The 144,179-nt window shown below is 43.7% G+C and overlaps 2 protein-coding genes across 4 annotated transcripts; one reads left to right on the top strand and one right to left on the bottom strand.

Annotated features, from left to right (window-relative positions):
• Window positions 1-15,290: 15,290 nt before the first annotated feature.
• Window positions 15,291-17,492, bottom strand: LOC121570401. 2 transcript variants are annotated; one of them, XM_045221604.1, is made up of 4 exons: window positions 17,245-17,492; window positions 17,031-17,106; window positions 16,233-16,553; window positions 15,291-16,024 (listed from the first exon to the last, which is right to left on the bottom strand). In XM_045221604.1, the coding sequence occupies exons 1-4, from the start codon at window positions 17,323-17,325 to the stop codon at window positions 15,663-15,665; spliced, it is 840 nt and encodes a 279-aa protein (XP_045077539.1). In that variant the 5' UTR covers window positions 17,326-17,492; the 3' UTR covers window positions 15,291-15,662. The 2 variants fall into 2 exon arrangements, with proteins under 2 accessions (XP_045077539.1, XP_045077540.1); XM_045221605.1 differs by having other exon boundaries at window positions 17,031-17,167; window positions 17,351-17,492.
• A 25,726-nt stretch (window positions 17,493-43,218) lies between these two features.
• On the top strand, window positions 43,219-127,252 carry LOC121585141 (alpha-1,6-mannosylglycoprotein 6-beta-N-acetylglucosaminyltransferase B-like). Of its 2 annotated transcripts, XM_041901509.2 has the most exons (18): window positions 43,219-43,740; window positions 45,547-45,659; window positions 72,599-72,746; window positions 75,191-75,300; window positions 76,585-76,658; window positions 76,974-77,141; window positions 78,175-78,372; window positions 89,167-89,336; window positions 101,910-102,041; window positions 112,387-112,520; window positions 113,245-113,375; window positions 114,217-114,222; window positions 118,963-119,118; window positions 119,223-119,369; window positions 119,566-119,682; window positions 121,674-121,748; window positions 125,681-125,952; window positions 126,278-127,252. In XM_041901509.2, the coding sequence occupies exons 1-18, from the start codon at window positions 43,673-43,675 to the stop codon at window positions 126,474-126,476; spliced, it is 2,418 nt and encodes an 805-aa protein (XP_041757443.2). In that variant the 5' UTR covers window positions 43,219-43,672; the 3' UTR covers window positions 126,477-127,252. The 2 variants fall into 2 exon arrangements, with proteins under 2 accessions (XP_041757443.2, XP_041757444.2); XM_041901510.2 differs by lacking the exon at window positions 45,547-45,659 and having other exon boundaries at window positions 43,664-43,740.
• Window positions 127,253-144,179: the final 16,927 nt, after the last annotated feature.

The following is a 144,179-nucleotide window of genomic DNA, read 5'->3' as shown; positions in this document are numbered from 1 at the left end:
GCAAAGCTGTCATCAAGGTAAAGGGTGGCTATTTGAAGAATCTCAAATATAAAATATATTTTGATTTGTTTATCACTTTTTTGGTTATTACATGATTCCATGTGTTATTTCATAGTTTTAATTTGTTCCATTCGACAAGCATCGAGTGGAGCAAGACATTATAGGATGATGTAATGGATGTGGAATTGAATGTTGAGGCTCAGAGATTGAGGAAGATTTGATGAAGCCTGATTCTGTATGAGGCTCAACAGTAGGCCCCGGGTCTTTCATAATAGCATGGTTACCTCACAACTGCTGTTGGTCACCATGGAGACCCTAGACACCTCATTTATGATCAAATTTATTTACAAAGAAAACACGGCCCTCTGACTAGCCCGAGATGGATGCTTCCCTATAGGCCTACATTCTTATTTCTTGGAAAACCAGATTAACATGGAGATGACCCCAGGATACAGTAAACAACACCTACCTGCGTCTGGCTTTCAGTTTGAAGTGGGGCTGATGATACACCACAGAGCCCTGAAGAGGCTCAGTCTGCAACATGTTATGTAACCAAACTAGAAAACATTGGATAATATTGATTGCAGGGACTCCCAAGAATCACATCAGGGCAGGCAAAGCTGGGCATTAGTGTTTTTCTCCTCCAGGCCTCATGACCTGTTTCTACATAACATCCTCTCATTATATCCTTGATGCTCTGTTATGAAATACCTGGTTCTACCAGGGCATGGTAGACTTACTCCATGTTCCTTCTCTGCTAGATATAACCTTGGGGAAAGAGCTTAGCAGGATATATGAAGGCATATGCCAAACTGCTGTGGCACCATTAATGTGGAGAGCCATTGGAGGTCAGATCATTAGCAGCATGCTAACTTCTGGGATGTATTGATCCAGACCCAGCGAGTCGATGACCCAAACAACTTAAGGGAGCGTGGTCCAAACAGTATAATCCAATAATCAATAGTGTACAAATCATTAAGAACACCTGCTCTTTCCTTGACATAGACTGACCAGGTGAGAACTTGAGACATGGATTGTGTATGTGTGCCATTCAGAGGGTGAATGGGCAAGACAAAATATTTAAGTGCCTTTGAACGGGGTATGGTAGTAGGTTTCAGGCGCACTGGTTTGTGTTAAGAACTGCAACGCTGCTGGTTATTTTCACACTCAACAGTTTCCGGGGGGAGTGTTATGTACACTCAGTGTATAGTCCAGCTTTAGAGGCTACCAAGATCAATGGACTAGGCTTGAGTACACAAACATGGCTATCATATTTTATATTCCACATGATCACTCATGCGCATTTATCTGTTAGTAAGGGTAATATTTATGTATTTATTCATAGTTATATCATGCCTTGTATAAAATGTAACAATTGGCAGGGAATATAGTTCCACTGTAAACACACAAAAAAAGCTCTACCTGGCCAGGTCAGAAGATCATGGACTAGACTCCCCTGCAAATGGCTGATTCCTCTCAAAATGTCTTCCTACATAGAGGTTTTATTTGCCACCTTCCTTGCATTTGCTTGCTCTGGGAAAACATTGAATACAATTTGCTTAAATGATCAATTGTAAACATGGGACAACTGTGTTTTGTAATCAAGGGTTAGTTCTGTCCTCAAATGTACTACTACTACTACTCTTGTCACTTTCTCTCCCTCTGGTGTTGCACCATTGGGTTTGAGGGCAATGTTACCAGTTAAGATTAGAGGCTAAGTTTTGTACTCGTACTTTAAAGACTTTGATCAGCTTAACAAATAATCACTTGAGTGTTTAGTTGTGTAACAATGCAATGCTAAGGCTAGGGTAAAAACAACTCCAGGATCTGTCATTTAGCTTTAGGGTACTGATTTTGCCAGCACTCTACGATCTCCACTGGGTCACAGCATGGCCTAAAAGTGACCCACTTAGTGTTTGTTGACCCTGGTCATGTGATAGGGAATCTGTGATGATTCATGTCTGACTCTGCTCAGCAGTCAATGAGTTCAGCCTTACTTAATGAGCTTTCACCTGCAGCCCCTTGTGTGACTGCCTGCCTGCTGCGCACACACACACACACACACGGTCAGCATGACCTGGTTGAGGTCTGGACTGGAAGCACTGAACTAACTTGCTAATACACTGAAGTGCAGTAAGGTTCCAGTTCATTGTCCACACATCATTAACTGATCTTTGTTTGGGTTTTGAGGCATATGACCTGATATTGTTTGACTGTCTAATGTGGCGAAATAATGAACTGTGTTGTAGTGATGTCAGCCACTTGCATATGTCAATGGGTTGCTGTTGCGACCTTGCCATACACTGTGTTATCAGCAGTAGCCCGTTGGCTTGGTTGGGACATTATGACCACAAAGATTGTAGATTTATTGATGTACACTCATGTAGCTTTTTTTCTGAATTGATCTAAAGTAGGGACAGATAACTGAAAAAAATACTTTCCTCTGTAGAGAAGGAACTGTAGTTACTTCAACTTATCCTCTGAATGCAGGTTACAGATTTAGATTGAATAACAATACATTAAATGCATTTCTTTTCCATATTGCAGGAATAGAAGGACTATCATCCTTCACTCTTTTTTGTGAAGAACCTTGGCAGACTCAAGAGTTTTAGGGATTATCCTTCAGGTGTCATACGTTTCTAAAGTCACTTTCGTTTAATGATGTCAGTCGGTAGAGCATGGCGCTTGCAACGCCAAGGATTGTGGGTACGATTCCGGGCCACCCATACTGTACGTAAAATGTATACACGCACGACTGTAAGTGGCTTTGGATAAAAGCGTCTGCTAAATGGCATATATTAGTTGTAAAGCTCTGTCCATCATGTCTCTTGCCCCTACTTATACAGCTCAAGTATATAAATCATTTTACTGCATCCGTTTTTTAGCGGCCCAGCTCTTCACAGCCACTCAGCCAGATGGCTCGGCTAGGCGCTGTCAGCAAAAAAAACAATTAGGACAGAGGACCTGGATTCAGCAATGAGAGCATCACGTGTGTCACTTAACCATCATAACACAAGGGGAATTGGATGTTGTGTCATTTCAAGGTGGTGAGTAATACTGTAACAAGCACATTGGCCAGACATATTGTGTTGTGTGTGATTGTGAGGGTGGAGGATGTCCATGAATCTGAAGTGGTATAACCTAAAAATGTAGAAGCTTATGGAATACCGACCTTCTTTTGAGTTAATTTAAAAAGCAAGGTGTTTAAGATATTCAACACAGAGGAACAAAGCACATGGTTTTACCTTAGCTCTCTGCAATATAGGCCTAGCTGTATGACCTGTGTGGGTTATGAGGCTTTGTGATGATCAGTATGTTGACACAGGTAAGGGCCTTTGTAGCCAGGCCACAGCTAAGAGAGATTGGCTGCCTCTCCTGCAGAGTAATGTAAGCTTGTCTCCAGTATCGCTGCACAAATGATATGCCTCCTTGTGTTTTGTAATGACATAACTCAGAATGGGGTAACGTGGGGCGCTATTGATTTTCAACAGATGTGTGCATCTCTGCATGACTTAATTTACATTTGGTTTCATGGAAGGATCAGTTGCTGTGCACTGAGGCTGCGGCTCCATGGGGGATGGCATTTAAGTTGGTTAGAGGTTCAGTAGGCTTTAAGGAATGTTACTAATACTACTGGACAAGGCTAAATGACTACCATAGGATTATGTACATCAATTATGTGATTTTCACTAAAAACTTATGATAGATTTAGTGCTGGTGTTGTGAGCAATACAGTCTTTCATTCATTGTGAGGGCTGTTTTGCAGCTAGAGGATGTTGCCCTCTGATGTGAGAGGATGTTAAGCTACAGGTAAGAGTTCTAGGCTTTTCCCTTTCTTTATTAACCTCTGCCCTTAGATTTGAAGCTTACATTGTGCACATAACCATGAAAGACTCTTATCCTTCCAAACCCTCATGCCCAAAGTCTGGAAAGCCTAGTGTTGAGTATATCAACATGCTGTTATTTGGAACTTAATTATGTTTGTCTGCTCATTTAAATGAGGCCTTCTTTGCCATTTATTGTTGGGCTCCTTTTGGATGTTGTGATAGTACGTGTGTCGCAAACCATTGTGGTTTGCTCTTTTAAGGGTGGGAGTGTTACGGATACAGGTATCCTGTGTCCTGTGTTTTTCTCTCCTTCTGCCCTAATCACAGGTGTCCTATATGTTCCTGATTGGTGGTCGTTGAGATGTCTGCTGATTGCAAAGGTGGACCAATCAGTGAACATTCCTCTGCATTTCACCACCTGTTGCTGGGTTTTCAATCACACATCCCATTATATAAAAACCAGTCAGTTATGTTTGTTGAGAGAGAGACATTTTCCGTATGTGAGTATGGACACTGTGGTGTCCTGTTTTTGTTTACTCACTAAGTTGCTGGTTCCGCTGTTTAGTAACTTTGTTTGACTACTTTTTGTATGTGAGTATGGATACGGTGGTGTCCTGTGTATTGTGTACTCACTAATTTGCTAATTACTCTGTTTGGCTATTTTGTGTGTTTCTGGGAAAAGGGGAAGTTAAGCAAGCTGCCCTTGGGCATACATTTCCCGTAGAAAGAACTGTCTATAAACACTAGTTAGACCTGAGCGGACCACCCACTGTATTTTTTTTTTATGAGTAGCAGTAGCTTAGCGGTTCTTGAGGCAGGCAAGATCAGTTTAGGGGTGTTTTACACTATTGTTTCATTTCTTGGGTCCTGCTCAGCCCTTTTTCCCAAACCTTTACCGTGTGTTCAGAAATAAACCATTTATGTTTGACGGTAGTTTATGGTTGTCGCGTAGTTTTTTCTCACTGTTCCATGTCACACTCCTAATTTGCCTGAATTATGTTACGGGTCTCATGTCCATCCACCCTAGACGTTTAGAGCCACGGGATTCGTAACATAAAGTGAAAGACAACTGGCACTGAGTGATAATGTGCTGGAGACGGGGGGGGCATTGTGAATGGCTCCTCCCCTTTATAGTAAAGCATTGCATGCATCTATAATCACATTTGTGTAGTGGCATATAGTTGAGCAGAGAAGTTTAGGATTTCTACACATTGGGATTTTAAAAAGAAAGTATTTGGAAAATAATTGGCCTTTTATAAAAGCCTTTCATACAATTCTAGTTAATTTACATGCGAGAAGGCATTAGCAGAATATTTTTTAATAACACACAAATTACTGAAATTAGTGGCTACTCTGACAGTGACAAACTGAGAGCAATAAAAACGACCTGGTCTTGAATGCTAACAGCCCAGGCCAATGAAGAGACAAACAGATTGTACAATATTAGTAGGAAATATATTTATATATTTTATAGGCTACAGTATACTACTAAATTAACTTTCCAACTTTTCCAATTTCAGAAAGATTAGTCTTCTCTTTTCAGCAGTAGGCTTTCCAAATGGTAGGCTTTCCAAATGGTAGGCTTTCCAAATGGTACGTTTTTCTCGCGATTGTATTTTGAAATTTGCGAAAGGCAAACTGACAGCCACAACCAACCAAAGAAACAATCCATAGATGGCAGTTCCCATTCAAGTCAGGATTGGCAGCCATTGCTAGTGAACCCATGAGTTTAACAGTGAAATTGCCAGGGTTAGAGGTTCCAAACCTCTTCTATGGATTATATGTCTATGGCCACAACAAGGGGCGTCATGCACCCATTATTTTAGAGGGGGCACAAAGTCTGTGTGGATGGATGGGGGGGTAGTCCGTAGGGGGGCCTGGTCCAGTCAGTGTGCCGCCTCCGCAAATTATGGCTGACAGCACAGGAGGTGGGTGGCACCTTAATTGGGGAGGACGGGCTCATAGTAATGGCTGGAATAGTATCAAACGTATGAACTCATGGAAAATACCATTCCATTCACTCCATTCCAGCCATTATTATGAGCTGTCCTCTGCTCAGCAGCCTCCTGTGGCTGACAGATATTTTATAAATAATTACGATAAAACATGGTTAAAAAAAATAAAACAGGACAACTGAGGGGGTACATGCCCTTGTGCCTCCTATGGGCATGATGCCTCGGGCCACAACACAACAAGCTGTTCTATATTTGGCGCGTGTTCAGCCCAAATTACGGCCTTCCCGACTGTAAGTGCTTGTGATAAATCTTTAATCCACAGCAATTTGTTTTAGAAGCTAATGATCCTCTGTGGCTAAATTATGCTCTCTGGTGTAGTATTTTGAATGGTTTTATTTATGTCTTTTTTTTTACATGTATTTAACCCCTTATTTTTGGCACTAAACAGTCTCCATATATACTGTACTTCCATTCATTTTTTCAACTGGTACCGGGGGAACTTCTGAGTCTTGTGAGGACTGTGAGCGTCCTAGAGCAAAATAACTGATGTATGTGTTCGTGTGAGTCTCACCATATTAGTGTGTGGGCCACACACTGTTCGGACGCTACAGACAGAAGTTGGCAGATCGGCTGTACCGACTTCAGACGAGTCCCAAGACGCTTGTGGGGAGAAAAAAAACGCAGAACACCATCGTGTTCGCGAGAGTCTCATCTTTCCATAGTGGGGTCATAATACTGTAGTTTGTAGGCCAAACCGTTCGGACGCTACAGACGATTTTGTGAGAAGACAGATTTGTCACCTTTCACCGCAGATGTGGAAGTGTGACGTAGGCGGATGCGGTGGATAGAGACACATCCAATGCAAAAAAACAGATATCTCTAGCTTAAACTGACAGATTTGATGGGGATTTTTTAATTATGTTAATTCGATTTCCACGGTGGCTCGGACATCAACCTTAGGAGGTTAACAAGTCACATAATAAGTTGCATGGACTCTGTGTGCAATAAGTGTTTAACATGATTTTTTTAATGACTACCTCATCTCTGAAACGGAATAGAGCTAAGCACAGGCAAAATCGTAGAGGAAAACCTAGTTCAGTCTGCTTTCCACCAGACACTGGGAGATGAATTCACCTTTCAGCAGGACAATAACCTAAAACACAAGGCCAAACTACACTGGAGTTGCTTACCATGAAGACAGTGAATGTTCCTGAGTGGCCGAGTTACAGTTTTGACTTACAGTGGGGAAAAAAAGTATTTAGTCAGCCACCAATTGTGCAAGTTCTCCCACTTAAAAAGATGAGAGAGGCCTGTAATTTTCATCATAGGTACACATCAACTATGACAGACAAATTGAGGGAAAAAAATCCAGAAAATCACATTGTAGGATTTTTAATGAATTTATTTGCAAATTATGGTGGAAAATAAGTATTTGGTCACCTACAAACAAGCAAGATTTCAGGCTCTCACAGACCTGTAACTTCTTCTTTAAGAGGCTCCTCTGTCCTCCACTCGTTACCTGTATTAATGGCACCTGTTTGAACTTATGAGTATAAAAGACACCTGTCCACAACCTCAAACAGTCACACTCCAAACTCCACTATGGCCAAGACCAAAGAGCTGTCAAAGGACACCAGAAACAAAATTGTAGACCTGCACCAGGCTGGGAAGACTGAATCTGCAATAGGTAAGCAGCTTGGTTTGAAGAAATCAACTGTGGGAGCAATTATTAGGAAATGGAAGACATACAAGACCACTGATAATCTCCCTCGATCTGGGGCTCCACGCAAGATCTCACCCCGTGGGGTCAAACGATCACAAGAGCGGTGAGCAAAAATCCCAGAACCACACGGGGGACCTAGTGAATGACCTGCAGAGAGCTGGGACCAAAGTAACAAAGCCTACCATCAGTAACACACTACGCCGCCAGGGACTCAAATCCTGCAGTGCCAGACGTGTCCCCCCTGCTTAAGCCAGTACATGTCCAGGCCCGTCTGAAGTTTGCTAGAGTGCATTTGGATGATCCAGAAGAGGATTGGGAGAATGTCATATGGTCAGATGAAACCAAAATATTACTTTTTGGTAAAAACTCAACTCGTCGTGTTTGGAGGACAAAGAATGCTGAGTTGCATCCAAAGAACACCATACCTACTGTGAAGCATGGGGGTGGAAACATCATGCTTTGGGGCTGTTTTTCTGCAAAGGGACCAGGACAACTGATCCGTGTAAAGGAAAGAATGAATGGGGCCATGTATCGTGAGATTTTGAGTGAAAACCTCCTTCCATCAGCAAGGGCATTGAAGATGAAACGTGGCTGGGTCTTTCAGCATGACAATGATCCCAAACACACCGCCCGGCAACGAAGGAGTGGCTTCGTAAGAAGCATTTCAAGGTCCTGGAGTGGCCTAGCCAGTCTCCAGATCTCAACCCCATAGAAAATCTTTGGAGGGGAGTTGAAAGTCTGTGTTGCCCAGCGACAGCTCCAAAACATCACTGCTCTAGAGGAGATCTGCATGGAGGAATGGGCCAAAATACCAGCAACAGTGTGTGAAAACCTTGTGAAGACTTACAGAAAACGTTTGACCTGTGTCATTGCCAACAAAGGGTATATAACAAAGTATTGAGAAACTTTTGTTATTGACCAAATACTTATTTTCCACCATAATTTGCAAATCAATTCATTAAAAATCCTACAATGTGATTTTCTGGAATTTTTTTTCTCATTTTGTCTGTCATAGTTGACGTGTACCTATGATGAAAATTACAGGCCTCTCTCATCTTTTTAAGTGGGAGAACTTGCACAATTGGTGGCTGACTAAATACTTTTTTTCCCCACTGTAAATCTGCTTGAAAATCTATGGCAAGACCTGGAAATGGTTGTCTAGCAATGATCAACAGCCAACTTGACAGAGCTTGAAGAATTTTGAGAAGAATAATGGGCAAATGTTGCACAATCCAGGTGTGAAAAGCTCTTGGCGACTTACCCAGAAAAATGCACAGCTGTAATCACTGCCAAAGCGGATTCTAACATGTATTGACTCAGGGGGTTGAATGCTTATCAAATCAAGATATAACTGTACATGTACTACCACTTCAGAAGCCTTTGTCAAATTATTGACGATGTGATGAAGTGAAGATTTATTGAGCCTCTCAGTAGGATTTAGCGTTGAATGCCTGGAAGACTGATACGAGGCAGTTAGCAGGATCCATGGGGAGCTCAGCTTAGTGCCAACACTAATACCTTTTCAGCCACAGCTAGCCTACATGGAAGAGAGAACTAAGAGCTACAGGTAGAAACGAGTCAAAACACATCATCTCAAAAAGAAAGGATTAGTCCCATGTAGATGATTCAGCGATAAAATAAAGAGGTCCAGAGCAGGTGAATGGCAGAAACACACAGGAGAACTAGAGGGAACATATTTTGGACTTAATTACCACAATCACTTGGACTCCCACTAAGCGTTGTTGAACTTTATATTTAAAATCAATAAGCAAAACCATGGCAGCTACTGTAAGTGATGGAAAATGAGTTTTACTCCCTTTTCTAGCGAACATAATTGGCATTTGAACATCCGCCCAATGTATCTCAGCTGCCAAGACAATCAGCTATTGTCTGCTTCTCAACCTCATACAGCATGGCTAACTGAGTATGTTAATAGTTAGCCATAGATTGGGGTTGTGCACTCAGATTGGAGTGATGTCTATTTGTGCAGGAGTGTATGGCTTCCAGGAGAAATATAATCATGATGCGCTCTTACATTAGTACGACAGGCGTGTTTCTCAGAATTGCCCTGGCAGATGGATGGAAAGAGAAATGTGTCTTTCTGAGAAGTCATCTCCTTGGCATGTGAGACAGACGAGTGGGAGGGTAATAGGGGCTGATGGGGGATAAAGATGGTTGACCCTGTGTGTTTGGGTTAATGTTTTCTTGTGTGCCCTGTCAGGATAGTCAGAAGCACACTGTAGGTCATCCCCACCTCCAAACATGAGGCTTGTCAACACGGAAATTGAATTTAAAGCCAATTTGAAGAGGTGGGCTGAGGCTCTCAGACAAATAAAATACAACATTTAGAAACCCTTTGTAAGGGGTTTTACAGTGCAGGGTCCCAAATTGTTTAGTTGATTGTTTTTCAAAAATAATATAATGGCTTGGTTATCTTTTGTGCGTGACTTGTAATATATGAATAGTGCTCTCTACTTGAATCTGCGTGCCTCCACCCACTCCCTCCCTCAATCCCCATAGTTGACTTTACTGGCATTGTGGACATAGTGCCAGCCTTGGCCAGTCTACTGATTAATGACTCACATAGCAGCCAAATGACACACTGTGGGGGTCCAAGCTATTGATAAAGACATTTGCTCCAGCAGTACAATACAGTACTACTTATTAATAAAGCCCAGTATAGCACTTTGTGACATCTGCTCCCTAACCAGGCGTGTCGTGTATGTGTGCAACTGACAGCAGAGTAGACAGTAAAACTTTTAAAGGGTTATACAAATAGGCAGTTAATTTGTGTGTCAGACCCGGCGCCAGGATAAAGTGACCAAGGAGGCAGTTGAAATCGGTGAGGGGGCACAATTTTTTGGGTTTCTTGCTTTGGAATTATGTTGAATTCTTCTTATATCACGATATACCACAATAAAGTTCAAATGCCGAGACTCCGAGATCATTGATTGAGCGCTTTTGAAGTGACAGGTTGGTGTGAAGTCTGTAGCCCATCTCCGCTGCGCTGTATCAGCACAATGGACAGCGCCCTACAAACTAAAGCAGGGCCGTTTTGAGTACAGCAACTTGTTGTGATATGGCACCATACACTTCTGTGGATCAAATTCGACCCACATAATCAATTAAGCAATGCCAGCCTACCATAAACACTTCCAATATGTACAGTTTCATTTACAACCATGAAAACCAATAGGCTACCAAGAAAACCATAATAGATACATTCTATTTCTATGATGAAACATACCGAAATGTAGCCATACCCAGGGGCGTCATTTGGGTGAACAGACCCCGCAGTCTCCTGAAGGCCAGGTCAGCCTCAGCAGACCAGCGGAGCCATGATGGCCCACCCTTCAACAGGGATGTAATGGGAGCTGCGACCTTGCCAAAGGCCCAGATAAACCTTCGATAGTAGTTGGCAAAGCCAAGGAATCGCTGCACCTCCTTAACCGTGGTTGGAGTCGGCCAATTACGCACGGTTGAAATGCGATCTCCCTCCATCTCCACACCTGAGGTGGTAATGCGGTATCCGAGGAAGGAGACGGACTGCTGGAAAAACAGACACTTGTCTGCCTTGGCATAAAGGTCATGCTCCAACAGTCGGGCCAGCACTTTGCGAACCAGGGACACATGCTCGGCGCGAGTAGAGGAATACACCAGGATGTCATCGATGTAGACCACCACACCGCGACCAAGCATGTCCCGAAACACCTCGTTCACAAAGGACTGGAAGACGGATGGAGCATTCATCAAACCGTAGGGCATCACCAGGTATTCATAATGCCCCGTGGTTGTGCTGAATGCTGTCTTCCACTCATCCCCCTCCGGAACACGCACCAGGTTGTATGCACTCCTGAGATCTAGCTTAGTGAAGAAGCACGCCCCATGCATTGACTCAATCACTGAAGGAATGAGGGGGAGAGGATAACTAAATCTAATCGTCTCCTTGTTCAGTGATCGATAATTAATGCACGGGCACAGACCGTCGTCATTCTTCTTCACAAAGAAGAAACTCAAGGAGGCGGGTGAAGTGGAGGGACGTGTATATACCCATGGCCCAGGGACTCGGAGACGTATGTTTCCATAGCCTCCGTTTCAGCCTGTGACAGGGGGTACACATGACTCCTGGAGGTACAGCGTCTACCCGAAGGTCTATCGTGCAATCTCCCGCCCGATGAGGTGGTAATTTAGTCGCACGCGTCTTGGAAAACGTGTGCGCCAAATCGAGGTATTCGGGGGGAATGCGCACGGTGGAGGTACTGTCTGGATTTTCCACCGTGGTTGCACCAACGGAAACATCTAGACACCTACCCTGACACTCTCGTGACCACCCCGTGAGAGCCCTCTGCGGCCATGAGAAGGTGGGGTTGTGGAGTGCTAGCTAAGGGATACCTAATACCACAGGGAAAGTAGGAGACTCAATAATCGAAAAAATAACCTGCTCACAATGAGTCTCCTGGGTGATCATGGTGACTGGTATAGTGACTTCCGTAACAAACCCGGACCCTAATGGTCGACTATCGAGTGCTCTGATGGGGAGTGGAATGGATAGGGGAACCAATGAAATGCCTTGACGGCGTGCGAATGCCCTGTCCATAAAGTTCCCAGCTGCGCCTGAATCGACTAGCGCCTTACACTGGGGAACTACCATGTAATCAGGAAAGTGGATAGGTAGGTTACAGTGCGCAGCAGAGGGCTCTGAACAAGTGTGGGTGTTCGATACCTGGGCTGATGCGTGAGTGCCCTGCCTGCCGCCTCCTGGCCCAAAAGAACGTTGACTACGACGTGTTGTGTACTGTCCCTTCGTGCCACTGTCCTCCTCCGCTCTCTCGGCCGGCGGCTCCACCCAGCTCCATCTGCTCGGGTTCCGAGTTGTCCGGGGTGGAAACGGGCAGACCCCTACCAGGATGTCCTCTGGCTGCCAGCAGGTTGTCCAAACGAATGGCCATGTCCACCAGTTTCACCAAGCTACACTACTCTCACAAATAACAATCACCCACAAGGACAAGGGGGCAGAGGGAACACTTATACACGGACTAATGAGGGGATTAGTACCAGGTGTGTGTGATTGACAAGACAAGACAAAGGTGATGATGATGGGGCGGCAGTGGTTAGTAATCTGGAGACTACAACTAAAGCCCCTTGTGGACCTATGTACGCCTTGGAGCAGGTTTGCCAAAAGGAGGCCAATGTCCATCATCTCCATTCTAGATAATGTTTGATTTTACTGAAACAAACTGGGTCAGTCGATTTAAAACACTTCAACTATATTTCTAATCATGCCCTGTTTGGGACAACAGGACTCATCATATTGATTGATTTGAGTGTTTGATAATGATATCCCACTTTGCAGGAATCCTCACAATTGTCAGGGGAAATGTACCTATTTGACAGAGAAATGCAGTGTGTTGTTATACTGTGTACTCAACAGGTACTTTTGACATCTCTCACAGCAGCCCACACAACATGTGCAACAAGGTCAGTCCATCTAAAACACTTCACATATCCTCGCACCTGGATAATGCATTAGCGACGTGAGTTTGACACCACAGGAGTCATGTGGATTGATTTGAGTGTTTTATAATGACAGACATTTTACCCTTCACTCATTTTACCTCACATTGGCATAGAGGAAATTGATAGGAAATGTGTCACATCAAAGTGTTGCTTTATACAGAACAGTTGGATTGGAATTCGCACGGTATGTGTGGGTGTTTGTATGCAGAGAGGGAAGAGTTGTGTATGGTTGGTTTGACAGTCCTCTCTTGTGGGATGACTCTGCCCCCTTGTGGTACACTGAGAAAGAACTACAAATGCAATTTGAATGATGAGTTCCCATTCTTTTACTGTCAATGCCATGAGTACCCTCGGTGGTCTGGTTCGTTTTTAAATTGAGAACATTTCTAGTACAGACAACAACACAGGTGACTATATTTGCTAAGGTATAACAAAACGTATATTTTAGAATCCAGAACACTCCCTTCTAGCCATGTTTTGACATTGCATTGATGATTATCTAATCAGTCTAATCAGTGCTGACTAGCAAAGAAAGCAACAAGATAAGACCGGCTTAATAAGCAAGATTAGTCAAGGCGAGATCAGTCAACTCAACAATACAATTTAGAACAACTTTATTACTCATCTAACAGCAATACTATTGCCATCAGTAAACACTTTCACCAGCAGGGAGCAGTATTCTACTGTATATACAGTGGGGGAAAAAAGTATTTAGTCAGCCACCAATTGTGCAAGTTCTCCCACTTAAAAAGATGAGAGAGGCCTGTAATTTTCATCATAGGTACACGTCAAATATGACAGACAAAATCAGGAAAAAAAATCCAGAAAATCACATTGTAGGATTTTTTATGAATTTATTTGCATATTATGGTGGAAAATAATTATTTGGTCAATAACAAAAGTTTCTCAATACTTTGTTATATACCCTTTGTTGGCAATGACACAGGTCAAACGTTTTCTGTAAGTCTTCACAAGGTTTTCACACACTGTTGCTGGTATTTTGGCCCATTCCTCCATGCAGATCTCCTCTAGAGCAGTGATGTTTTGGGGCTGTCGCTGGGCAACACGGACTTTCAACTCCCTCCAAAGATTTTCTATGGGGTTGAGATCTGGAGACTGGCTAGGCCACTCCAGGACCTTGAAATGCTTCTTACGAAGCCACTCCTTCGTTGCCCGGGCGGTGTGTTTGGGATCATTGTCATGCTGAAAGACCCAGCCACGTTTAATCTTCAATGCCCTTGCTGATGGAAGGAGGTTTTCACTCAAAATCTCACGATACATGGCCCCATTCATTCTTTCCTTTACACGGATCAGTCGTCCTGGTCCCTTTGCAGAAAAACAGCCCCAAAGCATGATGTTTCCACCCCCATGCTTCACAGTAGGTATGGTGTTCTTTGGATGCAACTCAGCATTCTATGTCCTCCAAACACGACCGAGTTGAGTTTTTACCAAAAAGTTATATTTTGGTTTCATCTGACCATATGACATTCTCCCAATCCTCTTCTGGATGTACTCTAGCAAACTTCAGACGGGCCTGGACATGTACTGGCTTAAGCAGGGGGACACGTCTGGCATTGCAGGATTTGAGTCCCTGGCGGCGTAGTGTGTTACTGATGGTAGGCTTTGTTACTTTGGTCCCAGCTCTCTGCAGGTCATTCACTAGGTCCCCCCGTGTGGTTCTGGGATTTTTGCTCACCGTTCTTGTGATCATTTTGACCCCACGGGGTGAGATTTTGCGTGGAGCCCCAGATCGAGGGAGATTATCAGTGGTCTTGTATGTCTTCCATTTCCTAATATTTGCTCCCACAGTTGATTTCTTCAAACCAAGCTGCTTACCTATTGCAGATTCTGTCTTCCCAGCCTGGTGCAGGTCTACAATTTTGTTCCTGGTGTCCTTTGACAGCTCTTTGGTCTTGGCCATAGTGGAGTTTGGAGTGTGACTGTTTGAGGTTGTGGACAGGTGTCTTTTATACTGATAACAAGTTCAAACAGGTGCCATTAATACAGGTAACGAGTGGAGGACATAAGAGCCTCTTAAAGAAGAAGTTACAGGTCTGTGAGAGCCAGAAATCTTGCTTGTTTGTAGGTGACCAAATACTTATTTTCCACCATAATTTGCAAATCAATTCATTAAAAATCCTACAATGTGATCTTCTGGATTTTTTTTTCTCATTTTGTCTGTCATAGTTGACGTGTACCTATGATGAAAATTACAGGCCTCTCTCATCTTTTTAAGTGGGAGAACTTGCACAATTGGTGGCTGACTAAATACTTTTTTTCCCCACTGTATGCAATGCAATTGAAGCAAGCGTACAACGTTGAAGACAAAGGATGAACAAGATGAGAATGGATGAATACTTCTTAAAGTATTCTCAAATCTCAATGAACAGTGATTTTCAGTTTAAAATGCAATTGTATTTATTGTAATTTGTTTGATATTTTGCTTCTCAGTATAAAAAGTTAACATACTGTATATCCACTTTGGCCATGGCAGTCCAGGTTTGATTTATCTTCACTCAGTGAGAGAAAGGCCCTGGTCCATCCTGTGTAGATGTGCCCTGACCAGGAAAGCCCTTTGCCCTACTGTAGTTCGACGTCCCATGTTCAGTAAAAAACCTCCTGACCTTCCCATGAGTAGTCCTATGTTATGAGTATGAGTCCAACCAGGATGAAGACCCACATCAGTCTGCTCCTAGTCCTTGTCCCTGAAGAGATACGATCCTCCCCTCTGGAGTAGGGCAGCAGTTTGTGAGAGCTGTAGGTTCCACTACTAGGTATCCACAGGGAGCAGTTGTAAGGCTCAGTCCCAGCCTGGGTAGGAAGGGTACTCCTTATATCAAACAGCCCGTCTTCATCCTGCTGGCTTTCTGTGCTGGCGGACTCTGTTATATTCTCAGAGCCCAGGAACCAGTGTACTGTGCCTTCTGGGTAAACTCCAAAGAACTGGCACTCAACCTGAGACTCATTCTGGAATACTTTGTGCTCAGATGTCCTTAGGCACTCTGCAATGTTGAGGGAAAAATAGGATGAGTATTGAGTAATTCTCAAGTAACATTCACATAGCTGGAGTGCGTCTTTAACAATTTAATTGCCATATTTGTGTAATATTTGTCTGACTTGCCTATATGTGTCATTGTTGCAATTGCTCCCATCCTACAACAGCATCATCATTAGTTTTATATGAGCATTATTCCTATACAGTATACAAACCTTGCAGTGTCACAGTGGTACTGGCAGCTGTGATCGATAGGTTGGAGCGCAGTTTGCAGACGTAGTTACTCTGACTGGACGGCATCACCTGAGTCAAAGTGAGTGTGAGGCTGTTGTTTGTGTTGTCACACAGGACCCCAGGAGAGGGGAATACACCAGTGGCATTGACCACACACAGCTCTTTCATTTCCCTTGAGTCTACCCAGGAAAAGAGAATGATCTTGAGTGGCCTCGATGAGATGATGTCACACTGCAGGGCCACATTCTGATCACACTGAGCCTTTACCTCAGCACTGGTTCTCAGCTCCACTTTATCTGTGACTGGATGGATAGAGAGGAAAACTGTTATATCTCCAGGTTTTGGAAGCTTTCCATGCTTACGCACACTGTATCTATATTGTGGCCATAGCCAGTTCAGCTAGAGAAGAAGGAGTTGTGAGAATTTAAAGACATTTTGTTTCTGTAGAAAGCAGATCATCTCTACTCAGGTCTTCTCAAGGTGAATACTACAGATTGCATCTTTCTCTTTATCAAGGTCCTAGCCAGACAGCATGGATCTTTTGAAACAATCCCAGACACAAAAAATGCTTTGTACTTTATAATACTTAGAAATGCCTGTTTTATAGCAGGATCTTATCCAATATTATTTGGAATATGTCTGTACTTTCTGTATTTGCTGGATGTGACACATCCTTACTAAAAGACAAACAATTGTTCCCTTAAGCAGCTTTTTTGCCTGGTAAAAAACAGCCAAAATATGTTTTTGTGCACTGTCTCACAATGTTAACAACCACTTACTTTCACTGTTGACAACTGAAGAGAGCCAGAAGGCTAAGAACCAGCCAAAAAGGACCTCTGTTTTTCTCTGTTTCATCTGCATTTAAATTGACATGAGTTACTCCAGACGGCACAGTTCACAGCTCAAACACATGGCTCTAAAGAGAGAGAGAGAGAGGATCCAATCCAAAGCACAGTGTTAGTTTCTGAAAGATATTATAGCAGTACTACTCACCATCTTGTTACAGCTCTTAAAATCACAGTCTTCACTGTTTATGACTTCCTGACTCTCTTTTCCTGTGAGTGGTTTACTCATACAGATTTAAAGCACTTGAACTAACCTCAAGCTGTGTTTAGGTCTCGCACATTTCTGAGCCAGAGTGTCTCATCTCAATTGTGCGATAACATGGATGGTTCCTCTGGGTTTGTTTTCATGCCTAATGTCATGTAGTGTCAGGTTTGCACTAGAACATGTGCTGACTGCCCTTTTCGCTCTGGTTTGAGTGAGGAACTATGCTGATTGTTAGGACAAAGGCGAGCAGTTTCAGATTACCTTTCAGTTTCACTTTTGTCAGTCATCTGAAAAGCCCTCTAGTTATTTTATTCACTCCATGTTTGGTTTATTACCTTATATGGAAATGATGTTCTATTTCTTGTTTATTTCAGTAAACATAGACAATAATTACTACTGTATTTCCCCTTCTTCTCAACCTTTATTCATGACATAAAGGGCATCTTATTGTAAAATGTTGCCCTTGAATTCCATACATTTCATACTTTTGTGTTTTATGACCTTGCTTCTACTATTTTCCATCTCTTGAATATTTATTGAAACTTCCTTGGTATTACTGTAGATATCATTAGTTTACTTTTGTCCAAGAATAACATCTGGAGTGATACTAGAACACCCAAATACCCAACCCTCAAACTTGTCTTTTATTTCCCCCATAAACATTTCTCAAATTCCCCTAGAATCCTCATGTGGAATTATAGGATACTGAATTTGGACCAGACAAAAACAATGTTAGTTGAAGTCTGTCTTGAAGGTCAAAGTTGCTTAACTCTCACTTATTAATCATTTCTTCTTGTCTCTGGCTTTTCTGTCACTATGCAATACACCCCCTCTCAGAGAAATCGACTATAGCATCTGTCCACCCACTTGTATTGAAATAGATTGAAATGTAGTTCCCCCGACACATCTTGACAAACTAAGGGTATTTTAATTGTCCTTGAGTCACTGAAAGACATGCTGTTGTCAGAGTGAAGAGCGATTGAGCTACAATCTATTCCTACAGTTGAATTACATACTGTATCCCCCTCAGATTGAGAGTTTTACCGCTTCTGAAGTCTTCATAAGTCTCAAGTTTACCTTCACAATGAATTCTTTCACAGTTATTATTGACCTTTCACACTTCCTTTTGTTTCATGAATCTCATAAAAAAATCTGAAAGGAAACCGAACAACTTTTATTGCCATGTTGATTAGATTTTTAAATGAGCCTAATGCGACTCCAGTATTTATCTTGGTCATTTTATGGAAACACTTTGCTGTTTAATCATGCAGATATAATCAAAGGTCTCCTGGATTTTGCCAGAGAATGCATTAACCTCCAACAGTCATATAGGCTTTCAGCGGTAATTACAGACTATATAAAATCATCGCAGCATTACAATTGGCCTGCTGCTGTATGAAAGGCAGAAAGTCAACTTCCACTTAGTGGCTGCATTCAAATAATAATATGCCATTTAGCAGACGCTTTTATCCAAAGCGACTTACAGTCATGCGTGCATACATTTTTTGTGTATGGGTGGTCCCGGGGATCGAACCCACTACCTTGGCGTTACAGGCGCCGTGCTCTACCAGCTGAGCTACCAGCTAAACTACAGAGGACAAATCTTTAACTTCATTGATAGCAGCACTAATAAAAGTATTACCCTTCAAAAGAGACGGGCCAAAATCACCATGATGGCCCTTTAGTGATTTGGGAGGGAATTAGAGCATGGCCTTCCTCATAAATGTTTTTGACTGTGGTGGTGACTCTGTCAATGAGAATCCTATGGGGAAGATAATCATGAATGTGCTCAGATTTCATAGTGATTAGCCTATCTTTATCACAGATCAGGGTTGTGAAACACTGTCCTTTTTCCTACCTGTGTGAGGGAACTAGGGCCTTAATCATAAAAAGGAGGGCTTGTAGAGCCTTATCAGTGCCCTGAGGGACATTCACATGGCCAGTGATGATAACCCACCCCTTAATTACTCACTCCCTGACTCATTCATCTGGGATGGGTGGGGAGTTACACATGACACTTTGACCATGTGACATCACAGTGGTAGTAGTTATGAGTTGCCTTTGTCAAAATGAGTGAACATCAATATGGAGAAATGTATACATTAAATAAAAAACTCAGTTATATGTAATTGCAACAGACAGTTTTAGCATAAGGAGTCTACCGGTAACCCGTCTGCAGTGTCATAACTTGCCCAAGAATGTACTGCTATTGTCAATTAAATTATAGTACTGACGATTGCTTAAGACCACAGCTATCTAGGCATATTTCCATACTTGCCAACTGGATAAAGACAGGATATAAAATATCTGTCAACATCTGAATTAACATAATGGGCAATGGGTTGCAGCATGTCTTGGATTTTTGAGTTTTTACACCATAGCAACCTTCTTTAGCAAACTTATTTAATGCAGTCTGTACACAGTTAGCAAATCTCATCTGCCTTTTATTTGTCTTGTGAAACAGCCAATGTTTGTCAGTCAGGGTGCTGTGAAGCTGGCTCTGAATTCTAGCTAAGATAACAGGCAAACAGAATCGGTCTTAAACAGCTTGGTCCTAGCGCAGGCTCTATCACAGCATTAAAGACTCCTCACAAGGTGAAGCCAACTGACATCTCTAGACACTGGTGTGAATCAACGCAACACAGCCACACCAGAGGAACCAGAACCAGGTGCAAATGAGGACAAGTGTGCATTGGTTGAATATTGAGAAAGCTTACACTTGGAGTGTTTTTGGTGAGGAGGAGGGGAGAGGTTCAGATAGAGGTGTCACATTTCCATCCAGTCTTACACTGTCTCTTGAGAGACAAATTGGTGTAAATAAAGATGCTAGCTTGTGTTAAAGTAGTGTTGTCAGATCTCAGACATCTCTCTGTTTTTCAATATATGTGACAGAGTACAGCACAGTGCTTCTTATTCAGTGTAGTCTATACAGACGTCAGCACTGCATTCAGCAGGTATTCTTCTGGGGTATAAACAAGCCTCTTCCTCACAGGTTGAATACAAAGGAAAGAGACTCCAAACCTTCAGAGCCATTTCCCTTTGATGTGTCACTGTGCTGAGCAGTGTACAGATAGATGTGGGATCTTAATTTGATCACCTTTTTGTTGCTGAGAATTTGTAAACTTGTAGTGTGTTTGAGTTTTAAAAATCCATATAATAATTCACATAACGGTTGCTGCAGGATTATTTTCCTGTTGTAGCAAACTGGCTCAAATGAAGATCCTACATCTGTACCTGAGTAATGAACAAATCACCAGCCATAGTCCAAAGCATGACAGATTAAACAGAAGCCTGGTTGATTGATCTGCATTTCCTTTATAAAGGGATTCCTATATAGCACAGTACAATATATTCTAGGAAGGCAAAATTATGATTCTTACAGTATGACCTAGGAATAACATAATCATTATGTTTTGGTCAGAAATGTATTGTAATGCCAATAACCATTGAGTAATTTGATCAACAACATAAAGAATACTCATCCCGTATCGCAAGCTAACATTTTTAGTGCAGCAAGTCACAGCACCATCATACTATTATGGAATGCAGAAGCAACCTTTCCTCCTTGGTTTGAATTATGATTCATAACTATAGCATTGAGATCAAACTTGAAAATGAGGGTTGGCATTTTGAGTACACAGTTCAGTGAGTTTCTTCTCTCCCTGCCTGCAGGTGTTATCGCTGATGGGCAAAAAGTGTTCCCGGGTCTCCTTAACCTGGTCTAAGGGGAGGAAGAGCATTTCATCTCTGGAAACGGTTTTGTTCCTCTCCCCCTCTTCGCCTGGAGTGACAATAAAGCAGCAAACAATGCTGAGGTACATAAAGCTGCCCTCTCTTATCAGAACTGTCAGGACAGAGCCTGGGGAGGCTTGACAAAGTAAACCCTCAGGCCAGACTTATCTCTCTCTCTCTCTCTCTCTCTCTCTCTCTCTCTCTCTCTCTCTCTCTCAGCCCTGATCTGAGCTATCCCAAGTGCCCCTCCTTTTCCACCTGAGATAAATGCTTATTGGCATTGAACTAAGTGAGATGTTTTTCCACTCGGTGCACAGCCAGGGGCAACAGTAGCATGGAGAAGAAACCCGGACTTACCTGAACCTTGGTGTTGGTCTTGATTTACTACAAGTAAATGCATGATTTTTGTCTCTCTGTCTGTTCTTCCCTCTTTTAGAAGGCATCTGGATGACTCTTACTGCACTCTTAAGTGTCATGAGTTGGATGAGTGCACACATGAAAAAGAGGATTACGTTTTCTGTATTACCTTCTTGGATCCTCATGTCTCCATAGTGCAATGCCTTCTCCACTGCAATCCTCTCTCCCAGTGAATCCTCTCTCCCTCTCTATGAGAGGTGTGAGATGCAGACGTCTGTCAGTTTGACATTCTGCGCTTCTTGTTTTAATGGAACTGATTCTCCATTGACTCCGTACAGGTTTTTGGGTAAAGGTGATCTCAATAGTTTTCCTATAACCATAAAGGACCATGAAACCTTCAGCGAAATAGGAGCGATATAATCACGTTCGGAGTAAAAAGGTATCTTCTCTATTTTTACACTAACCACATTTCTATCCACAGTTTTTCTGCGAGTAAAGTCATACCGTACAAAATAAAATCACGACTGCTGTGATGGAAACAGGAAGTTTCGGTACAATTTTATAAATGCCGACAGATAATTTGTTCCTTCGACATAGTGGGATCTTTTTATGTCTAAAATTAATTATGCAAGAAATGGCAGTGGAAACACCTTTAGGCGCAAATTGATATAATAACCATTATTTTGAAGTAAACTTGGAGTCAAGCGATAACATGGTGTGTGGTCCTCCCACTACGACTTGGGAAACCATGCAGTTTAAATTAGGCTACAAATGAAATAAGATACACTACATAATAATAATGCCATTTAGCAGACGCTTTTATCCAAAGCGACTTACAGTCATGTGTGCATACATTTTTACGTATGGGTGGTCCCGGGGATCGAACCCACTACCCTGGCGTTACAAGCGCCATGCTCTACCAATTGAGCTACAGAGGACCACAATAATCCTCCTTATTGTTCAAATAAATCCCTCCAACACAACAAAGCCAAATGGTGTTTGATTCAAATAGAGTGCTGCTCAGTCACAATACAGCTGTGGTGTGTTCTGTTGATTTTTTATTTATAAAATTTTTTTGTCATTTAGCAGACGCTCTTATCCAGAGCAACTTACAGGAGTAATTAGGGTTAAGTGCCTTGCTCAAGGGCACATAGACAGATTTTTCACCTAGTCGGCACGGGGATTAGAACCAGCGACCTTTTGGTTACTGGCAAAACGCTCTTAACCACTAAGCTACCTGCCGCCCAGGCAAGGTTGGAGTATGGTAGTAGTGACAGAGATGCTTATGTAACATACCATTCAAAACACACAGCTAATCCTCCCTCCCTTTCTCTTGCTCCCCAACCCTCCCTCTCTTCTCTGTGACCTTTCACCTCCTTTCCATCATCCCTTCACCTACTTCTTCAAGACATTCTACCCATTATTAATTTACTGCCTTATCTTTTAGCCCTCTCCATCATCTCTGTTGTTTTGCTCCCTCACTTTAATATTATGGAGCCCAGAGGCATATGTCGTAATTTGGTGGCAGGCCCTTTTCCTGAACTCATTGATGGTTGTTTATGCAGAGTTGGGGTGGGGTTCGTATTGAAACGAAAGAGTGGATGTCAACAGCTCTCTCTCCCTGGAGATCAGATGAGGAAAACAAAACAGATTTCCGTTTCTGTAGTGTAGACAAGCCATGTCCAATGACCCTTTCCACAAAGGCTTTAGAACCTGAGCTTTAAAGGGAAACTCCCCCCCAATAGGCCACTGTCGATACAGTCCCAACTAGCTCAACTAGAGACGTGCTTGAGGTAAACCAAGGTGTATATTTGCATTACTCCAAAATGTGCAACAGATACAGGGGCTATTGAATGATGACCATGCTTGTCTCACTCTCTAGTCATTTCAGGTTATCTTATTAACATGGCTACAGGTCAGGACTAAGGAGGTGGCTCATGACTGGTCTCTGTGGACCATGCTGTCTGGTCACATCACTGAGACCTTCACTAGTCTCTGACACTTTATCAAGTATATTAGCATTTAATCTCACCTGTCTGACTATCCAAACTGCTCTCATACTGGTGACACAGACATGATGGCCAGGTCTTTCTATACTGTGGCATTTTCTCCCCGGGTCTGTCCCTGGCTGCTGCATTCCTCTGCTATTTTTCCTCAACTCACTCAGATTCTCTATAGTGAATGAATTCTCTATAGACTTGTAATCTCTCCTCTATTCTATTTCCAATGGAACCATGTATCCACCCAGATACCTTTACAGGCACTCAAACTGAATTGTAATTTATTTAATGAATAACTGTGCTCTTATTGGTAGGCCGGGACCTATAACATGTTGTCACTACCCTGCACCAACCGTAGACTTATAAACATGAATCCAGGCTCTTGGGGTGAGTTAGGACTCACAGGCTTCTTATTGCGGATACAGCATCTACCCACTGACAGTTGATAGGTTAATTTAAAAATAAAGGTGTCCGTGCACAGCATGCATGTTGTTATCAAAAACTCCCTCCCATTGCTTTATCAGCTGAGGAGGAAAGACAACACACCGACCTTCGACACTAATTTCATCAATTCAGATCAAGACTCAGAATTCCTTGTGGTGTATGAGGTCTACATAAAAACATTTACCTTTTACTCTTCAGAATCACAACAAAACACACCAACAAACAGGAAAAACTGTTCGAATGAATAGGAAGGACGACCTGAGTGATCTTCAGGTATTTCAGTTACAGGCCTCTACTAAATCAACACCAAAACAGAACGCTAACACGGTTCGGCCCAGGCCAGGAATTGCGAACACAACTCAGCCTGTCGAAAATGATTTGTCTAGCAGCCATTTTCCGACGTCGCTAGTGTCACGGGTTGAATTATCAAGAGTCGAGACATGTTTCTAATCGACGTTACTTTGTTTCAGTTATGTTTAAACATTGTTTAAACGGTTACAAAGTAGCGTCATCCAAGTTTGTTGCCTCGAACAGCCGTCGCAAAAACACATTCCACCACATTGGTTTAGCTCAACTCACAACTCAGCTCAACTCACATGAGCAAAGGTATGTGGACAACTGCTCGTTGAACATCTCATTCCAAAATCATGGGCATTACAGTTTTTCTCAGTCGCTTTGGTGCATTTCTTAGATCAAAAGTGCAATTCTTGATACTACTTGTACAAATTCCAAATCATCTAGTCACTTGTGCACATCATTAAAGCAATTTCTTATTCCTTTGAACAAATTGCAATTGCTTTTGTACATATTGCAATTGATAATGTACAAGTGTCAGCTTTTTTCCACATTTTCAATTGCTCATGTCATGTTGATCAAAATATAGTAGATGGTTCTCTGTTGAATAGTCTTACCCCTCAAAACATCTAGGCATTAGTTCCTTGCATAAGCCATTACATGCAAAATTGTTGAACTATTTGTCATAAACTGTCAAGCATAGTTTTACACATTTCTATTAGACCTTTTGTACAAAAACGTAAATTGCTGAATCGTGCAGGTGAATTTAACCCTCACTCATGAAGGAATGTAAAGTGTTAGTTAAACCAACAATCAACCAGTTGTCTAAATTGCTCAAAGGTGCATCTCATGAAGAATCAATTGGCAAGCATATATAGACAGACCACAACACAGAGTTGCAATTTTCCAATAATGGATGGACCAGGAAACGAACAGGGTCAACAGCCAAGAGGAGGAAGAAGAGGAGCAAGGATGCGTGGTGGAAGGCAAAACAGAGGAAGAGGCAGAAGAGGACATAGGCGCATATCTGATGACATAAGGGCCACTATTGTAGACCATGTTGTCAATCATGGCCTTACAATGGCTGAGGCGGGTCGAAGGGTGCAGCCGAATATTGGGAGATCAACCGTGTCCTCAATAGTACAAACGTTTCGAAGAGAGAACAGGTATGTCCACCAATGTACAGTGCACTGTTACTGTATATAAGCAGTATACTGTATACTTCCTACAATGCTTCATATTACAGTAGTCCACTTGTATTTCACAGCATACAGAAATATACTCTATACAGATACATACTGCACCTTACATGCACCCACCTGTATGTTTTACAGTAAAATGTGTGTTCACATAGTTTTTGTCTATGTGAAAGTGTGCGATGCATCACTGCATTTTTCCACACATAGGACTGCAAGATTACCTCAAACCGGTGGCAGAGGATGCCTTTTCACACCTCAACAGGAGGAGGCTATTTGCACCATGGTCCGAGCAAATAATGCCATGAGACTCAGGGAAATACAAAGGACCATTATAGAAGACAACGATGTCTTTGAAAACATCCATACGGTTAGCATCTCAACCATCGACAGGGTGCTGCATAGAAACCAGATGAGTATGAAACAGCTGTACCGTGTACCATTCCAAAGGAATGAGGACATAGTTAAGGAGCTACGGTACCAGTATGTACAGGTAAAACATATATCTATGTAACTACTTTACAGCAACATTTTATAGTGTTACATAGTACAGTAAGCATAAACTGCACACATTTCCATTGCTGTGGAAGGAACATGCAATATATGTACATTTTATGTCACTCTTCCTTACCAAAACAAATTCAACTGTGTGTTCTGGGATATAGCGTATAATGGAGTTGGAATCAAGTGAACCCTCTCACAACTTTGTATACGTGGATGAGGCTGGCTTCAACCTGACCAAATGCAGAAGGCGGGGTCGGAATATCATCGGTCACAGAGCTACTGTGGATTTGCCAGGCCAACGGGGAGGAAATATCACCATGTGTGCTGCTATTTCGGAGCATGGTGTCCTAACCCATATCCCCCCTTTTAGGGCCATACAACACCCAGCATCTACTCAACTTTTTAGAGACTCTCTACAGGGCTCTCATCCCTGATGATGAGAGGGGTCTGTTTAGAGAGGATTTGCCAAAGTATGTGGTCATTTGTGATAATGTGAGTTTCCATCGATCAAACATCATAAGGCAATGGTTTGTGACCCACCCGAGGATGCTCATAGAATTCCTCCCACCTTATTCACCATTCCTTAACCCAATTGAGGAGTTCTTTTCAGCATGGAGGTGGAAGGTGTACGATCGTCAGCCACACACACAGATGACCCTGCTGGCTGCAATGGATGCAGCATGTGAGGACACCACAGTAGACGCCTGCAGAGGATGGATAAGGCATTCCAAAAGATTCTTTCCACGTTGCATTGGAAGGGAAAAATATCCGGTGTGATGTGGATGAGAATATGTGGGCTGACAGACAGGAACGTCTGGATGTGTAGAGACAGCACTAGAACAGTGCTGTGGGCAAAGTTGTGCCTTAGGGGTGGTTTCCTGTGTTTCTTTCTAATTTAGTTTTTTTTCCTTTGTGCCCCTTGGGTTGTCCAGTCTCTTTCAATCAATAACCCACATACAGTAATATGTAAATAGTACTGTTGAAATTGATATATGCCATAGAAGTGCAGCCTTGTGCATTTTCAATACAGTAACTGTCATCCAAACTGTAGCCTAAGTTTACATCAGGTAATACTGTCAAAGTACACAGTTCCATTGACAACATGCCTAAACATTTTGACAACCTTGTTCGTGAACAATGACTCAATGACTTATCATTCTGATGACACTGACATGATCATTGGCATGAATATTTACTTTTGAGAGATGTACTAAGGATTTTTAGTGACTGACTAGCTTTAGAAACATATCTATTGTATATTGCAGTTTGTACAAATTGTTCTGAGAAATGCACTTATTATTTTGCACATGTTAGGGATGATGTGAAAAATGCACCAAAGCGACTGAGAAAAACTGTAATATGGAGTTGGTCCCCCCTTTGCTGCTATAACAACCTCCACTCTTCTGGTAAGGCTTTCCACTAGATGTTGGAACATTGCTGCAGGGACTTGCTTCCATTCAGCCACGAGCATTAGTGAGGTCGGGCACTGATGTTGGGCGATTAGGCCTGGCTCGCACAGGAAAGGGCTTGATGCTCCTTTCCAATAAATGTTGAGGGTCTTATTCTGGTGGCATGATGATCGATGCTTGACTGCCGTTTTGACAAATAAAAACATTCTCGCTCATCCATAATCTTATCATGTAGACATACAGTGGGGAGAACAAGTATTTGATACACTGCCGATTTTGCAGGTTTTCCTACTTACAAAGCATGTAGAGGTCTGTCATTTTTATCATAGGTACACTTCAACTGTGAGAGACGGAATCTAAAACAAAAATGGAGAAAATCACATTGTATGATTTTTAAGTAATTAATTTGCATTTTATTGCATGACATAAGTATTTGATACATCAGAAAAGCAGAACTTAATATTTGGTACAGAAACCTTTGTTTGCAATTACAGAGATCATACCAGGTCATATAGGTCTTGACCAGGTTTGCACACACTGCAGCAGGGATTTTGGCCCACTCCTCCATACAGACCTTCTCCAGATCCTTCAGGTTTCGGGGCTGTTGCTGGGCAATACGGACTTTCAGCTCCCTCCAAAGATTTTCTATTGGGTTCAGGTTTGGAGACTGGCTAGGCCACTCCAGGACCTTGAGATGCTTCTTATGGAGCCACTCCTTAGTTGCCCTGGCTGTGTGTTTCGGGTCGTTGTCATGCTGGAAGACCCAGCCACGACCCATCTTCAATGCTCTTACTGAGGGAAGGAGGTTGTTGGCCAAGATCTCGCGATACATGGCCCCATCCATCCTCCCCTCAATATGGTGCAGTCGTCCTGTCCCCTTTGCAGAAAAGCATCCACAAAGAATGATGTTTCCACCTCCATGCTTCACGGTTGGGATGGTGTTCTTGGGGTTGTACTCATCCTTCTTCTTCCTCCAAACACGGCGAGTGGAGTTTAGACCGAAAAGCTCTATTTTTGTCTCATTGGACCACATGATCTTCTCCCATTCCTCCTCTGGATCATCCAGATGGTCAACTTCAGACGGGCCTGGACATGCACTGGCTTGAGCACGGGGACCTCGCGTGCGCTGCAGGATTTTAATCCATGACGGCGTAGTGTGTTACTAATGGTTTTCTTTGAGACTGTGGTCCCAGCTCTCTTCAGGTCATTGACCAGGTCCTGCCGTGTAGTTCTGGGCGTATCCCTCACCTTCCTCATGATCATTGATGCCCCACGAGGTGAGATCTTGCATGGAGCCCCAGACCGAGGGTGATTGACCGTCATCTTGAACTTCTTCCATTTTCTAATAATTGCGCCAACAGTTGTTGCCTTCTCACCAAGCTGCTTGCCTATTGTCCTGTAGCCCATCCCAGCCTTGTGCAGGTCTACAATTTTATCCCTGATGTCCTTACACAGCTCTCTGGTCTTGGCCATTGTGGAGAGGTTGGAGTCTGTTTGAGTGTGTGGACAGGTGTCTTTTATACAGGTAACGAGTTCAAACAGGTGCAGTTAATACAGGTAATGAGTGGAGAACAGGAGGGCTTCTTAAAGAAAAACTAACAGGTCTGTGAGAGCCGGAATTCTTACTGGTTGGTAGGTGATCAAATACTTATGTCATGCAATAAAATGCAAATTCATTACTTAAAAATCATACAATTAGATTCCATCTCTTACAGTTGAAGTGTACCTATGATAAAAATTACAGACCTCTACATGCTTTGTAAGTAGGAAACACTGTCGGTTTTGCAGGTTATCAAATACTTGTTCTCCCCACAGTAGCTGCAGGAAGTAGGGGGGCTGAGGTTTCTGCAGCACCCCCTGAAAAATAAAGCTGAATAATAAAACAATATCAATAAAAAATATATATAAAAAGTAGTGCACTGGGCCTTTACTATTCCTGTATTAGCGGACCGATTTAGCAGTCTGTAGCGCGGGCAAAATAAATAAATTCTGCACCCCAAACATCTTCCAGCGGCTATGCATGTAGACTAGCCTACCTTCACTCTATCTACTAGCTGTTGGCTAGAGCGCACTTGCCAAGACCAGAGTAAGTACATTTGCTATTTAACACAACAGTTTTTGTGACAAAACTATCGGTAGAGTTGAAAATGCGATGGAAACACATTGAACATTAGATTTTTATTCGGTACATGAAAACTTAAGTGGAAAAGTACATTTTGTGTCCACTACGTCATCACACACTGATTTTTATCTGCAACAAGTCAGTTTGGTGGAAACACACCACTGGTAGGAAAATATGTATATTTTCTTTATGCAGAGTTGGTCATATTCACATGAAAATCTGTCACCAATTGGATGGAAACCTAGCTATTGTTAATGTAAAGTGAACGATTTATCTTTAGACTAGTCAGATATCCAATGACTGGATCTCTTAAATATGTCAGCCAGTATGGGCCCTGACAGGAGGAGGGAAATTCAGAAATACTCCCTGTTAGAAACTGGGATTGTAGTCAGAGTCAATGTCAAAAATCTATAAGGCATGCCGTGTGATTGGCAGTTAATTACAACGATGAAAGCAAGAGTACAAGCAGGTTTTCTCCTTGACAACATGTTGTATTAATAATAGATGACTGATACAAAAGGGGAGTCAAGGTTACTGTGCTGCTGTCTACACAGGCCATGATGTTCATTGAGCTGTTAGGGAGATGGAGAAAATATAACTATATTTACTTTTTGATTAACCTCTTTGTATAGCAGGGGTATTACCCTGATATTGATATCCCATTCAGAGCATAAAATGACCTATCTGGTATGGTAATTAGATGAAATACTAAATTGAATCCCATTATTTAAGTGTAGGCTTACCCTATGCAACTAACTAGCAACTGTTAGGTTAAAGATCATTAGGTTAAAGAAGCAGCTAAAAGCTCCATCAAAAACATTTGGTATTATGTATTGCTTCAGACATTGTGAACATCATACATAAACTGGGATAAGCAGCATCCCACTGGGCACAAACTGGTTGAATCAACGTTCTTTCAACTTAATTTGACGTGGAATCTATGTGGAAAATACATTGGATAAAAAAAAAAGTAATCAACGTAAGCTGTTGTTTTGAAGGTGAAATTTATAATAATAATATGCCATTTAGCAGACGCTTTTATCCAAAGCGACTTACAGTCATGCGTGCATACATTTTTTTGTGTATGGGTGGTCCCGGGGATCGAACCCACTACCTTGGCGTTACAAGCGCCGTGCTCTACCAGCTGAGCTACAGAGGACCACAGGATTATGTTATCATGGTAACCAAATTTTAAACATACTTTGTATAAAACATGTTGAATTTGTACCTTTTTAAAACAATGTAAAAAACAACAACAACAAAAAACTTTAGGCTGGAGAATGAATTTATCTACAGCTACCCTTAGGTCTCCCATCCAAGGTTTTAACCAAGCCCAGCTATGATATGTTTCACTGACTATTACCAATGTGCTATCATGAGAATAATTGTTGAGAGATCACTACTTAAAAACTAAATAGATTCACTGTTGCTATCGACGTCATTCCAAAGGGAAGGTTTAACAGAGCAAATAAAATGTGACCATACTTAATCAATCATCAATGATGCTATTTAGGCCTATAAAGTATTTGCAAAGTCATCAATAACAATTGTTTGAATTAAACCCAGAATTCAAGTAAAAATAGACAATACAATAGGCCTAGGGTTTCAAGCTCTGGTTGATTTGACATTTTAATGATAGTGATATTGAATTGTGTTTTGTTGTCAACGCAACCAGATATCACAATTTGAAGGAGATGTATCTTCTGCTTGGATAGTTCCATCTCTGCCACTGGCTTTAATTCCAGTTTGTCTACAAATAAAAAATGTATATATTGGATTCACATCTCCAACTCAACCAAAAATCTGAGTTAAAAAATAGGACTAAATCAAATTAAACTTGATTTAAAATGTATTTAAAGTTTCATTTGATTTAGTCCTATTCTATAACTTTGATTGTTGGTTGAGATGGAGATGTGAATCCAACATATCAATTATTAATTTGTGGACAAAATGGAATTCAATATCACTTTAGAAATACAATAAATAGCATATTAACTTGTTGACAAGTTAAAACCTTGGGGGTTCTAAGCTGACATATGGAATTGTTTTAAGATGGTCATACCATGGATCATTTACATTTACATTTTAGTCATTTAGCAGACGCTCTTATCCAGAGCGACTTACAGTTAGTGAATACATTTTTTTTTTTTTATACTGGCCCCCCGTGGGAATCAAACCCACAACCCTGGCGTTGCAAACGCCATGCTCTATCAACTGAGCTACATCCCTGCCGGCCATTCCCTCCCCTACCCTGGACGACGCTGGGCCAATTGTTAGCTATTTGATTAAGAATTTTAGGACCCCTTTAGGTAAAAAAAATATATATATATTAAAAAAGTATTTGATAACATATTGAATTTGGCCTTCACTACTATAGCCAAGAGAAATGCATTGAATAAATGGCAAAAATAACAGTCAAAAATAAATCATAAGGAATAAGGTTTTGAAGTGTCTGTCCTATATCTAGGAGATATATGAAAGCTCAGGAAATATCTATATTTTTACACATTTTTTGTGGTAGGCACAAAACTACCTCCATACTTCCATCAATGTTTTTAACCACTACCGGTTACATTCAGATGAGTCCCGTGACACTTGCAAAACGAAGACCACCATCATGAGAGTCTCATCTTTCCATATTAGTTTGTAGGCCAAACCGTTCCGACTCTACAGAAGTTTTTGCGAGGAGACATTTTTGGAATGTTTCATGGTCTGACAAACACCGCTGTAGTTTGGCCAATTTCCACCGCAGATGTGGAAGCCGCCATTGGCGGATGCGGTGGATTAAGACGCAGCCAATGTAATATATCTCTAGTTTAAACTGACGGATTTTGATGGGGATTTTTTTATTATGTTACTTAGATTGACGCACCGGTGTGTTAACAAATTATATGTTGGATTCATGTCTCCAACTCAACCAAAAATAAAAGTGACAAGAATGGGATTAAGCCAGTGGCTCAGATGGAACTATCCAAGCAGTAGATATATCTACTGTAAATGTTGATATTTGGGTGAATTGTCAACCAAATACAATTCAATGTTACTTTCGTAATACAGTAAATAGCCTAAAGTTAAGGCTATCTTACAAAGTAATGTAACATTCAACCTTAAAATGAGCAACACATCCATGGCCACGTTTTGAGGTTACTATACCTATACATTTCTTATGTAATCATATAAAGCGTGCATGTTCAAGATAGCGTGCATAGGTCATCGAAGGTCTGTGGAGATCTTCACCATTGCTGTAATAATCTGTGCAGAATCTCGAATGGCATTGATCACTTGCATCATATACTTTTAATGTCATTTCACCTGCAATCCAGGGCCCGGTTTCCTGATAGCGATGGAATCTAGCCTTACGAGTGTTTTAACAATGCATATTTCTTACAATGGCCGAAGATGTACACTGAACAAAAATATGGGGTTGAGGTCAGGGCTCTGTGCAGGCCAGTCAAGTTCTTCCACACCAATCTCGACAAACCATTTCAGTATTGACCTCGCTTTGTGCACGGGGGCATTGTCATGCTGAAACAGGAAAGGGCCTTCCCCAAACTGTTGCCACAAAGTTGGAAGCACAGAATCGTCTAGAATGTCATTGTATCCTGTAGCATTGAGATTTCCCTTCACTGGAACTAAGGGGCCTAGCCCGAACCATGAACAACAGCCCCAGACCATTATTCCCCCTCCACCAAACTTTACATTTGGCACTATGCATTGGGGCAGGTAGCGTTCTCCTGGCATCCGCCAAACTGAGATTTGTTCATCACTCCAGAGAACGCGTTTCCACTGCTCCAGAGTCCAATGGCGGCGAGCTTTACACCACTCCAGCCGACGCCGGGCATTGCGCATGGTGATCTTAGGCTTGTGTGCGGCTGCTCGGGCATGGAAACCCATTTCATGATCCTCCCGACGAACAGTTATTGTGCTGATATTGCTCCCAGGGGCAGTTTGGAACTCGTTAGTGAGTGTTGCAACTGAGGACAGACGATTTGTACGTGCTTCAGCATTCGGCGGTCCCATTCTGTGAGCTTGTGTGTCCTACCACTTCGCGGCTGAGCCGTTGTTGCTCTTAGATGTTTCCACTTCACAATAACAGCACTTACAGCTGACCGGGGCAGCTCTAGCAGGGCAGACATTTTACGAACTGACGTGTTGGAAAGGTGGCATCCTATGACGGTGCCACATTGAAAGTCACTGAGCTCTTCAGTAAGGCCATTCTACTGCCAATGTTTGTGTATGGAGATGTCATGGCTGTGTGCTCGATATTCTACACCTGTCAGCAAAATGTGTGGCTGAAATAGCCGAATCCGCTAATTTGAAGGGGTGTCCACATACTTTTGTATGCAACTGTACTTGCTCGCTAGCCTAACTTCCTTTCATGGGCAACGATATGCCAGGCCAGCTTGTTAACATTAGCATACTACATCTAGCTACATATTGAACTTCCATCCTCTCAGGCCAGGGGCACAAGGTTTGAATTTATGGTTAGATCAGAATCGCCATTATAATCATTGGCCAGTACGGAGAATTAAGTAAAACCACAAGTCCAAATCTCCATTGATGGCTAATTTAGGAAAGGGACGATTTTAGCTAGCTAGCTAGCTAGCCACCGGAGGAAAACAACACAACGAAGTTTGGCTTGTGATGTGATTGGTCCTGAAGCCAAATCCAAACTGGCTTCCCTTGACACTTTTTTTTTTGGCCCGCCAGCACCATTCACAGCTGAGCTCACTCAGTTTAGTTCAACGCTGATTGGTTATTATTTTGTACGTTTTTTTATCAAGGGAGACCAAATGCTCACTGGCTTCCCTTGCGTTCAACGCTACGGGCAGCAACAATGTCATACCCTTGCTGTCTGGTCAGAATCAGATACGCTACACATACTGAGACAGAGGGGCGCTGTTTGTTCGCTCGGATGCTTTCTCCGGTGAATTTTTTTATTTATTTCACCTTTATTTAACCAGGTAAGTCAGTTGAGAACAAGTTCCCATTTACAACTGCGACCTGGCCAAGATAAAGCAAAGCAGTGCGATTAAAAACAACAACAACACAGAGTTACATATGGGGTAAACAAAACAAAGTCAAAAATACAAACAGAAAATAAATATACAGTGTGTGCAAATGTAGCAAGTTATGGAGGTAAGGCAATAAATAGGCTATAGTGCAAAATAATAACAATTAGTATTAACACTGGAATGCTAGATGTGCAAGAGATTATGTGCAAATAGAGATACTGGGGTGCAAAAGAGCAAAATAAATAACAATATAGGGATGAGGTAGTTGGGTGGACTAATTTCAGATGGGCTGTGTACAGGTGCAGTGATCGGTAAGGTGCTCTGACAACTGATGCTTATAGTTAGTGAGGGAGATAAGTGTCTCCAGCTTCAGAGATTTTTGCAATTCGTTCCAGTCATTGGCAGCAGAGAACTGGAAGGAATGGCGGCCAAAGGAGGTGTTGGCTTTGGGGATGACCAGTGAGATATACCTGCTGGAGCGCAGACTACGGGTGGGTGCTGCTATGGTGACCAATGAGCTAAGATAATTTGCATAGCAGTGATTTATAGATGGCCTGGAGCCAGTGGGTTTGACGACAAACATGTAGTGAGGACCAGCCAACAAGAGCGTACAGGTCACAGTGGTGGGTAGTGTATGGGGCTTTGGAGACAAAACGGATGGCACTGTGATAGACTACATCCAATTTGCTGAGTAGAGTGTTGGAGGCTATTTTGTAAATTACATCGCCGAAGTCAAGGATCGGTAGGATAGTCAGTTTTAGGAGGGCATGTTTGGCAGCATGAGTGAAGGAGGCTTTGTTGCGAAATAGGAAGCCGATTCTAGATTTAACTTTGGATTGGAGATTGTTAATGTGAGTCTGGAAGGAGAGTTTACAGTCTAACCAGACACCTAGGTATTTGTAGTTGTCCACATACTCTAGGTCAGACCCGTCGAGAGTAGTGATTCTAGTCGGGTGGGCGGGTGCCAGCAGCGTTCGATTGAAGAGCATGCATTTCGTTTCACTAGTGTTTAAGAGCAATTGGAGGCTACTGAAGGAGTGTTGTATGGCATTGAAACTCGTTTGGAGGTTTGTTAACACAGTGTCCAATGAAGGGCCAGATGTATACAAAATGGTGTCGTCTGCGTAGAGGTGGATCTGAGAGTCACCAGCAGCAAGAGCGACATCATTGATATACACAGAGAAAAGAGTCAGCCCAAGAATTGAACCCTGTGGCACCCCCATAGACTGCCATAGGTCCAGACAACAGGCCCTCCGATTTGACACATTGAACTCTATCTGAGAAGTAGTTGGTGAACCAGGCGAGGCAGTCATTTGAGAAACCAAGGCTATTTAGTCTGCCAATAAGAATGCGGTGGTTGACAGTCGAAAGCCTTGGCCAGGTCGATGAAGACGGCTGCACAGTACTGTCTATTATCGATCGCGGTTATAATATCGTTTAGGACCTTGAGCGTGGCTGAAGTGCACCCATGACCAGCTCGGAAACCGGATTGCATAGCGGAGAAGGTACGGTGGGATTCGAAATGGTCGGTGATCTGTTTGTTAACTTGGCTTTCAAATACTTTCAAAAGGCAGGGCAGGATGGATATAGGTCTGTAACAGTTTGGATCTAGAGTGTCACCCCCTTTGAAGAGGGGGATGACCGCGGCAGCTTTCCAATCTCTGGGGATCTCAGACGTTACGAAAGAGGTTGAACAGGCTAGTAATAGGGGTTGCGACAATTTCGGCAGCTAGTTTTAGAAAGAAAGGGTCCAGATTGTCTAGCCCAGCTGATTTGTAGGGGTCCAGATTTTGCAGCTCTTTCAGAACATCAGCTGTCTGAATTTGTGTGAAGGAGAAGCGGGGGGCATGGGCAAGTTGCAGCGGAGGGTGCAGAGTTGGTGGCCGGGGTAGTGGTAGCCAGGTGGAAAGCATGGCCAGCCGTAGCAAAATGCTTGTTGAAATTCTCGATTATTGTAGATTTATCGGTGGTGATAGTGTTTCCTAGCCTCAGTGCAGTGGGCAGCTGGGAGGATGTGCTCTTATTCTCCATGGACTTTAGTGTCCCAAAACTTTTTGGAGTTAGTGCTACAGGATGCAAATTTCTGTTTGAAAAAGTTAGCCTTTGCTTTCCTGACTGCTTGTGTATATTGGTTCCTAACTTCCCTGAAAAGTTGCATATCGCGGGGGCTATTTGATGCTAATGCAGTACGCCACAGGATGTTTTTGTGCTGGTCAAGGGCAAATACATTCAGCCTCTTGCGAATTTAAGGACATTTATGAAACACAGACAGACGAAAGATAAATTATTTAGTATGTTTTTTTTCTTGGTACATTTTTTGGGGAAGCCTGTCTTCCCTTGGCCTCCATGAATACACGCCACTGGGTCTATGTAGCTAAGTTTGTGTTCATATTTATCTTTTATTGCAGTCATCTCGGTTTTCATTTTAAACTGATTTTTATCCTTCGCTTGTTTGTAACAATTGCAAAGACATTGGCAACTTTGTACTTGTAGTCATTTCGTTGTTAAGTTATCAGCCGTCACAGAGCTTCAGATAAACATCTTGATTATATGTTTAGCGGAGATCTTCTGTGTATAAAGTGACAAGGTAGGGAAAAAAATGCATCTAACGACAGACTTAGCTGTTCTATGAGTGGTCTGAGGCAGTCAGTAAATAAATAGCGTTTTCAATTGCAACTTTAGTAACGATGGTTTTGGGACGATGCTCCTACGAAGGTTCTAACTATGAACTTAGCCTTAAGATGCTTTTGGGAAACCGGGCCCAGGTCATTTGGTTCTGCTATTAGATAAATAAACAAAATATCAAAATATTCCAATTTGAACTTTGCTGTACTTTAAGTTGGTTGAAAGCATAGTGATAACACATTGGAAATGTAACTAACTTTTGCCTGTTGACTCTTCACTTCATCTAATCATTTCCACTTATTTTCCCACTTTAATGGATGTACCTTACAACCAATAGCTGTGATGGTCTTTCTATATAGCCCAATTGTTATTGATGAAATTATATATTTGGTGTTGACTATTTGTTGACAGGAGATGTAATTTTTCATCATATTGCCCTCACCAGCTAGGTTAGTCATCATTATGATGCCATTGGGACATGACAGGTATTTTTCTTCCAATCTGTCTTTCGGTTTAATTAGCTCCAGCCTGTTCCAGGCTGTTTATACCATATGCAAATGTCTGACTGCCACTTCTGTTGTCATTGCACCTAGAACATCATAGTTCCTTGTCACGCTCTGTTACTCTCAACTCTCCCACTGAGGAAATTTAATTGTCTGAGATATCAAGTCAGGGGGTGTAATTTGACTTTAAAAGCATAGAATCACCAGGAAATTGAAAAACCCTGAGGATGGCACTTGAGAACCAGAGAGATGATTTGCCGGCCCATTTCAGAAGTGCTTTAGCAGTTTTGTCATTTCAGTCAATTGGTTTTAGTGAAGGTCACAAAGAAAGTTAACTTGAATAGCTTTTGAGACAAGTGGAACTACAGTTGAAGTCAGAAGTTTACATACACCTTAGCCAAATACATTTAAACTCAGTTTCACAATTCCTGACATTTAATCCTAGTAAAATTCCCTGTCTTAGGTCAGTTAGGATCACCACTTTATTTTAACAATGTGAAATGTCAGAATAATAGTAGAGAGAATGATTTATTTAAGCTTTTATTTCTTTCATCACATTCCCAGTGGGTCAGAAGTTTACATACACTCAATTAGTATTTGGTAGCATTGCCTTTAAATTATTCAACTTGGGTCAAACATTTCGGGTAGCCTTCCACAAGCCTCCCACAATAAGTTGGGTGAATTTTGGCCCATTCCTCCTGACAGAGCTGGTGTAACTGAGTCAGGTTTGTAGGCCTCCTTGCTCACACACGCTTTTTCAGTTCTGCCCACACATTTTCTATAGGATTGAGGTCAGGGCTTTGTGATGGCCACTCTAATACCTTGACTTTGTTGTCCTTAAGCCATTTTGCCACAACTTTGGAAAGTATGCTTGGGGTCATTGTCCATTTGGAAGACCCATTTGCGACCAAGCTTTAACTTCCTGACTGATGTCTTGAGATGTTGCTTCAATATATCCACATAATTTTCCTTCCTCATGATGCCATCTATTTTGTGAAGTGCACCAGTCCCTCCTGCAGCAAAGCACCCCCACAGCATGATGCTGCCACCCCCGTGCTTCACGGTTGGGATGGTGTTCTTCGGCTTGCAAGCGTCCCCCTTTTTCCTCCAAACAAAACGATGGTCATCATGGCCAAACAGTTCTATTTTTGTTTCATCAGACCAGAGGACATTTCTCCAAAAAGTACGATCTTTGTCCCCATGTGCAGTTGCAAACCGTAGTCTGGCTTTTTTATGGCGGTTTTGGAGCAGTGGCTTCTTCCTTGCTGTGCAGCCTTTCCGGTTATGTCGATATAGGACTCGTTTTACTGTGGATATAGATACTTTTGTACCTGTTTCCTCCAGCATCTTCACAAGGTCCTTTGCTGTTGTTCTGGGATTGATTTGCACTTTTCGCACCAAAGTACGTTAATCTCTAGGAGACAGAACGCGTCTCCTTCCTGAGCGGTATGACGGCTGCATGGTCCCATGGTGTTTATATTTGCATACTATTGTTTGTACAGATGAACGTGGTACCTTCAGGCATTTGGAAATTGCTCCCAAGGATGAACCAGACTTGTGGAGGTCTACCATTTTTTTCTGAGGTCTTGGCTGATTTCTTTTGATTTTCCCATGATGTCAAGCAAAGAGGCACTGAGTTTGAAGGTAGGCCTTGAAATACATCCGCAGGTACACCTCCAATTGACTCAAATTATGTCAATTAGCCTATCAGAAGCTTCTAAAGCCATGACATCATTTTCTGGAATTTTCCAAGCTGTTTAAAGGCACAGTCAATTTAGTGTATGTAAACTGCTGACCCACTGGAATTGTGATACAGGGAATTATAAGTGAAATAATCTGTCTGTAAACAATTGTTGGCGAAATTACTTGTGTCATGCACAAAGTAGATGTCCTAACAGACTTGCCAAAACTATAGTTTGTTAACAAGAAATCTGTGGAGTGGTTGAAAAACGAGTTTTAATGACTCCAACCTAAGTGTATGTAAACTTCCGACTTCAACTGTATGTAAGTGTTTGGAAAATGAATATTGCATGATGTCTCATACCATACCAGACTTTTATCTGAGAATTATTCACAGTGGAGGGGTGAAATTAACTACACTACAGTGAAACAACAAACCTTGGCAAAAAGACCCAGCCTTTCTCAATATAAAATTCTACTGATAATAAGGCTGAGTCTGTTGAGGTTTGGTTCCCTCTTGCGTCACAGTGGTTAGTCACAGCTTTTGTTTCCCTATAGGACGGGATGCCCTGTAGCTCTCCAATCTCGCTCCCCTCTTCTCCCAGATGTCTGGCAGAAGAGCAGTGGGGGAAAATGCTGGACGGAGGCCAGATAATCTGTATGTAGGCCACTCACCACTAGACTGTGTTTTATTCCATTCTGATCAGAGCTACAGTCTCCGTGAAAGAGAGCTATTGATTTTTCTTAATGACAGCAGAACTGAGGAGTTTCATGATACATACGCAATCATTTCATCCCTTCTTTCCCCCCTAGGGGTATCTTTTCCAGTTAACACAGTCACAGCTCAATGTAAAGTAATCCCTTTTAAGAGTTCTCTTGCCCTCCCAGAGGGGTTTTTCCTCTGTGAACTTGCATGAAAAGCAGACTGAGATACAACTACGGAGTAGTGAGCAACTGCAGCAGATAGAAGAAACAGAGTTAGCTAGGGCTGTATTGTTTATACTATATTGTTTGTGCTGAGCGCTGTGACTGAGCACACAAGGTCCTGGAGGTTGTGGAGTACTGACATGTTATGCATTAAAGCCAATTTTGATGCACACACACACACACACACACACACACACACACACACACACACACACACAGTATTTCGTCCTGACATATCTTGCTACAAATTTCAGTCTGCTCTGCAATGAGTTTCCTTCCTGTCCAAACAAATAATGTGAAGATCATCAAAAAGAATGGAGGACCAAGGCACTGTTCTTATATTTAATTAAAATGCCTTTATTTGTATGGCATGTTCAATGGAAACAAAGATTTAAAACTCTGATGCGTTTCGGCTGCATGGCCTTCATCAGGGAGTACAAAGATATGATAATGCAATGACCTCTTTTGAACAGCTTTTTCTAATCAACCCTGATTTGAAGAGGGAGTGGTTACATAATTCATGGGACAACACCTAGTAAGCAATACTATACACATTAAAAAGTGAAATACTGTAGATATGTTATCAAAATGCAAATCAAGGCTAGAAGCATTAGAACCCCTAGAAAATGAGTTCTAACCTTGAACATGACTGGGCAAAGTGGTAAGAATAGGAGAGGTCTCTATTTTATAGTACACTAGATCACAGCAGTCTAAACATAGCCGAGGACAATAGAGCAATATGTCCACTAGATGACAGCAAAGGGACCTCATGACCCTACAGGAAAGGTGAGAAATCCATATCTTCATTTAAACCAGGGTAATTAGTGGCCTGTAGTTTATAAATCCAAAGACTTTCCCTTTGGTTTAGCTGTTGATGACGGTCCCCTTTTCTAATTGAGGCCGGAACATGATCAATACCGATAGCTTGTAGGGAGGCAGGGTCGCCATGGCGTAAGGACTTGTAGTTCCTTGCCATGGGGTAGTCTCCGTTGCCTACCCGTATGGCGTACTTGTGGACTAATTTGTCATTTAGGGTAGGACATCTCTTAAAGCTTATTACTGGTGGCTCTAGGAAGACTTCGCATAATAACGTATCACTTTGGATGATTCCCCAATTATTTTCCCCAGTTTATTTTAATGTTCTCTGCTTCAGCGCTATATTTTGTAACGAAGTACACTCTCTGGTGCATCCCGAGGCGCTCCCCTTCGCAACAAGTTCTCTCTGTCAAGTTGTTCGGCCGTTATACCTGCATCTTTCAGGACCTGAGCACTGTAACCCCGGTTCAAGAAGCGATTCTCCAATTCAGCAGATTTGATACTGTTATCACGACTCAGGATATGACACAGGAGGCGGATGGTTCGGTTCTCAGAATATTTATTAAAACAAAGTGGCAGGCAAAAGAGCAGGTCGAGGTTCGTAATCCAAGGCAGAGTCAAAAAGGCACAGAACGGCAGGCAGAAAGGTCGGAACCGGGAAGACTAGAAAACAAGCACGTGGGAAACGCACTGGTAAGACCTGACAAAACAAGACGAACTAGCAACAGACAAACACAAAACACCGGTATAAATACACATGGGATAATGGGGAAATATAGGAGACACCTGGTGGGGGGTGGAGACAAGCACAAGACAGGTGAAACAGATCAGGGTGTGACAACTGTAGTCTGTTTTCTGATCACAAATTTCTTTGGAATTGGCCATATGGAATGTTCTCTTTTAGCCTTTTGGGGTGGAAGCTGTCTGCCCTCAGAATGGTAATCCCATCTGTAGGCTTCCTAAAGATTGATGTGTGCAAACAACCTTTGTCATTTTTACTGATGTCAAGGTCCAAAAAATGAATGTTATCCTTATGTCTACCAAAACCTACTATTGTGTACCTCAGCAATGCTTCCCTTCCTTATTTTTTCTACAAAATAATGTGAATAGTTGAACGTGTCATCTTAAATGAATGTGAGCTGACTGCCGATGCCTTTGAAGCCAGAGCTAGGGTGCAATGCCATTCTCCACACCATGACCATACCGTGCCTGCCAGAAAGCCCTGTCGTGTCAGTCTGAGTCAGGGCTCATAGGGCTGCATGAAAATGGTTGCCATAGCAGCAGGGATGTAGATTGCTCTCTGTCATAGTAGGGGTGGCCCTGGGTGACCTCAAGAATGGCTGCCTCCTCTCTGTCTCTTCTCTGTGATTTATTGCCTTAACCCAATGACATACTCCTCTCTCTCCTCTCTGACTAGTCCTGCAGGTGCAGGAGCACAAGTGGTCAGGCTGGTCACAGCCATGCTGGTTTTCATGGGTGTCTGAATGAAATCTAGGGATTGTGACAATTGGTTTCATCTGTCTCTCCTCCACTTTGCATGTCTCATCATTATCATATCATCTTATTTGATATGCTTCATTTTCACTAGGTAACAAAAAGCCAGAGTGAGGATAGATATTTTTTTCATACGTTGTGGAAAGGTGAGATCCTTCAACTTTGTGAGTAACTTCTGCCTACCTAGCTATATATTAGAATAGTAGAGTATATTATTATCAGTCAGATTCATAGAATGGGCCAAAGCAGGCTAGTCTAACAGGTGCAAACTCTTCACTGATGCAAAAGCGTCAGGTCCTAGTCCTACCAGTCACACTGCAGCAGTCGATAAGTGACTTGGTTTGAGTGTCCTCCATTCAGACCATTGAGTGCCGCTGTTGATCTGTCTGCTCTGCTGCTGATGGCAAAGGGAATTGGTCATTGTGCTAAAAGTGAAAAAGTAGCCCAAAGCGGCAACGGGTGAACAAGCTGGTATGTAAGATTCAAGTAAATTTATACTGTCCAAAGACTAAACATGTATTTTTGTATTGAATAGCTCGTGTGCTTTTAAGTAGAAAACTGTAGGAACAAGGCTATTTATGATGTTGGCTTTCTATTCTAGAGACTAATTCACTGCTATTTTGATTTAGGCTTCAGTGCAGGGCTGACTGGGTAATTTTTTTATGAAAACAGGAGTAATTTTTCCTGAAATACTGAAACTTTTGATTGTATTTATCAGTCGTTAGATGGCGCTGCACTGAAGACAATTGTAGGCTACTTGCACAATCTGGAAATTCACCGCCAGAAAGCGAATGGAGCCTTGTGTGCTCACTGGTGAGCATTGAATGAAGCAGTCGTCTCCATAAGAAGTAACAAATTGACCGTTTGCTATGGACTTTTACTCTCCATAATTCTACCACCCTTTTCCCTACTTGAAACACATACGTTTACCATGTTAACGAGGAGAGGAGTGAACAATATTACTTGTGTTTTTCCAACAGAACGGCTAGGACTCCGGAGTCAGGGTTGACGGACTAATTTCAACTCAGTGGAGGCAAACTATTGTTGTATGCAGCTGGGCAAGCGGAGTGTATTCCCGCCGAACTTTACTACACCAAGCACGTGTAGTATTGGTTATCCGATTCCTAAGTCGATGTATCGATATTTTCAGAACTCTATTCATTCATAATTACTATGTTGATGTTTGCGCTTAGGACACTTTGTGAAATATACACAATGTTGGGGGCTCTTTGCGTTTTGTCTTTCTCCGGAAAATGAGTGCTGTGAACACAGACTATTCAACTATGGTGAGAAGATGTCTTCTGACGTTCAAACCATTCAGGTAAGCATTTACATGTAGGCTACAATTCTCGTTGTCTCGATGTACCATCAGTATTCTCTCTGTGTGTTGCCTAAGTCTCAAATTGAGTTAAAAAATATAGTTAACCTTATGAAAATGGGAATGTCATGAGTAGGCTAAAACAAAGCTCACAATGGTCAGGGTGCCTTGACAGGACCATACACCTTTGATGGAATAGAGGTGTGAAAATGGAGCTGTCATGTCAGAAACATGTTATGACAACCTCATAAAAGCAAGGAGTAGGCTAATGGTATAACGGATCAGGGTGCATTGCAGATAGTGCACAACAAGACTGCTGAATATCAACTACATATTACTACAGTAGTTTGCCTTAATTAGCGTCTGTAAATATAATTACATACATGTACCTATACAGTAGGCCTATGCACTTGACACGAGTCAATAGGGATCACTGCATTGTTTTAGAGCTCTTGGGCATACTCTGATCACTATTGTAAACCTGAACCCTGCCAGCACTCTAAAATCAGTTAGGCTTCTGCCTAGTGTCTACTGTGAATTCATTCATTGGTGTGTAGAATGTGTTCAGTGGCATGCAAACACACAAAGGAACAGATCAGCATACAGTAGGTGATACAAACTATTTGCGTGTATTTCTGCTCAAACAGGTTTTAGCTTTCATGAGCACAATAATCAGCTCTTCACCATTAGCCCAAATATTGGACAGTAATGGGGTGTGACAGTGCTCTTAGGCAGTAACTCTCCTAGTTTCTTAGAGTATAATTGTTACTCTGAATTAAGTAAAGCTCAGCTCTCTTTTAAAGGGCTACCCTTACAGCATAGGATGAGAGGGAAGAAAGCAATATAATAAATGAGCAGCAAGTAATGTGAGCTGTGGCATGCAATATGTAAATATAGCTCTCCATCCAGCAGCTCTCCTCTGGAGGAATGGATGAGAATTGTTTCAAACATTTCAACATTTGAATGAGCATTTTTCAGTGGAACACTTTTCTCACGCAAGGACGTCATCTACATTTTGAAAGGCATCTTATGAGCATTAATTTCCACCCACCATTCTGAAAATGTGAAAATGTCTACAAGGATTGTGGTCGCAGTCACACATGCAACTGTCTATGAATGTAATCCTTAATGTTTTCATTTTTCTGTTTACTTTTATTGCATTGTGTAATACACAAGACCCATTTACTGTATGTAATATGCCATTTACCTTTGTCCACATCCAGATCCCCAGCATTGCCATAGGTAGATGAGTTAAGAATGATGATTTGATTGATACATCATCCATCTCTAGTCTCAACAAGTGGATACTCTGTTAAATGGAAAGAACACTAAGTGAAGCCTCCCTAGTGGCACAGCGGTCTAAGGCACTGCATCACAGTGCTTGAGGCGTCACTACAGACCCGGGTTCGATCCCAGGCTGTGTCACAGCCAGCCGTGACTGGGAGACCCAAGAGGCGGCGCACAGTTGGCCGAGCGTTGTTAGGGTTTGGATGGCTGGGATTTCCTTGTCCCATTGCGCTCTAGCGACTCCTTGTGGCGGGCCGGGTGCCAGCAAGCTGACTTCAATGGCCATCAAGTTCAAAGTTGTCATCTCAGCTCGTTAAGTTTCTTTGTTATTTTGCATCATCTTCTTGCGCCCCATTCCTTTTGTACTGTACAGCTCTTTTGCTTTCATTCTGACAGTTGACTCCCCCCTTCTCTTCTCCTCCCCTGCCTTAACTCCCTCATGTCTCTCGTATTGTTCCCCCTGAGTTCTAACCCTGAGTCTTGCTCTCTGTCTACTGGCTGCCCTGGTCCCTGTCCCTGCAGGATCTTTGTGGCGGGGATTGGCTTCTTCAGCCTGTGCTTCCTAATGACCTCTCTGGGGGGTCAGTTCTCGGTCAAGCGACCCGGAGACACTCCCTTCACCATGCGAGCTGAAGGTAAGCTCCAGAATACAGATGGTACAGCATCACTCTCGGTGCTGCCTGGCAGCCTCTGACTACATACGTTCTCTGCACACAATAAACAGGGATGAACACGCTCAGTGCAGCAGAAGCCGTTGATTGCTGGCTGACAGACCCCCTCAGTCTGCTGCTCATCAGGTGGGGGTTAGGGGGCCTGGGGAGATGGTGATGTGGGTCTTGTTATCCTCCCCTCACCTCCCTGTAGTCTTGCTTAGATGTCACCCTCTCCAGGTCTTTAGTATTCACCCTGGTCAGTGTTCCGTGCTCTGGGAAAGCAGGCTCATACATTTCGGAGCACGTTATCTGTGTTTGTGCTATGTGCCCCTGCATATACAGTGGGAAGAACAAGTATTTGATACACTGCCGATTTTCCTACTTACAAAGCATGTAGAGGTCTGTAATTTTTTATCATAGGTACACTTCAACTGTGAGAGACGGAATCTAAAACAAAAATCCAGAAAATCACATTGTATAATTAATTTGCATTTTATTGCATGACATAAGCATTTGATACATCAGAAAAGCAGAACTTAATATTTGGTACATAAACCTTTGTTTGCAATTACAGAGATCATACGTTTCCTGTAGGTCTTGACCAGGTTTGCACACACTGCAGCAGGGATTTTGGCCCACTCCTCCATACAGACCTCCAAATCCTTCAGGTTTCGGGGCTGTCGCTGGGCAATACGGACTTTCAGCTCCCTCCAAAGATTTTCTATTGGGTTCAGGTCTGGAGACTGGCTAGGCCACTCCAGGACCTTGAGATGCTTCTTACGGAGCCACTCCTTAGTTGCCCTGGCTGTGTGTTTCGGGTCGTTGTCATGCTGGAAGACCCAGCCACGACACATCTTCAATGCTCTTACTGAGGGAAGGTTGTTGGCCAAGATCTCGCGATACATGGCCCCATCCATCCTCCCCTCAATACGGTGCAGTCGTCCTGTCCCCTTTGCAGAAAAGCATCCCCAAAGAATGATGTTTCCACCTCCATGCTTCACGGTTGGGATGGTGTTCTTGGGGTTGTACTCATTCTCTTCTTCCTCCAAACATGGTGAGTGGAGTTTAGACCAAAAAGCTCTATTTTTGTCTCATCAGACCACATGACCTTCTCCCATTCCTCCTCTGGATCATCCAGATGGTCATTGGCAAACTTCAGACGGGCCTGGACATGCGCTGGCTTGAGCAGGGGGACCTTGCGTGCGCTGCAGGATTTTAATCCATGACGGCGTAGTGTGTTACTAATGGTTTTCTTTGAGACTGTGGTCCCAGCTCTCTTCAGGTCATTGACCAGGTCCTGCCGTGTAGTTCTGGGCTGATCCCTCACCTTCCTCATGATCATTGATGCCCCACAAGGTGAGATCTTGCATGGAGCCCCAGCCCGAGGGTGATTGACCATCATCTTGAACTTCTTCCATTTTCTAATAATTGCGCCAACAGTTGTTGCCTTCTCACCAAGCTGCTTGCCTATTGTCCTGTAGCCCATCCCAGCCTTGTGCAGGTCTACAATTTTAACCCTGATGTCCTTACACAGCTCTCTGGTCTTGGCCATTGTGTAGAGGTTGGAGACTGTTTGATTGAGTGTGTGGACAGGTGTCTTTTATACAGGTAACGAGTTCAAACGGGTGCAGTTAATACAGGTAATGAGTGGAGAACAGGAGGGCTTCTTAAAGAAAAACGAACAGGTCTGTGAGAGCCGGAATTCTTACTGGTTGGTAGGTGATCAAATACTTATGTTATGCAATAAAATGCAAATTAATTACTTAAAAATCATACAATGTGATTTTCTGGATTTTTGTTTTAGATTCCGTCTCTCACAGTTGAAGTGTACCTATGATAAAAATTACAGACCTCTACATGCGTTGTAAGTTGGAAAACCTGCAAAATCGGCAGTGTATCAAATACTTGTTCTCCCCACTGTATATCACAGTGCACAGGCCATTTAGAAGAGTCAATGTTAGCTTGGGCACTGTTGCCTCGGTTGACACTGTCTCATCCTCAAAGGGCAATGTGGGCATTATCAGGTGACATTACCACCATCAAACTTGTATACCACCCAACAGAACAATAGAAAGTCAATAGAACTCAAAATTATTATTGTGCTTTATTGTTCTACTTGTACTGTTTGTGACAGATTATTTGCCTTTATGGTTTGTGCAGCAGTGATGCATGATTGTAGACTAAAATGCTGCTGCAGTGCAGTGAGAATACACAGTCCATACAGTACAGTAGGAATCTCGAGTGACAGCTTGTTTGTCTGTGTGAAAGCCTGATCTAAAGCAGAATCCCTCTCCGTCCTCCAAACTGTGGATACAATCCATAAGTGATGGATAATCTTCATGTAATGTAATCCGCCATGCTGCACGCCAGCCCCAGCAGAGAGAGCGAGAAAGGGAGAGGGACGTGGGCAGGCAGAGGAAGGCTGGAATGCTGCCTGATAAATTAACCACTCACAGGCTGCAGTCTAGGGAAGGCATTTGGCCCTCAGCTCATTAAACACTGCCTGCTACCCAACCAGGGAAAGCCTTGCTAAGTAAACTCTGAGCGTGTGTGTGTGTGTGTGTGTGTGTGTAATGAATGGGCAGGGATGGAGGTCAGTGTTCATTGGAGCAGCACCAGGATAGTAGAGACCAAGTCAGCTACTTCTGGCCCCAGGAGTGCTACAGAGAGCCTATTGACTGTAATCTGCTTTAGTGATGAGGATATTTTAGTGCACGCACGCACACACACACACACAAACACACACACACACACACACACACACACACAATTAGTATTTTGCAAGAGGGAGGAAAAAGGCTAGGGGCCAAGTAAATAATGGGGGATCTCTTTACGCATTAGACCAACTGAGCATAGAAATACTGTATGTCCCAGATTGACTGTGATGTTAATAAGCCTTTTAGTGGGAGTGCATGAATGGACCTGTAGTTGATAGAGTATGAGTTTAGATGTATATGGAAGGGAGAACAAGTATAACAATTAGGAAAACCAACAGACTGGTTTCTAATGTAGGGAAGAGAAAGTTGCTTGATCAAAGGCGTTCCCCACTGAACAGTTCCCTCTCCCTTAGCAGTTTGTTTTTATAATGGAACTCACTTACAATGCAACCACAGGATAAAGCCTCAACAAAACTGTGTTAGGACAGTACACCGTTTTCTGTTCGTTATAGACAATACAGTCATTAGAGGCAGCCTGAACTTATCATAACCTGTTGCCCATAATGTTCTTTCAGAGAAGTCTAAATTAAATTTGAGCTACATTGTAGACTACATTGTAGAATAATAGTGAAGACATCAAAACTATGAAATAACACATATGGAATCAAGTAGTAACCAAAAAGGTGTTAAACAAATCAAACTATATTTTATATTTCAGATTCTTCAAATAGCCACCCTTTGCCTTGACAGCTTTGCACACTCTTGGCATTCTCTCAACCAGGTTCATGAGGTAGTCATCTGGAATGCATTTCAATTAACAGGTGTGCCTTCTTAAAATTTAATTTGTGGAATATATATTTCCTTAATGCGTATGTGCCAATCAGTTGTTTTGTGACAAGGTATACAGAAGATAGCCCTATTTGGTAAAAGACCAAGTCCATATTATGGCAAGAACAGCTCAAATAAGTAAAGAGAAACAACAGTCCATCATTACTTTAACATTTACATTTTACATTTACGTAATTTAGCAGACGCTGTTATCCAGAGCGACTTACAAATTGGTGCATTCACCTTATAGCCAGTGGGATAACAACTTGACAATATATATTTTTTGGGGGGGTGGGGTAAGGGGGGTGGGGTTTAAGGATTACTTTATCCTATCCCAGGTATTCCTTAAAGAGGTGGGGTTTCAAGTGTCTCCGGAAGGTGGTGAGTGATTCCGCTGTCCTGGCATCGTGAGAGAGCTTGTTCCACCATTGGGGTGCCAGAGCAGCGAACAGTTTTGACTGGGCTGAGCGGGAACTGTGCTTCCGCAGAGGTAGGGGGGCCAGCAGGCCAGAGGTGGATGAACGCAATGCCCTCGTTTGGGTGTAGGGACTGATCAGAGCCTGAAGGTACGGAGGTGCCGTTCCCCTCACTGCTCCGTAGGCAAGCACCATGGTCTTGTAGCAGATGCGAGCTTCAACTGGAAGCCAGTGGAGTGTGCAGAGGAGCGGGGTGACGTGAGAGAACTTGGGAAGGTTGAACACCAGACGGGCTGCGGCATTCTGGATGAGTTGTAGGGGTTTAATGGCACAGGCAGGGAGCCCAGCCTACAGCGAGTTGCAGTAATCCAGACGGGAGATGACAAGTGCCTGGATTAGGACCTGTGCCGCTTCCTGTGTAAGGCAGGGTCATACTCTCCGAATGTTGTAGAGCATGAACCTACAGGATCGGGTCACCGCCTTGATGTTATCGGAGAACAACATGGTGTTGTCCAGGGTCACGCCAAGGCTCTTCGCACTCTGGGAGGAGGACACAACGGAGTTGTCAACCATGATAGCGAGATCATGGAACGGGCAGTCCTTCCCCGGGAGGAAGAGCAGCTCCGTCTTGCCGAGGTTCAGCTTGAGGTGGTGATCCATCATCCACACTGATATGTCTGCCAGACATGCAGAGATGCGATTCACCACCTGGTTATCAGAAGGGGGAAAGGAGAAGATGAGTTGTGTGTCGTCTGCGTAGCAATGATAGGAGAGGCCATGTGAGGATATGACAGAGCCAAGTGACTTGGTGTATAGCGAGAATAGGAGAGGGCCTAGAACTGAGCCCTGGGGGACACCAGTGGTGAGAGCACGTGGTGCGGAGACAGATTCTCGCCACGCCACTTGGTAGGAGCGACCTGTCAGGTAGGACGCAATCCAGGAGTGAGCCGCGCCGGAGATGCCCAACTCGTAGAGGGTGGAGAGGAGGATCTGATGGTTCACAGTATCAAAGGCAGCAGACAAGTCTAGAAGGACGAGCAGAGGAGCGAGAGTTAGCTTTAGCAGTGCGGAGAGCCTCCGTGACACAGAGAAGAGCAGTCTCAGTTGAATGACCAGTCTTGAAACCTGACTGGTTTGGATCAAGAAGGTCATTCTGAGAGAGATAGCAAGAGATTTGGCTAAAGACGGCACGCTCAAGAGTTTTGGAGAGAAAAGAAAGAAGGGATACTGGTCTGTAGTTGTTGACATCGGAGGGATCGAGTGTAGGTTTTTTGAGAAGGGGTGCAACTCTCGCTCTCTTGAAGACGGAAGGGACAGCGGTCAAGGATGAGTTGATGAGCGAGGTGAGGTAAGGGAGAAGGTCTCCGGAAATGGTCTGGAGAAGAGGGGAGGGGATAGGGTCAAGTGGGCAGGTTGTTGGGCGGCCGGCCGTCAAAAGTCGCAAGATTTCATCTGGAGAGAGAGGGGAGAAAGAAGTCAAAGCATAGGGCAGGGCATTGTGAGCAGGACCAGCAGTATCATTTGACTTAACAAACGAGGATTGGATGTCGTCAACCTTCTTTTCAAAATGGTTGACGAAGTCATCCACAGAGCGGGAGGGGAGGGGGTAAAGCGCTTCCTAGGGTTAGAGGCAGATGCTTGGAATTTAGAGTGGTAGAAAGTGGCTTTAGCAGCAGAAACAGAGGAAGAAAATGTAGAGGAGGGAGTGAAAATATGCCAGGTCCGCAGGGAGTCTAGTTTTCCTCCATTTCTGCTCGGCTGCCCGGAGCCCTGTTCTGTGAGCTCGCAATGAGTCATCAAGCCACGTAGCTGGAGGGGAGGACTGAGCCGGCCGGGAGGATAGGGGACATAGAGAGTCAAAGGATGCAGAAAGGGAGGAGAGGAGGGTTGAGGAGGCAGAATCAGGAGATTGGAGGGAGAAGGATTGAGCAGAGGGAAGAGATGATAGGATGGAAGAGGAGAGAGGGAGCGATGGTTGCGACGGCACATTACCATCTGAGTAGAGGCAGAGTGAGTAGTGTTGGAGGAGAGCGAGAGAGAAAAGGATACAAAGTAGTGGTCAGAGACATGGAGGGGAGTTGCAGTGAGATTAGTAGAAGAACAGCATCTAGTAAAGATGAGGTCAAGCGTATTGCCTGCCTTGTGAGTAGGAGGGTACGGTGAGAGGGTGAGGTCAAAAGAGGAGAGTAGTGGAAAGAAGGAGGTAGAGAGAAATGAGTCAAAGGTAGACGTAGGGAGGTTAAAGTCACCCAGAACTGTGAGGGGTGAGCCATCCTCAGGAAAGGAACTTGTCAAGCTCATTGATGAACTCTCCAACGGAACCTGGAGGGCGATAAATGATAAGGATGTTAATCTTGAATGGGCTAGTGACTGTGACAGCATGGAATTCAAATGAGGAGATAGACAGATGGGTCAGGGGAAAAAGAGAGAATGTCAACTTGGGAGAGTGTGCCACCACCCCGCTGACCAGATGCTCTCGGGGTATGCGAGAACACATGGTCAGACGAGGAGAGAGCAGTAGGAGTAGCAGTGTTTTCAGTGGTAATCCATGTTTCCGTCAGCGCCAAGAAGTCGAGGGACTGGAGGGTAGCATAGGCTGAGATGAACTCTGCCTTGTTGGCCGCAGAACGGCAGTTCCAGTGGCTGCCGGAGACCTGGAACTCCACGTGGGTGGTGCGTGCAGGGACCACCAGGTTAGAGAGGCAGCAGCCACGCGGTGTGAGGCGTTTGTATAGCCTGTTCAGAGAGGAGAGAACAGGGATAGACAGACGCATAGTTGACAGGCTACAGAAAATGGCTACAATAATGCAAAGGAGATCGGAATGAAATGAACTGAACATCTGGGAAAGCGAGAGAGCGGGGCCTCCCTCACTTACGTTTCACTGAAACACCTAAATATAACTCTCCCAACTTCCACCTCAGAAACTATAATTGTTGTAAACTACAGCGGTTCAATGTTTTCTAGGAATAGACTAACTTAGTTTATTCAGCTAGCTAACTTGGTACAGTATTCTTCCATGAAAACCGTCCAGGGCACCTAGTCCTATGACGCCATAGCCAACTAGCATGCCAGGCTCCAGTAACACGGTTTAGCACCAATACTCGGCCACAACAAACCACCAGTGTGTCAACACGCCAAGCAGATCATTCGTGTCCGTGTCTAACGTTGTGGGTTAGTCCCGACAGCTTGAGCGAGTCCGTCGTCAACTTATTCAGCCAGTTAGTTAGCTAGAATAGTTAGCATACTAGCTAGCCATTGCTTTCTGCCAACGAAAAAAAAACCTTCTCCCACGGCACGAACACACAGAGAGAGCCAATCTAACGTTAACTAGTCACCCATGTCCCGAATTCCCTTGAACGACTCTGGTTACCAGTATGTAAAAACAAAACACAAATGTAGGTTATAACTTACCCCTAGCAGCTACTGTTAGCTAGCCAAGTGCAAAGCTAGCCACTCAATCGACTCAGTCGTTCCAGCTATTGTTTAGTAGCTATCCAGGTAGACATGAAGGTCAGTCAAAACGGAAAATGTCAAGAACTTTGAAAGTTTCTTCAAGTGTAGTCGCAAAAACCATCAAGCGCTATGATGAAACTGGCTCTCATGAGGACCGGCACAGAAATGGAAGACCCAGAGTTACCTCTGCTGCAGAGGATAAGTTCATTAGAGTTACCAGCCTCAGAAATTGCAGCCCAAATAAATGCTTCACAGAGGTCAAGTAAGAGACACATCTCAACATCAACTGTTCAGAGGAGACTGTGTGAATCAGGCCTTCAGGGTCGAATTGCTGCAAAGAAACCACTACTAAAGGACTCCAATAAGAAGACGAGACATGGACATTAGACCAGTGGAAATGTGTCCTTTGGTCTGGAGTCCAAATTTGAGATTTTTGGTTCCAACCGCCGTGTCTTTGTGAGACATGGTGTGGGTGAACGGATGATCTCCGAAGGTGTATTTCCCACCGTAAAGCATGGAGGAGGAGGTGTTATGGTGTGGGGGTGCTTTGCTGGTGATACTGTCTGTGATTTATTTAGAATTCAAGGCACACTTAACCAGCATGGCTACCACAGCATTCTGCAGCGATATGCCATCCCATCTGGTTTGGGCTTAGTGGGACTATCATTTGTTTTTCAACAGGACAATGACCCAACACACCTCCAGGCTGTGTAAGGGATATTTTACCAAGAAGGAGAGTGATGGAATGCTGCATCAGATGACCCAGCCACCACAACCCCCCGACCTCAACCAAATTGAGATGGTTTGTGATGAGTCGGACCACAGAGTGAAGGAAAAGCAGCCAACAAGTGCTCAGCATATGTGGGAACTCCTTAAAGACTGTTGGAAAAGCATTCCAGGTGAAGCTGGTTGAAGGAATGCCAAGAGTGTGCAAAGCTGTCATCAAGGCAAAGGGTGGCTATTTAAAGAATCTCAAATATAAAATATATTTTGATTTGTTTAACACTTTTTTGGTTACTACATGATTCCATATGTGTTATTTCATAGTTTTGATGTCTTCACTATTATTCTACAATGTAGAAAATAGTAAAAATAAAGAAAACACTTGAATGAGTAGGTGTTCTAAAACCTTTGACCGGTAGTGTACTGTACAAAATGATTCTGCTGTAGGCTACTGGGAGGACTACAATACATTGAATCATTTGTAGATTCTTCCCAGATCCTGTCTGTGTAGTATCCAGCTATGCAAGCTTTGATGCTATTTATTTTGGATGATCTGTTTGTCTAGGGCTTTATTGGCTTGTTGTGTGGACAGGGAGAGAATTAGCAGGCATACAGTTGTAGGATCATCCCTGGTCGGATTAGTGACCACACTGGGGATATAAACAATGTTATACAGAATTGATACCCAACAATGAAATAGAATAGATTCCTAAGGTTTCATACAGTCAGTGTTTGAATCTTGCATTTCAATTACATCCACGTATTGATATGTATAAATTCAGACTTGTTGACCTCTGAATCAAAACCAATCAATATGTTGTAGCCTATTCCCAGTGACTGCTGTTGCTTATTGATAGAGCAATATTGTACAATTTGCCTTTCCTGTCCCGTTGCTTTACCTGGCTACACCCAGTAGGCCACTGAAATATCCAAAGGGCTTGTTTGAAGCATGTGGCTGTACAAACGTTTACCCCATTATTGGTGCAGGTTAACATTTGTCAGGATGAGTCTTGTCCGTGATGCAGAACTGAGCGATATCCACTAGATGTACCAGCTGCAAAGTCAAAATTGGCTATATTGTAAAAATGAATGAAAACAGAAATGTGACTTTTGGTCTTAATTTAAGGTTAGGGTTAGGCATTAGGGTTAGCAGTGTGGTTAAGGTTGGGGTTAGGTTTCAAATCAGATTGTATGACATTGTGGCTGTGCCAGCTAATGACCACTCTGCAGAGCTGCCTCCAGTACATGAGTCATCCCAATAAATGCAGGTGGTCTTTCATGGAAGGTGAAACTGATGATGTGGTGGGGGCCTATTTCCTGGAAAGGAAGGAAGGCATGAAAGATTGAAACTTTTGATCCTCTCTATCTTAAAGGCTGAAGAGGTGTTCCAGGGGCTTCTAATTGAGTCTTTGAAGCCCTCCCCCACGGAGACCCCCTTTTCAATGGGGGCTATTAACGTGGCCCTGCCTGGCTGTTGGGGAGATGGAGAAATGGTAAAGGTCATGTTCGCCAAGATTTGCCCTTGGCAGGCTGAGGCTGTTTAAATGGTTGATATACAGTAGTTTGGATGTAAACATATTTTGTCTGTCCCCCCTGTACTGTTGAGAGATGAGAGGTAGAAGTTCCATTGTGCTGTTCTACACTCAATCGGAGTAGCTATTCTATCAGACTAGCTATACACACTCAATCAGAGCTAAGTACAGTACTGTAGCATCCTTTAATGGAACCTCCCATTATGAAGCTCCTGTTTGTCTATTCACTCAGTCACTCAGTTAATGCACTGTAGCTGTGCACACAGTGTGCTTTCTCAGCAAATGCCGCTGATGGATGTTGGTACACATCTCATTTACAGGAGGAGTCTGGCGGTAATATGGGGCCCAGGGAAGTAGACTGGCTCACACACGTATTAGGCCCGGAGGCCAAGTGAGGGGTGATAACTCATGAACTCTCACCGCATATGTTGTTTTCCCCTACATCTTGTAACCCATAGTAGGTCATGTATTGCGTCAGAAAATATAGTGGTTGGGCAGCAGCCACTAAAGTGAGGATAAAACAGAGCGCTGAATAACTATTGTGCAGGATGTACAAGAGGGAAAATTCCGTCTAATTTGACACCATTCGATGTCTTGGCTATCTTGTCACAATGTGTTCACATGTTCATTGAAATGCTAATAATGCAGTTAAATCCATCATAGTGTAAAGACGTACACTGCAGCTATGTTCATTGATGTGTTCATGTCAAGATGGAACATGATAGAACAAGTATTTTGTAGCTCAGCGGTCATCACTTCCTGAAATAGAGCTGTTCACTGAATTCTCAAAGTGAAGACATGGCTTTTTACTGTACAGGTCCATAAAACGCACAAATTGCCTCAGTGAAAGAAAAATGGCACCCTTAAAACAGAGGGCGGTCCTCTCAGATGTGGTTATGAAAATAGAGAAGAATTGGTCTTTGTCACAGCGTGCGTGTATAGTCCCCACGGACAGAGACACACTGCAGGAGGTCCAGCAGGCTGTACTGAGGTGAGCTGCTGTGACTAAAGAAGACATGAGCCTCCATCAGGGTGGCCAGACAAAGAGACAGATGCTTTTCTGTTGGATTTTGAAGAGCTCACGACAGGCATGTTGTACAGATTTTTCTCACTCTATTTTCCGTGATAGGCAGTGACATTTAGCTGCAGAAATAGACCATGTTTCTATGGGTAGGGCGGCTGCACAAATGTTTTTGATTCTTAGCAGATCTGATGGCATCCACCAGGGTAAGGAAAGCATGGGGTTCTGCAGAGGAGAGGGGAGAAACCTCAGAGATTCCTCATCTTGAGCAGCTGAAAAGTTTTACAGTCATCTTGATTCTGTGTTGATTGATCAAATCTTCATCCAGTGAAAACACTGTCACAGTCATTAAGTAATTTTCCTTGCGTTCTCACAAACATTATTTCTAGAAGAAGACAAACGAATATGTAATATTACAGTGCAAACCTTTTCAAGTTTTATAACTAACTGGAAGTCACTCTGGATAAGAGCGCCTGCTAAATGACTAAAATGTCAAATTTACATGTAGTGAATTAGTTCTCAGGAGTGTTCAGGTATACACTGAGTGTACAAATCATTAGGAACGCCTTTACTAATATTGAGTTGCACCCCCTTTTGCCCTCAGAACAGCCTCAATTCGTCGGGGCATGGACTCTACAAGGTGTCAAATCATTCCACAGGGATGCTGGCCCATGTTGACTCCAATGCTTTCCACAGTTGTGTCAAGTTAGCTGGATGTCCTTTGGGTGGTGGACCATTCTTGATACACACGGGAAACTGTTGAGCGTGAAAAACCCAGCAGCGTTGCAGTTCTTGATACACTCAAACCGGTGCGCCTGGCACCTACTACAATACCCTGTTCAAAGGCACTTAAATCTTTTGTTTTGCCCATTCACCCTCTGAATGGCACACATACACTGAGTGTATAAAACATTAGGAACACCTGCTCTTTCCCTGACATAGACTGACGAGGTGAATCCAGGTGAAAGCTATGATCCCTTATTAATGTAACTTGTTAAATCCACTTCAAATCAGTGTAGATGAAGGGGAGGAGACAGGTTAAAGTAGGATTTTTAAGCCATGAGACAATTGAAACGGATTGTTTGTGTGTGCCATTCAGAGCTTGAATGGACAAGACAAAATATTGAAATGCCTTTAAACGGGGTATGGTAGTAGGTGCCAGGCGCACCGGTTTGAGTGTGTCAAGAACTGCAACTCTGCTGGCCTGTCCACGCAGTTTCCAAAATCATTGAATGCCTAATGCTGAACTCAGTAGTCAGTATGTATTATACTGTTTGAGTGAGTGTGTGTGTGAACCTGATGTGTGCGTACATTACATTGAATCAGAAACCTATCAGTGGTCTTTGTGCAGAGTCCCTGACTCAGCAGTTCCTCTCTTTGTCTTGTTGGTGGGGTCTGATTTTACCCTGAAAATACAGGGCCACACGTTCTATCAGAACATAAGAATGCTGATGGTGGGAGGTCAAATGTGAACTGAATGCTGAATGTAAACATTGTTAGTATCTACAGAAAAAGCTCCCCATCTAGTTATACCTTATGACTGCCATTCATACCGACGAAGAAGATTGGCTTCCAACTTGCTTGTCCTTCTCCAACAATGTGTTTTGGGTTTGTTTGTGTCCGTGTATATTAGCTGTGGGGGGGGTGTTAATAGGAGGAAGAGGCAGAGGCAGGTTTTAATTGAAGCCGTGGAGAAGCATAGACAGATAAATTAGTGCAGATAGTTTCCTCTTTCTGGGCTGTCAGGTGCAATGAGGAGAGAGAGGATAAGTGACAGAGGTTGTCGGCTCTAATAGGTTGGGTTCTGTCAGCTCCCCCATGGGTGCCGGGTACACTAAAGCAACTCAATCAGTCTTCACATTAATGAATATCCATATGAGGAGTGAGAATCGCAATACATATCGTATTGTGAGAATCGCAATACATATCGTATCGGCACCTAAGTATCGTGACAATATCATATCATGATTTCCCTGGCAATTCCCAGCCCTAACTTATAGCACTAGCTTTTTCTCATCGTACTCTCTCTCCTCAGCAGCAGTACTTTTTCCTCTACTCCCCCCTCACCTGTCATCTCATTCGACACACACACAAACACACACCCTTTGCCATCTAGTACATATACTTGGCAGGTATTGATTTTGTCTCACGATGAAGTAATGAATTTACTTTATCAGTCCAAGCATACACCCGCTGTTTATAATAACAAATGAGGGATTTTCACAAGGCTAATAAATACATCATCTGGATGTTGGAGCGCGTGTGTCTGCAGGATTAGCGCAGTGTGATGGGACACAATGCAGAGACATCCCTCTGTGATGCTGCCGGAGAGTGTCAGCCCAAATCCACACACAGCACAGGAGGCTGAGGAAATGATGCGAACAGACAGCCACAGTATCAAAGGCAACACAGAGGTTGACAAAGTTACGCTACGTGCATGGCTTGGCAAACACAAGCATTAAGCTGTATCATGTTTGTGTGCCTGAACTGAAGCCTTCCTGGATTACAGCGTACTGGATGCACACACAGGCATGGATGATGTTTTACGGTTTTCTACTCCAAAATGGTGGCCATGTTTTTCTGTCTTTTGACAATTTTCCATGATAGATTGTTTAAATTTACTGGATTTCATGATCCATGCCACAAACATTTTGATGAGCATTACTGCCCATTACTGCCCAAAACTTGGAGGATGACTGCTCACGATTGTTATGTTAGCTCTCAATGACGCAGGGCATGTTTCAAACACTTGTCGTTTCCTGCAGTCAAATGACCAAATCGCCCTCTAGTGGCCTCATGAGAGGAATATTATTAATATTTTTCATAATTTCATAATTAATAAAAACCTTGTTTTTTTTTTGTACGGTTTTGTTACATTTCAGTCTTGTGATGAACAGTACCAGTCAAAAGTTTGGACTCATCTACTCATTCAAGGGTTTTTCTTTCTTTATTTACTATTTTCTACATTGTAGAATAATAGTGAAGACATCAAAACTATGAAATAACACATGGAATCATGTAGTAACCAAAAAAGTGTTAAACAAATCAAAATATATTTTATATTTGAGATTCTTCAAAGTAGCCACCCTTTGCCTTGACAGCTTTTGCACACTCTTGTCATTCTCTCAACCAGCTGCACCTGGAATGCTTTTCCAACAGTCTTGAAGGAGTTCCCACATATGCTGAGCACTATGCTGAGCACGGTCCAATTCATCCCAAACCATTTCAATTGGGTTGAGGTCGGGGGATTCTGGAGGCCAGGTCATCTGATGCAGCATTCCATCACTCTCTTTCTTGGTAAAATAGCCCTTACACAGCCTGGAGGTGTGTTGGGTCATTGTCCTGTTGAAAAACAAATGATAGTCCCACTCAGGGACGGCCTGTTCAATAGGGCGATATGGGCGACGCACTGCCAAACAGGAAAAGGAAGGGATTTTTTTTCTAATCAATTATATCACGGCAACAGTAGTTATCAGTGTTGTAATCTGATCTGACTGCCACTAAATGTCAAATCAGGCTAAAGTCGTGCTTCAAATGGCCCCGCCCGTTTTTGGGGCGATTTCAGTCAGGTTGAAAATCGCCCAGAAGTCTCTCATAGCCTGTCATGTAAAATCTATTTTTTCAAATTTCAAAGCTTTCAATACATTCTCTATGGGTGTCTGTGGGCTTGCACTTACGCGCTTTCGTCATACGTGACGTAACCATGAACGTAACTAAGAAAATAGCGGCTAGCAGCGTCTCTGTTGCGACCTGCAGTGTGGCGTTATCTTATGTTTTTAATTTGTACACTTAGTGGCGTTATTTTATGTTTTTAATTTGTAGACTTAGTTTACAAACATTCTGCCAACCATGGATTTCCAGTGGTGGGTTTTGGACTGATCTTGTTGATCGTGTACATACCCGCTACGAACGGACTAAATAATGAAAACGCTGCTGGCAGCGGAATCCAATACAGCTGGGAGACTTGGCTGGATGACAGAGTCCCGGACAGAGAAGTGGAGCCGGCCGGCTTCACCCTGGTCAGAGCGGACCGCGATCCTGGTAAGAGAGCGACTCTGTACCCCCGACATTGAACTGCTTTCTGTGTCACTGCGACCTTACTATCTGCCCCGTGAGTTCCCCCAATTGTTTGTTACCGTTGTGTACTGTTGATAATCACAAGTTTACTGGAGAACTGAGACCAAGTAGAGACTTTGGACAGGGTGGATATGGTATAATAAAGGCAGTTTATTCAGAGGTAAAGATATCTGGAATCGCGTGCACGGACTCGTTCGTCAAACTCTTAGGGAGCTATCTGAAGAGAGCCCCCAAAAACATTGTGTGCAGACATTTTATACAATAAATGATGTAGGTTGAATCTAGTAGTTCTGATCTTCTGATTGGTCCTGATGAGTTGGGCGAGGTCCCCTCCACTGTTGCATTGGCTCTGAGTCGGGTTCTCTGTCTTCAAATGTTCAGCCTAAAGAGAGGGGATTTTTGTGTGTGTGTGTGTGCGTGTTTAACAGTGATGATGTGTGTGTGTGTGTGTGTTATCAGTGATGATGTGTGTGTGTGTGTGTGTGTGTGTGTGTGTGTGTGTGTGTGTGTCCTCAGAGCAAGAACTCGTGAGTTGGAAGAACTGAGAGACCTATGGCGTGGGTGTTGTCCTTGGCCACCTGCTGACAAGGCTGACAAGATAGGACTCTTTTGTCCATTGTTATAGGATAGGAACAGCATTGATTGAAAACAAACGCCCAACACAAAATGGGTCATGCACAATATTTTAGTCAGACCAAGCTATAACATTATATATTTACTACGACAGTACATTCAACCAAAAGCTAATATAACAAAGGCATCAGAGATTATTTATAATCTGTCACAGAAACTGGAATCCATCTCCCCAGATCAGTCAATAAATGCTTCTGGTATTGACTTATGTGCTGCCCCTGTCTTCATGTTGTTGCTGGACATATCTTTTTTAAAATGTGTGTAGGTCACCTAAATCATCAGAAAAATTGCCCCTCCTGAGAATTTTTTCAGGAGCCGCCACTGGTCCCACTAAGCCCAAACCAGATCAATCAATCAATTTTATTTTATATAGCCCTTCTTACATCAGCTAATATCTCGAAGTGCTGTACAGAAACCCAGCCTAAAACCCCAAACAGCTAGTAATGCAGGTGTAGAAGCACGGTGGCTAGGAAAAACTCCCTAGAAAGGCGTAAAGCCTAGGAAGAAACCTAGAGAGGAACCAGGCTATGAGGGGTGGCCAGTCCTCTTCTGGCTGTGCCGGGTGGAGATTATAACAGAACCATGCCAAGATGTTCAAAAATGTTCATAAGTGACAAGCATGGTCAAATAATAATCAGGAATAAATCTCAGTTGGCTTTTCATAGCCGATCATTAAGAGTTGAAAACAGCAGGTCTGGGACAGGTAGGGGTTCCATAACCGCAGGCAGAACAGTTGAAACTGGAATAGCAGCAAGGCCAGGCGGACTGGGGACAGCAAGGAGTCACCACGGCCGGTAGTCCCGACGTATGGTCCTAGGGCTCAGGTCTCTCAGTTGGCTTTTCATAGCCGATCATTAAAGAGTTGAAAACAGCAGGTCTGGGACAGGTAGGGGTTTCGTAGCCGCAGGCAGAACAGTTGAAACTGGAATAGCAGCAAGGCCAGGCGGACTGGGGACAGCAAGGTGTCATCATGCCCGGTAGTCCTGACGTATGGTCCTAGGGCTCAGGTTCTCAGAGAGAAAGAGAGAACGAGAGAATTAGAGAGAGCATACTTAAATTCACACAGGACACTGGATAAGACAGGAGAAGTACTCCAGGTATAACCAACTAACCCCAGCCCCCCGACACATAAACTACTGCAGCATAAATACTGGAGGCTGAGACAGGAGCGGTCCGGAGACACTGTGGCCCCATCCGAAGAAACCCCGGACAGGGCCAAACAGGAAGGATATAACCCCACCCACTCCGCCAAAGCACAGCCCCCCGCACCACTAGAGGGATATCCCCAACCACCAACTTACAATCCTGAGACAAGGCCGAGTATAGCCCACAGAGGTCTCCACCACAGCACAAACCAAGGGGGGCGCCAACCCAGACAGGAAGATCACGTCAGTAACTCAACCCACTCAAGTGACGCACCCCTCCCAGGGACGGCATGAAAGAGCACCAGCAAGCCAGTGACTCAGCCCCTGCAACAGGGTTAGAGGCAGAGAACCCCAGTGGAGAGGGGAACCGGCCCGGCAGAGACAGCAAGGGCTGTTCGTTGCTCCAGCCTTTCCGTTCACCTTCACACTCCTGGGCCAGACTACACTCAATCATATGACCTACTGAAGAGATAAGTCTTCAGTAAAGACTTAAAGGTTGAGACCGAGTCTGCGTCTCTCACATGGGTAGGCAGACTGTTCCATAAAAATGGAGATCTATAGGAGAAAGCCCTGCCTCCCGCTGTTTGCTTAGAAATTCTAGGGACAATTAGGAGGCCTGCGTCTTGTGACCGTAGCGTACGTATTGGTATGTACGGCAGGACCAACTCGGAAAGATAGGTAGGAGCAAGCCCATGTAACGCTTTATAGGTTAACAGTAAAACCTTGAAATCAGCCCTTGCCTTAACAGGAAGCCAGTGTAGGGGAAGCTAGCACTGGAGTAATATGATCAAATTTCTTGGTTCTAGTCAGGATTCTAGCAGCCGTATTTAGCACTAACTGAAGTTTATTTAGTGCTTTATCCGGGTAGCCGGAAAATAGAGCATTGCAGTAGTCTAACCTAGAAGTAACAAATGCATGGATTAATTTTTCTGCATCATTTTTGGACAGAAAATTTCTGATTTTTGCAATGTTACGTAGATGGAAAAAAGCTGTCCTTGAAACAGTCTTGATATGTTCGTCAAAAGAGAGATCAGGGTCAAGAGTAACACCGAGGTCCTTCACAGTTTTATTTGAGACGACTTTACAACCATCTAGATGAATTGTCAGATTTAACAGAAGATCTCTTTGTTTCTTGGGACCTAGAACAAGCATCTCTGTTTTGTCCGAGTTTAAAAGTAAAAAGTTTTCAGCCATCCACTTCCTTATGTCTGAAACACAGGCTTCTAGCGAGGGCAATTTTGGGGCTTCACCATGTTTCATTGAAATGTACAGCTGTGTGTCATCCGCATAGCAGTGAAAGTTAACATTATGTTTTCGAATAACATCCCCAAGAGGTAAAATATATAGTGAAAACAATAGTGGTCCTAAAACGGAACCTTGAGGAACACCGAAATGTACAGTTGATTTGTCGGAGGACAGACCATTCACAGAGACAAACTGATATCTTTCCGACAGGTAGGATCTAAACCAGGCCAGAACTTGTCCGTGTAGACCAATTTGGGTTTCCAGTCTCTCCAAAAGAATGTGGTGATCGATGGTGTCAAAGGCAGCACTAAGGTCTAGTAGCACGAGGACAGATGCAGAGCCTCGGTCTGACGCCATTAAAAGGTCATTTACCACCTTCACAAGTGCAGTCTCAGTGCTATGATGGGGTCTAAAACCAGACTGAAGCATTTCGTATACATTGTTTGTCTTCAGAAAGGCAGTGAGTTGCTGCGCAACAGCTTTTTCTAAAATTTTTGAGAGGAATGGAAGATTCGATATAGGCCGATAGTTTTTTATATTTTCCGGGTCAAGGTTTGGCTTTTTCAAGAGAGGCTTTATCACTGCCACTTTTAGTGAGTTTGGTACACATCCGGTGGATAGAGAGCTGTTTATTATGTTCAACATAGGAGGGCCAAGCACAGGAAGCAGCTCCTTCAGCAGTTTAGTAGGAATAGGATCCAGTATGCAGCTTGAAGGTTTAGAGGCCATGATTATTTTCATCATTGTGTCAAGAGATATAGTACTAAAACACTTAAGTGTCTCTCCCGATCCCAGGCCCTCGCAGAGCTGGCAGATCCAGGACAGCTAAGCCCTGGAGGAATACGCAGATTCAAAGAGGAGTCCGTAATTTGCTTTCTAATGGTCATGATCTTTTCCTCAAAGAAGTTCATGAATTTATCACTGCTGAAGTGAAAGCCATCCTCTCTTGGGGAATGCTGCTTTTTAGTTAGCTTTGCAACAGTATCAAAAAGAAATTTTGGATTGTTCTTATTTTCCTCAATTAAGTTGGAAAAGTAGGATGATCGAGCAGCAGTGAGGGCTCTTCGGTACTGCACGGTACTGTCTTTCCAAGCTAGTCGGAAGACTTCCAGTTTGGTGTGGCGCCATTTCCGTTCCAATTTCCTGGAAGCTTGCTTCAAAGCTCGGGTATTTTCTGTATACCAGGGAGCTAGTTTCTTATGACAAATGTTTTTCGTTTTTAGGGGTGCAACTGCATCTAGGGTATTGCGCAAGGTTAAATTGAGTTCCTCAGTTAAGTGGTTAACTGATTTTTGTCCTCTGACGTCCTTGGGTAGGCAGAAGGAGTCTGGAAGGGCATCAATGAATTTTTGTGTTGTTTGAGAATTTATAGCACGACTTTTGATGCTCCTTGGTTGGGGTCTGAGCAGATTATTTGTTGCGATTGCAAATGTAATAAAATGGTGGTCCGATAGTCCAGGATTTTGTGGAAAAACATTAAGATCTACAACATTTATTCCATGGGACAAAACTAGGTCCAGAGTATGACTGTGGCAGTGAGTAGGTCCAGAGACATGTTGGACAAAACCCACTGAGTCGATAATGGCTCCGAAAGACTTTTGGAGTGGGTCTGTGGACTTCTCCATGTGAATATTAAAATCACCAAAAATTAGAATATGATCTGCTATGACTACAAGGTCTGATAGGAATTCAGGAAACTCAGAGAGGAACGCTGTATATGGCCCAGGAGGCCTGTAAACAGTAGCTATAAAAAGTGATTGAGTAGGCTGCATAGATTTCATGACTAGAAGCTCAAAAGATGAAAACGCCATTTTTTTTTTTGTAAATTGAAATTTGCTATCGTAAATGTTAGCAACACCTCCGCCTTTGCGGGATGCACGGGGAATATGGTCACTAGTGTAACCAGGAGGTGAGGCCTCATTTAACACAGCAAATTCATCAGGCTTAAGCCATGTTTCAGTCAGGCCAATCACATCGAGATTATGATCAGTGATTAGTTCATTGACTATGACTGCCTTTGAAGTGAGGGATCTAACATTAAGTAACCCTATTTTGAGATGTGAGGTATCACGATCTCTTTCAATAATGGCAGGAATGGAGGAGGTCTTTATCCTAATAAGATTGCTAGGGTGAACACCGCCATGTTTAGTTTTGCCCAACCTAGGTCGAGGCACAGACACAGTCTCAATGGGTATGGCTGAGCTGACTACACTGACTGTGCTATTGGCAGACTCCACTAAGCTGGCAGGTTGGCTAACAGCCTGCTGCCTGGCCTGCACCCTATTTCACTGTGGGGCTAGAGGAGTTAGAGCCCTATCTATGTTGGTAGATAAGAGGAGAGCACCCCTCCAGCTAGGATGGAGTCCGTCACTCCTCAGCAGGTCAGGCTTGGTCCTGTTTGTGGGTGAGTCCCAGAAAGAGGGCCAATTATCCACAAATATTATCTTTTGGGAGGGGCAGAAAACAGTTTTCAACCAGCGATTAAGTGCTGAGACTCTGCTGTAGAGCTCGTCACTTCCCCTAACTGGGAGGGGGGCCAGAGACAATTACTCGATGCCGACACATCTTTCTAGCTGATTTACAAGCTGAAGCTATGTTGCACTTGGTGACCTCTGACTGTTTCATCCTAACATCGTTGGTGCCGACGTGGATAACAATATCTCTATACTCTCTACACTCGCCAGTTTTAGCTTTAGCCAGCACCATCTTTAGATTAGCCTTAACGTCGGTAGCCCTGCCCCCTGGTAAACAGTGTATGATCGCTGGGTGATTCGTTTTAAGTCTAATACTGCGGGTAATGGAGTCGCCAATGACTAGGGTTTTCAATTTGTCAGAGCTAATGGTGGGAGCCTTCGGCGTCTCAGACCCCGTAACGGGAGGAGTAGAGACTAGAGAAGACTCAGACTCAGACTCCGACTCGCTACATAATGGGGAAAACCGGTTGAAGGTTTCTGTCGGCTGAATGAGCGACACCGGTTGAGCATTCCAACAGTATTTCCCTCCAGAAGCCATGAGAAAGTTGTCCGCCTGCGGGGACTGTGCGGGGGGATTTATACTAACGTTACTGTCTGTACTTACTGGTGGCACAGACGCTGTTTCTTCCTTTCCTACACTGAGATTACCCTTGCCTAACGATTGCGTCTGAAGCTGGGCTTGTAGCACAGCTATTTTCGCCGTAAGGCGATCGTTCTCCTGTATATTATGAGTACAGCGACTGCAATTAGAAGACATCATGTTAATGTTACTACTTAGCTTCGGCTGTTGAAGATGTTGATGAACCATGTCCAGATAAAGCGCCCGGAGTGAAAAAGTTGAATAAGGGAAAAAAGTTGCGATGGAAAAAAGGAAAATAACGTTGGCAGCTAAAACGCACAGGAAAATGACTCTTCTGTCTCGGGATAGACGTCCGGGGTGAAAAAGTTTAACGAAAAAAGATGAGTGAGGACAAAACTAAAAAGTTGGTAAATTTGTTGAACACAAAGATTGATTAAACGTTTATTAAAAGTAAAACGTGAATAGTTTGGCAGGTAGCCAAGTAGCAACAAACAGCACAGCAGTACGGAGACAATGCGGAAGCGAGACGGAAGTCACGTCAAATCTCGTCAAATCTCGTAAATGAAAATAAAAGTGATACGCCATCTCAGATGGGATTGCGTATCACTGCAGAATGCTGTGGTAGCCATGCCGGTTAAGTGTGCCTTGAATTCGAAATAAATCACTGACAGTGTCACCAGCAAAGCACCCCCACACCATAACACCTCCTCCTCCATGCTTTACGGTGGGAAATAAACATGCGGAGATCATCCGTTCACCCACACCACGTCTCACAAAGACACTGCGGTTTGAACCTAAAATCTCAAATTTGGACTCAAGACCAAAGGACAAATTTCCACCGGTCTAATGTCCATTGCTCGTGTTTCTTGACCCAAGCAAGTCTCCTCTTCATGCTGGTGTCCTTTTAGTAGTGGTTTCTTTGCAGCAATTTGACCATGAAGACCTGATTCACACAGTCTCCTCTGAACAGTTGATGTTGAGATGTGTCTGTCACTTAAACTCTGTGAAGCATTTATTTGTGCTGCAATTTCTGAGGCTGGTAACTCTAATGAACTTATCCTCTGCAGCATAGGTAACTCTGGGTCTTCCTTTCCTGTGGCGGTCCTCATGAGAGCCAGTTTCATCATAGCGCTTGATGTTTTTTGCGACTGCAAAAGGTCAGTCAATATTTTCCGTATTGACTGACCTTCATGTCTTAAAGTAATGATGGACTGTCGTTTCTCTTTCCGTATTTGAGCTGTTCTTGCCATAATATGGACTTGGTCTTTTACCAAATAGGGTTATCTTCTGTATACCCCTCCTACCTTGTCACAACACAACTGAATTAACTTTTAAGAAGGCACACCTGTTAATTGAAATGCATTCCAGGTGACTACCTCATGAAGCTGGTTGAGAGAATGCCAAGAGTGTGCATATTTTGATTTGTTTAACACTTTCTTGGATACTACATAATTCCATATGTGTTATTTCATAGTTTTGATGTCTTCACTATTATTCTACAATGTAAAAAAATGTTTTAATAAAGAAAAACCCATGAATGAGTAGGTGTGTCCAAACATTTGACTGGTAGTGTATATAAAGTGTAATATTGGGATGCAAACTCAAAATTGAATACATTTAAACTCTTAAGGTTAATATTTTTTTCAGAAAGAGAACAAGTACAGAGGCTCTTACGGTGCTTCGCAGAGAGGGACTTGTTCTTTTCGGAAAAGGTCTGGATGAAACGCAAAATAATAACTTATGTGGGAGTGCCCTTTGGCAAGGCTTTCATCTATCTGAACACTTGTACTTCAATCTAAATTACATGCGGCTTAGATTCAGAACTAACAGTCTCCAGGCAGTAAGAGCTCTCAGCTAAATGAATCTTAACCGGAGTGATCAATAAACCAAGTTGGAATTTGATTAGTACTATGACATTATATTGCCAACCAGGGCAATATTCACTTCAAACCATTTGATTCATACATGCCTTATTAGCCCACTGGGAGCCCCTCTGGTTCCTGAACTTATTATCTATCCTCAACTCAGAGGCTCTGATGATGGGCTGCAGGAAACCGTTGTAGTTCAGACGCCAGAATCTCAGGACCTATAAAGTTAATAATTTATGTGTCCCTACTAAAAGTAAATGAGAAAGCAGACAATTAGTAACTGTTCATGCAAAGCTGTTCGGAAAAGTGCTACACTGATCTAATTTGTTTTCCTATGAACAGATGTTTCTCATCCTAGCTGGAAAGAAACATAACACAGTGTTATGAAAAAAGTGGTGAATGTAAGCTAATTCTTTTTTTAAATGTTACAAGTATTCTGTTTCTAACAACCCATAGTACAGCCGAGCTATACAAACAAACAAAGTGAAAGTCTGTTTGCTGTCCATCTATGTGACCAGTCCCATTTGGGGCGAGCTATTTCAAACCAGTGGTGGAGGCACAGTGGCTGTGAAATGAGACTTGCCGGCCAGTGCTTCGCTCTCAGCTTGCTACATTATGGCTATCTAATTAGAATTTGTTTATAAAATCGATTGTGTTGTGGCACTTCCGAAATGGAGTCATTAAAGGAGATTAGTTCTTGTTAAATTGGCCCTTTATTAACCAGTAGATGAGGAATGACATGGCAATGGCCCACATTAGCACCCAGATACGATCGGCAAACCGGCTGCTGAAACACCACTAACAGCGCAGGACTCTGTGAAAACACATTAGCCCGTTCACCTCCAGGGGATAGGCTAGTCGCTGTAGCAATAAATAGAGATGGCTGATGAACAATAGATTGCCAACATATATAAAATAATTCAAAAATGTACTGTGTGGGAGGGGTGGGAGTTTCGATAATGATGATTTATGGGCGAAACTTGTGAGAAACGTCATTATTGTGAAGCTACGTTCCAGTTCCACCTACACTCAAAGCCCAGGGGCAGTGTTTAGACTCAATGCGGCAGGCAAAGCCTCCCTGGAACTTGGCACCTGCTTTCTAGCCTCTACTCTGGTTGTGACACCGTCTCTGTAAGCCTCATGCTCCCCTGTGGAACAAATGCCTCAATAGAATTACTCTTGATATTGAAAATTATTAATGACTTCTACGTAGAGACATTTTTGCTATTGTTGAATTATTTCAATCACTAGCATTACTGTAGGACGGGCGTATGCTATCTTTCAGCATTCTATAACAGTTATTACCAGGAAAATAAGAGATGTGTTTCTGTACATTACAGATCTCCCTTCCTCTCCTTTGAGTCATGTTGTTGCCAAACTGGTCCAGTCTGGGGATTTCATTTAAATGGATGTGCATTCTATGTATGTATGAACAGCTCCTGCTGTCAGCCTTAGTGAATGTAGAGAAGCCTATCTAGCCTCTTTAATTATTCACTCTAGAGAGGCATGGAAGATGTAACCATGATAGGATGAAAGGAAGACATTTTAGACAAAAGCGTGTACGTATATTTACACACACACGCACACACACACACACAGTGGCGCTCCAGTGCAGGAAGATCAATTCCATTCTAATCAGGGGTTTTTCCCCTGATTTTAAGCACTTGCTCTTGAGTTTGTTTTGTTGTGTGGTTTAATCTATGGTCAGTTTAGTTTTTTCTGACAAAGGTGACTTTCTCATAGACGGTGACAAATGAAGTCTGACAGTGAAAGCAAGCGAGTCTGCACACAATGCATTTTTAAGAGCCTAATACGCTTGATGAATGAGCACATAAAAGATTAAGCTCTATTTCATTCACACCACAATCACAACATTTTGGGGCTGTTGTCGGTCAGTGTCAGTGTTCTCTAGGACTCAGTCTGTCAGACAGCTAAGGATAAGGCTATTATTTAGTTTTGTATCTAGACTTTTTGTACAATGACCTCTTCTCTTTTTTTAACAGCTTGTTAACCAGAAGCTGTACTATTCTCATTTATTTAACTGCAGAGATGGTTTATATTGATTCAACATTCTGTTTGACTTGGATGTGCTCTTTTGTTATAATACCTACATTACGGAGTGGAAGCAGAGTAATTAGGTAAACACAAGAGAGAGCATGGCCGTGACATGTGATTGTGGTGCGTTGGAGAACTGAGTTGACCCTGGTCTAATATCTACGGGCTCTTTCATTGACCAGGTGAGGGCTAACAGCATCATTCTGATTCCCCTGCTCTCCCTGGCTCATGGGTAATTGGAGCCGAGAGAGAAGGGAAAAACAAAACTGTCAGCCTAATTCGTTCCCTTCCTGTTTGTGTTCTCTGTCTCCGTAATGAAGGTCAAATGAAGATGCATTTTTATTTTTAATCCCAGCCCCCGTCCCCGCAGGAGGCCTTTTACCTTTAGGTAGGCCATCATCATTAATAAGAATTTGTTCTTAACTGACTTGCCTAGTTAAATAAAGGTTAAATAAATAAGAGAAACTCCTGGATGTTGTGGTGTTTTGTCCAGGTGCACCGAAAATACCTTTGAAAATGCCTTAAGCTTCATTTGGAGAATGATATGCTGACAGTGTGGATCAGAGGCAATGGTGCTTGTACTTCCAACATGTCTGTTTTAACTGGCAGTTCTCTTTGTCAAAATAGCAGTTAACCACACAACAGATCTCAATCACTATCTATCACTTATCTCGCTCTCTGTTTCTCTCTCTCTCTCTCTCTCTGTGTGTGTGTGTGTAAAGTAATGTAGTTTACGAACATTCAATCAGGAAGGCTGGTCTGAATGGATCGTCACTTGTTTCATATAACATTAACATTACCTCATCAGCATAGCCGGTATTTATAGGTTAGTGCCATAATGTTACCACATCAACATAGCACGTATCTATGGTAGTGTCTAAAATGTTACCTCGTCAGCATAGCAGGTATTTATAGGGTAATGTCATAGTGTTACCTCATCAGCATAGCGTCACGTCTCTCCTCCTCTATTATTAGCAAGCGTGCGGAATGTCATTCACCTATTAACTTCAGCCTGTGAGCATGGCACACTAAGGCAATTCCACCACGGTTGCTGATTTAACCTATGGGCTCACTCGTGCAATAATTACTTTACTTTCTTTCAACCAATAGACCCCTTTCTGTGTTTGCAAACATTGCCGAACAAGGTTGATGGTTGCAGAACACGGGGGTTCTTATAGAACTCCAGCAAAAATAGCCTCTATTTACATGTTGCTTATTAGGGCATTTCACACTACTTTTGGATTATAATTGGATTTTAAGGCTTGTATGAATGTCCTGATTTAATATAATGTTTGTGTCATCGCAAATCAATTGCATTATACTTAGAAAACACTTCAACCTTAACCAGTAAAATGGCTCTTTGGCTAGCTTTTGCTACAGCCTATGTCAATGAGCGTTAGCATTCTAGCTAACAACTGCTGCATCCAAAATAGTTATTATAATAAATATAATCTTAGCGACTGTTCAAGCAAGAATCAAAACATAATTGTAAGCGTATGAGAACCCCAACCTTTTTTTTCTTTTTCAGAAGTAATAAAAACAAATCTAGGCTATGTTGAATAGGAGCAGATGGTGGTGGCTCTCTTACTGCAGCCAAGAGTCGCGCGCATCTGTGCGTGAAGTCAGTGTGTCGTGTACTGGAAAAGGGTCTATGGGCATGAATCTAGGGAAGTATTTATATGTCAACTCAAACCTTGCGTCTCCCACTTGCTGTTTTGCAGCAACAGTCTTCCAATGACCTCCCCACCACCACCAACTGAAGGCCCGTCATCGGATCCCTGTTCTCCCAGTGGGTGGGGGGGGGGTTTGATGCCAGCTGCCCAGCATAGGGCAACCTGTCATCAGCATCTGGCTCTGAGGAGCATTCCTCGGAGACGAGGCCTACCCCAAACTATTCAATCAAATTCCATATTGTATTCTGTCTGTTATCATTCAGTTAAGCCTGTACTCGATTGAACTGTATTTTGCTCTTCAGGGCTGGGGCCAATTCGAATTGAAGGCAGTCAATTCAGGAAGTGAAAAAAAAAAAAAAAAAACATTGAAATAAGTAGCGTATACTCCTTAGTTTGAGAAGTCATTGAAAATAGATGCAGTTTTTCCACATTTTGAATTGTTATTTAAGTTTACTTCCTGAATTGACAGCCTTCAATTCAAATTGACCCTAGCCCTGGTGCTCTTATAATCTGACCTACTGTATGTGTCTGTGTTGGCAGTGCTGGGAGGTCCAGAGTCTCGCGGGGTGCTGAGGAAGATCAGTGATATGCTGGAGGTCATCATGAAGAGGATGGACACTTTGTCCAAACTGGGCAACACCACCACAGACTCCCACAGGCTGGATGAGCTCAGCTCAGCACTGGACAAGTATGGTTCTGGGGTTTGGTAGCAGGCCTGCCAATACATAATGTATGCATGTACAGCATGTGCATGTATTTGTGTGCATATAAACAAATAATTGGAGGATATTTAAACTAGAAGTTGTCTCATTAGTCTCAACATGTTCATATCTATTTGCCCTGTTATTGGGTGGACATGGACAGTCAGACAGGGATGCTGCTCTGCCAGACATGCAGAGGCTAACAGCCCGGAGTTTGCTCTTCCGTCTCCATGGCAACTAACCTCTCTCATACAGAGGGTTGAGAGGCTCCCTCCTGCCGAGGTTTGCCTATGTCTGACACGTTGGCCCTTCTGGACATCCCTGCTCCTACACTCACTGTCTCACACCAGGAAAATAATCCCGGCCCAACCTATGCCTGAGAGTTGAGCTAACTGCCAGGATGCAGAGTTGTGGATGTTTGATATGGATTCTAACCACAAGAGTAAGACGGTATTGTTAGAACATAAATAACTCCCCCTATTCACATTATATCATGTAAAGTACAGGCATCTAATTGGCTTCTTTGGGAGGTACTGTAGAAATGATCAAGATTTTCTTCCTAAATGTTGCCGGAGAGAGGCCATTCATTGCTGTTTAAGTCAGCCTAACTGTAAGTGATGATAAAAAGGGGGAGCATCTCCAGGCTTCAGCAGTGTACCTCTGGTAATAAAATGGTCTGCTTGGTGACCTGCTCAGAATTCAGCCAAGGTGCAGTTTAACAGATAGAAATAAAGAACCCAGAGTCCTCTGTTAGGTCTTTAAAAAGTAATCAGCCATCTCTCTCTCTTTAATGCTGTATATGGTTCTCCAGGGCCAGACACCCATTGTAAATGTAGTAGTGGTGTTCTATAGAGGGAGGACAGGATTATCTGTCTGGCCAGAGGAATGTTTCCTATTCTGATCTGTCTGGGGCTGTCTAGAGGACAGATCTGTCTGTGTCTGGCTCTCATCTGTTCTGACATGCTGCTTCATAGGAGGGAATAGGAAGTGATGGCTAACACTTGCCCACAGGGCAATACATGATCAAGTGAGATTGGAGGGGGATTTTATGCAAAGTTATGCAGCATTTTAGACACACATACCACACACATGCTCATACTTATACCAAACGCACTGGTCTAGACCATTGCCCATTTCTTCTTTAAAAAACTCTCTCAACCATTCATTTAAATGCATATGTTAGATAAAGCTGTACAGTTTGAACAAAAGCAAAAGCCCAGTGTTGAACACTGTGTACAGTAGGCGTCTCATTGATATGACAGTGCTGTTAGACCACAGGTATTGATCTGGCTCTGGTTAATACTCCCTGATAAACAGTGTCTTCAGCTCTACAGAGTCCATCTATAGTGCAGTAGTACTCATTAAGACCAGCATCAATCCCATTGGAGGTTCCTCAGCTTCTCCTGACCAGGTCACAGCAGCCTTGGGAATAGACTACAGGGCTGTAGACCCAGTAGAGAAGTAACCGATAGAGGCTGAAAGGACTGATGATAACTCTGTCTCTGAGGCCTTGCTTACCCATGGCTATGACTGTGAGAACATTTGGTCCTCAGTTCTCTACAGCACACACAGGAGCACTGTTCTTTTATACACAATCATCATGGCTCCATAAAGACAGCTGGGAATCTCTCAGTGCCTCTTTGGACCTTGTTGTACCATCAGCTAGGGCTGAGATTTCTCTTTATTCGAAGGGAGCCAAGGCAAGTTCAAAATGTTCACACTGCCATAATGCTTCAGCTTGGAGTTCCCTGGGTACCTTCCAGTTTTCACTGCTAGGTCTTGAGATAGCTGTGAGTTCAGGGCTATCTCCCTCTTTCTTTCTCACTTTCTCTTTCTTTCGGATTGTTTTGCCACCACTAACATGGCAACAACAAGCCATGGCAGTCAGCTGCCATAAAAGGCATTTGCTAACAACCTAATTACGCTCTGTTCTCAGTCTCCCAGGGACCTGCTTTAATGTGCTGAGTCACTTTTTCATCTCAACAAATAAATTGTGTCAGTGTTTAAAAGCTTTTCTATTTCACGCTCCAACCAAGTTCCATACAATTAGCATTTCCTCTGCTTGTTGAAGCTCTCTCTGTCTGGAGGAAAAAGTAAGCATATACTGTAGGAGGGTGGATGAAAGATTAGATGAAAGAAGTAGCCTTCTATGTTTCTTTGTGTAGATATTTCCGGGGAGTTAAAGGATTGAGATAAAGGATAAAGATTGCATGTGCATTCCCACTGGGCACAGACATCAATTCAACGTCTATGTCACATTGGTCGAAATGACGTGGAAACAACGTTCATTCAACCAGTGTGTGCCCGGTGGGTTGTCACAGGGGAAAGAAATGGCAGAAATGATCAGGAAGAAAGAGAAGACATGCCTAACACTTCATTCATCTGTGCCTGCATATGCCCTATTGATGGTCATTCCCGTGTGTGTTGACAGGATCCAGCCGGTGGGTCTGGTGGAGAGGATCCAGGCCATCGCCCAGAACATGTCTGACATGGCCGTGAGGGTGGAGCAGATCCTACAGCACAGCTTGGCCACCAACAGAGGTACAAGAGACACACACACATGCATACACACCCCTTTCACACACACACATCTGACCACTCTTCACATTTGAAAGGTAATTGTATATGTCTGCCATGAACTTGTTACACTTTAAGACCTTATTGAACATGACAGGCAGCATTTATGACAGTAGTTCAAATTATGAGTCTACATTAATGTCTTTGTGAGAGCTACGCTGCACAAGGGCTCTATCTCCCAGTCTCAGCATAATTATAAATAATGCTACATGATGTTCAATGCAATGTATGCTGATGAATTCCCCTCTAGTTAAGAAGATCTGAGCCTGTCAGCTTTGTTCTATTGGCGGTCCTCTCCATTACTTTATTTGCCGCGGATATGAAACGGAATACATTCTGCTCAGTTCATTGTGCTCCTGTTCTGTTTGAGCAAGAGATACAGTAGGCTACTTACATGCATAGCGAGACTCACTTTACTAGCCGACACATTAGAATGCCACTTATAGACTGTTGTCATTATTTGCCTTGTCACTGAGGAAAGCAGACGTCCTATTCTGTAGAGACTGTATTTTCTACCAGAACCTAATCCCCTGGCTAATTGACACTGCTAGTGTTAGCGCTCCACACTGTGACTGCTGTAGTTATAATGGTAATCAAACAGAATGGCTGCTAATCCTTTGTCTGTGATTGTGCTCACTCAGGCTTGGCGGCACGCTGGTAGAGGAACAGCATCCGCTCTCTTTAATAAGACTAATTGGAGCTAGTTGCTGACGAGAAGGAGGGAGGGAGGCTGGGGAGAGAGGGAACGAAGGAGTGAGACTGGGGAGAGAGGGAACATTGGGGAGAGAGGGGATTTTATTAATCAAGCCCACGCAGTTTTGTCTATCCACTGTTCTCAGTATGCATCAGGGATCAGCAAGGGAAGCCAAGCTTTCAGAAGTGGCTGTTAACTAACCTGGCAGGGTGTCTAATGCTCTGTTCTATCCCAATGGCCAGGAGAGTTAACTAACCCGGCAGGCTGTCTAATGTTCTGTTCTATCCCCATGGCCAGGAGAGTTCTGCTCTAATACAAAGGGACTGGAAACCTCAGAGACTAGTGCTAAAGCCAAGATATCTGCCCAGTTTTAACCTTGACAGTGCTCCCTTTTAGGTATGACCTGTTGAAAAGCTTGGCTGGTTCAACTGCTCCATACTATACTCATAGGGCTGAATAGCAAATATCCCATTGAGTTATGAGCATGTATCTTAAGTAAGGATTCTGCCCATAGGGAGGTGTTTGTTGTTAATACATGTGTTTTTGTCCTGCAGTTAAGGATGGAGCGACAGGACAGTGTGAGGTGCCCAAAGACCCTCGCTACCCAGACTGCCCCAGCAAGATGGATGTAAGTCTGCATGTCATGGAATTTCACAGTTGTTTTCCTGATCCCACAGTCCCTATGTCCTTTTGCTCTTGGACTGTTTATTACCCTGCAACTCAAGCTTTATGATCAGCTTCAATCAACCCTGCCTTGTTTCACAAGGATCCATGTCTAGTGCTGTGTTCGGATCAATGAAAGGACCTTGACCAAGTCCAAGTCAGATTTCATGGGTTCCTTAGCTATAATACATTCATTTATACACTGAAATGTGACCACCTTTGATCCATAGAGATACTGTATATATTTATTACTTGAGTCTGCCTTGACTTTTCCCCTCAGTGGATGCGTGCCCGCTGGACCTCAGACCCCTGCTATGCCTTCTATGGGGTGGACGGCTCCGACTGCTCCTTCCTCATCTACCTGAGTGAGGTGGAGTGGTTCTGCCCCCCTCTGACCTGGAGGAACCAGACCACCACACCCACGCACAAACCTTTCCCCAAGAGACAGGTGGGATTGCTGGGTTGGGCTGTTTACAGGGCTGTTACAGTGTGTGTGTGTGTGTGTGTGTGTATACAGAGTTTGTGTCTATGATACTAGTCTTTGTATTTTACCTAATTTCCCAACAGAATTTCTAGCTCTCTATCTGACTGCCACAGTGTGGATATACAGTCACTCACAGACAGTCTATTCTCCCTCTGCCTTGAATCATGGCTGTTGCTGTTTTTCTTGTGAGAGCAGCATTCCAGTTATTTATGGGTCCACCAGGGCCAGATGTTCTAGTTACAGCCCCCTCGCTGCTCCCCGGAGCGCTGTACACTACACACCAATGGGTCGGCTGCTCATTTGAATGATCTGTGCAGCTTAATCATGGATTCTAATTACCTGCCTGGATCCAGCTTGACTAATCCTGTGACTTCCCTCAGGTGTTCCTCTGCATTCACAGAGGTACCTACAAGTTGCTTTCCAAACAATAATTAACTTGTAGTGCGAAAGTAATGCATCTCATATTGATGTTGTATGTGTGTATAATGTGTGTGGAAGGAAAGAGGGACTGTGTGTCCCCACTTTGTGAATGAGAGAGAGATAGAGAGAAAGAGATTTGTGTCAGTGTCTATGTGTGCCATTTATAAGTCCTCTGTGCTCCCTTATTCACTTACAACATTGATTAGCACTTGGCTGCTCGGATTGCACTGTGATCCAGCGATTAAAAAGGTCTGGGAAACATGCGAAGTGAAATGAAGGCGCCTGTTTGAGCACGAGGCAGGAGTCCCTCAGGCAACACTATCTGAGAGCCCTGCCTCTAGGGGGAATGTGTATGACAGGGAGAGCTGTACTCGTATAACACCCATCTCCCCTCAACTCCCAAGTAGGGCTGCTGGATATTGGTGGTTACAACGTGGCTGTTTTGTACAGGCTTGGGGAGGTTCTGAAGTGTTTAATGGATTGGATTTATATATATTGCTTTTCTAGGTGCTCAAAGTGATTAACATAGTAAGGGGAGATAAAAAAAACAAAAAAATAACATTTTCCTTTCCCCCAGTTGGCGTTCCGGTCAGACATCGGGGCCCTCCTGGAGCAGGTGGGTACGGGGAAGGAGTCTCTGAGCTTCATGAAGAGAAGGATGCGCAGGCTGGCTGCACAGTGGGCCTCGGCTGCACGCAGGCTGGCTGCACAGTGGGCCTCGGCTGCACGCAGGCTGGATGACAGTCTGCGGAGTCAATGGAGGGAGCAGAAGAGGGTGAGTGTGAGGTGACTGTGGAGAGAGAGTTTCTGTGTCTCTGCCATGTGTCAAAAGGTTGACAGTTCACTCATATTGCTTCCCATGACAGTGCAGGCCAGTCATATGCTGTACAGGTAGGTGGCCATTTTGGTTTGTTAATTTTGATTCTGAAAAATAGGCAGAGACACAACTGACAAAAAGATGGAAGGCTGACAAAAGAGAGCCTTCATGAACATTACGGTGGTGACGTTTTTCTCGACTAGCAATTACGGACCCATTTGCTGTGAGTGGTGTTACTGTGAATGACAGAGATAAGTAGATTTGTAAAGAGGAGACAGACCAGCCATTATCAGGAGAGCAGGCCTGTGATTTATTGTCTTTAGTGCTCTTTAACCAGCCTAACCTTAACAGGGACATTTTCAAAGAGTGGTGGAGGAGCCTGAATACAGGAACACTGCTTTACCATCACTGATGAAATGACAATGACTGTAGAATCTCCCCAAGCCTGCCCTTTGTGTTGAAAACCTTTTCGTAATGTCATAAACGGTTATAAATCAACCTCAGAATAATATTGGCGTGTGTGTGCACGTGCCCATCCTTGTCTGCAGTGCACTAGATGGATTAAACAGTACCTGTGCTGATTTTCCTTTCACAGTGAAGTGAATAACATAACATTAACGAGCTAACCACCTCCGTCACCGGCTTCATAAGGAAATGCATCGGCAACGTTGTCCCCACAGTGAAGGGTCGCTGCTTCCCCAATCAAAAGCCCTGGATTAACACTGAGGTTAGCGCTAAGATAAAGGATAGGGCTACCGCACACAGGGCTATCGCAGACAACCCTGAGGCTAAGGCTGAGGACAGGAAGTACAAGAAGTCCTGCCATGACCTCCGCAGAGACATCAAACGGACAATGTAGGAATAAGGTGGAATAATACAACACAGGCTCCGACACCCAGGGCTACAGTCCATTACGGATTACAAAGGAAGACGTGATCTGCCCAACGATGCCTCTCTTCCAGATGAAATCAATGCATTTTATGCACGCTTCGACCATAACAACGCAGTTTCGTGCGTGAGGGCCCCCACCAACCCAGAGGACTGGGTGATCTTGCTCTCTGAAGCCAATGTGAGTAAGGTCTTTAATCAGGTCAATACTCTCAAGGCCACGGGGCCAGACGGTATTCCAGGGCACGTTCTCAGAGCATGCGCAGATCAGCTGGCAGGCATATTCACTACCATCATTCCTGTTCCCAAGAACTCTAAGGCTTCAAGCCATAATTACTACCGTCCTTTGGCACTCACATCTGTAATCATGAAGTGCTTTGAAAGGCTGGTTATGGCACACATCAACTCCATCATCCCAGACACCGTAGACCCACCCCAATTTGCATACCACCCCAACAGATCCAAAGACGACTCAATCTCAATTGCACTCCACACTGCCCTCACCCACCTAGATAAGAGGAATACCTATGTGAGAATGCTGTTCATTGACTACAGCTCAGCGTTCAACACCATTGTCCACTTCAAGCTCGTCACCAAGCTTAGGACCCTGGGACTGAACACCTCCCTCTGCAACTGGATCCTGGACTTCCTGACGGGCCGACCCCAGGTGGTGAGGGTAGGCAACATCACCTCCACCATACTGACCCTCAACACGGGGTCCCCTCAGGGATGTGTGCTTAGTCCCCTCCTGTATTCCCTGTTCACCCATTACTCCAACACCATCAAGTTTGCTGATGACACGACGCTGGTAGGCCTGATCACCGGTGACGATGAGACAGCCTACAGGGAGGAGGTCAGTGACTTGGCAGTGTGGTGCCGGGGCAACAATCTCTCCCTCAACGACAGTAATACCAAGGAGCTGATCAACACATCGACAGGGCTGCAGTGGAGCGGGTCGAGAGCTTCAAGTTCCTCTGTGTCCAAATCACTAAGGACTTAAAATGGTCCATTCACACACACAGTCGTGAAGAAGGCACGACATTGCCTCTTCCCCCTTTTTATTTATATATTTTTATTTCATCTTTATTTAACTAGGCAAGTCAATTAAGAACAGTCTTATTTACAATGATGAACTACCAAGAGGCAAAAGGCCTCCTGCAGGGACAAAACATACATCAAGACAAGAGACACAACACTACATAAAGAGAGACCTAAGACAACAACACAACATGGCAGCAACGCATGACAACACATCATGGTAGCAACACAACATGACAACACAACATGGTAACAACACAACATGACAACACAACATCGTAGCAACACAACATTGCAGAAGCACAACATAGTAGCAGCACAAACATGGTACAAACATTGTTAGGCAAAGACAACAACGCGAAGGGCAAGAAGGTAGAGACAACAATACATCACCATACGTAAAAATGTATGCGCACATGACTGTAAGTCGCTTTGGATAAAAGCGTCTGCTAAATGGCTTATTATTATTATTATTATTATCACGTGAAGCAGCCACAAGTGTCAGTAAAAGTGTCCGTGATTGAGTCTTTGAATGTAGAGATGAAGATGAAACTGTCCCGTTTGATTGTTTTTTGCAGCTCGTTCCAGTCGCTAGCGGCAGCAAACTGAAAAGAGGAGCGACCCAGGGATGTGTGTGCTTTGGGGACCTTTAACAGAATGTGACTGGCAGAACGGGTGTTGTATGTGGAGGATGAGGGTTGCAGTAGGTATCTCAGATAGGGGGGAGTGAGGCCTAATAGAGTTTTATAAATAAGCATCAACCAGTGGGTCTTGCGCCGGGTATACAGAGATGGCCAGTTTACAGAGGAGTATAGAGTGCAGTGATGTGTCCTATAAGGAGCATTGGTGGCAAATCTGATGGCCGAATGGTAAAGAACATCTAGCCGCTCAAGAGTACCCTTATCTGCCGATCTATAAATTACATCTCCGTAATCTATCATTTACATTTACGTCATTTAGCAGACGCTCTTATCCAGAGCGACTTACAAATTGGTGCATTCACCTTATAGCCAGTGGGATAACCACTTTACAATGTTTATTTTTTTTGGGGGGGGTAGAAGGATTACTTTATCCTTAAAGAGGTGGGGTTTCAAATGTCTCCGGAAGGTGGTGGGTGACTCCGCTGTCCTGGCGTCGTGAGGGAGCTTGTTCCACCATAGGGGTGCCAGAGCAGCGAACAGTTTTGACTGGGCTGAGCAGGAACTGTGCTTCCGCAGAGGTAGGGGAGCCAGCAGGCCAGAGGTGGATGAACGCAATGCCCTCGTTTGGGTGTTGGGACTGATCAGAGCCTGAAGGTACGGAGGTGCCGTTCCCCTCACAGCTCCGTAGGCAAGCACCATGGTCTTGTAGCAGATGCGAGCTTCAACTGGAAGCCAGTGGAGTGTGCGGAGGAGCGGGGTGACGTGAGAGAACTTGGGAAGGTTGAACACCAGACGGGCTGCGGCATTCTGGATGAGTTGTAGGGGTTTAATGGCACAGGCAGGGAGCCCAGCCAACAGCGAGTTGCAGTAATCCAGACGGGAGATGACAAGTGCCTGGATTAGGACCTGTGCCGCTTCCTGTGTAAGGCAGGGTCGTACTCTCCGAATGTTGTAGAGCATGAACCTACAGGATCGGGTCACCGCCTTGATGTTAGCGGAGAACGACAGGGTGTTGTCCAGGGTCACGCCAAGGCTCTTCGCGCTCTGGGAGGAGGACACAACGGAGTTGTCAACCGTGATGGCGAGATCATGGAACGGGCAGTCCTTCCCCGGGAGGAAGAGCAGCTCCGTCTTGCCAAGGTTCAGCTTGAGGTGGTGATCCGTCATCCATACTGATATGTCTGCCAGACATGCAGAGATGCGATTCACCACCTGGTTATCAGAAGGGGGAAAGGAGATTAGTTGTGTGTCGTCTGCGTAGCAATGATAGGAGAGGCCATGTGAGGATATGACAGAGCCAAGTGACTTGGTGTATAGCGAGAATAGGAGAGGGCCTAGAACTGAGCCCTGTGGGACACCAGTGGTGAGAGCACGTGGTGCGGAGACAGCTTCTCACCACGCCACTTGGTAGGAGCGACCGGTCAGGTAGGTCGCAATCCAAGAGTGAGCCGCGCCGGAGATGCCCAGCTCGGAGAGGGTGGAGAGGAGGATCTGATGGTTCACAGTATCAAAGGCAGCAGACAGGTCTAGAAGGACAAGAGCAGAGGAGAGAGAGTTAGCTTTAGCAGTGCGGAGAGCCTCCGTGACACAGAGAAGAGCAGTCTCAGTTGAATGACCAGTCTTGAAACCTGACTGGTTTGGATCAAGAAGGTCATTCTGAGATAGATAGCAAGAGAGTTGGCTAAAGACGGCACGCTCAATAGTTTTGGAGAGAAAAGAAAGAAGGGATACTGGTCTGTAGTTGTTGACATCAGAGGGATCGAGTGTTGGTTTTTTGAGAAGGGGTGCAACTCTCGCTCTCTTGAAGACTGAAGGGACAAGGATGAGTTGATCAGCGAGGTGAGGTAAGGGAGAAGGTCACCGGAGATGGTCTGGAGAAGAGAGGAGGGGATAGGGTCAAGCGGGCAGGTTGTTGGGCGGCTGGCCGTCACAAGTCGCAAGATTTTATCTGGAGAGAGAGGGGAGAAAGCATAGGGTAGGGCAGTGTGAGCAGGACCAGCAGTGTCATTTGACTTAACAAACGAGGATTGGATGTCGTCAACCTTCTTTTCAAAATGGTTGACGAAGTCATCCACAGAGAGGGAGGAGGGGGGAGGGGGAGGAGGATTCAGCAGGGAGGAGAAGGTGGCAAAGAGCTTCCTATGGTTAGAGGCAGATGCTTGGAATTTAGAGTGGTAGAAAGTGGCCTTAGCAGCAGAAACAGATGAAGAAAATGTAGAGAGGAGGGAGTGAAAAGATGCCAGGTCCGCAGAGAGTCTAGTTTTCCTCCATTTCCTCTCGGCTGCCCGGAGCCCTGTTCTGTGAGCTCGCAATGAGTCATCAAGCCACGTAGCTGGAGGGGAGGACCGAGCCGGCCGGGAGGATAGGGGACATAGAGAGTCAAAGGATGCAGAAAGGGAGGAGAGGAGGGTTGAGGAGGCAGAATCAGGAGATTGGAGGGAGAAGGATTGAGCAGAGGGAAGAGATGATAGGATGGAAGAGGAGAGAGTAGCGGGAGAGAGAGAGCGAAGGTTGCGACGGCGCATTACCATCTGAGTAGGGGCAGAGTGAGTAGTGTTGGAGGAGAGGGAGAGAGAAAAGGATACAAAGTAGTGGTCGGAGACATGGAGGGGAGTTGCAGTGAGATTAGTAGAAGAACAGCATCTAGTAAAGATGAGGTCAAGCGTATTGCCTGCCTTGTGAGTAGGGGGGGACGGTGAGAGGGTGAGGTCAAAAGAGGAGAGGAGTGGAAAGAAGGAGGCAGAGAGAAATGAGTCAAAGGTAGACGTAGGGAGGTTAAAGTTCCCCAGAACTGTGAGGGGTGAGCCATCCTCAGGAAAGGAACTTATCAAGGCGTCAAGCTCATTGATGAACTCTCCAAGGGAACCTGGAGGGCGATAAATGACAAGGATGTTAAGCTTAAATGGGCTAGTGACTGTGACAGCATGGAATTCAAATGAGGAGATAGACAGATGGGTCAGGGGAAAAATAGAGAATGTCCACTTGGGAGAGATGAGGATTCCTGTGCCACCACCCCGCTGACCAGATGCTCTCTGGGTATGCGAGAACACATGGTCAGACGAGGAGAGAGCAGTAGGAGTAGCAGTGTTTTCAGTGGTAATCCATGTTTCCGTCAGCGCCAAGAAGTCGAGGGACTGGAGGGTAGCATAGGCTGAGATGAACTCTGCCTTGTTGGCAGCAGAACGGCAGTTCCAGAGGCTGCCTGAGACCTGGAACTCCACGTGGGTGGTGCGTGCAGGGACCACCAGGTTAGAGAGGCAGCAGCCACACGGTGTGAGGTGTTTGTATAGCCTGTGCGGAGAGGAGAGAACAGGGATAGACAGAGGCATAGTTGACAGGCTGCAGAAAATGGCTACAATAATGCAAAGGAGATCGGAATGAAATGAACTAAACATCTGGGAAAGGAGAGAGCGGGGCCTCCCTCACCACAACACCCAAATATAACTCTCCCAACTTCCACCTCAGAAACTATAATTGTTGTAAACTACAGCGGTTCAATGTTTTCTAGGAATAGACTAACTTAGTTTATTCAGCTAGCTAACTTGGTACAGTATTCTTCCGTGAAAATCGTCCAGGGCACCTAGTCATAAGACGCCACAGCCAGCTAGCATGCCGGACTCCAACAACACGGTTTAGCACCAATACTCGGCCACAACAAACCACCAGTGTGTCAACACTCCAAACAGATCGTCCGTGTCTAACGTTGTGGGTTAGTCCCGACAGCTTGAGCGAGTCCGTCGTCAACTTATTCAGCCAGTTAGTTAGCTAGAATAGTTAGCATACTAGCTAGCCATTGCTTTCAGACAAAGAAGAAACCCCTCCTTTCACGGCACGAACACACAGAGAGAGCCAAGCTAACGTTAACTAGTCACCCATGTCCCGAATTCCTTGAACGACTCTTGCTACCAATATGTAAAAACAAAACACAAATGTAGGTTATGACTTACCCCTAGCAGCTACTGTTAGCTAGCCAAGTGCAAAGCTAGCCACTGAATCGACTCAGCCAGTTCGCGTCTGTTCGCTAGGTCGTTCCAGCTATTGTTTACTAGTAGCTATCCAGGTATCATGGGTAGCATGGTCATCTGAATCAGAGTTAGTTTGACAACTGGAGTGAAAGAGGAGCGATTACGATAGAGGAAACAAAGTCTAGATTTAACCTTAGCCTGCAGCTTGGATATGTGCTGAGAGAAGGGAGGAGGTTGAAAAGGCTTGGCATGGGCCCTCTAGTCCTCAAAGTTATACAGCTGCACCATTGCGGTACATCAAGACTAACACATATGCACACTCACAGGACTCTACACACTCACGCACACTCCAACACACACACAACATGCACACACACTCACATACAATCATAATTTACGCTGCTGCTACTCTGTCTATCATATATCCTGATGCCTAGTCACCTTATCCCTATACATATCTACAGTGAGGGAAAAAAGTATTTGATCCCCTGCTGATTTTGTACGTTTGCCCACTGACAAAGACATGATCAGTCTATAATTTTAATGGTAGGATTATTTGAACAGTGAGCGACAGAATAACAACAAAAAAATCCAGAAAAACGCATGTCAAAAATGTTAGAAATTGATTTGCATTTTAATGAGGGAAATAAGTATTTGACCCCTCTGCAAAACATGACTTAGTACTTGGTGGCAAAACCCTTGTTGGCAATCACAGAGGTCAGACGTTTCTTGTAGTTGGCCACCAGGTTTGCACACATCTCAGGAGGGATTTTGTCCCACTCCTCTTTGCAGATCTTCTCCAAGTCATTAAGGTTTCGAGGCTGACGTTTGGCAACTCGAACCTTCAGCTCCCTCCACAGATTTTCTATGGGATTAAGGTCTGGAGACTGGCTAGGCCACTCCAGTACTTTAATGTGCTTCTTCTTGAACCACTCCTTTGTTGCCTTGGCCGTGTGTTTTGGGTAATTGTCATGCTGGAATACCCATCCACGACCCATTTTCAATGCCCTGGCTGAGGGAAGGAGGTTCTCACCCAAGATTTGACGGTACATGGCCCCATCTATCGTCCCTTTAATGCGGTGAAATTGTCCTGTCCCCTTAGCAGAAAAACACCCCCAAAGCATAATGTTTCCACCTCCATGTTTGACGGTGGGGATGGTGTTCTTGGGGTCATAGGCAGCATTCCTCCTCCTCCAAACACGGTGAGTTGATGCCAAAGAGCTCGATTTTGGTCTCATCTGACCACAACACTTTCACCCAGTTCTCCTCTGAATCATTCAGATGTTCATTGGCAAACTTCAGACAGGCCTGTATATGTGCTTTCTTGAGCAGGGGGACCTTGTGTGCGCTGCAGGATTTCAGTCCTTCACGGCGTAGTGTGTTACCAATTGTTTTCTTGGTGACTATAGTCCCAGCTGCCTTGAGATCACTGACAAGATCCTCCCGTGTAGTTCTGGGCTGATTCCTCACCGTTCTCATGATCATTGCAACTCCACGAGGTGAGATCTTGCATGGAGCCCCAGGCCGAGGGAGATTGACAGTTCTTTTGTGTTTCTTCCATTTGCGAATAATCGCACCAACTGTGGTCACCGTCTCACCAAGCTGCTTGGCGATGGTCTTGTAGCCCATTCCAGCCTTGTGTAGGTCTACAATCTTGTCCCTGACATCCTTGGAGAGCTCTTTGGTCTTGGCTATGGTGGAAAGTTTGGAATCTGATTGATTGATTGCTTCTGTGGACAGGTGTCTTTTATACAGGTAACAAGTTGAGATTAGGAGCACTCCCTTTAAGAGTGTGCTCCTAATCTCAGCTCGTTACCTGTATAAAAGACACCTGGGAGCCAGAAATCTTTCTGATTGAGAGGGGGTCAAATACTTGTTTCCCTCATTAAAATGAAAATCAATTTATAAAGTTTTTTACATGCGTTTTTCTGGATTTGTTTGTTGTTATTCTGTCTCTCACTGTTCAAATAAACCTACCATTAAAATGATATGAAATGATCATTTCTTTGTCAGTGGGAAAACATACAAAATCAGCAGGGGATCAAATACTTTTTTCCCTCACTGTACCTGTATCACCCCAGTATCCCTGCACATTGTAAATATGGTACTGACCTTGTATATAGCTTCATACTTTCTCATGTTCTTCTTATTTTTATTTCTCATGGGTTTCTGTTCTACCTTATGTTATTTTTAGTGCTACATTGATATTGATTACTGCACTGTTGGATTTGGAGCTTGCAAGAAAGGCATTTCACTGTACTTGTGCTCGCGACGTTAAAAACTTGAAGCTTGAATTATTCACAAAACCAAGGCTGGAAAAGGTATAGATTGACTGCAGTATTCTTTGAGTTTACCACTCCGAGAATTCTCTTTGTGCGAACCCCACTCCTTTAATCCTTCTCTAGTTAAAAAGAGGCTCATAACTTCAAACGCCTGAGTGAACATGAGACGCAGTGATTGATAGGTGTACGTTTTGTATTGCCTTGCTTTGGGAAAGCAGGCCAACAGAGTTTGGTCTTTGGCCAAGAGATGCTTTCAGAACGTATATAAATAGGATTCTTCTTTTCTTTTAGTCTCTCTTTAGAGAACAATTGGCTTGGATAAGCCAGCACCAGCGTTGTCAACACACAGCATCCTTCCCAAGCCTGTTCGCTGATCAGCCTCCAAAAAGAAGAGTCTTTTTTTTATACATATATTTTTTTATTTAAATTTTTTTAAATGTTTTTTTATTTTTATTTTTTTTATTTTTTTGGGGGGGGGAATGGATCAGCTTAATATTGCAGATAGATTGTATCTTCTATCAATGTAATTGTCTGCATCACTTCCAATCCCCCATGTTTTTTTATATATATATTCCCCTTTATTACTTTTCAACCCCACCATCCTTTCCCTACTTGGAGTAAATTAGTGAACAACAACGCCCAGGCCTCTACTTCCGGTCTATACTTACTATCTACACCTTATGGACAGAGTTAATTTTACAATAATTCTATATATATATTTTATGCTCCTGAACTTCTACTCTCAACCTCTCCGATCATTTTCATGATGTCCATCCGGTTTGCTTCTAAATGCCATATCTTTCTAACTGTGCTCTTTCCCAAAAGCTCCCAACATACAACCTATATACTTATTATGGACACAGTATGCTTACATTATTAGCTATCTTTGTTATTATTTGTTGTTATTTGTTATTAGTCCCATCCTTCAACTCTATTCAATACCTCCCATCTATCTCTTAACACCATCCATATAGGATTTCTATTTGCCATATATATTTCAACCGTACTGTGATGTTTTACAAAAGTTCTGAACCTTTCTATTCTCATTGCTTCTACAGATTGTGAATTAAAAATAAACATTTTTGCTAAAAGTATTATTATATTATTGATTGATTGACTATGACTTTTCAGATCACCCAGTAATGCTATCTGCAAGGTTAGTTCCAGGTAAATATTGCAATCCTTTAGCCATTCCTGGACCTGTGTCCAAAAACAAGCTACAAATGGACAGAACCAAAACAAAAAGAAGAGTCTCTTTGTTCTTTTTAATGGTGTGTTTGACAGTAATGGTTACTGTCCATTAACTGGCCCCTCTGGGCTTGGCTGCAGCAGCTCTCAGAGAGGACAGAACCGTGTTTAGAAAACAGACGGGGAGGAATGGCTGTGCTGCTGTGAAAACGCAGATGAGAGAGCGATAATCAGCTGATGGAAATAGACTCATTGAAGGGAGACTTCACGGAGGAGTGGAACTAGACAGCAGCTGTCTACCCCACCTGTCTCTCTCCTCCCCTCTCTGTCTGCAACCTTGATTTTTCTCTCTACGCTGCACTGAACTGAACTTTCATAAAGGCAAAATTGCTGTAGACACAACTTTTAAAACATCCAATTCCTTTTGTAGTCATTTGAAAAGGAAGTACTGCAGTGTCTGTTATTTAATGTAGTTATGGTGATGTGACAAGTATTGTGTGGTTGGCATGAGTACCCTGCCACTGCAGTGACATGAGGATTCACTGGCATCATAGATGCAGGGGGCCTGTTGAGGCACTTTGCCTGGTCATGGCAAGGCATTTGTGATGACATATGTTGCATCCACTCTTCACAAAAGCAGAACAATAAATCACAATTGATCAGTCATATTAGTTGGGAGCTCATCAGGATGAGACTGGAAACTATTCAATCCTATGGTTCTAACCCCTCAACCCTCTGGTTTTCTCTCAGATCCTGGTGCACGTGGGCTTCCTGACAGAGGAGGCAGGGGACGTGTTCAGCCCCAAGGTCCTGAAGGGAGGTCCCCTGGGGGAGATGGTCCAGTGGGCCGACATCCTCACAGCCCTGCACGTCCTGGGACACAACCTCAAGATCTCTGTCTCGCTCAAGGAGCTGCAGGGGTGAGTCACGATGTCATATTCTATCTATGTCTATATCTTTATGTAAGGATGGGACCTATCACAGTGGTCAGACTGAGCCTAGTGGTTCGGAACTTCTTCCTCTGGCTCAGAGTGTATGAAGTCATGCATGAGAGAGGGCTTTTTCAGCACCATGGACAGCTCCAGGGAGAACCGTGCTGTGGCCATTCTAACTGTTATGTCAATTCTTAATCCCCTCATCACCATGCATGCTCTAGTCCTGTGACATATATTTATTGAGAGTCATGTGATGTTTGTTGTGACATCATGATATTTTTCCCACTTTGAGCTGTTTTTGCACACACATTTGACAACTGAACAAACAAGCTTATTTCTCTGGCACTCTTGTCATACATACCTTATAAACACTCAAACCTCTCTATTTAAACTGTCTTACCTTTCTTAGGTGATGTGTAGCTATATATAAGGCAGCCCATCTCAGGGTTCATTCCCACACAGTGTGTTTGGTCACATTTGGAGCCTCCTGTCTCCCTATGGACTGGAGTTCCAGACAGACAGACAGACAGTGTTTATGTGTTCCTCTTCCAGCTCACCGACCCCAGACTGATAGCAGCGTCTGGCTGGGCCACAGAGCAGCATCCGGTCTAACCAAGGCTTTATTTATCCATCTGAAAAGATAACACTATTGATTTTCAAACCGGCCAGGTGTGACTGCTGGAGTTAAGAGAGCAGATGGATCAATCTGGGAGTAAATGCCATAAAGGTCTTGGAGGACTCAGTCCCTGCCTCTACCATTCTCTCTCCTTTTATCTTTCTACCTTTCCCAGCTTCACGCGGCCTGGTCAAAATTGCAGTGTTTAAGTCGACCTGGTGATATCGGATATTGTCGATTCCTGCCAGTGCCGACATGAGGCTGAGACAAATTGGACAGGCAGCAGCATATGATGTTGCTTCTGTTATTGAACACATATTCCTCACTGTGGGGGAGCGTCAGAGTTAGAGCTGCACTGATGACTTAGAGCTACCCTGTGATCTCAAATTGCAGCTTGTGAAGAAAAGGGTCTTTGATAAGAGTAGACTAGAGATCAGTGAGAGCGGATGGGATTCTGCCTCTACTGCCCACGCTATTATTTACCTCACTAATTGGTGTCATGGAGTATTGAATTACTGCATTCAGTCACCACAGGGAATGTGTCTTGTGAATGTTGATGAAACCGCATGAGACTCTGACAGTAATTGTCAATCAGGAATGAATTGGAGCTGTGCTAAAGCCAAGGTTGGCTCTGTTTCCAAAGGTTAAAATGCTCTTTGTTTGCGTGCGTGTTTGAGTGTGCATGTGTTCTAGTGTGTTTGTTTGTTTATTGGTATATTTGGGATATGTGAATGTGATGGCCTACTATAAGGCCCATGCAGCTCTCTATTTATCAGGAAATGGAATGTGCAGCCTTAGAGAAAATATAATGGAAGGTTGAAATTGGAGCCTATTGGATTTATCAGACAGACCATTTCCCCCTTTTTCTCACAGAGAGAAAAGAGACGTAGTACATTAAAGAGACGCTTCCCACTCTTTTCTTATGATCCTATCTTCTCAAATTGGCCAGTAAAAGAGATGCTGAATGTCCAATAAATCCCTTTCCAGGACCATTAATGAATAGGAAAATAGGACATTTCTCTCCATCTCTACCTCCCTCTCTCTCTCTCTCTCTCTCTCTCTCTCTCTCACTATTAAGTTGACAGATCGTTATGTGGGTTGCGCTCCCACAGATCTATTTAGATTTCATCCTCCTATCTCCCCCACTCAGCCTGGGAAACGTGTCATCCTAATATCCCATGGTCTGCATTGGCTGTTATGAGAGGACGATGGTTGATATTGTTGTTTTGCAGACCATGGGTTGCTTGGTTTCATCCAAACCACCAGGTACTGTAGCTACTACTAATCGAAGATAGATGTAGATTAGTAGTAGCGACAGTACCTGGTGGTTTGGATGAAACCAAGCAGTTGGCTTGTCGTTGTAATTGTTTCTAATTTGTCACTTCCGTTCCCCCTGCCAGCTCTATGGACTAGTCCCCTGGCTCTCTTTTTTCATAAAGATATTTTTTTTATTCAGACATCTTCGTTCCACTCGCTACTTTAGCTGGAGTCTTTTTTTCTCTGTATAAGCTTCTGGCTCGCATTGCCTGCAGATGCTTAACTAAGATGCTTTCGTATATATTTTCAGTGATGTTTCTGGACAGAGAGGAGGAAGCTCCTTTGCATGCAGCCAGATTCATGAAGTCCTCCTTCGCACAGAAAAACAGCTGTAAAAGACTAATATTCACCCAGACTCCAAGGACTGTTTCATCTGTTAACTTTCATGATTAATGGTAGCCCGCTTTTCTGTTGCGTTGCGTTTCTGTTGCGTGATTCCACAATATGAGGAACATACATAATTTGAACCCTTAGCACGAGTCCAATCATTACATTTACATTACATTTTAGTCATTTAGCAGACGCTCTTATCCAGAGCGACTTACAGGAGCAATTAGGGTTAAGTGCCTTGCTCAAGGGCACATTTACGTCATTTAGCAGACGCTCTTATCCAGAACGACTCACAAATTGGTGCATTCACCCTATAGCCAGTGGGAAAACCACTTTACAATTTTTTTTTGGGGGGGGGGGGGGGTAGAAGGATTACTTTATCCTATCCCAGGTAATCCTTAAAGAGGTGGGGTTTCAAATGTCTCCGGAAGGTGGTGAGTGACTCCGCTGTCCTAGAGGGCCTAGAACTGAGCCCTGGGGGACACCAGTGGTGAGAGCACGTGGTGCGGAGACAGCTTCTCGCCACGCCACTTGGTAGGAGCGACCGGTCAGGTAGGACGCCATCCAGGAGTGAGCCGCGCCGGAGATGCCCAGCTCGGAGAGGGTGGAGAGGAGGATCTGATGGTTCACAGTATCAAAGGCAGCAGACAGGTCTAGAAGGACAAGAGCAGAGGAGAGAGAGTTAGCTTTAGCAGTGCGGAGAGCCTCCGTGACACAGAGAAGAGCAGTCTCAGTTGAATGACCAGTCCTGAAACCTGACTGGTTTGGATCAAGAAGGTCATTCTGAGAGCGATAGCAAGAGAGTTGGCTAAAGACGGCACGCTCAATAGTTTTGGAAAGAAAAGAAAGAAGGGATACTGGTCTGTAGTTGTTGACATCAGTGGGATCGAGTGTTGGTTTTTTGAGAAGGGGAGCGACTCTCGCTCTCTTGAAGGGGGGGAGGATTCAGCAGGGAGGAAAAAGTGGCAAAGAGCTTCCTAGGGTTAGAGGCAGATGCTTGGAATTTAGAGTGGTAGAAAGTGGCCTTAGCAGCAGAAACAGATGAAGAAAATGTAGAGAGGAGGGAGTGAAAAGATGCCAGGTCGGCAGGGAGTTTAGTTTTCTTCCATTTCCGCTCAGCTGCCCGGAGCTCTGTTCTGTGAGCTCGCAATGAGTCATCAAGCCACGGAGCTGGAGGGGAGGACCGAGCCGGCCGGGAGGATAGGGGACACAGAGAGTCAAAGGATGCAGAAAGGGAGGAGAGGAGGGTTGAGGAGGCAGAATCAGGAGATTGGAGGGAGAAGGATTGAGCAGAGGGAAGAGATGATAGGATGGAAGAGGAGAGAGGTAGTGGGAGAGAGAGAGCGAAGGTTGCGGCGGCGCATTACCATCTGTGTAGGGGCAGAGTGAGTAGTGTGGGAGGAGAGCGAGAGAGAAAAGGAAACAAAGTAGTGGTCGGAGACATGGAGGGGAGTTGCAGTGAGATTAGTAGAAGAGCAGCATCTAGTAAAGATGAGGTCAAGCGTATTGCCTGCCTTGTGAGTAGGGGGGGACGGTGAGAGGGTGAGGTCAAAAGAGGAGAGGAGTGGAAAGAAGGAGGCAGAGAGAAATGAGTCAAATGTAGACATAGGGAGGTTGAAATCCCCCAAAACTGTGAGGGGTGAGCCATCCTCAGGAAAGGAACTTGTCAAGCTCATTGATGAACTCTCCAAGGGAACCTGGAGGGCGATAGATGACAAGGATATTAAGCTTAAATGGGCTAGTGACTGTGACAGCATGGAATTCAAATGAGGAGATAGACAGATGGGTTAGGGGAAAAATTGAGAATGTCCACTTGGGAGAGATGAGGATTCCTGTGCCACCACCCCTCTGACCAGATGCTCTCGGGGTATGCGAGAACACATGGTCAGACGAGGAGAGAGCAGTAGGAGTAGCAGTGTTTTCAGTGGTAATCCATGTTTCCGTCAGCGCCAGGAAGTCGAGGGACTGGAGGTTAGCATAGGCTGGGATGAAGTCAGCTTTGTTGGCAGCAGAACGGCAGTTCCAGAGGCTGCCTGAGACCTGGAACTCCAGGTGTGGGGTGCGTGCAGGGCATGCAATCAGAAGCATGATAGAGCCGTGCAATAAATGACGAGTGGGTTCAAACTGATCTGGAATCAGCGATTGTGGCCACAACATCCCCTCTCCTAGCATCGATAAGAGCATAGCTACTATGTGTCTGGGAAGGAGGCACTAAGAAACATAACTCTCCCTGTCGTTTTACCCCTATCAAATCACCCTTTGAGGCTTATTAGGCTTCCAGAATGGGGGCTGCTGTGTGTGTGCCTGCAAGTGCTACAGCACTCTCTCACCCTCCAGCCTTTCCAATCATGTGCTTTTGTTTCTCTGCTTTGAGAAGCCAAACTAAAGTAGCACTGTTAAAAATAGACTGCTGTGTGTTTACAATATGTTGCAGTGCGCAGCAGAATCAGAGTTGAGAGCAGATTTTTATCGCTTGCATTGATCAAAGCATTTGGGTCACGTCAAGATAATATCATAGAATCATGTGACATGATTTAACTGCAGCGAGAGGGATTCAACTTCATCCAAGAGTCGTAGCGTGATGCCTAAATGAGATTGAGACCAAAGGACTATATGGCGCGTTTCTGACAAGGTTGCATGTCAGTTTTCTGTCAGTTTGTATCACTACAGTAAACAACATATGGATGCAATATATTGCAATCGCTGCCAGTTTCCTCTACCATATGCTGTATTGTACATTGTAACATTGCTCTGTGATTTGTTCCACTTGAACATTGTGACATTTAATTGGACACACCCTGTATTTTGAAAAATAGGACCAAATATGAACACCCGTTATATACTGTATATATATACTGCAGTAGACATGGAGCAGGAGAGCCCAAACACAGTTCATTGATCCAGTAGCCTACACATCCACAGAGCTGCAGTGGTATCTGCTAGCTCCACTCAATCTTCTCCACATTGAGGTTTTGACTCACAGGACTGACTGCACAGAGAGCCAAAAAGTGGGCGGTCAAAATTCAACACTAACAATAAGCAATCAGTGAATAAAATTGCGGAAAAGTGGGTTTTCCACCTTAAGAGGAAGCTGTGCTTTTGTTGTTGACAGAGGCACCATCTGAATCTCTTATACCCCACTCTCTCAACTGGCTCATTAGTATGCCAGGCTCCGCTCTGGCAAGCAGGTCTCCACGCTGGCACTACCCTCTCTCTGCCCATTTATTTTCTTCCACACTGAGCCCTTTGCACCCCATGTCCCCTCCCCGGCCTCCTTCCTGTGAATGTGGCACGGCATCTGCCACGGCCAATTCTCCTCACCGTCTGACTCCCGCCTCTCTGTTAGATATACTGTAGCTGAGCAGAAGTCTAAGGTTCTCTGGCAGCACGGTGCAGGTGGCCAGTCCACTCAGTGGGATACACCAAGATGGCCTGGAGCATGTGGCTGGTGCTTTTCTCATGGGGTGCCAGTTCATCCTCCCCTCCTCTCTTCTTCCGCTCCTTCTCTCTCCCTCCCTCCCCCCTTCTTCACCTACTCTCTCCCTCTCCTGCCGAACTCACAGCAGGACTGTCAGCCCCAGATATCTTTCCTCTAGTGTGTGCGTCAGACTCGTGTGCACGTGCTTGCATGTGTTGCTTTTTATTCAACTGCTGCTCATTTTCAGCTCCATAACTGCAAATGTAATCCCCCTGTTCTCCTCTCCAAGTTTGCAGGGATTTTCATATATCCAATTAAAGCCCTGAACACAGCAGATTTAGTGCATTTGTGTGCAATACTGCCTCATGGAGTCACATACTGCTTTGTCATTATTATACATTTGTTCTCACATTATCACACCGCACCTTTTATCTAATTTATCCCTTAAATAATTTATTTATACGTTCTAAAACATGTTCTATTGGCAAACCTACAATCACTGAAGAACAAACTGGACGAGCTCCGTTCGAGACTATACTATCAACGGAACCTGAAGAACTGTAATATACTGTCTTTCTCTGAGTCTTGGCTGAACTAGGACATGGATAATATACATCTAGCAGGTTTTTCTATGCATCGGCAGGACAGAACGGCAGTGTTGGGTAAGCTCAAGGGGGGAGGTGCGTGTCTCTTTGTTAACAACAGCTGGTGTCGCGATCTGTAATATTAAGGAAGTCTCAAGGTTCTGCTCGCCTGAGTAAGAATACCTCATGAAGGAGGAAAAAGTAAGGAACTTGCATTAAAGAACATAATTGGTTAAAGAAAATTGTGATAAATAAAGTTTACCAGTTTCATTTAAGGACCAAAAGATTGACAGCCGTCCCATATAGATTGCAAAATAGTTGAGAAGAGATTTTTTACGTACCGATTCCATGGCATAGTGTTTATGAATTGATACGCAAAACGATGCCGGATTCAAAACTTAGAATTTTTCAATTTAAATGATTATATAAAATTATTGCTACCAATATAATGTTATTTGTATGGGGGATCAAATCTTCCCAGCTCTGCAGATTTGGCTGTGAAGATACAGAATCATTAGATAATTAGTTTTGGTACTGTCCATTTGTAGCTTGTTTCTGGACACAGGTCCAGGAATGGCTGAAGGATTGCAATATTTGCATGGAGCTGACCCTGCAGATAGCACTACTGGGTGATCTGAAAAGTCATAGTCAATCGATCAATAATATAATAATACTTTTAGCAAAGATGTTTATTTTCAATTCACAAACTGTAGAAACAATGAGAATAGAAAGGTTCAGAACTTTTGTAAAACATCACAGTACAGTTGAAAAATAAATGGCAAATAGAAATCCAATATGGATGGTGTTAAGAGATAGATGGGAGGTGTTGAATGGAGCTGAAGGATGGGACTAATAACAACAACTAATAACAAGATAACTAGTGTAAGACATGCTGTGTCCATAATAAGTATATAGGTTATATATTGTGAGCTTTTGTGAAAGAGCACAGTTAGAAAGATATGGCATATAGAGGCATACCAGATGGACATCATGAAAATGATCGGAGGAAGTTCAGGAGTAAAAACAAACAAAATATAATTAGTGACTGTGTCCATAAAATGTATATAGTATGTATAAGCATGAAGTAGAGGCCTAAGCATTGTTGTTCACTAGTTTACTCCAATTAGGGAGGGGATGGTGGGGTTGGAAAGTAATAAAGGGAAATATATATATATTTTTTTAAAGGGTGTGTGTGTGTGTGTGTGTGTGTGTGTGTGTGTATACAGTGAGGGGAAAAAGTATTTGATCCCCTGCTGATTTTGTATGTTTGCCCACTGACAAAGAAATGATCAGTCTATAATTTTAATGGTAGGTTTTTTGAACAGTGAGAGACAGAATAACAACAAAAAAATCCAGAAAAACACATGTCAAAAATATTATAAATTGATTAGCATTTTAATAAGGGAAATAATTATTTGACCCCCTCTCAATCAGAAAGATTTCTGGCTCCCAGGTGTCTTTTATACAGGTAACGAGCTGAGATTAGGAGCACACTCTTAAAGGGAGTGCTCCTAACCACAGAAGCAATCAATCAATCAGATTCCCAACTCTCCACCATAGCCAAGACCAAAGAGCTCTCCGAGGATGTCAGGGACAAGATTGTAGACCTACACAAGGCTAGAATGGGCTACAAGACCATCGCCAAGCAGCTTGGTGAGAAGGTGACAACAGTTGGTGCGATTTTTCGCAAATGGAAGAAACACAAAATAACTGTCAATCTCCCTTGGCCTGAGGCTCCACGCAAGATCTCACCTCGTGGAGTTGCAATGATCATGAGAACGGTGAGGAATCAGCCCAGAACTACATGGGAGGATCTTGCCAATGATCTCAAGGCAGCTGGGACCATAGTCACCAAGAAAACAATTGGTAACACCGCCGTGAAGGACTGAAATCCTGCAGCACCTGCAAGGTCCCCCTGCTCAAGAAAGCACATACAGGGCCGTCTGAAGTTTGCCAATGAACATCTGAATAATTCAGAGGAGAACTGGGTGAAAGTGTTGTGGTCAGATGAGACCAAAATCGAGGTCTTTGGCATCAACTCAACTCGCCGTGTTTGGAGGAGGAGGAATGCTGCCTATGACCCCAAGAACACCATCCCCACCATCAAACATGGAGGTGGAAACATTATGCTTTGGGGGTATTTCTCTGCTAAGGGGACAGGACAACTTCACCGCATTAAAGGGACGATGGACAGGGCCATGTACCGTCAAATCTTTGGTGAGAACCTCCTTCCCTCAGCCAGGGCATTGAAAATGGGTCATGGATGGGTATTCCAGCATGACAATGACCCAAAACACACGGCCAAGGCAACAAAGGAGTGGCTCAAGAAGAAGCATATTAAGGTCTTGGAGTGGCCTAGCAAGTCTCCAGACCTTAATCCCATAGAAAATCTGTGGAGGGAGCTGAAGGTTCGAGTTGCCAAACGTCAGGCTCGAAACCTTAATGACTTGGAGAAGATCTGCAAAGAGGTGTGGGTCAAAATCCCTCCTGAGATGTGTGCAAACCTGGTGGTCAACTACAAGAAACGTCTGACCTCTGTGATTGCCAACAAGGGTTTTGCCACCAAGTACTAAGTCATGTTTTGCAGAGGGGTCAAATACTTATTTCCCTCATTAAAATGCAAATCAATTTATAAAATTTTTGACATGCGTTTTTCTGGATATTTTTGTTGTTATTCTGTCTCTCACTGTTCAAATAAACCTACCATTAAAATTATAGACTGATCATGTCTTTGTCAGTGGGCAAATGTACAAAATCAGCAGGGGATCAAATACTTTTTCCCTCACTGTATATATGGGGGGAAAAAAGAAAAGAAATATACGGGGGATTGGAAGTGATGCAGACAATTACATTGATGGAAGTTACAATCTATCTGCAATATTAAAGCTGATCTACCCCCTAGAAATTTTTTAAAAATAAAATAAAAATAAGAATACCTCATGATAAGCTGTAGACCATACTATTTACCAAGAGAGTGTATCTATATTTTTTGTAGCTGTCTATTTACCACAACAAACCAATGCTGGCATTAATATCGCACTTAACGAGCTGTATAGAGCTATAAGCAAACAAGAAAATGCTCATCCAGAAGCGGCGCTCCTAGTGGCCAGTGATTTTAACGCAGGAAAACTGAAATCCTTCTTACCTAATTTCTACCAGCATGTCACCTGTGCAAATAGAGGCATAAAAACTCTAGACCACCTTTACTCCACACACAGAAACGCATACAAAGCTCTCCCTCGCCCTCCATTTGGCTAATCTGACCATAACTCAAGCCTCCTGATTCCTGCTTAAAATATTTTTTTTATTTTTTACTTAACACTTATTTTTATTAAAACTGCATTGTTGGTTAAGGGCTTGTAAGTAAGCATTTCACTGTAAGGTCTACACCTGTTGTATTTGGCGCATGTGGCAAATAACATTTGATTTGATCACACTCTGCGTAGCCGATGTGAGTAAGACCTTTAAACAGGTTAACATTCACAAGGCCGTTAACATTCACAGACGGATTACCAGGACGCGTACTCAGAGCATGCACTGACCAGCTAGCAAGTGTCTTCACTGACATTTTCAACCACTTCCTGACCCAGTCTGTAATACCTACATGTTTCAAGCAGACCACCATACCTGTGCCTAAGAACGCCAAGGTAATTCTTCAACTGGGAAAATGTTCACGCTGTACAACATTTTACAACATGACGTCACAATCAGAACGATTGGAAACTTTTTCACGCTGGGAAGATTTTTACATGACACAAGGCACAAGGTACGGTGGGTTGCTGTCAGAAACACTACATGTCATAATAGAAAGCTGTATATTGTTCAATCTACTGCTGCCCCCAGGGAAGGTATGTATGCCACTGCTCGAGCCATGGTGAGGTTCAATTACTTCTCTAACTTTTCAAGGTCAGACAATGTCTCGCAGCTCCTTCACTTCCCTTGTGGAAGTGTATTAGATTGACCATGCTGTCTTTGCTACAGTATATCTGTCCTTAATAAAATACAGAGCAAATTCCTCTGTGCATGCACGCACTCACACGCACGCACACGCACACAGAAGGGTGAGGCATGCCATTGCCATTTTGGGAGTAAAAGTTTGCCACAGTAGACCACAGTGGGGGAAAATTACCCCATTTAGGAGCAGTCATGCTTGAAATTAAGCCTGACGTGTTCATTTCCAATAGTAAAACATGACACTACCAGACAAAAATGCAAACTGGCAAAGTTGAGTTATTTGAATGGCAGACACAGGGTATGATTATACTGTAGGTCTGTGGGTTACTATGCAGGCCCACACTGAAATCAGATTAATTTCAGTCAGGTGAAGTATACAGGGCTTGTGTTTCGGTGCTGTTTGGATGCACACACAGGCATACATCCATTCAAGTGGCTTGACCAGTGCTATCTATTCATGAGAGTGAGGTGCAGGCAAAGATAATTGAAACCACTCTCGAGAGAAGAGCCCTTTTTGTTTTTGTAAGCCTTTTATACAATTGACTGATGAAGCTCTAGTCTAAAGCAGTGATGGCTGACAAAGACTCTCTGCTCATTATCAAATCTACTGCAGGGGAACATTCTACCGCGCCTGTTTCCACCAGTTTGCAATTCTGACTAAATCAGTTGAGCGAACAAAAGCAAGATCGATAGCTTTTATTTGCAGGTGTGTGTTGACTGTTTGTGTCTGTTTATTCACACTGTTTATACAGTAGCTGTCAAAGCCTTTCTGCTGTTATAGCAAAGCCCCGCTAGAACAGCTCTGAGCACGAACACATCCAGAAGACCACACACCTAAGCAAAGCATCTAAATCAACCACAGTTGAGTCACACAAACACTGTCATCCTTCATCTACATAGATCTATACAACTTAGCCTGGAAATTGTGCAATCAGGTTACTATGTTATCAACAAGATTTTGTGTACAGACTGAACATTATTGACAAAAATGTTGTGATGCATCGACCAGATCTGGGTCAAATTCAACTATTCAACAAACTCAACTAGTTCGATAGTATAAAAATAAGTTACATTGAATTTTGAAGTGGATAACATCTAATCTTTTAGCTACCCTTGTTTTTACCTCTGCTTATACCTTGTCATTTACAGAACTGCTCTCCCTGTCTCCCCCTGCAATTACATTTCCTCTTTCACAGAGGCTGTCCATCTCCCTTTAAAAAGGCAAAGTGTTGACAATATTCCCGTCTGCTGCGCAATCACAGAATATCCTATAATTTAGAGGCAGACATAATTCAGCTGAAAACCGTTTGATTGCAGGGGCCATTTTGTGTCTCTGACAGCCTCCTGAAACTTTGGCTCTAGCAAAGGGAAGCAATTACTTTGGCTGCTGACTAGTGCAATCTCACTGCATCTGAAGAACACTCCAACATTAGAAACCTAGCCACTCTGTAAAGTGGAATCCGGAGGAATTAATCAAGACCTCACTTTACATGTTTAACTTGTATCCTGCACTAATGTCAGTATGTGTGGGGCTTGATCTGAGGCTCCTTAGCTGAATAGCAAAACTTAGACTGTGTTTGTTTGCATTTTGGCAAGCAAATGATTGCTTCCATGACAATACAGTTTTTAGTGTGGAAAGTCTAAAAAGCTTAGGCCTCTTGAGGTGAGCTGAGATGCATTGCTTGTTTTATTGCTCATGACAACACACACACCTTTTATTTCATTTCCCTACTAATTGCGAGTGGCAAAGAAATGGCTGAATTAGGAACATTCGCTGACCCATTTCTGCACCTCCACCTATCAGACTTCTGGTATCATTCCCCTTACACCAGACAAATCTAGTTGATGAGAATAGACTAGAGCTGGGAGCTCTGATGGCTGGGGCTCCTCATCTCTCTCACACACGCACACCACTTGGGAGATGGCACACAACATTTATGGAAACTTCCAGGCCATTTCAGAGCATTACAATCACCCCCCTTAAGAGGCCATTGATTTACTTTAGGCATGACAGATTTTTACAGCAACATAGTATTTCAGCTGCTTTTTACAGGAACAGAGTATTTCAGCTGCTTTTTACAGCAGGAGTATTTCAGCTGCTTTTTACTGTAATTTCTAGAATGTGTCTTGTTCCCTTCATTGTGTGGATATACAGTCTTACTTACATTATAGGGAACTGGACAATGTGTAGTATTTATTTTCCAAGTCTGTTGTTATTCTCAGTGTCGATTATTAATATACATTCCTCTCAAATTGACAGTGGATATATGTACAGTGAGGGTGTTGTGATGTGTTTGCTGTATCTAAGCCGTGCTTCTGTGTGTGCCGTGTGTGTGCAGGTTTCTTGGGGTACCCCCTGGAAGAGGAAGCTGCCCCCTGACAGGACCTCTGCCCTTTGACCTCATCTACACAGACTACCACGGCCTGCAGCAGATGAGGCAGCACATGGGTCTCTCTCTGAGGAAGCACAAGTCAGTGGGGTTTTATATGTGTGTTTTTATACAGTTGCGGTTAAATATATTGGCACCCTTGCACTTTACAATGGAGTGCAATGGAGCGGAATGTTCTGATTTCTCTTTTCAAAACTGGCTGAATGGCAATGTTTACCTTGTAGGCACCTGCAACTTACCACAGGTGAGAGAGATTACACAAAAACGAGAATCACTCGCCTCCAACAAAATTAATTAAAATGTTTAATAATTTAGTCCAGGCCATTTTTTTTTTTTAAAGAGAAAAATCGCAATTTCAGTTTAGATTTGTTTCTTTCTTGGTCCTGTGCAGTTATAAATCAAGGAAATACACATGTGAACACCAAGTGTTTATTATTATATTTAAAAAATATATATATTTTAGAAGAAATAGTGAATTGTGCAAAGGTGCCAAAATATTTGACCGCAACTGTATGTGTGTTTGTGGGTATGTGCTTACTGTGTGTGTAGGCATGGAATGTACTATGCACCATATCATCTCTTACCTTCTGGAGTAGGAACAAACTTGTCCATGATGTATAAGTTAAACTGTCTGTGTGTTTCTTTGTTACTGGAATTGCTGGTGTGCTGGTTAATCATTGGCTTATTGGCCTGCTGCCCTTATTGGCTGGTATTTGGTCAGCTGGTTGGTCCCCTGTGAGTCACCAAAGCGCTTCCAGGGGGAATCTGCATGAGAGCAGCTCACACAGCGATCAATTGGGTAAATAATGAGTCCCAGATTGACTGATAGAAATGTTAAGTAGCACAGTGGAGAAATGGCACCGCTTATAGCCCCTGAATTCTCTGTATATATTTTGAACTTTGCAATGTACAGGAAGTTGCCCGAGGCCCCGCAAAGTGTCGACTAAGCAAATAAAAAGTGTCATTATTGGTCCTAGTTATTGCAGGCCAATTTTAAGTGATAGGATTGTGAAGGCACTTAACCCTAATTGCTCCTGTAAGTCGCTCTGGATAAGAGTGTCTGCTAAATGACTAAAATGTAATAGACTTGGGCGGTATACCGTATATATATTTTTGTGTGGGTTTTGGGGCACCCTAAAGTTCGGGGCGGGGGGGGGGCGTGCTACCCCACTGCTTAAAACTAAGTTAAAGATAGACAGCGATATGGTGTAGATGCAGAAAGTAAACAGCATACTGGTCAATTTCTGCAACAATTAAGAGCTTTGAAGCTTGAGTCTCAACTTCTCTGCTGTTTTTGTCCCGTGGCTACCATGTTACAAAAGTGTGAAGCGAACCTGTTCACATGCACAGATGCTGTGTGTGACTGTGTAAAAGCGAAGTTGTGCATCTCGCTCATCGCAATATCCGCGATGCTGCTCATGGCAACATAATTTCACTCAGTCTACCTTTAACTATCTAAGATGAGCCAAATACATTTTCTCCAGCTCAGGGCTTCAGCTATGCATTTGGTTTGCTAACTTGCTAGCTAAGTGGCTAGCCTGCAAGATCAAACTTCTTGGTTACAGCAGAGACAATCAATTCCCTCCTGGATCAAATGTATGTTTGGAAAGAAATAGCGGCCCTTGTGTGCACTGTCTGTAATACCGTATACCCCGGTATGGTACAGGAACGGTATGAAGGTATGCAAATCTGGATACCGCCCAACCCTAAGCGGCGCGCACACACACACACTAATATTATTATAGAGACCACAGGAGGTTGGTGGCACCTTAATTGGGGAGAACGGGCTCGTTGTAATGACTGGAGTGGAAATAGTGGAATGGTATCAAATACATCAAACACATAGTTTGCAGGTGTGTGATGCCATTCCATTTGCGCCGTTCCGGCTATTATTATGAGCCGTTCTCCCCTCAGCAGCCTCCTGTGATAGACATGCAAACACAGCACAATATTTGTAGTGCACACACTATTGTTTGCGATCACACAATGAAGCTCCTAATAAAGATGACTGACCACATGCCAATATGATTGTGTTTGCCTCATGGATCATTTGCATTACAGGCAGATATCCGTGCAGCAATGGAATTATGTTTGAATAGATGACACATGAAAAATCTGACTGTGGGATTACTTTGAGGTCCTATAAGACTCTTTTATGAGACCCTCTGTCCCAGTCCTGGCCCAGACAGTACAAGCTGCTGAAATAATTAACCAATGATTCCCATCAGTGTCAATACAAGGTCACTTGTCAACTGCCGATGCATATCAACTGTCCCAGTCTGGCAGGCTAATAATTAAATTTCCTCTGCAGGCCCCCAGACTGCTTTGATAAACATTGATAAATCAACCAGATCTGATAAGAGCCCTTGATTCCTTCAGTCTGGATATGCAGAGCTGATGAAGTGGGGAGATAAAACAATGCTCTGTGCTCGACTCACCCTTTTAGTATTCTCATATGGCTTCCTTTCCCCATCCTTCCTCTTTTCTTCCTTTTCTTCTAATCTAAAAGTAGCCCCACCCACCTGAGGATCTGTCTTTTTCAGCCATCTATTTCCTGTGTTTGAGGGATGCAAAATCCACTTGTCACTTAAATCTCGCTGGATTGATTGCTTTCTGTGACTCTTTCATACTCTTGCTTGTGCCTGTTGTTTTTTTTCCCGTTAACGTTACGACAACGGAAATGTTTGTAAAGACCTGTCAAACACACCCCGGTAATGGCTGAAATGAGCTCAATGGGATACATTGGCTTTTAGTTGAATCGATAAGAACACTAAAGCTTCGTCTGGGATTGAACGCACCGTCTCGACACTTACATCCCAAGAAAGATTACTTTATTTTGATGGGTGTACATTTTTTTGGTGGAATAAAAAAAAAGTAATAATTTAATACAGTTGAAATGTTTACAAATTAGATGCGCTAAAATGAAAGCAATTTCCGAAAATGAACACTCGGATTATAGTGATATTATGTCTGATCTCGCAAACAATGTAAAGTATGTTTAGTCAGAGCGCCAGGCGCAGGAGGTAAAACACCGAAATCAAGAGTTTATTCAGTGTACCATTATGTAGCGCATATAGCGACAGAATGAAACTAGCACAAGGGAAAATCAACCTTGACTGCATACCTACTCACTCTCACAACGAACGATCACTCACGAAGGACAAGGGGGCAGATGGAACACTTATACACAGACTAATGAGGGAATGAGTACCAGGTGTGTGTGATTGACAAGACAAATGAGTGATGATAAATGGAGAGGTAGTGGCTAGTAAGCCGGTGACGACGAACGTCGAAACCTGCCCGAGCAAGGAGGAGGGGCAGCCTCGGCTGAATTCGTGACAGTACCCCCCCCCCCCCTTGACGTGCAGCTCCAGCAGCGCTCCGACACCGGCCTCGGGGACGGCCAAGAGGACACGGAGCAGGGCGAGTCGGATGGCGACGATGGAAGTCCCTCAGCAGAGAGGGATCGAGCATATCCCTCACCGGGACCAAGCACCGTTCCTCCGGACCATATCCTTCCCACTCCACGAGGTACTGAAGGCCCCCCACCTGGCGCCTCGAATCCAGGATGGACCGGACAGAGTACGCCGGCTCCCCCTCGATGTCCAAAGGAGGTGGAGGGACCTCCCGCACCTCAGACTCCTGGAGTGGACCAGCCACCACCGGCCTGAGGAGAGACACATGAAACGAGGGGTTGATATGGTAATCAGGGGGGAGTAATAACCTATATGTGACCTCGTTGATTCTCCTCAGGACTTTGAACGGCCCTACAAACCGCGGGCTCAGCTTCCGGCAGGGCAGGCGGAGGGGCAGATTCCGGGTCGAGAGCCAGACCCGATCCCCCGGTACAAAGACGGGGGCCTCACTGCGGTGACAGTCAGCGTTGGCCTTCTGACGAAAGAGGTGAACATGGGCAGCGTTCCACATCTCCTCTGCGCGCCGAAACCAGTCATCCACCACAGGAGCTTCGGTCTGGCTCTGGTGCCACTGTGCCAGAACCGGTTGATAACCTAAAACACAATGAAATGGCGTTAGGTTCGTAGAGGAGTGGCGGAGAGAGTTCTGGGCATATTCTGCCCATGGCAGGAACACCGACCACTCCCCCGGCCGGTCCTGGCAATAGGACCTCAGGAACCTACCCACATCCTGATTAACCCGTTCCACCTGCCCATTTCTCTCAGGGTGGAACCCAGAGGTCAGGCTGACCGAGACTCCCAGACGTTCCATGAACGCCTTCCAGACTTTTGACATGAACTGGGGACCTCGGTCAGACACTATATCCTCTGGTACCCCGTAGTGCCGGAAGACGTGTGTAAAAAGGGCCTCCGCAGTTTTCAAAGCCGTGGGGGGACCGGGCAGAGGAAGGAGGCGGCAGGCCTTCGAAAAGCGGTCCACAACGGTCCACAACGATCAAATGAGACCATGGTCGTTGTGGAACTGGTAAAGGTTTTAACTTACCCGCTGGGAGGTGCCTAGGTGCCTTACTCTGGGCGCACACTGAGCACGAGGAAACATACACCCTCACGTCCTTAGCCAAGGTAGGCCACCAGTACTTTTCGGTCAGGCAGCGCACTGTACGACCGATACCTGGGTGACCAGAGGAGGGTGACGTGTGTGCCCAGTAGATCAGACGATCACGGATAAGCGCAGGCACGTACTGCAGCCCAGCTGGTCACTGCGGTGGAGATGGATCTGTGCGTAATGCCTGCGTAATATCCGCGTCCATCGCCCATACTACCGACGCCACAATGCAGGAGTCTGGCAGTATGGGGGTATTGTCTCTGGGCCTCTCCTCTGTATCATACAGCCGGGACAGTGCGTCTGCCTTCACGTTCTTCGTACCCGGAATGTATGACAGTGTGAAATCAAACCGGGTGAAGAATAGGGCCCATCTGGCCTGGCGAGGGTTCAGCCTCCTCGCTGCCCGGATGTACTCCAGGTTACGGTGGTCCGTCCAGACGAGGAATGGGTGTTTCGCCCCCTCGAGCCAATGTCTCCACACTGTCAGAGCTTGGACCACAGCCAACAGCTTCCGATCACCAACACCGTAGTTCTGCTCCGCCGGGCTGAGCTTCTTTGAGAAGAACGCACAGGGGCGGAGCTTGGGTGGCGTGCCCGAGCGTTGAGACAGGACTGCTCCCATCCCAACCTCGGACGCATCCACCTCCACTACGAACGGTAGTAATGGATCGGGGTGGGCCAGTACCGGGGCCGAGGTGAACAGTTCCCTCAGGTTACTGAAAGCCCTGTCAGCCTCAGCAGACCAGCGGAGCCGGGACTGCCCACCCTTCAACAGAGATGTAATGGGAGCTGCGACCTTGCCAAAGCCCAAGATAAACCTCCAATAATAGTTGGCGAAGCTAAGGAAGCGCTGCACCTCCTTTACCGTGGTTGGAGTCGGCCAATTACGCATGGCTGCAATGCGGTCACCCTCCATCTCCACACCTGTGGTAGAAATGCGGTATCCGAGGAAGGAGACGGACTGCTGGAAAAACTTACACTTTTCTGCCTTAGCGTAAAGGTCATTTTCCAACAGTCGGGCCAGTACTTTGTGAACCAGGGACACATGATCAGCGCGCGTAGCGGAATACACCAAGATGTCATCGATGTAGACCACTACACCCCGACCAAGCATGTCCGGAAACACCTCATTCACAAAGGACTGGAAGACTGAGGGAGCATTCATCAAACCATAGGGCATCACCAGGTATTCATGATGCCCCGTGGTTGTGCTGAATGCTGTCTTCCACTCATCTCCCTCTCGGATACGCACCTGGTTGTTCGCACTCCTGAGATCTAATTTAGTGAAGTATCGCGCTCCATGCAATGACTCAACCACTGACGGAATGAGGGGGAGAGGATAACTAAATCTAATCGTCTCCTTGTTCAGTGGTCGATAGTCAATGCACGGGCGCAGACCGCCGTCTTTCTTCACAAAAAAGAAACTTGAGGAGGCAGGTGAAGTGGAGGGACGTACAGTGGGGAGAACAAGTATTTGATACACCGCCGATTTTGCAGGTTTTCCTACTTACAAAGCATGTAGAGGTCTGTCATTTTTATCATAGGTACACTTCAAATGTGAGAGACGGAATCTAAAACAAAAATCCAGAAAATCACATTGTATGATTTTTAAGTAATTAATTTGCATTTTATTGCATGACATAAGTATTTGATCACCTACCAACCAGTAAGAATTCCGGCTCTCACAGACCTGTTAGTTTTTCTGTAAGAAGCCCTCCTGTTCTCCACTCATTATCTGTATTAACTGCACCTGTTTGAACTCGTTACCTGTATAAAAGACACCTGTCCACACACTCAATCAAACAGACTCCAACCGTTCCACAATGGCCAAGACCAGAGAGCTGTGTAAGGACATCAGGGATAAAATTGTAGACCTGCACAAGTCTGGGATGGGCTACAGGACAATAGGCAAGCAGCTTGGTGAGAAGGCAACAACTGTTGGCGCAATTATTAGAAAATGGAAGAAGTTCAAGATGACGGTCAATCACCCTCGGTCTGGGGCTCCATGCAAGATCTCACCTTGTGGGGCATCAATGATCATGAGGAAGGTGAGGGTCAGCCCAGAACTACACGGCAGGACCTGGTCAATGACCTGAAGAGAACTGGGACCACAGTCTTCCCTCAGTAAGAGCATTGAAGATGGGTCGTGGCTGGGTCTTCCAGCATGACAACGACCCGAAACACACAGCCAGGGCAACTAAGGAGTGGCTCCGTAAGAAGCATCTCAAGGTCCTGGAGTGGCCTAGCCAGTCTCCAGACCTGAACCCAATAGAAAATCTTTGGAGGGTGCTGAAAGTCCGTATTGCCCAGCGACAGCCCCGAAACCTGAAGGTCTGTATGGAGGAGTGGGCCAAAATCCCTGCTGCAGTGTGTGCAAACCTGGTCAAGACCTACAGGAAACGTATGATATCTGTAATTGCAAACAAAGGTTTCTGTACCAAATATTAAGTTCTGCTTTTCTGATGTATCAAATACTTATGTCATGCAATAAAATGCAAATTAATTACTTAAAAATCATACAATGTGATTTTCAGGATTTTTGTTTTAGATTCCGTCTCTCACAGTTGAAGTGTAGCTATGATAAAAAATGACAGACCTCTACATGCTTTGTAAGTAGGAAAACCTGCAAAATCAGCATTGTATCAAATACTTGTTCTCCCCACTGTATGTACCCATGGCGCAGGGACTCGGTGACGTATGTCTCCATAGCCTCCGTCTCCGCCTGCGACAGGGGATACACATGACTCCTGTGAGGTACAGCGTCTACCCGAAGGTTTATTGCGCAATCCCCCGCCCAATGAGGTGGTAATTTAGTCGCTTTATTTTTAGAGAAGACTTGTGCCAGATCATGGTATTCGGGGGGAATGCGCACGGTGGAGGCACCGTCTGGACTTTCCACCGTGGTTGCACCAACGGAAACACCCATACACCTACCCTGACACTCTCGCGACCACCCCGTGAGAACCCTCTGCGGCCATGAGAAAGTGTGGTTGTGGAGTGCTAGCCATGGAATACCTAACACCACAGGGAAAGCAGCAGACTCAATGATGGAAAAAGTGACCTGCTCACAATGCGTCTCCTGTGTGATCATGGTGACTGGTACCGTGACTTCCTTTATCAACCCGGACCCTAATGGTCGACAATCAAGTTCTCTGATGGGGCGTGGAATGGATAGGGGAACTAATGAATTGCCCTGGCAGCGTGCAAAAGTTTTGTCCATAAAGTTCCCAGCTGCGCCTGAATCGACTATCGCCTTACACTGGGGAACTCTCATGTGATCAGGGAAGTATATGGGTATAGTACAGTGCTCAGCAGAGGGCTCTGAACAAGAGTGGGTGCTCAATACCTGGGGTGATGTGACCAGTACGTCCAACCGGCCTCACAACTGTAGACCACGTGTATGGCGTCGTGTGGGCGAGCGGTTTGCTGATTTGAACGTTGTGAACAGAGTGCCCCATGGTGGCGGTGGGGTTATGGTATGGGCATGCATAAGCTATGGACAATGAACACAATTGCATTTTATCGATGGCAATTTGAATGCACAGAGATACCGTGACGAGATCCTGAGGCCCATTGTCGTGCCATTCATCCGCCGCCATCACCTCATGTTTCAGCATGATAATGCATAGCCTCATGTCGCAAGGTTCTGTACACATTTCCTGGAAGCTGAATATGTCCCAGTTCTTCCATGGACTGCATACTCACCAGACATGTCACCCATTAAGCATGTTTGGGATGCTCTGGATCGACTTGTACGACAGCGTGTTCCAGTTCCCGCCAATATCCAGCAACTTCCCCCAGCCGTTGAAGAGGAGTGGGACAACATTCCACAGGCCACAATCAACAGCCTGATCAACTCCATGCGAAGGAGATGTGTCACGCTGCATGAGGCAAATGGTGGTTTTCTGATCTATGCCCCTACCTTTTTTAAACCTCTACGGGATCGGTGTCCCGTATACGGGACGGTTGAGCTAACGTGCGTTAATGTGATTAGCATGACTGTTGTAAGTAACAGCAAACTTTCCAGGACATAGACACTGCTGCACTGCTTTGCTTTATCTTGGCCAGGTCGCAGTTGTAAATGAGAACTTGTTCTCAACTGGCTTACCTGGTTAAATAAAGGTGAAATAAAAAAATTAATAAAAATAAACGTGGTCCTGTGTAGCTCAGTTGGTAGAGCATGTCTTATATGGGCAGAAAGCTTAAATTCTTGTTAATCTTCTGCACTGTCCAATTTACAGTAGCTATTTCAGTGACAAAATACCATGCTATTGTTTGAGGAGAGTGCACAACAACAAAAAATGTATCACGGCAACTGGTTTGATACATTCACTTCTGAAGGTAAATAATCTTGCTCTGATTTGTCATCCTAAGGGTCCCAGAGATAAAATGTAGCATAGTTTTGTTTGATAAAATCAATTTTTATATTCAAATGTAGGAACTGTGTTCTACAGTTTGAACCCCTGCTGTCTCTGGCTCCACACCCACCCCGCCCGGCCATCTAGATGTGTGAAAGTTAGTATATAAGCTAATGATCCATCATGTATGACATTCCTGGGAGTGTGTAAACTTACATTGTGTATTACCATATCAGTTTTATATGTTCTCTATAGTTATGTACTTGAAAATGTATCAATTGACCAATTTGGCACAGTCTTGAAAGAGTTCCCACATATGCTGAGCACTTGTTGGCTGCTTTTCCTTCACTCTGCGGTCCAACTCATCCCAAACCATCTCAATTGGGTCGGGTCACTTTTTTGGTTACTACATGATTTCATATGTGTTATTTCATAGTTTTGATGTCTTCACTATTATTCTACAATGTAGAAAATAGTAAAAATAAAGAAAACCTTTGAATGAGTAGGTGTGTCCAAACTTTTGACTGGTACTGTAGATCTTTCTTTATTTAACACAAAATGTGAGTGCATTCTAAGAAAATATAAAAGTGACATTTTACAATAAATTGAATACATGAATTCCCACCAAAATCCCTGAACTCGATTCATTATTTGTCCGGAAAATAATATCTGATGGATTATAAAAATGTTAAAAGTTTGGAGTATCTTCATCCATTGTCCAACACAGGAGGTTGGTGGCTCCTTAATTGGGGAGGACGGGCACATGGTAATGGCTGGAGCGGAATTAGTGGAAAGGTATCAACAACACCAAACACATGGTTTCCATGTGGTTGATGCCATTCCATTTGCGTCGTTCCAAACATTATTATGAGCCATCCTCCCCTGAGCAGCCTCCACTGTAAATGTCCAGCTGTTGCATTTATTAGAATTGTTTTGAAACCTTTTAACAATTTCGATGACCGTTGCTACTAAAAGGATACAATCAAAGTAATATATGTTAGTGGTGCTCCTGTCAAAATTGCTCTCTCCTATTCAATCCTGTCAGGTACAGTAAGTGGTCATACACAACGAAAGGAAACCTTTTCAGACTATTAGGATGCAGCCTCTCACACATTATGCCCCAGCCATATCAGAGACCCACCAAAGAAGGGAGGTATCCTTGCGGTGTCTTGACGTGGTTACATTGCTGTGAGTAAGAGCTTAGCCCAGCCAGTCTCTGTCCTCTCCATTTATCTCCCCTGTGGTTTGAAGTGGCCTAGCAGTGGTCTAAAGCAGCGTGTGATTTAAAGTCAATTTCCCCTCACCTGGAGGGCAGGCTGAGCCCAGCACACTGAGGGAGAGGAGAGGCACGGTGACATCCATCACCCCTGACTGCTTTATGGGCCAAGTCTCGTGGGCTTGGTTCCCATAGTACTGCTTGTTAGACATGGGCTTTTACCAGATAAATATTATGTCATCGCAACAACAGGAGGCAATGTCTATCTATGTTCCAGTATTTTGATATACAGAACTCATTCATTCTCCCATCTCTTTCCTCTGTCTCTCAGGTGCCACATCCGTGTGATTGATACATTTGGCACAGAGCCGGCCTACAACCATGAGGACTACGCCACCCTGCATGGCTACAGGACCAACTGGGGTTACTGGAACCTCAACTGCAGGCAGTACATGACCATGTTCCGTGAGTGAACTCTGAGCATATTCTCTCTTCTGACACTGGATGTGAGGGGAATGGGGTTGCACTTGTTTATCAGGTATCAACCTCAGAAAGAAAGAAAGTGGGACATGGTAATAGGGCTTTTGGTGGAGGTTTGGCTTTTGGAGTGTGTGTGTGGGCACAGATGTTGTGGGGCGCTTGTGTAGGCCTCTGGCCTCTCACAGTGGAAGCTCAGGGCAGAGAGACGAGGAGGACCCTGGGAGGGTAGCAGCAGCTGTGGCCAAACAGATGCGTAGAGCAACACACTAGAACTTGGCACCATTTGGCTCTCGCTCGCTCACAAGCACACACGTAGAGCTCAGACATCCAACTGGGATCAGTGGAAGGAGAGGAGACTTCAGCTGTGTGTGTGCTCTTCCAATTAACTCAGTGAGCATAGCTTCTGTGGAAGTCCTGCTGTTTTGGAAATATACATTGTAATCGCAAGCCATGGCTTTTTTGTTTTTCATGTGTACTGGAAATACTCAGGCCTTGTTTTGATTCCTGGTTTATGGAGTGACCACTGTCCTTCTCTTAGGTGATGTGGTCCCAGCTAGTCAAAACTATTCCTTTAACCACTATGTCTCTTTATTCCTACATCTTACTCAACATGCTTCTGAGTTGCATTTGAAACTGAATGTCAAGATTTAGTTTAGTGTTTGACTTTGACTTATTGAGCCTGACACTTTGCTATGTTTGCCCCTCACAGCACACACTCCAGACAACTCTTTCATGGGTTTTGTGGCTGAGGAGCTGAACGACACAGAGAGGCTGAGCATCCAGAGGAACAAGTTGGACAGCATGGCAGTGGTTTACGGCAAAGAGGCCAGCATGTGGAAGGTGATCATATGGATATCAATGTTCAATTTCTACAGCACTAATGTCACAACTCAAGCAAAGAAAACTATATTGCTGAGAGTAACATTTGACTGACACCCCAATGGGCATATCACCTGCTCCTGTCTACATGATATCAACAAATAAATGACTTTTCCCCTACTAAGCTGTGTAGTCCAGTTGAGATGGCATCTCAACATATTTACACAAGTCAGCAGTGTGTTATATGCTGCAGTGTATTCTGTCATGATGTGATAAATGGAGTGCACCCCACTCCCAGAGACAAGCTGAAACTAAGTTATTCTTGCCCATCTGCCAAGCATGACACATCAATCCACTAGGTATATGTATGTACGCCCAGAGACGTGTGAGGGTTGTTGAAGTGGCAATTGTTTTTGTTTAGTGTAAATTCTCCCTCCAAGCTACAGGAAAAAGGCATCACATATTGATGTGTCTGGCTGCCTCCCCGTGGTTAGGTGCACATGAATTGGCTGGATTTGATCTCTCACTCTCTACGCTTATTGAATTCCCCCTCACTCTGAACAGTTTGAGGTACGGCGTGCGAGGTATAACATTTATGAGTGTGAGAGATTGCCATGTGAATGCCATCTGTGTCTGGGCCTCCCTCGACACTGGGACTACCCCTCACTGCTTCTGGCATCATCCTCAGCTCTCAGGTTCATGTGCCTGTCAGCTATGTGTTGTACTGCAGCTGTATGTGTACAAGGAGACAACATGACTATCATTTTATCTCTCCCACTCACTGTCTCTCTCTTGTCTTTTCTCCTTCCCACATGGTTTCCTCTTGTTCTGATCTCATGAAATGTTGATGGATCCCTTCCAGCTCCAAGTAAGTATACCTGCACTTCCTGTCAATGATTGACATTTTGAACACCATCTGAAACTTTGTTTTACTTTGAGCCATGGTACAGACTGTCCCTGGTTTTTGATTTCTCTGCAGATTCATTTTATAGAGATTGATACTGTTCATACGCAATGTATGCATTAATGTTCCATTAAATGTGCCAGACAGTTAACTAAAATCATTTTGGAATGAGTCAACAGCTTTAGCTTTTTAGAAGAAAGAAAGATATTTCAGGTGAATCATCTTTATCTACCACAAAGATAAAGATACTGGAGTTTTCATAAAAAGGCCTGAGGGTTGTTATGCGTTCAGCCTGGTCTGTCTGCACATCTTCTGTCATCTCCCTGTCAGATCAATAAACTGCTGCCCTATGACAGGTTTAGGAAAATACAAAAGGTGGAGCTTTAATCAGTACTCAGAATGTCAGCTCTCTACTAATTATAGTTTTACTTTGTTTGCTCTTTTATATTGAGCATCTGCAATGACATCAGTGGCTCTATGTACAACTGTTTGTGGAAAGGTTCTTAGTCTACAGAGGGAAAGCTCATACATGTTTATTTATATTGTGTTCAGTACAAATGTTCTATGTTAGGCTTAGTATGCCACTGAAGATTTGAAACAACACAACATTCTCACCACTCTATATGTAAATCACAACTTTGAGAGGAATGCATACAGTTTTAATGATGTTATTACAATTCATTTCTCAACAGGAAAGGTTTTTGAGCTGTTTAAATACAGTTGAAGTCGGAAGTTTACATACACCTTAGCCAAATACATTTAAACTCCAGTTTTTCACAATTTATGACATTTAATCCTCTTAAAAATTCCCTGTCTTAGGTCAGTTAGGATCACCACTTTATTTTAAGAATGTGAAATGTCAGAATAATAGTAGAGAGAATGATTTATTTCAACTTTTATTTCTTTCGTCACATGCCCAGTGGGTCAGAAGTTTACATACACTCAATTAGTATTTGGTAGCATTGCCTTTAAATTGTTTAACTTGGGTCAAACGTTTTGGGTAGCCTTCCACAAGCCTCCCACAATAAATTGGGTGAATTTTGGCCCATTCCTCCTAACAGAGCTGGTGTAACTGTGTCAGGTTTGTAGGCCTCCTTGCTCGCACACGCTTTTTCAGTTCTGCCCACAAATGTTCTATAAGATTGAGGTCAGGGCTTTGTGATGGCCACTCCAATACCTTGACTTTGTTGTCCTTAAGCCATTTTGCCACACCTTTGGAAGTATGCTTGGGGTCATTGTCCATTTGGAAGACCCATTTGCGACCAAGCTCTAACTTCCTGACTGATGTCTTGAGATGTTGCTTCAATATATCCACATACTTTTCCTTCCTCATGATGCCATCTATTTTGTGAAGTGCACCAGTCCCTCCTGCAGCAAAGCACCCCCACAGCATGATGATGCCACCCTCGTGCTTCACGGTTGGGATGGTGTTCTTCGGCTTGCAAGCTACCCCTTTTTTCCTCCAAACATAACGATGGTCATTATGGCCAAACAGTTCTATTTTTGTTTCATCAGACCAGATGACATTTCTCCAAAAAGTATGATCTTTGTCCCCATGTGCAGTTGCAAACTGTAGTCTGGCTATTTTATGGCGGTTTTGGAGCTGTGGCTTCTTCCTTGCTGAGCGGCCTTTCAGGTTATGTCGATATAGGACTTGTTTTACTGTGGATATAGATACTTTTGTACCTGTTTCCTCCAGCATCTTCACAAGGTCCTTTGCTGTTGTTCTGGGATTGATTTGCACTTTTCGCACCAAAGTACGTTCATCTCTAGGAGACAGAACGCGCCTCCTTCCTGAGTGGTATGAAGGCTGCGTGGTCCCATGGTGTTTATACTTGCGTACTATTGTTTGTATAGATGGACGTGGTACCTTCAGGCGTTTGGAAATTGCTCCCAAGGATGAACCAGACTTGTGGAGGTCTACCATTTTTTTTATTTCTTTTGATTTTCCCATGATGTCAAGCAAAGAGGCACTGCGTTTGAAGGTAGGCCTTGAAATACATCCACAGGTACACCTCCAATTGACTCAAATGATGTCAATTAGCCTATCAGAAGCTTCTAAAGCCATGACATCCTTTTCTGGAATTTTCCATGCTGTTTAAAGGCACAGTCAACTTAGTGTATGTAAACTTCTGACCCATTGGAATTGTGATACAGTGAATTATTGTGACGAGGTGTGAATGAAGGAGTCAGGCGCAGGAGGTAAAACACCGAAGTCCAGAGTTTATTCCGTTTACATAAATCAAACGCTCCCAGCGTGAAAACAAAACTAATACAAGGGAAAATATTCCACCTTGGCAAGTACAAATAGAAGAGTAGCTCAACCAAGCTACTCGCTCTCACAATAAACAATCACTCACAAAGACAAGGGGAACAGAGGGGACACTTATACACATACTAATTAGGGGAATGAGCACCAGGTGTGTGTGATTGACAAGACATGACAAGTGGAGTGATGAGAATGGGATCGGCAGTAGCTAGTAAGCCGGTGACGACGAACGCCAAAACCTGCCCGAACAAGGAGGGGAGGCAGCCTCGGCGGAAGTCGTGACAATTATAAGTGAAATAATCTGTCTGTAAACAATTGTTGGAAAAATTACTTGTGTCATGCACAAAGTAGATGTCCTAACCGACTTGCCAAAACTATAGTTTGTTAACAAGACATTTGTGGAGTGGTTGAAAAACGAGTTTTAATGACTCCAACCTAAGTGTATGTAAACTTCCGACTTCAACTGAAACTAGAGAACAAGAAAAGGTATATTACTTTCGTCTTATGTTTGATCTTCTGAAAAATCAAACTGGTCCAATATGAAAAAATGAGGTGCAACAATGTGAATGATTAATATATTAAAGACTTGACTGAGGAAATAATTCATTATATCCTATGGTTTTCATGGGATAATTACCAAAGTTGACTAATCATCTCCTCTAGGGCAATACAAAAAGACATGGTGTTTTTATTTATTTATTCCTTATTTGTGTATAAATTCTACAGGTACATTCTCAGTGTGGCCTGATTGCTGTGGCCTGATTGTATTAGTTAGTAATAATGAGTGCAGGTCAGCTCATCTGCTTACCCATTACATCTCTATGATCAGTGACCAGTGTGCTGCTGTAGCCAAGGTGAAACCCATGCTTACTCTTCACACTCAGGCCATTCTCATGTAATTTGCCCCTGGTGTTGCTGTTGCTTGGTGAAGGAAATCAGATCACCCCTCTAATTGGCTATGCCAGTCTGTATGCACCAGTGGCGGTCAGTGCCGTAGGTTCACACAGGTCGAGAGACACATTTTAGGTGACAGACAGTGACACATGGACTGACAGTTCACTTTCATAGCAGCCACGTTGTATTCCTTCTCGCATCTATGCGCTCTCCTCCTTTCACCTCTTCCCTTCGCTTGTGGACTTCAATGCACAACACATCAGCTGTATGTGACCAGACGAAAAAACCTTTCCAAGCCAAACCGCTACACACAGCCTACATCGTTGTCACCATATTTGCTAAAGTAACGTCATAGTCAGCATAGCTAATAGAACTAACATGTTAGTAAACCCGCTACAATCCTGCAGTAACGGCGGCCCCGGTGGCAATAAATTAGTAAAACCAAAAGCTTACCTTGACTAGGAAGAGTTCCATTGTTGTGTTGGAAAGACATAGCCAGCTAGCTAACATAGCATCCCTCTGTTTGAGGCGGGTGTTTCAGTAGGCTGAACTAGCTAGAAACTGAAAGTGGAAAAAAATGACACTCTTTCTCTCATACTTCTCCATTTTGTAATAAATTAGTTTGTTAAAAACTGTTCAACTATTGTCTTTCTCTCTCTTTGAGTCAACTACTCACCACATTTTATGCACTGCAGTGCTAACAACATGTCAGTTCATGCTGCAAGAGCTCTGATAGGTTGGAGGACGTCCTCCGGAAGTTGTCCTAAATACTGTGTAAGTCTATGGCAGGGGGTGAGAACCATGAGCCTCCTAGGTTTTGTATTGAAGTCAATGTACCCAGAGGAGGACGGAAGCTAGCTGTCCTCCGGCTATACTATGGTGCTACCCTACAGAGTGCTTTGGAGGCTCTGCAGACCTTCTTTACAAAATAGTGTGTTTTATTCAATTATTTGGTGACGTAATTATATTTAATATAGTTTTATCTAAAAATGATAACTTTTTAAGTGTTTAAAAATATATATTTTTATGAAATTCACTGAGGAGGATGGTCCTCCCCTTCCTCCTGAGGAGCCTCCACTTGTATACACCAGAGGCTACAGTAGCCACCCCACTACTCCTAGTAACAGTCAGTCACACAGGATTCTGTTCACACTGCCCTGGGCCAATCAGAAGCTCTCCAGGGTGAGAGGCCTGTCAGTCAAGGGGTTTTAACTCTTCTGAGAGATGACCTCCATGCTACTGTAGTCTTCACAGGTTGAGCACATTCTCTCTTGCTCTTCAGTCCCAGGAGGGTGACACAGATCATATGGAGGAATCTCTTAAGTGGAAGAGGCTGACAGCCAATGTCATGAATAACATGTTTGCCCCCGTCTTGGTTATGCCTGTAACCAACACACTGAACATAGCTTTATTTTTTAGAAGGACTTTGAACTCATACAGTATAGGTTAAAGAACTAGTTACATTCTGCATATTTGGGGTGGATAGATTGATTATACTGTGTTCCCAGTCTGTCCTAACCATTTGTTCCATTGCCCCGTAGGGTAAGGAAAAGTTCCTGGCCATTTTGCACCGCTACATGGAGATCCATGGGACTGTCTATTATGAGACACAGCGCCCTCCAGAGGTGCCTGCTTTTGTCAAAAACCACGGCCTGCTGCCCCAACAAGAGCTGCAACAGCTGCTCAGAAAGGCCAAGGTATGGAGGGTTTCAATACCTTTTTATATACTATACTTCAAGTACAAGTTGTAAACAGCAGCAGTTTGGTTCATCTTTCTTTTTCTTTTCCTCTCTCAAACAAGCTCTTCATTGGGTTTGGCTTCCCATACGAAGGGCCAGCCCCTTTAGAGGCCATAGCCAACGGCTGCGTCTTCCTGCAGCCCAAGTTTAAGCCGTCCCACAGTTCCCTCAACAATGAGTTCTTCAGAGGGAAGCCCACTTCCAGACAGGTGAGTGGGCTGTCTCTGTGGTGTCAGTGGACTGTCTCCATACTGTGGAGGAAATTAATGTTAGTCTGTGAATTAGTGCAAGGCACGACTCAACCTCACTCGTGTGTTTCTCTGCTTGTGACTGTGGCTGTGTCCATGTATTGTCTGGATGGAGACTATATTGACTGATACAGTATTGTGTTAATTCCTCCATCAGGTCTCCTCACAGCATCCCTATGCTGAGCAGTATATAGGCAGGCCACACGTCATCACGGTGGATTTCAACAACTCCCAAGAGTTTGAGTCTGCCATACGTGACATCATGAGGACCAAGGTTAGTATGCTAATTTCACTTGAGATGATAATATAATATATGCCATTAAGCAGACACTTTTATCCAAAGCGACTTACAGCCATGCGTGCATACATTTTAAGTATGGGTGGTCCCGGAAATCAAACCCACTATCCTGGCGTAGCAAGCGCCATGCTCTACCAACTGAGCTACAGAGGACCACATGATTTCACAGAGATGATAAGCGTGGCTGTTCAGAGAGACAAATGACCTTTCAGATGTATTATCTTCACTGCATCTCATTTTAAAGAAAGTCTTGAGTATTAACATTACCTACGCATATGATTAATGGTGCCGTGGAGGTATATAATCTCCTCTCCCACAGACTGTATTTCCAGTTGTGACCCACTTCTCTGTACTGTAGCTCACATTGCTAATTGAGCTGTTAATCACAGGATCCAGTGTAACTGCAAACTGCTTAGCTGGCTCCTTCCAAGGCCTTTAGTCCTAATTGCCTCAGAGATGGAGTGGCTCAGTAGGTAAACTCTGCAGCAGACACCTGGGTTAGTATAGCAGTCTACCAGAGGGCCCATACTGCCTTCTCCAGGCACTACCCATTGTCTACTGAAGATGATATTAATCAATCTGCTGTGCTCAATCTGTCGCTTGGCCAACATGAAAGGTACGGCCAATCGATCCCCCACCACGCTCTGAATAATGTGAGAGCATACCTGGCAGGTTAAATATAGCCCAGACTGGCTGCTGAGGGAATCAAAATGGAGCATCCACTGGTTGTAATGCTGCGGTAGAACACGCGCATGCAGTGGGTTAGGAGTGGAGGAGAGGGGCTGAAGCGAAACAAAACAACTAAATAATAGAGGACACAAGCACTTTTCATTATGTTGATACACTATAAAGGATACATGGAAGGTGAATAAAAACATGTCCCCTCTTTGAGCCAATGTGGTTGAACAACACTAATAATCCCTGTGATATTGTGATCAGGTAGTCAGGTATACTGGTCAGATTTGATGAGTAAGTATGCAGGAAATGCGGTTGGTTTAGAGATGTAAATCTATTCTACAGCTGAATTCAATTCAGACTCCATGGAGAGCAGTTTTTTCCTCTCCCTTTTCATTCCATTATATAAAGATGCCCAAAAGGCAATTTGCATTCTGGAATAGCTGATGATGTGCCAGATACATTTCATTAAACTTAGATGAAATAAACAAATAAGTGAGCGCTAAAAGGAAGTGAACGCTAAAAGGAACCATTTATCAGTTTAAAAGCCCAAGTGCCTCGGAGAGGCCTGATGGTAAACAATGAGATCTCTTTCAAATGGCACAGACATCTTAGGATAGGTGATGTGGAATGGGACTACCATCACGCTGATTGAACATTTCCCACTCCAACATATATTATAATTATTTATGTAATCTATCCCAAATAGGCTTTGGATAACAGCAAAATAGAAAGCATTGACCTGCAGACTTCATCCTATCACACTGATGACTAACGTGTGTTTACTGCTGCAGTGAAAATAAGTGCCTTCTCAGTGCTGTTTTCACTGCAGTGTCACAGCATCTGTTGTGTATGTAACATACGTTCTAACCTGTAACACTATAAAATATGCCAGCTCTGGAGAAAGTTTTCACATGATCTGGTGAAGGTCAAAAGTGGGATGGTCATCACATCCTCCAGTGAGTTGTTAAATAGATTCAGACATTCGGTTTAACAGCTCGTACATAACCTGTGGTCGATTGTCAGCTTAATCCACTGTTTGTCATATTGATGTAGTCGATGTTAACAGAATAATGAAATCAAGTCAAAGGCTGTCACCTGTGATGTATGAGGTCATTGATTGTAATGTGAAGCAGGGCCTGGTGTATGCTCATAATGAAGCCATTCACAATTACCTTAATGAATATGTCAGCTTTTATTAATGGTAAAACGTTGCAGTACTATTATAGCTGCCGTGTTGATGGAGGTCTAAAGCCGATGGTGTGTGACAGTGTATGATATCCTTTCTGCAGGTGGAGCCATATCTGCCCTATGAGTACACCTGTGAGGGGATGCTGGAGAGAGTGCATGCTTACATCCAGAACCAGGTGGGTTTGTGTTGCATACACCGGCCTCCATTACCCTGGAGATGGTGCAGCCAACCTCATCCACATTTATTTATGCACAGGCAAGATGAAGTCACACTGTACTGTATACATATAAAAGAGCTAACTTACACACACACACACACACACACAAACAAGCATAATTACACATAAAGGTATGCACACACATACACACACACACACAGTCTTGTATAACTAACCTTGTGGGGACACACAATTCAGTCCATTCAAAATCCTATTTTCCCTAACCCCTGACCCTTACCCTAACCTTAAACCCCCTAGAAATAGTATTTGACCTTGTGCGGACTAACAAAATGTCCCCAGTTGGTACAATTTTTGTTTGTTTACTATTCTTGTGGGGACTTCTGGTACCCACACGTATAGTTAAATACGTCCATGCACACGCACCCAACCACACACACTAAATGCCTTTTAATATTTATTTGCACAATTACACACATTGCTCCAGTTCATTCATCATGCCGAGATGATTTGTGCGGTGCACAGAGGGGCCTGTCTGCCAGTCTGGTTAAGGCCATGGCAGTGGGAGAAGAGGGGAAATAGGGTGGCCTATGCCAAGCCCTGATTCCCCCCCCATCTGTCCATCACACACAGAGTAGTGTGCTCAGTGGGCTATGACTGACTGACACTGAGGCTGCCCGCCTGGCATGTACGAGCCCAGACTCCCAATCAGCGACAACCCTTCTATCCTCCTCCACAGGCAGCGCTAACCCACTCTGACCCCCAAGATCCCTGCCTCACTGATGTGTTTTTTTCTTCATTTTTTTATTTTTTCTTCTTTTCTATTTTTTTTACAATACTGCTTTCTCATGACACACACACACAGACTCTGGATGAGATGTGTGACAGCTGGCCCTTGCCACCCTGTTTTCCTGATGAGCAGTAGCCCAGGGCTGGGGGGCTGTGGTGTGGTGGAGGGGAGTGGAGGAGGCCTGGTTATTGCAAACGGGGGCCAGAGGGAGATGTTACAGAAATATTATTACCTGTTCCTTATGAATAGGCCCGGCTGGGGGAGGTGCTCTCCCAGGCTTGATTCCTGCCTAAACCTCATTTGAATATTGGTGGCATAACTGCATTATAGACACGACAATAGTTCCAATATGACACCAATCTCAATGAAAATTCGCAAATCAACATGATTGGAGGTACACAACACACTCCCCGCCTCTCGTCATGAGCCGTCCGGCCGTTACCGAAAACCACATAGCAGATTTTCTAACAGGTTGTTAGCAATTTATTTTTAAGAGTATTTCTTGCGCCTACCTTGCTAAAATTATAGACGTCGGATTAAAACGAGACTATAGCGTCGATAAAGCGACCATTGGATTTTTAAAATGCCGGATTGACTAGATTTGTAGGTGCAACAGTTTTTTATTAAATGTATAATTTATCGCTCTCACGTGCTCATTTCTGTTCGTTAAGAACCAACAATGTGCTACCTTTTTGTAGCATTTCTGACAGAGTATGTAAGCGGTGCAAATGCATGCTTGCTAGCATCAGAAAAACTCATCAGTTTAAGATCCATAATACATTCCAGTACACTCCTTCACAGTGCCAAACTAACAACTCTGCCATGTGTCGGATATTCTTTAACTCTGCCCTGCACACCTGTGTGAAGCTAGCCACAATACAGATTAGCCACAAGAGTGGAATTTGCGATTCACCTTCAGAATAAAAGTCCCCCATTGAAAGTGATTCAAACTGATACAAATAGTGGTCGGGATGTTGAACAGCCCTTAGCCGTGGTATATTGGCCATATACCACACCCCCTCGGGCATTATTGCTTAATTATAATGTTGTATAATAATGTTGCATAAATCACCTTTAAAACAAAAAACAAGGTTCTAATTGAGAATAGGCATTGGTCTGAAGCTGAAAAAATATGAGTACCACAATGCCTATTTCACCCATGCTCTACCAAGGTTTTCCAGCACACAGCTTTGACCTACTACATAAGCTATGTTGTACTTCAAACTATGTGTAGTCAGGTTGCTTAGGGTTCAAACATTCTCAAACAGCCTAAATCATACTCTTCAGAGGGATAATGGACTTTACAGTGTCCTGCTGTTAAAATTATGTATGTATGTATGTATGTATGTATGTATGTATGTACAGTACCAGTCGTACCAGTCAAACGTTTGGACACACCAACGCATTCAAGGGTCTTTCTTTATTTTTACTATTTTCTACATTGTAGAATAATAGTGAAGACATCAAAACTATGAAATAACAAATTTGGAAACATGTAGTAACCAAAAAAGTGTTAAACAAATCAAAATATATTTTATATTTGAGATTCTTCAAATCGCCACCCTTTGCCTTGATGACAGCTTTAGACACTCTTGGCATTCTCTCAACCAGCTTCACTTGGAATGCTTTTCCAACAATCTTGAAGGAGTTCCCACATATGCTGAGCACTTGTTGGCTGCTTTTCCTTCACTCTGCCGTCCGACTCATCCCAAACCATCTCAATTGGTTTGAGATCGGGTGATTGTGGAGGCCAGGTCATCTGATGCAGCACTCAATCACTCTCCTTCTTGGTCAAATAGCCCTTACACAGCCTGGAGGTGTGTTGGGTCATTGTCCTGTTGAAAAACAAATGATAGTCCCACTAAGCCCAAACCAGATGGGACGGCATATCACTGCAGAATGCTGTGGTAGCCATGCTGGTTAAGTGTGCCTTGAATTCTAAATAAATCACAGACAGTGGCACCAGCAAAGCACCCCCACACCATCACACCTCCTCCATGCTTCACGGTAGGAACTATACATGCAGAGATAATCCGTTCACCCACACCGCGTCTCACAAAGACACGGCGGTTGGAACCAAAAATCTCAAATTTGGACTCATCAGACCAAAGGACAGATTTCCACCGGTCTAACGTCCATTATTCGTGTTTCTTGGCCCAAGCAGGTCTCTTCTTCTTATTGGTGTCGTTTAGTAGTGGTTTCTTTGCAGCAATTCGACCATGTTTTAAAGTAATGATGACTGTCGTTTCTCTTTGCTTATTTGAGCTGTTCTTGCCAAAATATGGATTTGGTCTTTTACCAAATAGGGCTATCTTCTGTATAGCCCCCCTACCTTGTCACAACACAACTGATTGGCTCAAACGCATTAAGAAGGAAAGACATTCCACAAATTAATTTTTAAGAAGGCACACCTGTTAATTGAAATATATTCCAGGTGACTACCTCATGAAGCTGGTTGAGAGAATGCCAAGAGTGTGCAAAGCTGTCATCAAGGCAAAGGGTGGCTATTTGAAGAATCTCAAATATACCATTTATTTTGATTTGTTTAACACTTTTATGGTTACTACATGATTCCATATGTGTTAATTCATAGTTGCAATTTCTTCACTATTATTCTACAATGTAAAAACTGTAAAAATAAAGAAAAACCCTTGAATGAGTAGGTGTGTCCAAACTTTTGACTGGTACTGATTCTTAATATTATTCCAGGAGGCTGGAAGGCAATGTGTCTGTCATAAGCTCTATGGTGATGCTGCTTTTGTTATTCTGTCTAAATCAGAACTCATCTGAATGTATAGCTAATAAATGAATGTTTAGCTCACAGCTGAATTAATAAAAAAATATATATTGTCACACACCGGATAGGTGCAGTGAAATGTGTTGTTTTACAGGGTCAGCCATATTAGTACAGCGCCCCTGGAGCAAATTAGGGTTAAGCCTTGCTCAAGGGCACATCGACAGATTTTTCACTTTGTTGGCTCGGGTATTCGAATCAGCGACCTTTTGGTTGCTGGTTCAACACTCTAACCTCTAGGCTACCTTCCGCTTCAGCGCTGAATGTAGGCTACAGTAGAATTGATTGATGAATGTAATGCTGAATAGCCAGATTGTGTAGTTATTCTATTGTATTGTACACCTGCAGGAATTCTGTGCACCCAAAGCTCAATTTCCCCCAGCGAATGCCTCCAACAGTTGGCCAGGCAGCCCCCCCAGCCCCTTCGTCCTGCTGCCCAACTCCAGTGCCCTGGCCTGGGCCTCCAACATCAGCACTCCCCTCTCCTGGCCCCCGCTCAGTGCCCTGCGGATGCTGGCCTCCCTGGAGGGCCAGTCATGTGTGGAGGCGTGCCAGAGCGCAGGCCTGATCTGTGAGCCCGCTTTCTACCGCTTCATCAACATCAAAGAGGCCTTCAGCGGGTGAGCTGCTGCTGCCTCCCTCCACCACCATGTGATCACATCACCATCTGTGTTACACAACATTACATCTTGTAATTTAACATTTAGCCATTTAGTAGATTCTGTTATACAGCACGATCACTAAGGAAACAAACTGTGAACATGAGCATCTTAAATTCTTCTGAAGATCCTCTCTCATTCTAATGCACTACCCCATGTGTTTTGGTGGTAATGATATTGATAACCATTTATAAAGCCTTTTTTAAACATAGATTATAATGTAAATCACATGACTTAATATGAAAAATGATATATAAAGGAACTTCTCTCTGGTGTCTCCTCCCAGGCTGGAGGTGCAGTGTGAGGGGGTGGAGGCTGAGATGAACCACATCTTCCCAGCCTTCTCAGTGGATCGCAGTGAGTGTGGCCTCCAGAAAGACGCTCTGCTGTTCAGTTGTGCCGGGGCCAACGCCAAGTACCACCGCCTCTGTCCCTGCAGGGACTACCGTAAGGGCCAGGTGGCGCTGTGCAGGGACTGCTTATGACTATGACCAGGACCTGGGGGAAGAAGACCTGCCATCCGCCACTCCTCCCTCAGCCTTGGCCATCCCAGGGGCCCTTTCTATTGGTGGGAGGGACACTGAGGAGGATGGCCCTGCTGGAGGTCACTGTGGGCTGGGAAGCAGCGACACAGAGGAACCAGCAGGGTCGGTTGCATTGGGGTAGAGGTGCAGCTGTACAATAGATCACTGCTGGTATCATTAAAGCACAGGTGGGAATTCTTCATGGAACTGGACAGCTGGATAATGTTAAAGTGAGAAAAATGAGACTCCCTACCTGCTGCTCTGACCAGGGGCTCAGTGCATTGACAATTCTGAAATGACTTGAATATCTGGTCACCAAACCCACGAAATGGCTGCCAAACAAGACGTGTGGCTGACATGATAATGCATCTCAGGGAAATGCATGATTGTACTGTACCCTGCTAAAGTGATGAAGCTGCTATAGGGTGAAAGGTTTACAATAGTGTTTATGGACTACATTGGGTCCAACAACAGGAATGTTAGGGGGATGGAGTTATGAGGAACAAAGAAATTAGGGGATTCAAAATGATATCCCTGATAATTTTATTGCAATGCTATAGTTGCTAGTATTTGCATTGCTTCAAGTGACATGCAGATACTGTATGGAATGAAATGTTCTGTAAAATACTTTGATCATAGTGCAGTTGGGATATTTGTACTGTAGATGCACTACTAGATGTAATATTTTCCACGTCTCATACATTAGTATATTTGTACATACAAGTGTTGATTAATAAAAAGACAATTGAAACATTCTGGTACAACTCTTCAACTCTAAAACAAATTTACGAGTCAGGTTACTTCTTGAGACAAGAATGATTCTGTAGATTTAGAAAGTCAATTGAGTTGAAAGCTGTCATCCATCTTTTTTGGTCAATTTCACAAAGCCAAATGGAAGAGAATATTCTAATTACTTCTTTCAGAGTTGGTGATTTCTCTGCAGGCACTGTTGGCTTGAACTCATTTAGTTCATGGAGTGGTGCCTAAATACCCACAGACAATTAGTGAGTAGGTTGCCAGAGTGGGTGGAAGGCTGCATTTTTAGATTATGCAGATCTCGGAGTGAGTTCTGTTGGGACAGAGGGTAGTGTTGGCTCATCCATGGCTCTAGGTGCAATATGTCCCACCTCTCACTCGTCTCACCACAACCAGCAGCTCTGCAGTTCTTTGCTATCTTGGTCTGTCCGACTTCAGGATTTTCAGTCTTGTAGACATGATTTACTGAAGTAACCGTCAAACAGAAACGTATACTCCACAGCTGCCATACCCCAATACCATGATGAGACCCAGTAAAGTGAGATTGGAGGGGAGCCAGTCCATGCCCCAGTCTGTCTCTGAGGGAGATTGAGCTGGAGGTAGATGTTGAGAAAGCCCATATACTGTAGACCATCGTTAAATTATCCCCTTTCAATCAACAGGGCTGATAGCCCTCATCAGCATTTCTCATTCACTGACCTGGATGTAAAATGAACGTCATCATTCACTTGTTGAGGCTGCCAATAATGTACTCGTATGCATTTACATTGATTTTGATATAGAGGCACCAATATGGATTTAGTGAAGGAAACTGCAGTGCCGGAGACATTTCTACAACATCTGATGTACATTTTTTCCACTGGTATCGACAAGTAGAACTCTCTTTTTTCATAAAACACATGGAAGACACTCTGAAACACATGACTGATTCTATCATTTCAGAGAATGACATTAACCGCCACATCATCAGACAATCTGTGCTGATGACTAAATACGTTTTAGCTCCCAACTCCTGTTTCTCCTCCCACAGTCTTCTCCCTCCTGTGGTTGTCCTGATTAAGATGCCATTGTCAGGTTGTGTACCACTGCTCTCAGCAGGTAACAAAGAGCCTCTCAAACTCTGCAGGGGGAAAATAGAGTTGGTAGAAATGAGAAAGATGAACCTACCTCCAGGCCTGAAGAGAGAGAGAGAGAGCTCTAACTTCAAACAGACGTCTGCCATGCAGGGTTCCTATGGGAGACAGGCCATTCATAGTCCTGAGAGGTATGTCAAACTTTTTACGGACTGTGCCAACGTCATGTCTACCAAAGTTGTTGGTGGCTGTCCTTCCAGATATCAACAAATGAAAATGGATCATTCTGTCCAACAGTGTAAATGGTTTTAATGGAATGGGGAGATATGTGCATTTCTATCTGCAATGAGAAACTTTTTTCAATTAGGTCTTTCTTTCTTCCTTTGATGTTTTGTTGAGAAGATATATCTACTACTACCTTAAATCACAACTACAGTACAGTGCTACATTTAGAGATAGGATTTGAACTTTTGTCAAGTATTGGTGCGGCATACTGTACATTATATTTCTGTTATGATTTAGGTGAGGTGATATGGGATTTAATGACGACAGAATTTTATAGCGTCAGAATTAGCCCGCTAACTTTTTCAGCCTTACTAGCCTATGACATGGCTGAGGTGACGTGAAAGACATTCTCATCAAAGCTGCTCCAGAAACGCTGAACATTCTTAGCCAAGATAAGAGAAGTTTTAATGAGATATGTTGAAAGAAGAGGATTGGAATTTGCCAGCTTAATGAAGGTGCTTATACTCCATTGTCACCTGAGTTTTATGGAGAGACACATTTAAGCCCATTCTAATCATCATTTTCCTGTCTGTGAACTCAACTTGAACTTTAGCTTGAGCTTCAAAAAGCACAGGCACAGGAGTGAGAACTGACGGATGGTGAGGAGGAGAGGAGAGAGATGGAAACGGGGTGAGGGAGCGAGGGAGGCAATGAGCTTTTCCTGTTCCACCCAACTTTTGACATAAATTCAACGATATGGTGATATTTCTTGTTGATTTCACGTTGAATTCACGTTAGTTGACAACTCGACCAAATGTAAATCAACACTAGACGTTGAACGGACTGACGTCTGTGCCTAGTGGGAAGGCTCTCCCTTCACCCAACTGTCCTTTTGATTGAGATGTTAATCTGAGGTCCTGACTCATGGCATTTACTGAAAGAAAAACCCCATCCCCTCACACTACTTTTGCCAATGACATAACTCTATTGCAGACCATAGATGTTTCTCTAATCCTGCAGGTAATAGCCAGTTCACATTCCCCAGCTGGAGTGACTCCACCATGCGTTGCGCAGCTGTCTAACTGTGACTTTGTGAGGTGAAAAAGTGGACTGAAGCAGCAGAGAGGTCTATATTGTATTATTATCTCATAAGCTACAGTGCATCTCTGCTGGTCAGGAGATTGGACGATTACACTGTAGAAAGCCAACAGGACAGGTTGGAGCATCTTTTGACTCTCAAGAGGCGGTCTTTGGTTTTATAAGTGTGTTGTTTTCTGGAGAGTGTCAAACTGTCATGGTCAAGAACCGAACGTAGAAAGGGTCATTTAAATGCCATACAATAGTTCTGACTGACCTAACTCCCTCCTTCAGCTTACTGTAAAGGTCTTATCAAATCACATTTTATTTGTCACATGCGCTGAATACAACAGGTGTAGACTTTACAGTGAAATGCTTACAAGCTCTTCCTCAACGATGCAGAAAATAAAAACACATGAGAAATAAAACACAGAATGACGCTATATACAAGGAGTACCAATAACATGTCATTGTGCAGGGATATGTGGTAGTTAAGGTAGGTGTGCATTTGACATACCAAGTGGTTATGCAGCCAGTCAAGATGCTCTCGAAGGTATAGCTGTAAATCCTCTTGGGCATCTGAGGGCCCATGCCAAATCTTTTCAGCCTCCTGAGGGAGAAGAGGCGCTGTTCTGCCCTCTTCACGACTGTGCGGGTGTGTGTGGACCATGTTAAGTCCTAAGATATGTGAACACCAAGAAACTTCCACTACAGCCCCATAAATGTGGATGGGGTTGTGGATGCTCTGAGCACATGCCCTGGTATTCCATCTGGTCCCGCGGCCTTGCGAGTGTTAACCCTTTAAAAAGTCTTACTCACCTGAGCCATAGAGCGCTAGATCACATAGTTGCCCAGAACAGTGGGAGCCCTCAAGCATGGCTTGTGTTGTTTACCTCAAAGCGAGCATAGAAGGCATTTAGCTCATCTGGGAGGGAGGCATCATTGGGAAACTCATGGCTGGGTCTTCCTTTGTAATCTGTAATAGTCTGCAAACCTTGCCACATCTGACGAGCGTCGGAGCCATTGTAGTAGGATTCCATTTTGTTCCTGCATTGTCCTTTTGCTGTGTGTTTCAAGTTTTAATGTCACACGCACAAGTACAGTGAAATGCCTTTCTTGCGAGCTCTAACTCCAAGAATGCAGTAATCAATAACAATGTAATACAAAAAATAACAAGGTAGAACAGGGATGTAGCTCAGTTGGTAGAGCATGGTGTTTGCAACGCCAGGGTTGTGGGTTCGATTCCCACGGGGGGCCAGTATGAAAAATAAAATAAATAAATAATGTAAGTCGCTCTGGATAAGAGCGTCTTCTAAAATGACTAAAATGTAGAACAAAAACACAAGATATAAAAATAAATAAGAAAAACACTAAGCATACTACATACAGTATCAGTTCCAGTACCATATTTACAATGTGTAGGGATACTGGAGTGATAGAGGTAGATACACTACATGACCAAAAGTATGTGGGCACCTGCTCGTTGAATATTTAATTCCAAAATCATGGGCATTAATATGGAGTTGGTCCCCCCTTTGCTGTTATAACAGCCTCCACTCTTCTGGGAAGGCTTTCCTCTAGATGTTGGAACATTGCTGCTGGGACTTGCTTCCATTCAGCCACAAGAGTATTAGTGAGGTCGGGCACTGATGTTGGCCGATTAGGTCTGGCTCGCAGTTGGCGTTCCAATTCATCCCAAAGGTGTTTGATGGGGTTGAGGTCAGGGCTCTGTGCAGGCCAGTCAAGTTCTTCCACACACCGATCTCAACAAAGTATTTCTGTATGGACCTCGCTTTGTGCACGGGGACATTGTCATGCTGAAACAGGAAAGGGCTTTCCCCAAACTGTTGCCACAAAGTTGGAAGCACTGAATCATCTAGAATGTCATTGTATGCTGTATCATTAAGATTTCCGTTCACTGGAACTAAGGTGCCTTGCCCGAATCATGAAAAACAGCCCCAGATCATTATTCCTCCTCCACCAAACAGTTGGCACTATGCATTGGGGCAGGTAGCATTGCCAGATGGTGAAGCGTGATTCATCACTCCAGAGAACACGTTTCCACTGCTCCAGAGTCCAATGGCGGCGAGCTTTACACCACTCCAGCCATCGCCTGGCATTGCGCATGGTGATCTTAGGCTTGTGTGCGGCTGCTCGGCCATGGAAATCCATCGGATGAAGCTCCCGACGAACAGTTATTTTGCTGACGTTGAATCCAGAGGCAGTTTGGAACTCGGTAGTGAGTGTTGCAACCAAGGACAAGTGATTTTTACGCGCTACTCGCTTCAGCACTTGGCGGTCCCGTTCTGTGATCTTACAGTTGACCAGGGCAGCTCCACTAGGTGACTAGGCATCAGAATATATGATAAAACAGAGTAGCAGCAGCGTATATGATGATTGTATGTGAGTGGGCGTGTGTAAAGTCAGTATAAATGTATGTGCATATTATGTGTGTGTGAGCAAATGAGTGAGTGTTTGTATGTTTGTTGGAATGTGAGTGTGCATAGAATAAAATACAGTGCCTTGCAATAGTATTCATCCCCCTTGGCATTTTTCCTAACGAAATAACGGAAAAGTGGTGCGTGCATATGTATTCACCCCCTTTGCTATGAAGCCCCTAAATAAGATCTGGTGCAACCAATTACCTTCAGAAGTCACATAATGAGTTAAATAAAGCCCACCTGTGTGCAATCTAAGTGTCACATGATCTCAGTATATATACACCTGTTCTGAAAGACCCCAGAGTCTGCAACACCACTAAGCAAGGGGCACCACCAAGCAAGTGGCACCATGAAGACCAAGGAGCTCTCCAAACAGGTCAGGGACAAAGTTGTGGAGAAGTACAGTTCAGGGTTGGGTTATAAGAAAATATCCGAAACTTTGAACATCCCACGGAGCACCATTAAATCCATTATTAAAACATTTTAAGAATATGGCACCACAACAAACCTGCCAAGAGAGGGCCGCCCACCAAAACTCACAGACCAGGCAAGGAGGGCATTAATCAGAGAGGCAACAAAGAGACCAAAGATAACCCTGAAGGAGCTGCAAAGCTCCACAGCGGAGATTGGAGTATCTGTCCATAGGATCACTTTAAGCCGTACATTCCCCAGAGCTGAGCTTTACGGAAGAGTGGCCAGAAAAAAGCTATTGTTTAAAGAAAATAAATAAGCAAACACGTTTGGTGTTCGCCAAAAGGCATGTGGGAGACTCCCCAAACATATGGAAGAAGGTACTCTGGTCAGATGAGACGCAATGTCTGGCGCAAACCCAACACCTCATCACCCCGAGAACACCATCCCCACAGTGGAGCATGGTGGTGGCAGTATCATGCTGTGTGGATGTTTTTCATCGGCAGGGACTGGGAAACTGGTCAGAATTGAAGGAATGATGGATGGCGCTAAATACAGGGAAATTCTTGAGGGAAACCTGTTTCAGTCTTCCAGAGATTTGAGACTGGGACGGAGGTTCACCTTCCAGCAGGACAATGACCCTAATCATACTGCTAAAGCAACACTCGAGTGGTTTAAGGGGAAACATTTAAATGTCTTGGAATGGCCTAGTCAAAGCCCAGACCTCAATCCAATTGAGAATCTGTGGTATGACTTAAAGATTGCTGTACACCTGCGGAACCCATCCAACTTGAAGGAGCTGGAGCAGTTTTGCCTTGAAGAATGGGCAAAAATCCCAGTGGCTAGATGTGCCAAGCTTATAGAGACATAACCCAAGAGACTTGCAGCTGTAATTGCTGGAAAAGGTGGCTCTACAAAGTATTGAGTTTTCTGTTTTTTTATCTTATTTCTTGTTTGTTTCACAATAAAACATATTTTGCATCTTCAATAATACAACCCCCCCAAAAAATCCCTCATACCATCATGGCCACCTAATCATCCCCAGCTTCCAATTGGCTCATTCACCCCCTCCTCTCCCTGTAACTATTCCGCAGGTCATGGCTGTAAATGAGAATGTCAAATGAAAGCTAAGAGCCTATATTTTTATTAAGGCATATATAAATTTGTCAACCATTTTCCGTCCTAAAAATGTTGAATAGGCAAAGCCTTATTTTTGGTCAAACCAGGGTCTACCAGAAAAACTCTTAAACGGTATTAGAAATACATCAAAACACAATAATGTTTGAGTAAATACTACTGCCAACTAATATCAACACTTATATTTCGTTTTGGAGAAATGTTTACGTAACATTTCCTTGTGCCTTGAAATTCCTTTACCAAAAACCCACATCTTTAAGATTTTTTCTAATTTCTCTCCCTCGTGAGGGGGGATAATGAAAGTTCACAGAAGTAACAAGTAAAGGTAGACCTATCAATTAGTTATAGTGTTTGTACTGATATCAATTTTGTTCATCAACTATTAACCACTTCAAACTCGAAATTCCGTTACCATATTGGTAACATAATTTCTGCAGTTAAATTGGCTACAATGGGAAATCATAGTAGTCACAAACCACAGTTGGGTTCACAAACTTGGACAGTACAGTAGAGTATAGTTCAGTACAGTAGAGTTCAGCACATTAAAGAAAAGTAGAGTATAATTCAGTAGAGCAGAATAGAGTAGAGTTCAGTACAGTACACAATAGAGAACACTAGAGTTGAGTACACTATAATGTACTTTACTGTACTGAGCTGTACTGTACTAAACTCTACCCTGTTTTGTGCTGTGCTGTACTCTACTAAACTCTACTGTGCTGTACTTAGCTGTCCAAACTTGTGAAATATATGATTGATTCAGATTTGGTCCAGTCTTGACGAACAAAATTTGGTATTTTTTGGGGGCAGAGCTCCTTAAAAAAAGAGCCAGTGTGTAGAAAAATATGCAAATGAGGATATTGCATATTCATGCATACCCACCCTCTAGTATACACAATGTACATAATGTATACAGTAATGTGATTCTCACCAAAAAAAATGTATAGCATGTATAAAAGTGCAGGACCCAGAGCATGCAGACACAATTCCCTGTCTAAGTCTGTACTTCCTGACTCAAACCTTCCTGTACCTCCCTTAGACACACAGACAGTGCTGTGCATGCATGATAAGCCTGCCCTTTCTCTCTGAGGGAAGCTAGTCCAATTTGAATTGGGCCAGAGGCAAGACACATGGCAGGCAGGTAGGTAGAGAGAGAGCAGTCTAAACAGGAGGGAACCTGCTCTAGACTATACCCAGCTAGCATATAACGTTCTGAGAACCATGTGTTTCTTAGAGCTTGGTGAGAGCGTGCTTGTCCTATGGTTATTTTGCATACAACCTTCCCACAACTTTCTGGGAATGACACATGATAGTTGCTTGGCTTTGGAACATTCTCAGCACATTTAAGGAACCTGACAAAAATGTTATTTTCTTGGAATTTCATTATTTTAACAGAACGTTTCCTAAAGGTTCAAACATGGTTACATTTAATTTCAATTTTGGTAATGTTCTAGAAACATTCTCCAACTGGTTTGACATTGGGAATGTTTTCAAATAGTTCAGAGAATGTTAAGAAACAACGGAATTTCAGTACTACATTATAACGTTTCCTACCGGTTTCCTCATGGTTCTACTTAAAGTCATGTTCTCAAATTGTTCCGAGAATGTTAAGAAAACCTTCCATAAAAACCACAAGAAAACTTTAGTAACGTTCAGAGAACGTTCTAAGAATGTTATTTAAAAACATATACATTCCGTTCTCAGCATCAACAAAACTCTCTTTATCCTCTATCTTGTTAAGTGTGTTCAGGTTGGTTGGCCTCACCCTCTAAATGGACACACCTGATCTTAATGAGTGCTTGTTTCCCTTTGAAACAGGGTCTGTTTTAATAGACTAAAATGAACAGCTGTATGCAAAAAATAATAAATGGCATTCTAGCTCCATCCTGGTGGTGCAGTGGACTAATTCCATGGATAGAGGACAGAAGATTATAGGTTTGAATTTCACTGATGCCGTGTCACAAAAATAAATGTTTGCATTATTAATGCCTAATAAATGTCCATGTGTCGTAAAGAAATAAGCTAGCAGTGTTATTGAAAGTTAAGAAAGTTATTCAAAAACCTCCATAACCTATAATTTCCGTTCTCAGAGCGTTAATAAAAACTCCCAGGAAAACTTAAAGAAACCAGAGTAAACCGTTATCAGGACCTACCAGCAACCTAAAAATAAACGTTCCCAGAACAGCCGAAATGATCACTTCCGTTCTCAGTTTTACTGGTCAGAAACGTATGGCTTTGTTCCGTGAACCAATATGAAACCAAAAACGTACTTTCCCACAACTTCCAAGGAACCAAATGTGCTAGCTGGGTAGTATCATCCAGGTCTGGGCCACTGGTGCTGAATCTGCCCAGAGGCGTCCGAAGGGAGGAAGGTTGGGTTTGGACCCGACCGTGTCTCTCTGAGTCATCACCTCATTAGCAATCTGTCAGTCACCCCGCCGGCCGCTCGGGCAGTCCACCTCTACGGCTGGGAGTTATTTTCATATGTAAGGTGGTAATCACATTGGCTAATGCAGTCTCCATCCTGGCTGACTTAATTGCTTCCCTGCTCAGGGTCATATCCAAGGCATTTGACTGTAATTGAACTCGGTAGCAAGTGCAGAGATTTTCAAATCACACCTAGTGTTGAAGTTCATTTGGCCTGAAATTATGGGCTAAAACTAATCTGGAAGGGGATATTGACCAATCATTCTCATTTTGGATACCTCTCTCTGGGCTCTATGTATTATATTGACACATTAATATTTTCCAAAGTCAGAGGCAGCAAAGTCTTCCACAGAGCTGAGGAAATGGGCTCTCCAGGAAAATGCCCTCAAATATCAGCCCACTCACTCAAAATGCCCTTTCACTCTTCTGTTGTCATCTATGGTTGATGTCACTTAGCCTGGTCACTGACACATACTATGGTACATGCTATCCACTCGTGCAAGCTCAGTGGTGCATGCCATCCTGCACACATGCTACCCATCCAAAGTAGTGTGGAATAATAGCTAGGGCTCAAGCTGTAAAGGTGTGTCCTAACCGACAGTGGAGAGGAGCTGAGGGCAGAGGACATTCCCATCAGCAGGTGAGTCTGTGCAGCTCAGGCCAGCTGGCAGATCCAGGACCAGCCTATTCATGCTGCATCTGTCACTGTTCTAGCAGACACTCTGTCGCTACAAAGGTCACTCAATTACAGAGTTTAAAGACTGGGATCTAGCAGCATGACACACAGACGGTATAGCCACTCTCAGTGGTAAATCAGGTGCTGCTGAAGGACTGAAGAGCATCTGTGGTCTGGCTTTTAGGATAGGTGAGAGGCAGGGTGACTGCTAGCTGTCTGGAGAGGTGGAGCAGGGGATGAGGAGAGAGTGAAAGAAAGAGAGCGAGAAGACACGTAGATAGAGAAGAGGTTTCTAAATCCCCCGGACATTCCCTTCACATGACCCTGGTGTCTGAGTGGCCTGCCAAGCTGTCTGAGCCCACTTGTAGTGACGGAGAAAGGAGATGAGAAGGAGAGAGCTAAGGGAAAATGAGCAGAGAAAGAATGAGGGAACGCAGGAGAGAGACAGTAAGAGGGACATGTGAGGCTGAATGAAAAGAATAGCATATAACTGGGGACAGAAATCAAGAGTGAGGGATTCAAAGAGAGGGAGAGAAAAATAAGCACTTAGATGGGGAAAATAGAATAGTGGAAGAAGAGAGGTAGAGTGAATAAGTGAGGGAGAGAACAGGAGAGAGGTAAACTGAAGACACTCCTACCCACTGGGCACACACTGGTTGAATCAATGTTGTTTCCACGTAATTTCAATGACATTATGTTGAACCAACGTGGAATAGACGTTGAATTGACATCTGTGCCCAGTGGGTATTTGCTATTGATCTGGACTTATTCACAGTCTCAACACCATTGATCCATTGGCAGCATACCAGATTTTTTCTTGAACTGACCGGTCAGAAATACCCAACAATGATCACATGAAACCCTTTCATGCAATATAAAACGTTCACATTCAAAGGAAAACAGCACAGGGTGAGTGATCTTTTATGATCCAAATCCAGAAGATATGAAGGATAGAAGCCTCAAACGGGATTCACAGAATGCAATTAGATCCTTGATGTAAAAGTTTTGGTGGAGATCAAAGCCTGTGTGAGTTCCAGAGCCAGATTGTTTCCAGCCCACTTGTTCTCATAAGTTATTTAGCATGCTGTGGATTGATGGAGTGAGAGAGGGAGTCAGTGTGTGAGAGAGAGAAGGGATATGCTGCACTACACGCTGGTAGGCATATCCCCAGAGCCATCCTCAGACACAGCAACGCAGCAGAACAGAACTCTAGTCTCTCCCACTTTACATGCTGCAGCCACAGGGAATGGGGCACTGCTGTGGGTCCAATTCAGAGAAAGGGGAGAGAGAGAGAGGAAAGAGAGAGTGAAACATGCTGTTTCAGCACATAAAAGGCCCCTTCGGTCTCCCTGCTGTCCCTGAACTATGAGAGTTAAAGGAAGCTAGCTAGGAGTGGGGGAAGGTTTCTCACTTCTCTTACCTTAATAAATGATTAATTAAATGCCCGGCATATATTTATCCTTGAGTTTCAGCATGTAGTGAATTGATCACGGGGGGCCAGTATGAAAAAAACTAAAACATTTATGCACTCACTAACTGTAAGTCACTCTGGATAAGAGCGTCTGCTAAATGACTAAAATGGAAAATGAAATAAAAAGAAATCCAGAACTCGATAGAACTTCAGTAGAATGAGTGCTCCTGTAGACTGTGAAGCCGCAGCAAAGATGATCAGTAGTCACCATTCGTCTGCTCTGATTATGGAGACACTTCCACCAGCCTCTGATAGTGTCTGATCCCCTTTGATCTCTCCAAATGAGATGGCCAAGCTTTAGAAGTGACTGCAGCAATCTCGCTAAGGAACCTTGTGATTATGGATTGTCTCTCTCCTCATTGTAACCCCCCTCTTTCTCTCTCTCCCTCTGTCTTCCTCTCTATTCAATTCACCTTTTCGCCAACAATAAACTTAATTTTGCCGCTTGTTATCACACAATTATTCCCAGTGGATGGTTTTTGATCTGCTATTGTCAGTTAAGCAAGCCAAGCAAAGTCCCAGAAATAACCATCCATTACAATCTATAAAACCACACCAGCAAGTCTGTAAATAAGGATACTTTATTCTCTAATGAGAGTCTAGCCTTGGCCTGCACCACTTTGAAAACGGCTTAAAAAAAACTATTCCCAAAGGGCCTCTGTACAATAAGTGTGTGATAACTTGAAAAACAAACAAAACAGTTAATGTTATTGTCACACCCTGATCTGTTTCACCTGTCTTGTGCTTGTCTCCACCCCACTCCAGGTGTCACCCATTTCCCCCCATTATCCCCTGTGCAGTTATACCTGTGTTTTCTGTTTGTCTGTTGCCAGTTCATCTTGTCAAGCCTACCATCGTGTTTTTCCCAGTACTCCTGTTTCTCCATAGCCCCTGTTTTTCCGGTTTTGACCACTCTGTCTGCCCTGAGCCTGCCTGCCGTTCTGTACCTTACTGACTCTGCCCTGGATTACCGACCTCTGCCTGCCCTTGACCTGTCGTCTGCCTGCCCCCTGTTCTGTTAATAAACATTTGTGATTTGAACTGTCTGCATCTGGGTCTTCTCCTGAGTTCTGATAGTTATGCTTCACCCGTTCCCTGTCTGTGCTGACGTAGGGGGCCTGACTGATGGCTGTCTGTGCTAGTGCCTGGGTGGCAGAGAAGAGGCAGGCTGAATAATGAATCAGGATGGCATGACTCAGGCCCGTCTCACAAACAGCTGTAATCTCCTGCTTTGATCAGGCCTAATTGATCTCATTAGCGCTGGTTAAGGCTGCCTCAGCTGCCTCAGCTGCAGCGGAAACAGCTGTCACCCAGCTTGTCAGGGCCTGCTAATTAGAGCCAGCACAGAGGCATGACGCATCGTTAACCCCGCCAACATGGAGCATTCTCATACGTTGATAAACACTTATATCTGAGAGCCTGTCTACTTATGGTCAATGCCTGTTTCTTTGTGACTACCTGTGGTCCGGCGTGTTACAACGACACTGGGTTACTATGCAGACTAAAATATTGAATGGAATAATATGGTGAGTTTGGCTAAATCCTCTAGGCTCTCCATTACTGTAGATACGTAGGTGAGCAGATTAGAGTGGTCCATTCTTCTCTGACTCCTCTCAGGTGCCCAGTGTATTAATGTCCTGGTGATATGAGAAAGCCCAGCTGACAGACATGGAGTGAGCTCATCTCTCTCTCTTGTCTTTTAGCAGACTTCCCGTACTATGGTAGCCCTGTGAAGGCTCCATCTTTCTCATTTGAATGTGGAAGGACTTGTCGCGTTCATCATCATCATGATTGATCCGAAAGAGAGAGGGAAGTGCCATTTTCTATTTTTTCTTTTTGAGTTTAACAAATTCCAATCCATCTCGGTATTAGAAAATTATGGATTTACTATTAATATATTCTGAGGCCATCAATGAAATTCAAACAGGCCAGGGGCCTCATTTATCAATATTGCTAGAAACTATTCTAAAATACTACTTAGGAATGGAATTTAGAATGATCGTACGCATAGAAAGTTATTTATGAAACAATCCTACATGCGTCATACGCACACTGGTAGGAGATAACCGTTGATAAATACCAATTGTTCTCAGCCTCAGTGGTTGTACATGACCTTGGCTGTTTGCATTTCGAAAGGCCCCTAATTAAACTTATGGTCAAACCCATCCCTTTAAAGCCTGTGCGGAATATACAACGCCGTACCATGAAATACAACAAAGCAACCAAAAAAAGCGAATACTTTTTTGGTACTTTTCCAAGACTGAAATGGAGGTGCTAGTGTCAGAGATTGAGTACAACCTAAATGTTTTAATTGGCTCCCTGCAGTTATGGCTTGACCAGTAAAAATAAAAACATGTCTACGAAGAGGACCATTTGGACAATTCGAGTTGCTTTAGCTATGGCAAATATACTTTAAATGAGAAGGCAACACTCACCAATAAACCATCCATCCTCAACAGCTCCCTCCTGTAGGCGTATAGGCCAACATTGCTGTTCTGCAGAACGAATCAGGCCACCTTGCTACCACATTCAGCAGCATATTTTACGCATCACATAACCTATCACCTGCACATAAAGAGTGGAAGCCTTTTCTGTTCACATAGTTGAAATCGTTTTGGGATGGTATTTATTTTTTTGGTGTGGGTGCCGTCTATTGCTCTGTTCGTATTTGGGAACCCATTGATGGCATCATGGCAAAGAAACCCCTCTTGACTTCAACCTGTTGTGCGACGTTGTATGTGTTACTGTTCCTTTTGCTGATGATTCATCCAAAACATTGGCTCATCAAGGGCTGTGAGATGCCTATTGGCAAGTTCCCACTGAAAAGTGCCGTTGCCAAAAACCCGAGGGTGGATGTGGATAGCACTTGGATGTGCACCGGAATGGCATGATTTCCTTTTTAAAGTAGGTCTTAAATCTTCGCAAAAATCCTATGACTGTTTTTTGGAAACAATATTTGCTGAGCCAATCTGTACTTTCTGCAGAAAAAGTCCCACCTGTCTCTAAAAATGCGCTCTCTGCTAAATGTAGCATGTGTCAAATCTTCAAACCGAGCAAGATCAGCCGTCTCTCATTCAATTCCTTCTTTAGGATTTGGTTGGCGGATCGCATCCAACTTTTAGGTGCATACACCGCCACCTACTGTACTGCTGTAGGATTAGATAGGGTTAAATAGTGGAATGGGGTGGTGTTTTTTTTTTGGAGGGCAAATATTCAATTTCCCCAATTTTGTATTACCATATCAAGAATTCAATGTATGGGAAGAATATGTGCTTCAGTAAGGTGGGCTTTTTAGCAATCAAAGCCATAGTTGTCAATTGTACTGCAGAAATGTATCGGATGTCACAGAAAATAGAGGTTGTAGTGGCAGTGGCAGATAAGTACTTGGGATTGCAAGGATTTACTGCAGCACAGCTGCAGGGGGTGTTGAGTGGTAGTGTTCTGTCCTCTCAGACCATTGGTCTGGAGTAGGATTAGATAGGGTTAAATAGTGGAATGGGGTGGTGTTTTTTTTTGGAGGGCAAATATTCAATTTCCCCAATTTTGTATTACCATATCAAGAATTCAATGTAGGTAGGCTATGGCTTTGATTGCTAAAAAGCCCACCTTATTTATTCTCACAATTTCACACATTTTCAGCATATATTTTACCCATTCTACGCTTGACAAGCAGTTCCTTATTCCACCAATTGGCACTGTGTGTACGCATGGTCATGGCTGTATGCACACTCTCCAGCAAACATTCATATTGATCAATCTTACACTTTGCGTTGAAATGATCCCACGCATGGTTTATGCACAGATTTGTGCCTATACCTGATAAATGAGGTCCCAGGAATATTCACCCAAGGTACCATTACTGTAAATATGTAGCGAAATTTCACATCAATTACCTCCTAAACAGTGTAAATGTATTGGTACTTTGGACTCCATGTTGTTTGGCTAATGTCACCCATGTCTTCTAAGTCTCCTCCTGTACCCACACACATACAGTAACTGGCCACCCCCCAGACCTCTTATCCACACCTTTTTAAAGTGGGTATCAGTCTTAATGTAGGCTTATACACATCAATAACTTAATTACATCTGTCAAGCAATTAGGATTTATATAAGTGTTCATTCTTGGCCTCTTTCTCCTTGTGCAGAAATTACTTTCCCATCAGACATCACTTCAGATTAGACTCCTGACTCATGTTGGAACATCATGTTGCATGTACAGTAAGAGGTTAGTGTGGGGGTAAACTGACTGAGGGAAGAAATAATCCCGCTTAAAAACAGAGTATCCGTACTGCAGCCATAAATTAATAATATGAATGAATCATCCATGGAGGAATTATAATATATGATTCTTACTGTAAGTGATTTCTGGCCTCTTCAATATACAAGCAATGATAATAGATCATTAAAACAATTCCTTGAGCGATTGAACCTCCTGCACCCAGACAAGATCATTCTTAGGCTACCATCTGCCTCTGTCTTTGGCATCGTGCATTACTTTGAAAACTGCTGCTGCAAGTCTGAAATAATCATAGTTCTGTTTACCAGCTTGCTGGGAGTGTGTGAGTTTGTGTGTGTGGCTGAGCAAATCTCCCAGAAGGTAACTATGCCTTTTTTTCTTTTCTTTTTGTCATTGAGAAAGTTCCTGCCTGGGAGTCCTAAATTGACTATGGTGTGAGGACCTCTAGTGGACTGTAGATTAACTACAGTCACTGCACAATAACCTAACCTTCAGTTAACCACCTTGATCACCAATGGAGTGCTGTCTGTCACCCATAGGACATGGAGGACGGACGGACGGACAGCCATGCTAATGGTGTTTGGTCAGGCTGCTTTCACTGTCATCACCCCCCATTAAACCAGCTGCTGAATGGAGATATTAGCCCCATCTCTCACTCCTCTCACTCATAGAAAAAGGCCCTCTGGAGCTGACCGGGTTTAAGGGACTGATAAATTGCTTCTGCTCATTCCTTCATATATCCTGACCTTTACTGCACACACACAGAAGTGTATTTTCCCTGACGCGCTAGCCCCTACATACTGTATATTGTTTGTTATTACGGCTGAAATTGCTTTCATTAGAATCTCTCTCTTCATCATGGGTATTTGCATTGGGTGTAACCTTTACCTACTATGATCAGATAGCCTTTCCTCAATTATGAATTCATCAGTGCACACTACTGTTAAAATATTATTCTAAATGCACTTGAACACAGCTTTAACCTACATTACTTACTTCAATGAATCATTGGCTATTGGTACTAAATAGTCATTCCCTCATATTTGGACTCAAAATTAATTAATTACCAGATTGAAGACTGAGCATCATTTAAAAGCAAGGCAAGCAATCAAACCAGAACCCTCAATCTCTCCGAAGTAATTACTAGATCCGTGCCTTCTACACCGAGCTGTCAATCACTCCACACAATCAGGCTCCAGCTTCATACTGAGACAAAGTGCTCTCTACAGTTAAAGGGATTGTACTGAGACAAAAACATTTTAGACTGTGTTTGTGTGTCTATCGGGAATTGTTTTAATGAGCTATTGATACAGATCAACAGGCTATCATCCTGAGTCAGTTCAGCCTCGGGCACATTTCTCTCACTCTGATGTCAATAATACTTTTCATCATGGACACACACACATTCTCTTTCTATAAGAGGATTTCCTGGGCTGTTTAGTTGAGAGTGAGTGAGGGGGTATTTTAATTGGATTTTGAATTATCCCTTCCACAGTGTTGAACTCCAAGGCTTTTGGAACTAGTTTACTGTTGGTTCTGAAGTGAGTTTGTATTTTTTGTTTTCTGAGAGGGCTTTGGTTATAATTTAAACTGACTCCTTCCCTTAGGGTATATTCTCCAAAACTACTATAGGAGAAACACAGAGAACTTTCCGGAGCTGAAAGAAAGGACAATGGTCACATTGAATCACTGGGGAAAAGCCTTATCTACTACACTGACTCACTGCTGTTAATTAA

This window comes from Coregonus clupeaformis, chromosome 7 (assembly GCF_020615455.1).
Source record: "Coregonus clupeaformis isolate EN_2021a chromosome 7, ASM2061545v1, whole genome shotgun sequence".
Classification (NCBI taxonomy): Eukaryota; Metazoa; Chordata; class Actinopteri; order Salmoniformes; family Salmonidae; genus Coregonus; species Coregonus clupeaformis.
The sequence above is the reverse complement of the archived record's forward strand: the minus strand, read 5'-3'. Positions and strand labels throughout refer to the sequence as shown.

What these genes read in the sequence shown, in the direction of transcription:
- LOC121585141 (XM_041901509.2), top strand. Translation starts at nt 43,673, where the DNA reads ATGAGTGCTGTGAACACAGACTATTCAACTATGGTGAGAAGATGTCTT. An exon ending in CTCTCTCTGAGGAAGCACAA is followed by an intron (nt 102,042 to 112,386) that starts GTCAGTGGGGTT and finishes TCTGTCTCTCAG; the next exon opens with GTGCCACATCCGTGTGATTG. An exon ending in AGCTGCTCAGAAAGGCCAAG is followed by an intron (nt 119,119 to 119,222) that starts GTATGGAGGGTT and finishes CTCTCAAACAAG; the next exon opens with CTCTTCATTGGGTTTGGCTT.
- LOC121570401 (XM_045221604.1), bottom strand. Translation starts at nt 17,325, where the DNA reads ATGAGTAAACCACTCACAGGAAAAGAGAGTCAGGAAGTCATAAACAGT. An exon ending in TTAAGAGCTGTAACAAGATG is followed by an intron (nt 17,107 to 17,244) that starts GTGAGTAGTACT and finishes ATTTAAATGCAG; the next exon opens with ATGAAACAGAGAAAAACAGA. An exon ending in TTCAGTTGTCAACAGTGAAA is followed by an intron (nt 16,554 to 17,030) that starts GTAAGTGGTTGT and finishes CTATCCATCCAG; the next exon opens with TCACAGATAAAGTGGAGCTG.